We start from the raw sequence: 144,179 nt of genomic DNA, 5'->3' as shown, positions 1-144,179 counted from the left end.
CAGAGTTTATAGAATTCTAACATAACTTCCACCCTTTTGAATTCCAGTTCCCTTGAGATAAAGGCCGACATTCCATTAGCCATTTTAATTATTTTTTGCACCTGTCTGCCAACTCTTCCTGATTTCCCGAAGTATCTCTGCTCACCCACAGTTCCTGGCTTCTCACCATTTTGAAAATACTCTGATTTATCTTGCTTCGGGCCAAAGTGGATGGCCTCACACTTCCCCAGATTGAAACTTTGAACAGTCTGGGGCTCTTCTGTATAGAAAAGAGAAGGCTGAGGGTGACCTGATACAGGACTTTAAGATTATGCAAGGGTTTGATCAGTCAGATGTAGATAAGGTGTTTGTACTTTTGGGAGTGGGGACGTCAGAACTTCGGGCCATGAATATAATAATCATCAATAAATCCAATCTGGCATTCAAGAGAAACATATTTATCCAGAGAGTCGTTAGAATGTGCAGCTCGCTCCCACACGGAGTAGTTAAGGCGAATCGCATGGATGCATTTACGGTGAAGTGAGATAAACACATGGAGGAGAAAGGAATATTCGGGTTTGCTCATAGGGTTAGATGAAGAGGGGTTGGAGGAGGCTCGTCTGCAGCATAAACACCGGTATCGTCTAGTTGGGCCGAATTGCCTGTTTCTGTGATGTACATTCGATGTAATTCTATGTAAGCTCCATCTGACACAGTTTTACCAACTCACTGAATCTATCAATTTCCTTTTACAACTTTATGCTCCCATCTACACTACTCACTGTGCCTCCTAACTTGGTGTCATCAACAAACCTGGATATACCGCTCTCTATTCCTTTATCTGCCTCATTTATACAGATCCCTGGGGGACACCACTAATCAAATCCTGTCAATTTGAGTACATACCCATTAACCCGACTCTCTGTCTCCTACCTCCAAACCAACTCCCTCCCAATGTCAATGGGTTGCTTTGAATTCCACATGTCAACAGAAATGAGAACAGTCTCTGATGTTAAACCTTAACGAATGCCTCTGGAAATCAATATACACATAACCCCCATAGACACTCCATCATTTACCACGTTAGTTACATCTTCAAAAAGTTCAACTATTTTCGTTAGACTTGACTTACCCTTTACAAATCCATGCTGACTCTCTCTGATCAATTCATGTTTATCCAAGTGCTCAGTCATTCTTTCCCCAATAACAGATTCTGGTAACTTCCCCACAACAGACGTCAGAATAATAGGTCTATAATTTCCTGTTTTATCTCTCCTACCCTTCCTATATAATGGAATGATATTTGAGTTTTTTCAATCCATGGAACAATTCCTGAATCAAGAGAGTTTTGAACGATCATGACTAAAGCATGTACAATTTCCTCACCTATTCCCCTTCGTCCCCTGGGATGGTAAACATCAGGTCCTGGAGATTTGTCTATCTTTAGTCTAATTATTTTCTCCATTACCATTATTTTACTTACACTGAATCCCCTTGATTTATTTTCAGTTTTCCTCGTGTCTCTGGTTTATTATCCTCATGCTTTTCTGTGAGTATTTCGCAAGTCTGCCATTTCCTGATTTTCAATTACAATATCACCTCCATCTGTCTTTAAGGGCCCACATTACTCTTAGTCACCCTTCTTTCTCTTAATATACGTGTAAAAACCTTGAAAGTTGTCCTTAATTTCATTCACAAGTTTTTCTCGTTTTCCCTCTTTGCACCTTTTACGATTTTTTTAGTTTCAGCACCACAATAAACAACTCTTCACTGTGAAATTTGCTCAATTAGTTCTTCAGTGTCAGAGCGAGAATTGTCCATCCCAAATTTATTTAAAGTAACAAACAAACACAAGCACAAATATTCATTCGTGTATCAAAGCACTGATGGACACAGAAAGATAAACACAGCCTGAAACGCAGTCAGTATCGGGATTCACAGGGAAACGGGCAAGTGAAATAGACAAAGATCAAACAGTCTGAACCCCCAACAGAATGTGACGTGTAGCTGATAGATATTAATGAGAGGAGGTGGGAGACAGTACCATGAATTGGCACCGTGGCTTAGTTGGTTAAAGCACCTGTCTCGTAAACAGGAGATCCTGTGTTCAACTCCCAGCGGTGCCTTTGTGCAATTCGTGTTTAGTGAATTTGAGAAGCACACAGTGCTGTGTTTTGTTCAGGATCCAACACGGAACTGATCAGGAGGTCTTTTCAAAAATGCCTTTTCATCACACAGACAGCCCTCTCATAGAATGTGTCCGTGACACGTTCTTGTTTCTGGGCTCGTTGAGGTCGGGGTATAATTCTTGATTCGAAGTTTCATACCCTGGAGAAACCCTAATTTAGCCCTGGACTTTGGATCTTGATCTGCGGTTCAAAGTTTTGCGAAGAGGGAAAAGGAGTCCCCAAATCACTCCACCTGAATCTCAAGCGCTTTTGAAAGAAATTCAGTTCAAACAATCAGGACTTTAAAGGCATCTCAATGACCTGCACTTTCATTGAACGAGCTTTGCTTCCAATTACATTCAACCTTGAAACCGCTCTGGGTTTTCCCCTCACTGAAGCAGAGTGTGGCCGCTCTGTATCTGTGATCATGTCGGTGACGAGGTTCCCTCTGATATTGGTCGCTTTCAATTTTTAAGATCTCGCCAAGCTCAGGGAAAAGAAACCGGGAATCGAATTGTCCCTGTAAGTGATGAATTGAAGGGATTGGTGCTCCAAGCAGATCTGGAAAATTCACAGTGCGGTCGCTCAGGAATTCCAAATCCACCCTCTCGCCACTCCCCCCGTCTCAGTCTTTCCATCTTTACCCTTCACTGCCGGTGTTCCAGGTTCAATCAACGAAGCCTGAGAAGTCCATGAGGGAAAAACACAGAGAGTCAAGAGACAGAGACAAGGTGGGATCAAAGTATAGGAAGAAATAGGATCAATGTCAAGTTCTGCGAACGGGCAGAATTTAAGATGGAGCTTGGGAGAGATTCCTTCACGTGTCTTGCAATTTTGCAAGAGACCATTGGGCTCCGAATTAAAAGCATGAGCCGCGCTGGACAGTCTCTCTGACAGAGGGAATGCGGTTCGTCAACTCCAGTTCATCGTTATTTGAGCAGTAAACATAACTTTAAGAAGTAGCGCTGCGAACAGGATTCGAACGTACGCAGGAAATCCCCAGGGGATTTCGAGTCCAACGCCTTAACCACTCGGCCATCGCAGCTACAAACATCTGTTATGCACGGCTGTAAATCAGAATGTGATCTGTGATACAATGTTCTCTCTGACAGGTGAAAGGCCCTGATCCCTGGTCTGTGCTGACTCTCTGATAGTTTACTGGGTAAAGGCCCTGTTCCCTGGTCTGTGCTGATTCCCTGATAGTTCACTGGGTCAAGGCCCTGATCCCTGGTCTGTGCTGATTCCCTGATAGTTTACTGGGTAAAGGCCCTGATCCCTGGTCTGTGCTGATTCCCTGATAGTTTCCTGGGTAAAGGCCCTGATCCCTGGTCTGTGCTGATTCCCTGATAGTTTACTGGGTAAAGGCCCTGATTCCTGGTCTGTGCTGACTCTCTGATAGTTTACTGGGTCAAGGCCCTGATCCCTGGTCTGTGCTTATTCCATGATAGTTTAGTGGGATTCATTCTGTATCTCTCAGTCTCTGGTACTGTGTGTGAGTGTGGGATTCATTCTGTGTCTGTCAGTCTCTGGTACTGTATGTTAGTGTGGGATTCATTCTGTGTCTGTCAGTCTCTGGTACTGTATGTTAGTGTGGGATTCATTCTGTATCTGTCACTCACTGATACTGTGTGTGAGTTTGGGATTCATTCTCTGTCTTGTCAGCTGTGTGTGTGAGAGTTTGTGATTCATTCTTTATAGGCAGTCTCTCATACTGTGTGTTAGTGTGGGATTCTTTCAGTATCTGTCAGTCTCTGTTTCTCCATGTGAGTGTGGGACTCATTCTTTATATACAGTCCCCAGTACTGTATGTGGGAGTTGAATTCATCCTAAATATGCAGTTACTCATACTGCATGTTAGTGTGGGATTCATACTGTACCTATCAGTCCCTGGTACTTGATGAGAGTGTGGGATTAACTCTGTGTCTGTCAGTCTCTAGTACTGTATGTGAGTTTGGGATTCCTTCTGTATCTGTGAGTGTTGGATTCATTCTGTGTCTGTGTGTCTCTGGTACTGTATCTGAATGTGAGTTTCATTCTGTATCTGTACATAATTATTCTCTCAGATTACATTATTGCGTTCAATACTTCAGCTTTAATATCTTAATGTTTGAAGAGTTTTACTCCTTATTTAATTTGTAAATATGGACGAACTTTAGGATTTAATGTTGGAGGTTTTGATCAGATAATTTGTGTGCTTTTTGGACTGCTATTAAATCTGCATCTCTGTGAGTAATATTGTGGATGATAATGAATCTTTCAAACTGATAAGGTGACATTTTTGAATTGGTTTGTAATGTGTAGATCAGTCTGTAGAAATGGAATTGATACTGTATCTTTCAGTCTAATATTGTATGAGATTTTTGGACTGGTATATAATGTGTATCTCAGTCTGCACTAATAGAATTGATACTCGATCTTTAAATTTCATTCTACGAGTGCATTCTGAACAGGTATCTAATTTGTTTCTCAGGTTTACTATCTTTCAGTATTTCTCAATCGATACTGTACGTGAGGTTTGGATTTGTTTGCAATTTGTAGCAAATGGTTCACTTTTCGAATGGATATTTCATGTATTAAAGTCATGTGTGAGAGAGTTCTGGGCTGGTTTTCAATTGGAATCTCAGGTACATTATTGGGATTCATTCTGTCCCTTTCAATCGGATACCATGTGTGATTTCTCTCTGGTATTTAATTCGTAGCTATGTTGCCCTATTGTGAGATTGACACAGTGCCTTTCAATCTGAGAGTGTGATTTTGGACTGGGATTTTTGTATCTACCTGTCAGCGGGACTGAGTTCGGGGCAAATGGAAGAGTGTCTGCCTCACCCGCTCTGTTTGAATGTTGGATTGAAAGTGTGTCTCTGGAACTTGGGATCAGTGTGGGACTGACTACTTCCACTGTCTGAGACTGTGGAACTGATGACCTGTCTGTGTCTCTGTGCTCTGTGGGTGATAATGTACCTCCTGTGTGTGAGAAGGAGCTGGCTGCACTCCTCCTTGTGCCTCGGGTGGAGGAAACATCACATTCATTCTGGATCATTCAAGGATTCGCCTGTAGGAAGAAAAATGATCTCTTGTAACCCAAGAAACGGTGAGGTTGAAAATAGAATAGAGATCAGTTTAATATCTCTGCTAATGATCATTTTGAATATCCACAAATGAAAACCAGTGATACAAACAGTGTCAGTGTCTGACTCCACTGCAGCACTCAGCTTCTGCACACCAGGTGTGTTGGGCTATTTTACAACAATTTAGTGACATCCAGACACAACCCAACCCCTGCACTGATCCATGAATGGGACTACCCGATGGGGCAGGGACCTTTGTCCAGGTCAGGTTTCTAATCCCCTCTCCCATGGGACTAACCGTTCAACCGAAAATAAACAGCCGCTGTTTAAATTGTGTCCTTCACACTTCTCACCTGATGCCTGCAATAGATGCTCTTTGTATAACTCCCCACATCCTTACTGTCCGGCTCTGTTTCCACTCTTCACTGTCCAATAACAATAAACAGGGTGAGACTGGAACTAAACCAGGACCATTCACTCCTGGTTTGGGGAGAGAAAGCAGCAATGGTTTTAATAGCAGGTTCTTCCCATTCTCTCTCCCTTCCCCTGGACACACCCTGTCCACACCCAGCCCGAGAATGACCTCTCCCTTCCCCCCTCTCACTCCATGTTCCGGGACCAGTTCCTGATCCACTCCGCCTCTTACAAACAGCCCCCGGACTCCCCCTGCCCTTCCCCCGGACTCAATGCCGATCTCTGAGCCCATCTGCGGACACGGTCCCGGAGCGATGAGCTGCTGTAACGAGGCTGCTCTTTGCTCCCTTCCCCCGGGGGCCGTGATCTCTCCATTCCCGCCTGTCTGAGCAAAGGAAGTGGGTCTGGGGGAAAGGTCAGAGGGAATGGGCTCCACAGGCAGTGCAGGAACAGGCACCAGAATGGGAAACAGATGGGATTCCACCAGTGCCTAACGCTGGAATCCAGACTGACTTTACAATCTCCAACTATTAAACTCGAGGTTTCCATCCCTGCTGTTTCTCTCGGGGTCTTTTGATGGTAAAGAGTCTTTCAGAGATAAAGTGAGCGGCTGTGGAATGAGCCAATGGGTTCTGTTCATTCTTGGCTCCCTTACTGATAAAGTAACGTTTGACTCCGAAACTGGAGGGAGGATTCCTCAAACCAATCCTGGAGTCGGTGTATTTGCTGGGACCGTGTAGGATTAATATCAGGCAGCAACAGTCCCAGTTTATTTCAATCGGAGTGAAACTCTCGGTCCCTGAGAGTAATACAGAACGGCCCTGAGCTGCAAGATTGCAGAGGGGACAACATGCAAGAGAGGGTTAAATGTGTGACACTGCCCCTGAGAGTGGGATTAATAATGTGTCTGTCTCTGAAATAATATCAGTGAGAGATGAGACTGCATCTTCTGTCACTCCACCTTGGAATAGCAATTGGAATGGAATATTTTCCAATTTGTTACTGGGTGAAAATGGGACATTACAGGTCAGTTTCTCTCTCTCTCTCTTTTGTGCAGCTTGTGAAGGTGGGATATTGTTACTGAGAGTGATACAGAGACACTGATAGGAAGTGTAATTCTGATACTGTGCCTGTCTGTTTTTATCTCTAGCGCTGTACATGAAGGTGGAATATTGTTACTGAGAGTGAAACGGACACACTGATGGGAAGTGTGAGACTGATACTGTGTCTGTTTGTCTGTGTGTCTCTCTCTGTCTGTCTGTCTTTCTCTCTCCCTAGTGCTGTACAAGGAGGCGGGATACTGTTACTGAGCGTAATATAGACACACTGATAGAAAGGGAAAGACTGATTCTGTGTCTGTGAACAGACCTCCGGTGCTATTGGTGAGACGGTTACTGTCCCTTTTACTGTATATCAACCGGTCTGACGGGGCATTCATCATTCGCCAGTCCTGTCAGGAAAGGTGGAGAGAAACCGTCTGTAACTGTCTGACACTGGACTGTCTGTGAGTGTTGAATTTATTCAGTAAGTAGTCGTGTCTGGGTGTTGAGAACGGGATGGAGAGGACACCAGTTACTATTATCTGACAGTCAGTCAGTTTAGCAGGAGAGAGAAACACAGAGAGACTGGAGGAGCCCAGAGCGGATAATTTGTATTTTCATCTTAACCAAACATATCACTGTGTGCGGACAATATAATAATATAAAAGGAGGAGGACAAGGTGAGGCCCAGACAGCATTGAATCTCATTTCACTACAGACGGACGCAGGACTTGTCCCGGGTGAGGGTTTTATGTTTAAAGATCACTTCACTAAAAACACCTTGACGATCTGGGGTGACAGACGGACGTGACGGGCAGGAAATGACCAGCTCGTTCATTAATCCTGCCCCACATGCCTGGAGCATCGTGACTGGACACTTCCTACACACACCACCAGCCCCACCCACCGGGAACATGGAATCTCCTGGGAGCGGTCACAAAGCAGAAAAAAATCCAGAAAAAAACCACTCACCTTCTATATGATGCGATCTCTGCCCCAGTCAAGAACCAGCCCAGATCCCTCGAGAAGGCCGAGAGAGAGTCAGCACCCACCGCACCAGAGAGAGTCAGAGTCAGCACCCACCGCACCAGAGAGAGTCAGAGTCAGCACCCACCGCACCAGAGAGAGTCAGAGTCAGCACCCACCGCACCAGAGAGAGTCAGAGTCAGCACCCACCGCACCAGAGAGAGTCAGCACCCACCGCACCAGAGAGAGTCAGCACCCACCGCACCAGAGAGAGTCAGAGTCAGCACCAACCGCACCAGAGAGAGTCAGCACCCACCGCACCAGAGAGAGTCAGAGTCAGCACCCACCGCACCAGAGAGAGTCAGAGTCAGCGCCCACCGCACCAGAGAGAGTCAGCACCCACCGCACCGGAGAGAGTCGGCACCCACCGCACCGGAGAGAGTCGGCACTCACCGCACCGGAGAGAGTCGGCGCCACCGCACCAGAGAGAGTCAGCACCCACCGCACCAGAGAGAGTCAGCGCCCACCGCACCAGAGAGGGTCGGCGCCCACCGCACCGGAGAGAGTCGGCGCCCACCGCACCGGAGAGGGTCGGCGCCCACCGCACCGGAGAGGGTCAGCACCCACCGCACCGGAGAGGGTCAGCACCCACCGCACCAGAGAGGGTCAGCACCCACCGCACCAGAGAGAGTCAGCACCCACCGCACCAGAGAGTCAGCACCCACCACACCAGCCGGGAATGCATTCCAGATGCTCAGTCCTCTCTGGGAAAAGAAGAAGCTCCCAACATCCAGACTATTCTTCCCTCTTTGTGGTCGGAACGCCGATCCGCTGCTTCCCCCCAATCTGTGAAACTGGAAATAATCTATCACTGGGCAAGCTGTTCAACCATGAGATGGGAGCCATTGAAACACCGTGGGCGCTCTCCCATTGAATTATATTCTGTGCGGAGCGTTCGGTTTTTCGCGAGGTGAAGAAACTCTTGTCTCTCCTTGTGTGTAAATGTGAGGCGAGTCTCAGATGATATTCTCACAGTTGAATCCAAAATGTAACTTGTTTGGAGATGTCGGGGATTGAACCCGGGACCTCATACATGCAAAACATGCGCTCTTCCACTGAGCTACATCCCCACGGGTCAAAAGGTACCTGAGAAATAAACAAGCAGACACTTTAGAAGTGAAGCCGTGAGCTTTCTGCTCCGTCTCTCCAGGACATCGAGATGCCCAGCGGTCCCGCGTGTTCACAATGTTCAACCTCTGCTTCAGTTCACGGGGTTTCTGCTCCTCTTTACTTTGAACTTTCCAAAAAAAAGTCTGTGGAAATAAAAAAACCCAATTGCTAATGGTCAGTGACAAGGCTGAAATCCAACCTCTGAATCATAAAGTGAGATGGAAGAATGACAGAGCGTCAAACAGGAACAAGAGCTGGGACTGCTCGCTCGATATTGCACCGTCACACATTCCCCTCAGTCGGCGGCTGCTTTGAGTTGAGCTGTTGAGGGGACCGTGAGATGAAGTCCCGCTCCGGGACAATTTAATGCTTGTGGAGCCTCAGAAGTTGGAACTCGCCGAGCTCAAAAAGCGTCATTCAACTTTCCGTGAGTAATTCTGGTGGAAAATTATTTAGGAAGATGCTGGGAGTTGAACCCAGGACCTCAACACATGCGAAATATGCGCTTCATCACTGAACGAAATCAGAACTAAATCACCACATGACAGAAACCTCTCACCAAGGAAAGAAAAACTGATTGTCCTCATTTTATGAGGCCACCCGTGGTGGGTGTGCACTCCGCTCACTGCATTTTACTGGAGAAATAATCAATTTATATTATGTAACTATCCCCCACTCACTGCATTTTACTGGAGAAATAATCAATTTATATTATGTAACTATCCCCCACTCACTGCATTTTACTGGAGATATAATCAATTTATATTCTGTAACTATCCCCCACTCACTGCATTTTACTGGAGAAATAATCAATTTATATTATGTAACTATCCTCCACTCACTGCATTTTACTGGAGATATAATCAATTTATATTCTGTAACTATCCCCCACTCACTGCATTTTACTGGAGAAATAATCAATTTATATTCTGTAACTATCCCCCACTCACTGCATTTCACTGGAGAAATAATCAATTTATATTATGTAACTATCCCCCACCAGGTTTTAGCTGTTGTCAGAAATAGTCCCTTCGTGGTCGCCAATTGTAGGATTTAAACCACTATTTTCAGGATTATAATCTGATCCAATCTAAGGACTGGTTCCTGACAACAACAAGATCACCACTGGTACTGGTATTACGGTTAAAGGCAAAACCGATTTATTAATCACATCACAATTAGTGCAAAAAGGTGATACTGAACAAAGAGAAATAGTGAGTGTTCCTTGAAACCTCGGAAGTGTCCCTCCAAGTGACTACAGTGCGGTCTCTCTCTCTCTCTCTGTCCCTCCAAGTGACTATGGTGCGGTCTCTCTCTCTCTCTATCCCTCCAAGTGACTACGGTGCGGTCTCTCTCTCTCTCTCTATCCCTCCAAGTGACTACGGTGCGGTCTCTCTCTCTCTCTCTATCCCTCCAAGTGACTACGGTGCGGTCTCTCTCTCTCTCTCTATCCCTCCAAGTGACGACGGTGCGGTCTCTCTCTCTCTCTTGCTGTGATCTGTTGACTGAAAAGTTCTCTTCTTCCTTGCCAGAATCTTGTTCGCCTTCCTCAGCTTTTGAGGTCTCTTCTTATTCCCTTTTTCAGTTTATGAGCAGTTCACTCTCACATCCACATCTCTCAGCCTGACCATTATTCATGTCTCTCAACCTTCAGAAGTTACATTCCAAGCATAACTCCTGGTACCATCCGTGCCTTGTTGTTACAGACTTAACAGAACCTTATTTAGAGTTTACATTGCCAGCCTTCACAGAACCGTTTGTATAAACAGACTTCTGCTCACGAGCTTGTGGAGGCTCGAGATAGAGAGGCCCAAGCCTGAGTGACTCCTTGATTTAATGAACCTTCAGTCCCTTTATCTACATGTCTTTTAGACATTATGCTATTACAGCACATTCCTCCCTTAGGTCTGTTCATTCCCACTTTACTGTTGTCAGCATCCTTTTAGTTTTAACTGCAAACTTGACTATAATAACCATCATGCATCCTTCTCGGCCCACCAGCACTTTCTCATTGAACACACGTTACATGGTTCATCCTATATTAATACACAGTACAGTTTACATTTACAGATACATAGATTCACAGTACATTTTGTTCTACTTCTACTATTGATTAAAATTATACTAAATTCTATCTGTTAATGGGTTAATCCTTACACGTTGTTCTTCCTGTCTCTAAACACCAGAGTTCAGTCCTGGATGTGATGAACTGCAGAATCCAACCCCTGCAGTCACTTGTGAACTCGCTGGTGTTTCAGCACATGTGATGACTGAGTGAATCCCTTCCCACACACGGAGCAGGTGAACAGTCTCTCCACAATGTGCGTGAGTTGATGTGTCAGCAGTTCATTTCTGCTTTTAAAGCTCTTCTCAAAGTTACTGCATTAAAAGGTCACTCAATAGTGTGAACAAGTTGATGTCTCAGAAGGTGGGATGAATTAGTGAATCCCTTCCCACACACGGAGCAGGTGAACAGTCTCTCCCCAGTGTCAGTGTGTTGGTGTTTCAGATCATTTGTTTTAAAGCCCTTCTCACAGTCAGAACATTTCAGAGGTCTCTTATCAGAGTGAACTCGCTGGTGTCTCAGCAGGTGTGATGACCGAGTAAATCTCTTCTTGCACAGGGAGCAGGTGAACGGCCTCTCCCTGACGTGAGTGTGTCGATGTCTTCACAATTTGTATCTGCATTTAGAGCTCTTCGTGCAGTGAGGACATTAAAAAGGTCTCTCCCCAGTGTGAACAAGTTGGTGTGTCAGCAGTTTGGATGAAATAGTGAATCCCTTCCCTCACACGGAGCAGGTGAGCGGCCTCTCCCCAGTGTGAGTGCGTTGGTGTGTCAGCAGATTAAATTTGCTTTTAAACCTCTTCTCACAGTCAGAACATTTAAAAGGTCTCTCATCGGAGTGAACTCGCTGGTGTGTTAGCAGGTGGGATGACTGAGTGAATCTCTTCTTACACACAGAGCAGGAGAATGGTCTCTCCCCAGTGTGAGTGCGTTGGTGTGTCAGCAGATTAATTTTGCTTTTAAAGCTCCTCTCACAGTCAGAACATTTAAAAGGTCTCTCATTGGAGTAAACTCGCTGGTGTGTCAGCAGGTGTGATGACCAAGTGAATCTCTTCCCACACACGGAGCAGGTGAACGGCCTCTCCCCAGTGTGACGGCGTCGATGAGTTTCCAGCTCTGAAGGGTAATTGAATCCCTTCCCACAGTCCCCACATTTCCACGGTTTCTCCATGGTCTGGGTGACCTTGTGTCTCTCCAGGTTGGACGATTAGTTGAAGCCTCGTCCACACACAGAACACGTGTACGGTGTCTCCCCGCTGTGAATGGTGCGATGTTTTTTCAGGCTGTGTAACTGGTTAAAGCTCTTTCCACAGTCAGTGCACTGGAACACTCTCACTCGGGTGTGTGTGTCTCGGTGCTTTCCCACTCACACTGATGTTTGAAATCTTCTCCCACAGTCAGAACAGACAAACATTTCTCCTTCCACATTCAAAGGCCGATGATATTCAGGTCCTGATGAATCGAGTGACTCTGTCAGATCTTGGCGTGCTGTTTGGTTTGAGTTTCCCTCTGCAAATCCTCGCCTTCTAATACCCTGTAAAGGAGTTTATAAATGTCATCACTGTAAGTACAGGATAGAAATTCAGAACAGACAATTCTAGTTTCTACAAAACATTCTTTCCTCTCTTGTGCCTCAAAGCTGTAAATCCCCATCCCACACAATCTCCTTCCTCCCTGTGCTGAAATCCAAACTCATCACATCATCTTTCAGTGGCCCTAAACCATGAGTGAAAGGTTGAGAGAGTGAATGTGAGAGAGTGAATGTGAGAGTGAGAGAATGAATGTGAGGGAGTGAGTGTGAGAGAGTGAATGTGAGTGTGAGTGTGAATGTGAGAGAGTGAGTGTGAGAGAGTGAGTGTGAGTACAGCAGTGGGCTCGGTGTGGAGAATGAAGTGGGGCAGGTGGAGCATGTTTCAGTGGGGCAGCAGTGATCATAATCTCATTAGGTTTAGAACAGTTATGGAAAAGGACAGGGGACAGTCAAATGTGAAAATTCTTAACTGGAGGAGGGCTAATTCCAGTGAGTTAAAAAGGGATCTTGTCCAGGTGGATTGGAATCAAAAATTGGCAGGCAGAACAGTAATTGAACAGTGGGAGGCCTTCAAGGAGGAGTTGGTTTGGGTACAGAGTCGACAGATTCCCACGAGGAGGAAAGGAACAGCATCCAAAGCTGGAGCTCCCTGGATGACTGAAGATGTAGAGATCACCAATTCTCCTCCATTTGCAGACGCTCCCTGTCCGATCACCCTTTCTCCTTCATTTACAGACGCTCCCTGACCGATTACCATTTCCCCTTCATTTACAGACGCTCCCTGTCCGATCTCCATTTCTCCTTCATTTACAGACGCTCCCTGACCGATCCCCATTTCTCCTTCATTTACAGACGCTCCCTGACCGATCCCCATTTCCCCTTCATTTCCCGGCGGGTAGTGAGGGGGGGATAATGTTCACTGTTTTATATTCGGGTCTGGGGGCGCACTCGGGGTTTGTAAAGCCTGAGCCTGGGCCTGAGCCCGGACCCGGGCCCCGGGGTTTATTGAGCCTCTTGCTCCGATCCTCTGACCTGCACCGAACGCGCTCCTCCCGCAGCCTCGACTGGCCGCGCATGCTCAGGAAACACTGACCGATAATGAGTCACTACTGCGCCTGCGCACTGGGCTCCACTGATTCAGATAGGGCACAATCTGTACCGCGCTGCATGCTGGGTGTTACAGCCGCCATTGATGATCTTACTGTCCGGCCGAAAAACAAAGACATTGGAAGCAGGGAGAGCGCGTTTGGACCAAGGATAATAAAATAAACTGAAACCCCAGCGCTTCGAGCCATTAAAACCGGCACAAACACACAGAGCAGAAGCCCCCCCCCCCCACTCCACCCCGAATTTGGTGAACTCCAGAAAAAATAATTTCAATGACTTTTATTAATTTCGTTTTATTAACTGTTGCAACTGAAGAGTTCAATTAATGTTTATTTTCCAAATGCACCTCGGGACCGCTAGTCTCACCATTAATCCCGCCTGGCGATTAAGGAGAGTTCCGGACCAATAGGAGGAGCGGAAATTTATAGGCATTTCATCTAACTCGTGGGGTGTTGCAGGGATCAGACCTGTGGCCTCAATTATTTACAATGTATATCAATGACTTGGATGAAGGAACAGAGTGTCTTTTGGCCAGATTTGCTGATGATGCAAAGATAGGTGGAAAAGCAAGTTGCAATGAGGACACAACGTGTCTGCGAAGGGATGTTGCCTGGTTCAGCGAATGGGCAAAAATTGGCAGATGGAATATAATGTGGGAAAATGTGAAGTCATCCACTTTGGGAGGAAAGAAATATTTTTCTTTTTTATTTGAATGGAGAAATACTACAAAATTGTAAATAATTGAGGCCACAGTACTGATCCCTGCAGGACAGAGGGATCTGGGTTTCCTCGTGCAAGAAAGACAAAATTCAACATGCAGGTGCAGCAGGTTATCCGGAAGGCAAACGGATTATTGGCTTTTATGTCTAGGGGGATGGAGCATAAAATCAGTGAAGTCATGCTACAAATGTACAGGGTGCTGGTGAGACCACATCTGGAGTACTGCGTACAGTTCTGGTGACCTTATTTAAGGAAGGGCATACTTGCATTTGAGGCAGTTCAGAGAAGGTTCAGTAGGTTGATTCCAGGTATGGAAGGGTTGTCTTATGATGAAAGATTGAACAGGTTGGGTCTATACTCAATGGAGTTTAGATGAATGAGAGGAGATCTTATTGAAACAGACAAGATTCTGAGGGGACTCGACAGGGTTGATGCTGAGAGGATGTTACCCCTCATGGGGGAATCTAAAACTAGGGGGCATAGTCTCAGAATAAGGGGTCACCCGTTTAAGACGGAATTAAGGAGGAATTTCTTCTCCCAGAGCATCGTGAGTCTTTGGAATTCTTTACCCCAAAAAGCTGTGGAGGCTGAGTCATTGAATACATTCAAGGCTGAGTTAGACAAATTTTTGATCAGCAAGGGAGTCAAAGGATATGGGGAAAGGGCGGGAAAGTGGAGCTGAGGTAAAAATCAAATCAGCCATGATCTCATTAAATGGCGGAGCAGGCTCGAGGGGCCGAATAGCCTACTCCTGCTCCTATCTCTTATGGTCTTATGGTAAATTGACTGGACGGATGTGCGGACAGTTGGCCCTCCAACCAATCGGAGTGTGTGAGGGGCGGGAGTTGCGCCACTGAATGGGCGGTTCCAAGTCCAGATATCCGTCATTGTCTGAAGCATCATTTAAAAAAATTAATTTATCTTAAGCTCCAGGAGAAAACTCGACCTTTCTGTTGGGGCTTGAAACAGATGAAACCAGATGAGGTGGAGCAAACATTTCAACATTATTTAGAAAAACACATTAATGAAGAACAGCCAACATGGATTAATTGAGATATCACAAGTCTACTGATAAAGGGAATGTAGTGGATGTTGTGTAGATGGATTGTGAAAAGGCATTTGATAAAATGACGGACAGGAGGCTTGTTGATAAAATTAATACCCACGGTATTAAAATGAATGGGTCAGTGTGGATAGGAAGTTGTGTAAAGGGCAGGAAACAGAGAGTAGTGGTTAATGGATGTTCTTCAGACTGGAGGGATGTAAACAGTGGTGTCCCCCAGGGTCAGTATTGGGACCATTGCTCTTCTCAATATAGAGAATGATCTGAGCTTGGGTATGTGGGACACATGGTGAAAATCTATAGGTGACGCCAACATTGGCAGCGTGGGGAACTGGGAAGAGGAGTCAGTGACTTCATTGTGACGTCCACGGGTTAGTAAACAGGCAGGTGAAATTTAATGCAGAGAAATGTGACGTGATACAATTTGAGAGGAAGAAAAATGAGATGAAATGTACACTGAATGGTCAAAGTTTAAAATTAGAGGAGCAGAGAGACTTAGGGATGGAAGGTTCTAAATAATGCATTGTCTTATTAATTAACAAGTCTGAGAGTCAGCAACTTTAATACCTCATTAAGAAATATATGAGCAAATTCTCTTTCCTGTACTGTACCAGAGTAAACATGCCAGTCCCCCGTGTACACGAGATGATCCCGCTGGATGGAACCTCAGGCACCCTGAGCTTGATCTCAGGTGTCTCCAGTCCTGACTGCCCCTTACATCAGTATCCCGTCACTTTTATACCCTGTTGTGACCCATCTCTGTCACTGGAGCTGGAACTTCCCCAGTCTGTGGTTTACAAGGACACATTGCTTGGTTCCCAGCAGTTATTTAGCTTCAGTAGCGTTCTCATGATCACTGAACTACCCTGCTTACTGTTAATTAGACTCATAGAATCAAAGACATTTACGGCACGGAGAGAGGCCATTCGGCCCATCGCGTCTGTGCCGGCCGAAAAAGAGCTATCCAGCTTAATCCCACTTTCCAGCTCTTGGCCCATAGCCTTGTAGCTTCCGGCAGTTCAAGTATTCTTAAAATGCGATGAGGGTGTCCGCCTCAACCACCCTTTCAGGCAGTCAGTTCCAGACCCCCACAACCCTTGGGTGAAAGAATTTCTCCTCAGTTCCCCATTAAACCTTCTACCAATCACTTTAAATCTATGCCCCTGGTTATTAACCTCTCTGCTAAGAGAAGTGGGTCCTTCTAATCCATGCTATCTGGGACCCTCATAATTTTGTTCACCTCAATTAAATCTGCCTTCAGTCTCCTCTGTTCCAAAGAAAACAACCCCAGCCGATCCAATCTTTCCTCATTGTTAAAATTCTACAGTCCAGGCAACATCCTTGTAAATCTTTCTTGCCTTGTGGATAAAATGTTTGCTGAGAGGAGCCGAGCCGAGCGGAGGGAGCGTCCGATAAAAGGCGGGATTTCAGAGCGCTGAGAGGAGCCGAGCCGAGCGGAGGGAGCGTCCGATAAAAGGCGGGATTTCAGAGCGCTCAGAGGAGCCGAGCCGAGCGGAGGGAGCGTCCGATAAAAGGCGGGATTTCAGAGCGCTCAGAGGAGCCGAGCCGAGCGGAGGGAGCGTCCGATAAAAGGCAGGATTTCAGAGCGCTGAGAGGAGCCGAGCCGAGCGGAGCTGCGACGGAGTTCGAAGTGACGTCAGGAATCAGATCGGGACGCGACACAGGGGAGGCACCTGATTGGTGAGTAGGTTCAGGTGAGTATTTCTACTTATCGACAGTAACGAAAGTGAAAAGAAAGGGAAGGTCTGCAGGTCTTATAGGAAGTAGCGTTTATTTTTTAGTGAATCAAGTGTAGTTAACATTCTCTAAATTAAGAACAATTTAAAGGAGTAAACTCCTTAAAGGGAGTGGTAAGTAGTTTTTCTTTCCTTTTTTTTCTCTTGACATTGTAGTTGTTGTTAAGCTAACTTAAGGGTTAAGTCATGGCAGGAGATCCCAGCGCCGTGTCATGTTCCTCTTGTGGGATGTGGGAATTCTGGGATCCTTCCTGTATCCCTGATTCCTTCACCTGCGGGAAGTGTGTCCAGCTGCAGCTATTGTTTGACCGCTTGACGGCTCTGGAGCTGCGGATGGACTCACTTTGGAGCATCCACGATGCTGAGAAAGTCGTGGATAGCACGTTCAGTGAGTTGGTCACACCGCAGATAAAAATTACTGAGGGAGATAGTGAATGGGTGACCAACAGACAGAGGAAGAGTAGGAAGGCAGTGCAGGGGTCCCCTGCGGTCATCTCCCTCCAAAACAGGTATACCGTTTTGGATACTGTTGGGGGAGATGGCTCACCAGGGGAAGGTGGCAGTGGCCAGGTTCATGGCACCGTGGCTGGCTCTGCTGCACAGGAGGGCAGGAAAAAGAGTGGCAGAGCTATAGTGATGGGGGACTCGATTGTAAGGGGAATAGACAGGCGTTTCTGCGGACGCAACCGAGACTCCAGGATGGTATGTTGCCTCCCTAGTGCAAGGGTCAAGGATGTCTCGGAGCGGCTGCAGGACATTCTGGAGGGGGAGGGTGAACAGCCAGTTGTCGTGGTGCATATAGGCACCAACGATATAGGTAAAAAACAGGATGAGGTCCTACAAGCTGAATTTAGGGAGTTAGGAGTTAAACTAAAGAGTAGGACCTCAAGGGTAGTAATCTCAGGATTGCTACCAGTGCCAAGGGCTAGTCAGAGTAGGAATGACTGGATAGCTAGGGTGAATACGTGGCTTGAGAGATGGTGCAAGAGGGAGGGATTCAAATTCCTGGGACATTGGAACCGGTTCTGGGGGAGGTGGGACCAGTACAAATTGGACGGTCTGCATCTGGGCAGGACTGGAACCAATGTCCTTGGGGGGAATGTTTGCTAGTGCTGTTGGGGAGGGTTTAAACTAATACGGCAGGGGGATGGGAACCGATGCAGGAAGTCAGTGGGAAATAAAGTGGTGACAGAAACAAAAGGCAGGAAGGGAGAGTGTACAGAACATGACCGGACAGATGGTCTGAGAAAGCAGGGCAAAGACCAAGGGAAGTCTAGATTAAACTGCATTTATTTCAATGCGAGAAGTCTGATGGGCAAGGCAGATGAACTCAGGGCATGGATGGGTACATGGGACTGGGATGTTATAGCTATTACTGAAACATGGCTAAGGGAGGGGCAGGACTGGCAGCTCAATGTTCCAGGGTACAGATGCTATAGGAAAGATAGAGCAGGAGGTAAGAGAGGAGGGGGAGTTGCGTTCTTGATTAGGGAGAACATCACGGCAGTAGTGAGAGGGGATATATCCGAGGGTTCGCCCACTGAGTCTATATGGGTAGAACTGAAAAATAAGAAGGGAGAGATCACTTTGATAGGATTGTACTACAGACCCCCAAATAGTCAACGGGAAATTGAGGAGCAAATATGTAAGGAGATTACAGACAGCTGCAAGAAAAATAGGGTGGTAATAGTAGGGGACTTTAACTTTCCCAACATTGACTGGGACAGCCATAGCATTAGGGGCTTGGATGGAGAGAAATTTGTTGAGTGTATTCAGGAGGAATTTCTCATTCAGTATGTGGATGGCCCGACTAGAGAGGGGGCAAAACTTGACCTCCTCTTGGGAAATAAGGAAGGGCAGGTGACAGAAGTGTTAGTGAGGGATCACTTTGGGACCAGTGATCATAATTCCATTAGTTTTAAGATAGCTATGGAGAAGGATAGGTCTGGCCCAAAAGTTAAAATTCTAAATTGGGGAAAGGCCAATTTTGATGGTATTAGACAGGAACTTTCAGAAGTTGATTGGGAGAGTCTGTTGGCAGGCAAAGGGACGTCTGGTAAGTGGGAGGCTTTCAAAAGTGTGTTAACCAGGGTTCAGGGTAAGCACATTCCTTATAAAGTGAAGGGCAAGGCTGGTAGAAGTAGGGAACCTTGGATGACTCGGGAGATTGAGGCCCTAGTCAAAAAGAAGAAGGAGGCATATGACATGCATAGGCAGCTGGGATCAAGTGGATTCCTTAAAGAGTATAGAGATTGCCGGAGTAGAGTTAAGAGAGAAATCAGGAGGGCAAAAAGGGGACATGAGATTGCTTTGGCAGATAAGGCAAAGGAGAATCCAAAGAGCTTCTACAAATACGTAAAGGGCAAAAGAGTAACTAGGGAGAGAGTAGGGCCTCTTAAGGATCAACAAGGTCATCTATGTGCGGAACCACAAGAGATGGGTGAGATCCTGAATGAATATTTCACATCGGTATTTACGGTTGAGAAAGGCATGGATGTTAGGGAACTTGGGGAAATAAATAGTGATGTCTTGAGGAGTGTACATATTACAGAGAGGGAGGTGCTGGAAGTCTTAACGCGCATCAAGGTAGATAAATCTCCGGGACCTGATGAAATGTATCCCAGGACGTTATGGGAGGTTAGGGAGGAAATTGCGGGCCCCCTAGCAGAGATATTTGAATCATCCACCGCTGCAGGTGAGGTGCCTGAAGATTGGAGGATAGCAAATGTTGTGCCTTTGTTTAAGAAGGGCGGCAGGGAAAAGCCTGGGAACTACAGACCGGTGAGCCTGACATCTGTAGTGGGTAAGTTGTTGGAGGGTATTCTGAGGGACAGGATCTACAGGCATTTGGAGAGGCAGGGACTAATTAGGAACAGTCAGCATGGTTTTGTGAGAGGAAAATCATGTCTCACGAATTTGATTGAGTTTTTTGAAGGGGTAACCAAGAAGATAGATGAGGGCTGTGCAGTCGACGTGGTCTACATGGACTTCAGCAAAGCCTTTGACAAGGTACCGCATGGTAGGTTGTTACATAAGGTTAAATCTCATGGGATCCAAGGTGAGGTAGCCAATTGGATACAAAATTGGCTTGACGACAGAAGACAGAGGGTGGTTGTAGAGGGTTGTTTTTCAAACTGGATGCCTGTGTCCAGCGGTGTGCCTCAGGGATCGGTGCTGGGTCCGCTGTTATTTGTTATTTATATTAATGATTTGGATGAGAATTTAGGAGGCATGGTTAGTAAGTTTGCAGATGACACCAAGATTGGTGGCATTGTGGACAGTGAAGAAGGTTATCTAGGATTGCAACGGGATCTTGATAAACTGGGCCAGTGGGCCGATGAATGGCAGATGGAGTTTAATTTAGATAAATGTGAGGTGATGCATTTTGGTAGATCGAATCGGGCCAGGACCTACTCCGTTAATGGTAGGGCGTTGGGGAGAGTTATAGAACAAAGAGATCTAGGAGTACAGGTTCATAGCTCCTTGAAAGTGGAGTCACAGGTGGATAGGGTGGTGAAGAAGGCATTCGGCATGCTTGGTTTCATTGGTCAGAACATTGAATGCAGGAGTTGGGATGTCTTGTTGAAGTTGTACAGGGCATTGGTGAGGCCACACTTGGAGTACTGTGTACAGTTCTGGTCACCCTACTATAGAAAGGATATTATTAAACTAGAAAGAGTGCAGAAAAGATTTACTAGGATGCTACCGGGACTTGATGGTTTGACTTATAGGGAGAGGTTAGACAGACTGGGACTTTTTTCCCTGGAGAGTAGGAGGTTAAGGGGTGATCTTATAGAAGTCTATAAAATAATGAGGGGCATATATAAGGTAGATAGTCAAAATCTTTTCCCAAAGGTAGGGGAGTCTATAACGAGGGGGCATAGATTTAAGGTGAGAGGGGAGAGATACAAAAGGGTCCAGAGGGGCAATTTTTTCACTCAAAGGGTGGTGAGTGTCTGGAACGAGCTGCCAGAGGCAGTAGTAGAGGCGGGTACAATTTTGTCTTTTAAAAAGCATTTGGACAGTTACATGGGTAAGATGGGTATAGAGGGATATGGGCCAAGTGCAGGAAATTGGGACTAACTTAGTGGTATAAACTGGGCGACATGGACATGTTGGGCCGAAGGGCCTGTTTCCATGTTGTAACTTCTATGATTCTATGATTCTATGATTCTATCTATTTGGAAGTCGTGACATTGACCAAATTCCGGGTTACATTTTCTTGCCATTTGTATCAAGATTTGGAAAAGATCTGCTGCCTGACACTTTAAATGTTGCCGACCTTTAACTGTAGCTCACAGTGTCTGAACAGTCACTGTTATCATCAGCCTTTTGTGTATTTCCTGGTGCTCCATCTCCTTAACAACACTAGCTGATCACAGCATCGTTTCCTTTAAATTGAATTCCACTGTGAAAAAATGCACAATTTCAAAGTTAAGCAACGTGTGCAAGATGGGAAGGAGAGTGCGAGAGGAGATAATTGGCTTGGATCAGTGATCTCTTGAGCATGAAGACATTCATTATCTGAAAGAAGCACGGAGATGAAATTTCTATCTATATTTATCAGTACAGAAAATAAGCAGGGAGTTGAGATCCTTTTGTCTATTCATCCTGCTATCGACAAAATCCTTCGCCTCTCAATGCCCAGTATCTTTCTTTCCAACTCCTTGCTCTGCAGGGAAGTCACGGTTTCATTAATTCTCCATGTTTGCAGCAAACATCTAATTCACCTGGCAGATCTGGCCATGGCTTCTCGTCATAAGTCATCCCATCGTGTTGACACCATGTTTGCAACTCAAGATAAGCTGTTTTATGTTCATGGAATTCATTCGAGTCAGTTTTCTAGATCAATATGTCGAGGAATCAACAAGGGAACAGGCTATTTCAGATCTAGTATTGTGTAATGAAACAGGGTTAATTAGTAATCTTATAGTAGATGATCCTCTGGGGAAGAATGATGATAATATGATAGAAATTTGATATTGAGTTTGAGAGTGATGTCGTTAAGTCCGAAACTAGGGTCTCAAATTTAAACAAAACCATTTACGTAGTTATGAGGGGTGAGTTGGCTAAGGTAGTTTGGGAAAAGAGATTAAAAATATGATAATAGATAAGCAATGGTGAACATTTAAAGAAATAATTTAGAATTCCTCAACAAAATTACATTCCCTTGTGGATTAAAAGCTCCACCGTAAAAGTGGTCCGACCTTGGTTAATTGGAGAAATTAATGATAGTATTAGGTTAAAAGAGGCTTACAATGTTGCCAAAAAGAATAGTAAGCCTGAGGATTAGGAGAGTTTGAGAAATCAGCAAAGGATGACCACGAAATTGCTAAAATGGGAGAAAATAGAACCAGCAAGAAATATAAGAATGGATTGTAAGAGCTTCTACAAGTGTATATAAAGGAAGAGATTAGCGAAAATAAACATGGGTCCCTTGGAGACAGAGACAGGAGAATTTATAATGGAGAATAAGGAAATGGCAGAGACGTTTAACAAGTATTCTGTATCTGTCTTCACAGTAGAAGACACTAAAATCATACCAGAAGTATTGGGGAACCAAGGTTCTAATGAGAGTGAGGAACCTAAAACAATTAAGATTAGTAAAGAAAAAGTACTGGAGGAATTAATGGGACTAAAAGCTGACAAATTCTTTGGCCCTGATGGCCTACATCCTAGGGTTCAAAAAGAGGTGGCTGCAGAGACAGTGGATGCACTGGTTTTATCTTCCAGAGTTCCCATGATTCTAGAAAGGTCCCCATGGATTGGAAGGTACCAAATGTAACCCCGTTATTCAAGAAAGAGGGAGAGAGAAAACAGGGAACTACAGGCCCTTTAGCCTGACAATAGTAGGAGGGAAATTGCGAGAATCTATTACTAGGGAGGTGGTAACAGGGCACTTAGAAAATCATAATATGATTAGACACATGCAACTCGCTTTTATGAAAGGGAAATCGTGTTTGACAAATCTATAAGAGGTTTTGAGGGTGTAGATAGCAGGGTAGATAAGGGCGAACCAGTGGATATAGAATATTTGGATTTTCAAAAGGCATTCGATAAGGTGCCACACAAAAGTTTGTCAAACAACATTAGGGCTCATGGGATTGTGGGTAATATATTAACATGGATTGGGGATTTGTTGACGTACAGAAAACAGGAAGTCGGAATAAACAGGTCATTTTGGGGTTGGCAGGTTGTAACTAGTGGGGTGCCATGAAGATCAGTGCTTGGGCCTCAGATATTTACAATCTATATTAATGACTTAGATGAGGGGACCGAGTGTAATGTATCCAGGTTTGCTGATGAGAGAAAATTGGTGGGAAAGTAAGCTGTGAGGAGGACGCAAAGAGGATGCAAAGTGATACAGACAGGTTAAGTGAGTGGGCGAGAAGTTGGTAAATGAAGTATAAAGTGGGGAAATGTGAGATTATTCACTTTGGTAGGAAGAATAGAAAAGCAGAATATTTGTAAAAGATGAGAGACCACGAAATGTTGGTATTCAGAGGGATTTGTGTGTCCTTGTACATGGATCAGAGAAAGTTAACATGCAGGTGCAGCAAGCAATTAGGAAAGCAAATGGTGTGTTGGCCTTTATTGCGAGGTGGTTGGAGAACAAGGATAAAGAAGTCTTGCTGTAATTATATAGGGCTTTGGTGAGACCACATCTGGAGTACTGTGTACAGTTTTGATCTCCTTACCTGCGGAACGATACACTTGCCTTAGAGTGGGTGCAACAAAGGTTCACTAGATTGATTCCTGGGATAAGAGGGTTGTCCTGTGAGGAGAGATTGAGCAGAATGGGCCTATATTCTCTGCAGTTTACAATAATGAGGTGATCTCATTGAAACATGTAAAATTCTTGGAGGGCTTGACAGTGTAAATGCTGGGATGCTGTTTCCCCTAGCTGGAGAGTCCAGAATTAATGGTTATAATCCCAAGATAAGGGGCCGGCCATTTGGTACAGAGATGAGGAATAATTTCTTCACTGAGAGGGTTGTGAACCATTGGAATTCTCTCCCCCAGAGGGCTGTGGATGCTGAGCCATTGAATAGATTAAAAACTGAGATAGATCGATTTTTGGACACGAAGGAACTCAAGGGATATGGGGATAGGTCGGGAAAGTGGAGTTGAGGTCGAAGATCAGCGTTATCAAATGGTGGAGCAGGCTCGAGGGACTGAATGGCCAACTCTTGCTCCTTTCGCTGATGTTGGTCCACTGGAAAAGCAGAACTTGCCAGCTGTTTTAAAACTTTTAGCCTGAACAGGGACTTGAACCCTGGACCCTCAGATCACTACCTGTTTTAAAAGTCTGATGCTCTACCGACTGAGCTATCCAGGCTCGTTGTTTGATTGGTTTCCATCATACAGATTCATGGTGGGACTCAGAATTATCCCTGTCAATGTCGAATTCGGGGGAGTATCTCTTTTTTTCCAATTTTCAGCAACGTGTTGAGGAGAATCCTTGTTTCTGTTGAACATGATGTAAGAAACATGGACAGTGAACTCGTGAGTTTACAATTCTTCTTGTTTGTACAAAATGTCTTGTCATTCGTTCGCAGCAAATAAAAAAATACACTTTACCCAATGGCTCAAAAGCTGAACTTGTTCCACACGGGAGCTGGGAAAGGCCTCTCGACATTTCAGCCGATCAACAATTGAAAGCTGAATAATTTCACCCGTTACACCGTGACACCAGGCAGCAGATTTGCCTCCCGAATTTTCCCTACACGACACTTCAAACCGATGAATCTCTGCTTCACGGAAAGAAGAATTGTGTGTTTGGTTCTTCAGATTTAAAGATGTCGTGCCGGCCGCTTTACCATTTCAGCTCTCGCCAATCGCCCCCTCTCCCTCCTATAAACAAATAAACTCTCACCTGCTATTGCAAGACGGGAGGGCAGAGGAGTCTCAGTGCCCACATGGGGACATGAAGAAGTCGATGTGTTATGGAACCGGTTGTACCTTGAACTCCAGTCAAAATGTTTCGAAGTTTCAACTACTTTAGATGGCGCTGAAACTCACAACCCCAGCATTTCTCGAGTGTATAATTATTGTAGAAATAACGCGCGCTGACCGATTGCTCCACTGGAGCCGCGCACGGTCTGTGTCCCCAGTGCTCCCATCAAACAGCTTCATCCTCGGTCTCTCAATTATCGCTTCCTGATCTTTCCCACACAGAAGCCTCCAACCAAGAGGCGATTCGTTAAACATCCGCAGTGACCTTTAAAAGCCGTGAAATCTTAAACAATGCCCCTGAAGATAATAACATTTAATTATATTATTATTGACGAAAGGCCAATTTTTTCATGGTACTTTAAGGAGGATTTGGGCAAAGTGGGAGCTGAAATTATGAAACTCTCTCTGGGCTGTCGGTGATTGGAGAGATGGGCGTTATTTCATTTGAAAACCGAGGTTCGGAACTTCCTGATGGAGAAGTGTGAGAGAAGATTGTGGTTAGTGGCAGTTGCCGGGGAGATCGAGAGGAGAGGGAGAAAAGTCAAAGTCACAGCTGTGACAGCTCAAGTGCTCTGCTTCTCTGTAATATTTAGACAGTAATGTACAGCACAGGGCAAACCAGTTTAGAATGTGACCGTGACATGTAAATGTGACGACACGTTCTTGTTTCTGGGCTCATTGAGGTCGGGGTATAATTCTCGATTCGAGGTTCATATCCCGGCGAATCCCTAATTTAGCCCGGGACTTTTGATCTTGAGCTGCGGTTCAAACTTTTGCGAAGAGGGAAAGGAAGTCCCCAAATCACTCCACCTGAATCTCAAGCGCTTTCGGAAGAAATTCAGTTCAAACAATCAGGACTTTAAAGGCACCTCAATGACCTGCACTTTCATTGAACGAGCTTTGCTTACAATTGCATTCGACCTTGAAACCACTCTGGGCTTTCATCTCACTGAAGCAGAGTGAGGCCGCTCTGTATCTGTGAGCATGTCGGTGACGAGGTTCGCTCTGATATTGGTCGCTTTCAATTTTAAAAAATTTCACGAAACTCAGGGAAAAGAAACCGAGAGTCGAATTGTCCCTGTAAGTGATGAATTGAAGGGATTGGTGCTCCAAGCAGATCTGGAAAATGCGCAGTGCGGTCGCTCAGGAATTCCAAATCCACCCTCTCACCACTCGGCGATCATATTAACTGAGCTTTACTCTGGCCCAGTGTCACCGCGCTGAAATCGAGTATTTCTCCCGCACGTTTCTCTTAACTTCACAGTTCCTGGTTTAAGAGTGAAGACCGGCTCGTTGGATTTTCACTCCTGCAAGTTTCAACCATTCATTTTGGACTGACTGTAAACAGCTGTTACATTGGTCGCTGCAAACTCAAAGTTGAGCTCAGTGAATTACTGGTTCAGTGGGTGAATTCTTCACCTGTCTCGGTGGTGCTATCGGTTGGTGCAAAAGTTTGATGTTTCGAGCCCTAATTTTATTTTCCCTCAGGATTCATCACCTCAAAGTTCCAGGGTTTCAATGTGTGTTTTGTCTGCAAGAAAATGTACCGTGATCATTGCCGGCTGAGCAGGGCTGATATTCCACCATTTACCCTGTTGTCGGAGAGCAGGCACATGAATCATATAAAGGAATGGAACATTGGCTTCACGGAAATCACAATTCATAACCCATTTATTTTAAGCGGGTTTATTTTAAATGAGTTAACGCCTGCCTTAAATGGTAGACTCAGGACTGTCACACAAACAGGTTAAATCTTCATAGAATAATTACCACGGTCATTTTTAGACTGGACGCCGCACGGCGACATTGCTGTCAGTGAAGAGAGACGAGAAAGACCAAAGTGCCGTTTGCCCCTCTCAGTGTGGCCCTGAAGGACTGTGTCCAGGCTGAAGTTCTGTTCCCATCAGACGGTCCTCCCCAGAGATTGTCCTTTCTGAGCTCCAGTCAGGTGATGTTGAACACTCAGGAGGAAAAGACCAAAATCTACAACAAGGTGTTTAAAACAAAGCTGATTTATTTAACAGATATCCAGAATATTAAACTCCAGCCCAGTTATAGGGCTTATTAACATCAGGAGAAACAAACCCCAACTGTCAGAATGAACATGGTTCAGTCCTGGATGGGATTAACAGCAGAATCCAACCCCTGCAATCACTTTTGAACTTCCTGGTGTCTCAGCACGTGTGATGACTGAGTGAATCCCTTCCCACACACGGAATCATAGAATCAGAGAAAGCTACAGCACAGAAGGAAGCCATTCGGCCCATCGTGTCTGTGACGGCCGAAAAAGAGCTATCCAGCTTAATCCCACTTTCCAGGGCTTGGTCCGTAGCCCTGTAGGTTACGGCACTTCAAATGCACATCCATGCACTTTTGAAATGAGTTGAGGTTTTCTGCCTCGACCACCCTTTCAGACAGTGAGTTCCAGACCCCGACCACCCTGTCCGCTTCTGTGTATCCTCGAACTTTATCACTGCTATCCGGAGGTCGAGGAGACAACCATTCGCTCCTCTATGACATAAATCGTGAATTATACCCTGACCCCGACGAGCCCAGAAACAAGAACGTGTCCTTAAATTAAAGTGTAACAGACACATTCTATGAGAGGTCTGTCTGTGCGATGAAATGGTGTTTTTGAACAGTCATTCTGATATCGGTTTCCTCCTCAAACCTCAACAAATACCAATTCCAAAGTGTGACTTTGTCGCTGAATTCCACAAATTAGGTAAAAATAATAAGCGACACAAAGCACTGCTGGGAATTGAACCCAGGATTGCCTGTTTACAAGACAGATGCTTTAACCAATTAAACCACAGCACCAATTCACAGCACCTGTTCCCCACCTCGTCTCACTAATATCGATCAGTGACACGTTACTGTCTGTTCGAGGCACAGACCGTTTTATCTTTGTCCATTTCCCTTGTCCGTTTACCTGTGCATCCTGACACTGCCTGCATTTCTCACTGTGTTTATCTTTGTGTATCCATCAGTGCGTTGATACACGGATGATTAAGTGTGCTTGTGTTTGTTACATTAAATAAATTCGGGGTTCAGACAATTCGGGGTTCAGACAATTCTCGCTCTGACATTGGAGAACTATTGAGCTGAACTTTACAGCGAAGTGTTGTTTATTGTGGTGCTGAAACGAAAAAACCGAAGAGGTCCAAAAAGGGAAAAGGAGCAAAAACTTGTGAGGGAAAATAACGACAACAATCAAGGTATTTACAGGTATATTAAGAGAAAGAAGGGTGACTAAGAGTAATGTGGGACCCTTAAAGACAGATGGAGGTGATATTGCAATTGAAAATCAGGAAATGGCAGAGTTGCTAAATATTTAATTTAGATCGGTCTTCATAGAAAAGGATGAGGCGAACATAGCAGAGACACGAGGAAAACTGTAAATAAATCAAGGGGATTCAGTGTAAATAAAATAATGGCAATGGAGAAAATAATGAGATTGAAGATTGTCAAATCTCCAGGACCTGATTTTACCATCCCAGGGGAATAAGAGGAATAGGTAAGGAACTTGTACATGCTTACTCATGATCGATCAAAACTCTCTTGATTCAGGAATTGTTGCTTTAATTGAAACATTGTCAATGTCACTCCATTATTTCGGATGGGTCGGAGAGATAAAGTTGGAAATTCTAGGCCTATCAGTCTGACGCCTGTTGTGGGGAAGTTACCAGTATCCGTTATTGGGGAAAGAATGACTGAGCACTTGGATAAATATGGAGTAATCAGAGAGAGCCAGCATGGATTTGTAAAGGGGAAGTCAAGTCTAACAAAGCTCGTTGAACTTTTTGAAGATGTAACTAACGTGCTCGATAATGGAGTGTCTCTGGGTGTGAGATGGACATTGACTTCCAAAGGCATCCAATAAGGGACCACATAAGAGACTGTCAACAAAAATGAGAGTGCGTGGAATTTAAGGCAACCTATTGAAATGGGTCAGGAGTTGGTTAGAAGGTGGGAGGCAGAGGCCCGGGATAATAAGGGATGTACTCAAATTGGCCGGATGTGATTAGTTCTGGGGCATCAGCTTTTTCCGATATGTATAAATGAGGGAGATGAAGGAATAGAGAGCCGAACACTCACGTTTGTCGCTGACATCGAGTTAGGAGGCGCAGTGAGTAGTGCAGATGGGAGCATAAAGTTATAAAGGGAAATTGATAGATTCAGTGAGTTGGTAAAACTGTGTCAGATGGAGCTTACATAGAATTACATAGAATGTACATCACAGAAACAGGCAATTCGGCCCAACGAGACTATACCGGTGTTTATGCTGCAGACAAGCCTCCTCCAACCCCTCTTCATCTAACCCTATGAGCAAACTCTAATATTCCCTTCTCCTCTATGTGCTTATCCAGCTTCCCCGTAAATGCATCCATTCTATTCGCCTTAACTACTCCTTGTGGTGGTGAGTTGAACATTCTAACGCCTCTCTGGGGAAGTCTGTTTCTCTTGAATGCCAGATTGGATACATTAGTGACTGTATTAATGTTTCAGAAGATGGGATGATCGAGTGAATCTCTTCCCACACACGGAGCAGGTGAACAGTCTCTCCCCAGTGTGAGTGCATCGATGTCTCAGCAGTTCGTTTCTGATTTTAAATCTCTTCCCACAGTCAGAACATTTAAAGGTCTCTCAGTGTGAACTCGCTGGTGTGACAGAAGGAGGGATGACCGAGTGAATCTCTCCTTACACACGGAGCAGGAGAACGGCCTCTCCCCAGTGTGAACTCACTGGTGTCTCAGCAGGTTGGATGACTGAATGAATCTCTTCCCACACACAGAGCAGGAGAATGGCCTCTCCCCAGTGTGGGAGCATTGGTGCATCAGCAGGGTGGATGACCGAGTGAATCCCTTCCCACACGCAGAGCAGGTGAACGGTCTCTCCCCAGTGTGAGTGCGTTGGTGTGTCAGCAGATGAATTTTGCTTTTAAATCTCTTCTCACAGTCAGAACATTTAAAAGGTCTCTCATCGGAGTGCACTCGCTGGTGTGACAGAAGGTGTGATGACCGAGTGAATCTCTTCCCACACACGGAGCAGGTGAACGGCCTCTCCCCAGTGTGAACTCGCTGGTGTCTCAGCAGGTTGGATGCCCAAGTGAATCCCTTCCCACAAGCAGAGCAGGTGAACGGCCTCTCCCCAGTGTGAGTGCGTTGGTGTGTCAGCAGAATACTTTTGCTTTTAAACCTCTTCTCACAGTCAGAACATTTAAAAGGTCTCTCATCGGAGTGAACTCGCTGGTGTGACAGAAGGTGTGATGACCGATTGAATCCCTTCCCACACACGGAGCAGGTGAATGGCCTCTCCCCAGTGTGAGTGCGTTGGTGTTTCAGCAGAATACTTTTGCATTCAAACATCTTCTCACAGTCAGAACATTTAAAAGGTCTCTCCCCAGTGTGAACTCGCTGGTGTGTCAGGAGGCCGGATGACTGACTGAATCCCTTCCCACACACGGAGCAGGTGAACGGCCTCTCCCCAGTGTGACGGCGTCGATGAGTTTCCAGCTCTGAAGGGTAATTGAATCCCTCCCACAGTCCCCACATTTCCACGGTTTCTCCATGGTCCGGGTGTCCTTGTGTCTCTCCAGGTTGGACGATCAGTTGAAACCTCGTCCACACACAGAACACGTGTACGGTTTCTCCCCACTGTGAATGGTGTGATGTTTTTTCTGGCTGTGTAACTGGTTAAAGCTCTTTCCACAGTCAGTGCACTGGAACACTCTCACTCGGGTGTGTGTGTCTCGGTGCTTTTCCACTCACACTGATGTTTGAAATCTTCTCCCATGGATAGAACAGACAAACATTTCTCCTTCCACATTCAAAGGCCGATGATATTCAGGTCCTGATGAATCGAGTGACTCTGTCAGATCTTGATGTGATCTTTGGTTTGAGTTTCCCTCTGCAAATCCTCCCCTGTAAAAGGAGTTTATAAAAGTTATCACTGTAAGTACAGGATAGAAATTCAGATCAGATAACTTTACTTTCTATGGAACATTATTTCCTCTCTCATTCCTCAAAGCTGTAAATCCCCGTCCCACACACTCTCCCTCCTCCTTGTGCTGAAATCCAAACCCATCGCATCATCTTTCAGTGGCCCTAAACCATGAGTGAATGGGTGAGAGAGGAATGTGAGAGAGTGAGTGTGAGAGAGTGTGAGTACAGCAGTGGGCTCGGTGTGGAGAATGAAGTGGGGCAGGTGAAGCATCTTTCATTGGGGCAGCAGTGATCATAATCTCATTCGGTTTAGAATAGTTATGGAAAAGGACAGGGGACAGTCAAATGTGAAAATTCTTAACTGGAGGAGGGCTAATTCCAGTGAGTTAAAAAGGGATCTTGTCCAGTTGGATTGGAATCAATAATTGTCAGGCAGAACAGTAATTGAACAGTGGGAGGCCTTCAAGGAGGAGTGGGTTTGGGTACAGAGTAGACAGATTCCCACGAGGTGGAAAGGAACAGCATCCAAAGCTCGAGCTCCCTGGATGACTGAAGATATAGAGATCACCATTTCTCCTTCATTTACAGACTCTCCCTGACCGATCACCATTTCTCCTTCATTTACAGACTCTCCCTGACCGATCACCATTTCTCCTTCATTTACAGACTCTCCCTGACCGATCACCATTTCTCCTTCATTTACAGACACTCCCTGACCGATCACCATTTCTCCTTCATTTACAGACTCTCCCTGACCGATCACCATTTCTCCTTCATTTACAGACGCTCCCTGACCGATCACCATTTCTCCTTCATTTACAGACGCTCCCTGACCGATCACCATTTCTCCTTCATTTACAGACGCTCCCTGACCGATCACCATTTCTCCTTCATTTACAGACGCTCCCTGACCGATCACCATTTCTCCTTCATTTACAGACGCTCCCTGACCGATCCCCATTTCCCCTTCATTTCCCGGCGGGTAGTGAGGGGGAGATAATGTTCACTGTTTTATATTCGGGTCTGGGGCCGCACTCGGGGTTTGTAAAGCCTGAGCCTGGGCCTGAGCCCGGACCCGGGCCCCGGGGTTTATTGAGCCTCTTGCTCCGATCCTCTGACCTGCACCGAACGCGCTCCTCCCGCAGCCTCGACTGGCCGCGCATGCTCAGGACACACTGCCCAATAATGAGTCACTACTGCGCCTGCGCACTGGGCTCCACTGATTCAGATAGGGCACAATCTGAACCGCGCTGCAGGCTGGGTGATGCCGTCGCCATTGATGATCCATAACATCAGGCCGGAAAACAAAGACATTGGAAGCAGGAAGAGCGCGTTTGGAACAAAGACAATAAAATAAACTGAAATACCAGCTCTTCGTGTCATTTAAATCGGCACAAACACACAGCGCAGACGCTCCACCACTTTGGTGAACTCCAGAAAATATTTTTTCGGTAACTTTTATTAATTTCGTTTTATTAAATGTTGCAACTGGCGGGTTCAATTCATGTTTATTTTCGAACTGCACCTCAGGATGTCAGTCTCAACACTAATCCCGCCCTGGTGATTAAGGAGAGTTCCGGACCAAGAGGAGGAGCGGAAATTGACTTGAGGGGTGGGCGGCTCTGGGGTGAGTTGGTCCTCCAACCAATCGGAGTGTGTGAGGGGTGGGAGTTGTGGCACAGAATGGGCGGGTCGAAGCCCAGATGTCCCTCATTGTCTGAAACATAATTTTTAAAACCTAATTTATCTTAAACTCCTGGAGACAACTCGACCTTTCTGTTGCGTCTTGAAACAGATCAAACCAGATGAGGTGGAGCAAACATTTCAACATTTGTCAGAAAAACACGTTAACGAAGAACAGCCAACATGGATCATTTGAGATAACTCAAGTCTACTGATGAAGTGAATGTAGTGGTTGTTGTGTACATTGATTGTGAAAGGGTGTTTGGTAAGATGCCGGACAGGAGGCTTGTTGATAAAATTAGTACTTGCCGTATTAAAAGGAATGAGGCAGTGTGGATAGGAAGTTGTGTGAAGGGCAGAAAACAGAAAGTAGTGGTTAATGGATGTTCTCCAGACTGGAGGGATGTGAACAGTGGTGTCCCACAGGGTCAGTGTTGGGACCATTGCTAACCACAATACAGAGAATGATCTGAGCTTGGGTATGTGGGACACAAGGTGAAAATTTCGAGATGACGCCAAAATTGGCACCGGGGCAACTGTGAAGAGGAGTCAGAGACTTCACTGTGACGTCCACGGGTTAGTAAATGGGCCAGGTGAAATTTAATGCAGAGAAATGTGACGTGATGCATTTTGAGAGGAAGAAAAATGAGATGAAATGTAAACTAAATGGTCAAAGTTTAAAAGTAGAGAAGCAGAGAGACTTAGGGATGGAAGGTTCTAAATAATGCATTGTCTTATTAATTAACAAGTCTGAGAGTCAGCAACTTTAATACCTCATTAAGAAATATATGAGTAAATTCTCTTTCCTCTCCCATACCAGACTAAACATGCAAATCCCCCGTGTGGACGAGATCAGCCCTCTGGATGGAACCACGGACTCCCTGAGCTTGATCTCCGGTGTCTCCAGTCCCAACTGCCCCTTACATCAGTATCCCCTCACTTTTATACCCTGTTGTGATCCATCTCTGTCACTGGAGCTGGAACTTCCCTAATCTGTGGTTTACAAGGACACATTGCTTGGTTCCCAGCAGTTACTTTTCTTCAGTAGTGTTCTCATGATCCCTGAACTACCCTGCTTACTGTTAATCAGAATCATAGAATCAGAGAAAATTTACAACACAGAAGGAGGCCATTCATCCCATCGTGTCCGCGCCAGCCGAAAATGAGCCACCCAGCCTAATCCCACTTTCCAGCACTTGGTCCATAGCCTTGTTGGTCACGGCACTTCAGGTGCATATCCGGCCACCTTTTAAATGAGTTGAGGGTTTCTGCCTCTACCACCCTTTCAGGCAGTGAATTCCAGACAACGACCACCCTCTGGGTGAAAAATGTCTTCCTCAGCTCCTCAATAATCCTTCTACCAATCACTTTAAATCTATGCCCTGCCCCTTGTTTATTGACCTCTCTGCTAAGGGAAATCGGTCCTTGCTATCCAGCCTATCTCGGCCACACATAAATTTGTACACCTCAATTAAATCAATCCTCAGCCTTGTTAGACTCGAATTTTTGGATCAAAACCAGACGGAGACGGAACTGCTGACCAAGTTAAAGTTTATTAGAAAACCTTGTGCACAAAGGGAGAGTGGCAGCTTCCTCAAGCTCGTGACTAACTCTCAAAGGAACGTCAGCACTACAAGCATGTTTATACCTTTCAATAAGCAACACCCACCTGCCGTAGAATGTGGTACAGGTCTCCGTAACTACAGTGGGTTTCATTGGGTGGTCTCTGCCACTCATTTGTCAGGGGCTACCTTGGGTCGTCCCATGACTTTAAACATCTCACATTCCTGAGGAGGACCCTTATCAATAAACACAAGTCCCAGACATTGAAACTACACAAAGGGTCTTCACAAAGTCCTGAGCAGCTGCTTCCTATCTGACTCCCTCTTGAGCTGGGGTAACCTTGGAGATATCCACCGCTCCTCCCTTAATCATCCGACGTGAGCTAGTTAGGATAAACAATGTCGGCTTCGGCCTTGGATAAACATTCCCGAGTGTGTTCTGGAGATAAGCGAGGTGGTGGACACAAATCCAACAAACCTGCCTTTGTCAGCTTTTACAGTGTGGGTTACGAGCTGCTCCCATAATGGTCAAGTATCCCATCATGCTTTGCTGCTACCTAAATGCTACATGTGCGATTTAACTACTTGTGTGTGTGAGGATAGGAGTGGCTAATCATTCTTTAATATATATATATATATATATCAGGTTAGGTGAGGGGGGGGCTGGAGGTTTTGGATTTCTGTTCACAAGCCTATTTTCCAGTCCAACAGTCCCCCCTCCAAACCTGGACATTGGATTATTCAGGGAAAAGCAAGAGCGCAAGTGACTGAGGTTTTGTATAATAATCAACCGAATTTACTCGCCCTCTCCCCTCTCCAGCCCACTGGCTATTCCAGGGGGTCCTCTATTGGTCACATATGATCCGACATGAGTCCTGTCGAGGCGGCCGCCCGTCGAGGCACCGGGTCTGCATCAAAAGAGGGTAATTAGTTATTTACATTAAAACCATTCCCGATTCAATCTCCTGCTGCTCTCCTCACCCACACACTTGATTTTTCCCACAAGCGGCTGAAATCGTCTGAAGCACGGGTGGGGGAGGGGTGCATGCACCAGCTGTTTTCACCTCCTGTCCAGCCAGATGTTTTGCCACAGCCCGTTTACATTTCTTACATGCCATACATAGCAGAATAAAGACCAGTATTAACTGCACCATGACCAAAACATGGGAAATTAGTCGGATCCATGGGTGAATCTGTCCATTTAGTCTCCAGTCCCATAAGACATCCCACCACATGGTCACCTTGATCGCGTCTATGTCTTTCCTCAACTCCTTGCTCCCCTGTTGCATGGTATAATACACCTGCTGGGAATGTTCAACCTTCTCTCGTAACTGTCTCAGGTGTTCGGGCAATGGAGGTATTGGATATCCAAACGTGTTGATGTAGTTCCATACGTCGTTCCTAATGTCTTCAGACACTTGAAGAAAGGTCGTGTTGTCCTGGTGTATGTCCACCAGCTCCTCATGTCCAATTCGTACAGGACTTTCCGGGGTGAAGCTAAACTCCGGACTGGGGATGGCACACATTAAGTTGCGTAACTAACACATACCCACCTCGGCTATCATCCAGATAGCACGTGTGTGTACCAAACTCGTCCCGGCACCATTCTAACTCCGAGTCAGTAGCTGCCCGCCCATAAACCAGCAGTCCCAACAATCCTATCATCCCTGATACAGACCAATTCATAGTGTCAAATTCGCCACTGTCCCAGATTCAGGGACCAGTGCTGGGCCGGGGTAGGCGAAGAGGGGTCCGATGGACCTGGGAAAAGAGGAAAGAAACAGAGAGGAGGATGAAGAGGAGGGAAATATTCCAGCCTGGGTAACCAATAGTTGGAGAGTCAATATGTCCGGTAGCGGTGATAGTACTGGGGCCGGCCCGTGTACCTGTAAGGCAGAGAGAGAGATACAGAACATCCTAAACAATTGACTCGATCTTCTGACCTTGGTCCTGGAAAAAAAAACAAGAGAGCTGATTCGCATTATTCTTAACGATTTCTTACGCATCTGTTAACCCCTCCACACGTCCTGTTCCAATCCAGTCCGATCCGTTCATGCTGCAGCAATCAGCTTGAGGAGGGAGACGCTGACATCTAGAGAGATAGTGTGCCTCCTGTAAATGCTGGACCCGGAAATGGTTAGCCTGGTTGGTCTCACTGAGCAGACGCAGGTATGTCAGGAGGGTGTTTTGGAACTGGGAGGTGTCCCCTGTGCCCAGTGGGGGTGCGTCTTGGTGTAACACCATGGCCCGTCCAGTCATTAGTTCGAATGGTGTAAAGCCGGTGCTTTTGGCTGGCGTGGCCCGTAATCGCCAAAGATTAGCGGGGAGGACGGTGTTCCACCCTTTACCGGTCTGCAGGATGATTTTACTGATGGATTGTTTTAGCGTGCGGTTCATTCCCTCTCCCATTCCAGACGATTGAGGATGGCAGGGGATGTGGAACCGCTGTCGGACCCCCAAAAGAGCCAAAGCCTGTTTCATTGTCTTGCCGGTGAAATTAGTTCCCTGATCCGAACCTATCTGGTAGGACACTCCCCAGCGAGGAATGACCTCCATGGCTAGGATTTTTGCTGCTGCTTCGGCCGTATTCCCCCTGGTCGGGAAATCCTCCACCCAGCGAGTGAAAAGGTCAATGATGACAAAAACATGGCTGTACCGCCACTGGGAGGGAGGGGCCAATGAAATCCATCTGTAAATGTGTCCATGGTCCGCTGGGCCGTCGGACGTGTCCCATACGTACTCGAACGTGACCACCAATTCCCGTTTGGAGACAGGGCAAACAGAAGCGTCCGGACTCGTGGATTTCCCTGGCCAGGCCGGGCCACCACCAGGTGTCAGCTATGAGGTAGTATAATTTGCACCCTCCCAGGTGTGTGGGTTCATGGTCGGATTGTATCAGGGCTCGTCGAAAGGCTCCAGGGACCGCATACCGGGTCTCATGACGCCAAAACCCCTGGGCGTCTTGATGTGCTCCCTCTTGCACCCAGAGGTGGATATTCTCGGGGGACTCAGAGAGGTAAGCGGTTAGGAGGGACTCACTTGTTACCTCGCTAGCTTGGGAACCCTTCCCTTGTGCTTCCCCTCTGCAGAATTAAGAGCCGTCACAGGGAGGGTGAAGGCCGCCTGCTTAGCGGCCAAGTCCGCAGCCCGGATCCCTCTGATTTCCGGGGTCTCCTCCGTCTGATGGGCCCGAATCTTAATGACAGCCCCCAAGGTGGGACCATTCGCTGCCCGAATAAGCTCGGCGATCGCAGGGACCGTGCTTAATTAAGTGGCCTAAGGTAGTCAAACAGCCTCGTCGCTGCCAGAGACGCGAGTAGTCATGGACGACAGAGTAAGCATCCTGGCTGTCAGTGTATATGTTCGCCGTTGTCCCTTCCGCCAATTGGAGGGCTTTGGTGAGCGCGGTGATCTCTGCCAGTTGCCCCCCTCCTCCGTTCCCAAGGCCCCTTGAGCAAGAGTCTGTCCTGACGGACCCACCACGGCCCATCCGTTGACCCGTCAGCCCTCGTGGTAAAAGCTGGACCCGTCTACAGACATTTCTAAACAGGCCCGGACTATGGGTTCCGTAAGGAGAGGTCCCTGACTCGAGTAGCGTAAAATAGTCGTGAATCATGAGGAGTCCCTTCATCAATCAGGAAAGACGCCGGGTTCGTTCGAGGGTCAGTTATCACCTCAATCCGGATCCCCTTACCGAACAAACACGCCTCCCATCTCGCACGCCTCTGATTGGAAGTTGTTTTTACGCTGCCTGTGAGGAGTTTAACGAGGCTGTGACGGGTGTGTCGGATAACTTTACCGGGACCTACCATGGGCTCTCTTGCTTCTACAGCCGGTGCCGCACAGTCGGTGGCGGCCAGATATGGAGGCTGTCCTGTCATAGAGGGTGGTATTGGGCAGGAATAGTACCCCAACGGCTGGATGCGATCGTCCCGGAATTGTCCCACCACCGCACGATACGCCCGATTGCCCACCCAATTCCACAAATGGGAGGGTTTTGCAGGGTCCAGGAGACCCAGGGCAGGTGCATTAGCCAAAGTGATTTTGACCATTTCAAAAGCTTCGACTGCCTCAGGTGTCCAATCCAGTCTCGCCTCTCCCGGGGGCCCTCCCTTTAGGAGGTTGTTTAAGGGACTTGCCAATTCGGTGAAGTCAGTTCCGTACGTGAGGCAGTAATTGAACAAACCCATTACACTCCGCAGGACGGAGACAGGCATTTGTAAAAGTGCTCGGACCCTCTTGTGGGTTAACGTCCTCCCTTCTGGGGAGATGATCTGACCCAGATAGATAACCCGTGGGAGCCCCACCTGGGCCTTAGTCGGATTCAGTTTAAAACCTCCAACGATTAGCGTCTCCAAGACACATGTTAGGGCCTCTAAATGATCTGAGGGTGAAGGGCTTCTGATGAGAAAGTCGTCCACATACTGGAGACAGGCGGGGGTTTGCATGCGGGCATCCACCATTGCCGGTTGGAGAGCCTTTTGCAGACTCTCGTGAAAAACAGTGGGGGAATTGTGGAATCCGTGGGGCAGCCGGGTCCAGGTATATTGAGTGGACCGCACAGTGAAGTTAAAACGTTCCTGTGACCCAGCGTCCAGAGGACAGGTCCAGAACCCGTTTTGGATGTCCAGTGCCGTAAATATGGACAGGCCTGGGTGGAGGCCGTTTAAAATGGTAGCGGGGTTTGCTACTGGAGCGTGGAGTTTATCTGTGACTTTGTTCAGGGCCGTATAGTCTATGGTCAGCCTCTAAGATGCATCTGGCTTTTGCACAGCCCATACGGGGGAGTTGGTCCGGGAACGGGTCTCAATCACTATCCCGGTTTCTAACAAATCTCCCACTATTGATAGGCTGGATAGGAAGGACCGATTTCCCTCCGGCCGAAGGGGATACTGCCGGTGAGCCTCGTGGTAGGGTCCGTGAACCCTGACAGGGTCCATCTGTACCCTACCGCAATCGAGCTTGTGGGTAGCCCATGCGAGAGGGCAAGCTGAGTGGTTCCCCGGGGCCCCTGTCCTTCCCTTCCCCCCCCCACCTCCCCTTTCCGTAACACGTGGCTTGGCTATGCCCCGGGCGCCCACGATTGGTTCATGGTTTCCTTTTCACGGGGCAATCTCGATATAAATGGCCTGTTTCCTGGCAATTAGAGCAGGCACGATCCTCTCGGGCTACTACTACCGGTTCTGTTTTAATTTTTGGGCTAGTGTGGTGCAGGATCCACGGCAGGACGGGTAGGGTGTGGGCCTGGCGGTGAGTGTGGGTGTCTGTCAGATAGAACCCGAAAAGCTGACTAGTCCATTCCCGAAGCCCTGCCTCAGTGGCCTGTGGACTGGCCCCCATCCTAAGCGCTGTTTGTATGGTTTATCCAGTCCCCGAATTAAGCTATCTATAAATCTTGGATCGTTGTGTTTGGCGGGGATGCCGTTGGTCTGTCCCCAATGTTCATACCGTTCAATTACCCGGTCAATATACGCACTGGGGTCTTCCCCAGGGTTTTGTCGTGGGGCCGTGAGTTCTGTCCAGGTGGCAGTGCCGTTACCCAATCCATCTTGAACCCAGGTCTTTAGAGCTTCAAATTGGGTGTCATACTCGACCATAGTAGCTGGGACTTGCAAATCCCAAGGGGGCAACGCCCCAAAGACAGCAGAGAGGCACTTAACCTCAATGATATCTTTTATGTCCTTTATGGACAGATTAAAATGTCGGGCGGCGCTTTGTATCTTTGCCCATACGTCGACAATGGGATTATATCACTTCAGGTCGGGAATGAGAAGGATCAGGCTGGATCTCTCCTGTGGTGTTAAAGGCTGAGATTCCCCCCAATGTGCCCCATGCCTCCCATTTCCCCATTTGCTGCCCCTCCGGCTGGGTTTGGATTTACTCGGACAGGGGCCAGGGGTTTCGGCTCCCCATTTCCAGGTTGTACCGGTGCCGAAGGGCAGATACGGTTGTATTCGGGAGGCACTCAGGCTGCGGCGTTTTGTGCTGCAGAGCCTCCATTGCCTTAACAATTCCCCCCACATTCCTGTAAACCGTCTAACTCCTCCGTTGCTGGCACTTCCAGATCCAAAAAGGCTGAAAACTCGAACTTTAGCCTCTTGTACAGGTCTCAAAAAGTCCTGGAGAGAAGACGGACTCCCCCATTTGTCCACGATTAAATATCCTGTCTGATCTGCCCAACTAGCGAGCAGAACGGTACCATAATTAATTTGTTTAGCAGCCTTGTGTCCCGCCCACCACTCTATTTGATCGACTACTGGACTCGTTTCCTTCCATCCGTTCCTGATCATTGCACTTTGATATTTTAAATTAGCCTCTTGGACTCGTTTTACAACAGAGACACTGGTGGGCAGAGCCGGGACGTCCGGAGGAAGGGGTTTCCCCTCGTTACTCATGTCAATCATTACGTATATCCTTATGCTCTATTTTATACTTTAATTTATTTTACTCTAATCTTATACTTTAATCGGCACAAACGTATCACCTTATAGTCTAATTTATACACACTCACTGGTCCCCGGATCACGATCCTGTGGTGGTTGTCGTTCCCTTCGCCTACTTGATCCTGGCCGTCACGTGGGACTTGGTCCTCTTAATTCAGGCTCAGGCTCGGTGTTTGAGATAAACCATCACCCTTGTCCGTGTCGATCACCACGTGACTCTCAAAATCCAACCTTATACTGTATCGGAATAGCGGCATAAACTTATACTCTAAGCAAACAAACACTTACACTATATCTTATAAACCTACAGGTCTAGTCAATTCCGTCAATCCGTGGTCTCCGTGAGGAATTTTACTACGTGGATAATTTTAATACTGCGGCAAGTGCCACTGCCAATCCTGTCTCCAATGATGAGCCGAGCCCCTACCATAGGCTACCGGCCTCACCCTCGAGGGCTTTATGCAGGGGCACCCCCCATCTGGAGTACAGGGCTATCCTGTTTCACTACACCACGTACCCTCCAATACAGGATCCGTTAGCCGACCTGCAGCGCAGTATCCCACTTCTGACACCAACTGTTAGACTCGAATTTTTGGAGCAAAACCAGACGGAGACGGAACTGCTGACAAAGTTAAAGTTTATTCGAAAACTTTGTGCACAAAGGGAGAGGGGTCAGCTTCCTCAAGCTCGTGACTAACTCTCAAAGGAACATCAGCACTACAAGCATGTTTATACCTTTCAATAAGCAACACCCACCTGCTGTGAAAGGTGAGGGTACATGTTTACGTAACTACAGTGGGTTTCATTGGGTGGTATAGTCTGCCACTCACTTGTCAGGGGCTACCTTGGGTCGTCCCATGACATTAAACATCTCACATTCCTGAGGAGGGCCCTTATCAGTAAACACATAAGTCCCAAACATTGAGACTGGGCGGGGGTCTTCACAAGTCCTGAGCAGCTCATCCCTCACTCCCTTTTGTGCTGGGGTGACCTTGGAGATATCCACCGCTTCTCCCTTGATCATCCCAAGTGAGTTAGTTCGGATAAACAATGTCCTTGAGTAAACATTCCTTAGTGTGCTCTGGAGATAAGCGAGGGGGTGGCCATAAATCCAACAAACCTGCCTTTGTCAGCTCTTACAGTGTGGGTTACGAACTGCTCCCATAATGGTCAAGTATCCCATCATGCTTTGCTGCTACCTAAATGCTGCATGTGCGATTTAACTATCGAATTTTTGTGAGGATAGGAGTGGCTAATCATTCTTTATTATATATATATCAGGTTAGGTGAGGGGAGGCTGGAGGGTTTGGATCTGTGTTCACAAGCGTATTTTTCCAGTCCAACAACAGTGAGGAGGAGAGTGACAGGACAAAGACAGGTTGGTGGAATGGGCAGAAACATGGCAGATGAAATTTAACGCAAAGAAGTGCGAAGCGATACATTTTGGTGGAAGAACGAGGAGAGGAGAAATAAACTGAAGGGCACAATTCGAAAGGAGCTGCAGGAACCGAGAAATCTGGGGGTTCATGTGAACAAATCTTTAAAGATGGCCGGGCAGATTGAGAAAGCGGTTAAAGAAGCATACAGGATCGCGGGCTTTACAAATAGAGGCATAGAGTACATAAGGAAGGAAGTTATGATGAACCTTTATAAAACATTGGTTCGGCGACAACTGCAGCATTGTGTCCAGTTCTTGGCACCGCACTTTAGGAAGGATGTGAAGGCCTTTGAGAGGGTGCAGAACAGATTTATTAGAAAGGTTCCAGGAATGAAGGACTTCAGTTACGTGGATAGACTGGAGAAGCTGGGGTTGTTCTCCTTAGAGCAGAGAATGTTGAGAGGATATTTCATCGATGTTTTTAAAAAGATGAAGATTCCAGACAGAGTGGATCGAGAGAAACTGTTCCCATGGGCGGAAGGGTCAAGAACCAGAGGACAAAGATTTATGGAGATTGCAAAAGAATCAAAGTCAACATGAGGAAAAACGCTTTTACACAGCGAGTGGTTAAGATCTGGAATTCACTGCCCAAGTGAGTGCTGTAGGCAGATTCAATCGTGGCTTTCAAAAGAGAATTGGATAAGTACTTGAAAGGAAAAAAATGCAGGGCTACGGGTAAACTGGGGGAGTGGGGCGGGGGGTTGTGACAAGCTGGATTGCTCTTGCAGAGGGCCAGCACGGACTCGACGTGCCGAACGGTCTCCCTCCGTGCTTTCACCATTCAATGATTCTGGGATTCAAAGAGGCAGAAACAAAATAACTCAAACTTGTGAAACCCGAGATCTTTAGATCTTTATTCTAACGCCCTCCCAACTGAGCGATTACCGTCCCACTGCAAATTGAACTTTGTGTCATTATGTTGGAAGAAAATAAAACCCCAGGAGGAATTGCCCCTCCCGGTCAATCCGCACTTCATGAATAAACATCGCACTCATATATACACCCCACAGTTCATATATAAACATCGCACTCATATATACATACCCACAGTTCATATATAAACATCACACTCATATATACACACCCACAGTTCATATATAAACATCACACTCATATATACACACCCACAGTTCATATATAAACATCACACTCATATATACACACCCACAGTTCATATTTAAACATCACACTCATATATACACACCCACAGTTCATATATAAACATCACACTCATATATACACACCCACAGTTCATATTTAAACATCACACTCATATATACACACCCACAGTTCATATATAAACATCACACTCATATATACACACCCACAGTTCATATTTAAACATCACACTCATATATACACACCCACAGTTCATATTTAAACATCACACTCATATATACACACCCACAGTTCATATATAAACATCACACTCATATATACACACCCACAGTTCATATTTAAACATCACACTCATATATACACACCCACAGTTCATATATAAACATCACACTCATATATACACACCCACAGTTCATATTTAAACATCACACTGATATATACACACCCACAGTTCATATATAAACATCACACTCATATATACACACCCACAGTTCATATATAAACATCACACTCATATATACACACCCACAGTTCATATTTAAACATCACACTCATATATACACACCCACAGTTCATATTTAAACATCACACTCATATATACACCCCACAGTTCATATATAAACATCAGACTCATATATACACACCCACAGTTCATATTTAAACATCACACTCATATATACACACCCACAGTTCATATTTAAACATCACACTCATATATACACCCCACAGTTCATATATAAACATCAGACTCATATATACACACCCACAGTTCATATATAAACATCAGACTCATATATACACACCCACAGTTCAGAGAAATATCGCACTCATATATACACACCCACAGTTCATATATAAACATCAGACTCATATATACACACCCACAGTTCATATTTAAACATCACACTCATATATACACACCCACAGTTCAGAGAAATATCACACTCATTTATACACACCCACAGTTTATAACAGAACAGCGAACTCCTAATCCACACCCAATTTATATTTACTCAAAGTCCTGTTCACAGCTCTTACCAAAGTCTGAACACTGAAAGTTGAACTGTTTTCCAGATACTGTCCGTCCTACTTTGTAATTTCAGCATCGGATTTTATGCAGACCGGCAAAGGGAGCGGAATAGCGGTCCTGGCGGTGAATGCTGCTTCGAACGGAAGTCTCGGTGTCCAGGAGCTGGCGGGGATTGGAAAGCTCTTGTGTCACACGAAGTGTCTGAAAGGCCCGGATAAACCTGAAGGTTATCAGTGCGGTGCCCACACCTCGTGCTGCAATGTTAGCGAGCCGGACATCAACTTGAAAGGCGGCGTGTTCGAAACACGCTGTGGTCACAGTTTCATTCTATACATAACTGAACGGAAATCATTGAAAATGGAATGTTTTCGTCGCTGATTCACCATAAACAATATTTTATTATGATGTTTGATTCTCAGTTCCCCAGTGTCAGAGGGAAAATTGCATAAATCCGAGCCAGGTAGGAGTCGAACCTACAATCTTCTGATCCGTAGTCAGACGCGTTATCCATTGCGCCACTGGCCCAGCTGTTGACTGATGTGTTTTATTTCATTTTTCATTCAGAATCAACCCACAGATTGACACAGAGAGATAAACACAGCGAGAGATACAGACAGTGTCGGTAAACACAACGAAATAGACAAGAGATATAGAAATGTACCAAACGGCCTCAAACTCCACCAGACAGTGGCGGGTATCTGACAGGTATCAGTGAGAGGAGGTGGTGAAGTTGCAGTTTGATTTGGCTCCGTGGCTGAGCTGCTCAAAGTGCCCGTTTGGTCGGGGCCTTTTGTGATATTTACCCAATTTGTGAATTAAGCAACAAAATAACACAGAGCGGTATTTGTATTAGTTCCGGAGCCAACAAGGAAAGGATTCCAGATCTGCAGTATGTAAGTGTTCCTGCACTGTACAGGCGGACCTCTCATACAATGTGTCCGAAACACCTTTTGAGGATATTGCTCCAGAGGGCTGATTGTACAAACTTCTTTACTTACAACCAGCAACCGAATCTCCATGAAAAGTTGCTGAGCGAAGCTGGTTTCGGAGCAGTTTTCGCTGTTCAGCTTTTGTAAATTGGTTGAAACTCATTTTGAACACATCTTAGTATCAATGAGAAGGTCAGGCACAGGATTGTTGGGATGGAACCGTCTCTAACAATAAGTACAAAGTATAATAGATTATAAAGTGAAACAGCCAATCCAATCTCTCAGTCTCTCTCTCACTTTCTCGGTGAGTGAACGTAAACCAACAGAAGAAGCTAAAACAAAGAACTGAGCAGTTTTGTTTGTTTCCTTTTCCTTCGGGCGAGTACAGTTGAAGAGAATGATTTCTGTTTGCTGCCGAACAAATAACTGGAATGAGCAGTGTATCTGGTTCCCATGGTACCCAGTGAAACATCCACGTTTATATCTCCCATTTACACTGATACCTTCCTTCCTCACTAATTATAGGAAACTTTTGGTCAGGTTCAATCACACTTCAGAAGACCAGAAGCGCAAAGGAAGGTCGAAACCTCATGGTGACGTAACCTACAGGCGAGGGAGGTTTGCAGGTTTACCTGGAGCTGTAAATATATAAACTCCTTCCAATGTACAAACTCCCCTCACCAACAGCAATTCAATTCTAACTGATCTGAGACTTTGGGCATTTATGGTGATTATACTTTGTGGAGTTAAAGCAGCATTAAAATCCGTTGTGTGTTGTATACATAGCCGTTCAGTCAATATAAAACATTGTCATCCGACCGACCATGAGCAATGCCACAGGGGGTATGTTAGGTTACGGACAGTTCTGCCTCCAGCAGTTGTTCTCTCGGTCACTCATCCGGCATCACCTCTCGGTCTCACACTTCAGAGTCACGCCTGAATATAAACACATTTCTGTTTCAGACTTTAACCTGGAGATCAACAAATCACAAGTCAAGATGGAGAGAGCAAACAAATCAAATATTTAAGAACGTTAACAGATAGAAAATTCACCATAAATGACTGAGGAAAAAATGAAGCAAACGGAACAAGATGAACAATTAGCAAAAGGTAACAATTAAAGAAAGGAGAAGGGGAACCGATCAAATCGCCCCAAATAGTTTTTGAAAAATCCTTTCGGTTTACATCTTAGCTTCTCCGTTATGTTGGGGATGTACAACTAGAAATATTTTTCGTAACATCATAAAGACAATTAGAATACAACTTTCACAAAGTAGGCCTTAATCTTACTTATACGATAGCGTGTTATTTGTTTGTAAAATCTGCAATTGTTTCACCATTCTTTAAGTTTAGAGGGATGCTCTGAATATATGTTCCGTATTGAAACCTAAGTGGATTAATAAAATAAAATGTGGAAGTTTTTTTATGAACACGAAGAGCTGCTTTTCCATGTTGGATATCGCGATATATTTATTTACGCAACTGTCATTTGTGAAATGATGGAATGTATTTATTTCTATATCTGTACGGGTAAGGAAATCCCCACTGGATCATTTCCAGGAAACAGTCAAGTACTTAAATTAGTTTGTCAAACCCAAAACACCCGTTGGGAATTGCTGATTGAAAATTTGAATGGAAATCGAGACCGTCACAAAGTATTGGAACAAATATACCCGCTGAGGTTTCGGGGTTGTTACTGATTTATTTCTATCACTGAGTAATCTATTTTAAACAGGGTGAAGCTACAAATCTAATGATAAGAGTCTGGGTTGGAGAAGGAACAGATGAAAGTATCAAATTTAATTACACTGATTCCACAAACACTGCACACCACATCCCTTAAACATTGTTAACTGTTTCTACATAAAACTGGAGAGGGTGTAAATAGAAAGTAACAGAACAAAAATCTCATTAATGTATCAAATTTAATTTTGATATTGTTGCACAAACACTGAACATCCCATCGCTAAAACACTGTCCCGATCTAAAATCAGTCGGCAGGACCCTGAGACACAGTGAAAATGCTGTGATTTCAACCTGGTTCAAAACACGCAGCCTTCTGATGTGGAGTCAGACGCGACTGTTCTTGCACCAGGCCCACAACAAGCGGCTGGAGCCGGATCCATTGGAGGGCGATCGGTGCAGACTGCCGCCGCGGCTCTCGGAATGTGAGAGGCGGAAAGAGGAGCAGCCTGACCGCCTCAACCACAGCACAGGATCCCCACTCTCCTTCAAATGGCATAACTGACTCTGTGGCGCAATGGACAGCGTGTTGGACTTCTACTTCGTGGTTAGCAGAGACATTCAAAGGTTGTGGGTTCGAGTCCCGCCAGAGTTGGATTTTAGTTCGGGAGCTGGGAAGTGAAATTTTGCAGCAAAACCGCAACCGGATCATTAATGTCCGTCAAGGACGGGAAACTGCCCCCGACACTTCATCTTACACAAGTGGCTCCAGTCACACCCGAATTTATGATTCTTAATCCACTCTGAGCTGGATTGGCAAAACACTCTCAAGGAGGAGACTCAACATCTGCTCAGACCGAAAGTCAATCTGCTGGACTTCCGGCTCTGTCAGACTGAATGTTCCTTCAGACAGGTTTCTAACTGGACACATGCATCCTGCTGCCGTGTGAGCATTGGTGCTGGAGGGGTAGAATTCTTGCTTGTAGTAATTCTATTCCTGTAAAACTAGCTCCTGAAGTGTAGGTTGGAAAGTATCCTGGCTGAGCGGTCGATGGCGCTGGTTTAAAGCTCCAGTTAAATCCCACGATTTGTGGATGGATCAAAATCATAGTTTGTGTCTCCAAAACAACAGCCTCCCTCCTGTAAACAAGTAATACTGAACATCTCATCTGCTATTGCAACAGCGTAATCCGGAGGAACCACATGGCAATTCAAATAAGATGCATTTTGGAACAAACCAATTGTACCTTCAACTCCGGTCGAAATGTTAACAAGCAAAAGGATTGTTTGATCTCGGTGAGACTCGAATTAACAACCTCGGTATTTCCCGACCCTGTCCTGTCAGATAAGGACCGCGCACTGACCGATTGCGCCGCTGGAGCCCGGTCACTCTGATCACCTGTCCCACTCTGCTGGAAAGAATCTTAAGGTGAGAGGCCCGAACCTGTGGAAACGTGTCCAGTCACTGTGATGAAACTAATATCTGCACTTCCACTTTCAGCTTCTTTCACATCCTCTGCTCCATCGCACGACAATCGGGTTTTCTGCGAACAGGTCAAAATGAACATTGTCAGAAATTCTCTCAGTTGTGAGATTTGAACCCAGCGCCCACGCAGTGATTGGATTTATTGTCTTCAAGCAGTGAGCTCCGTTCACACAACGCCTTGCCAGTCTTTCACATTTTGTTTAATGCCCAAATAAATAAATTGGAGCTAATTGACCGCATTTACCCCGTGCTGGGGTTGTTCTCCTTCGAGCAGAGAAGGTTCAGAGGAGATTTGATGGAAGTGTTCAAAGTCATGAAGGGTTCAGATAAAGTTAATAAAGAGAAGCTGTTCCCATTGGCGGAAGTGTCGAGAACCAGAGGACACAGATTTGAGGTGATTGCAAAAGAACCAAAGGCGACATGAGGAAAATCTTTTTTACGCAGCGAATGGTTATGATCTGGAATGTGCTGCCTGAAAGGGTGGTGGAAGCAGATTCAATCGTGGCTTTTAAAAAGGAATTTGATAAATACTTGAAGGGGAAAATGCAGGGCCACGGGGAAAGGGACGGGGAATGGGACCAATGGGATTGGTCTTACAAAAGGCAGGTAAGGGATTGATGGGTTGAATGGCCTCCTTCTGTGGTGTGTTCATTCTGTGATAAATATTATTTTACACACAGTGAACAGACCATCCCTGAAAGACTGCCCCGCGATAAAACAGAGTGACACTGAAACGTTGTGAAAATGCAATGACCCCGACGTGATTCGAACACGCATCCTTCTGATCTGGAGTCAGACGCGCTACCGTTGCGCCACGAGGTCCACAGCGCCCACCTGGAGCCGGATCCATAGGAGGGAGATCGGTACCGACCGCCACAGGGTCTCGAAGAGGCGGAAGCAGCAGCAGCAACACCGCAGGAGCCCCGCTCTCCAATCCAGCCGTTCCCAGCGGAGAGCTGCCAGTCCCGGCCTGAGCCCTGTCTGGGAGCCGCCTGCCATTCAGTCTTTACAGAACGGGACCGATCCAGTTTCAGCTCACACACAAGCTCAGGAATCCCACTCCTGACAGATTCACTTATTTAAACCTTGTTTAGATTCAGTGAATTGGGATTTAATTCAATCCTCATCTGCCCGCCGCTCTGTCAGTTCAGGACTTTATTTAAACCGACACTTGGAGCTCTGTTTTCAGGGTGCCGGCTGTTAAAGCATTTCTCAGTCCCACCACGAACACTTTTTGCTGCTAACTTCTGCTTAATACAAAGTTCCCAGGAACGAGGGAATTTCTCCTGGGTACGGAGTTCGAGTTGAGGAACAACCGAGGTGCGATTACACTACTTGGTGTATTCTATAGGCCACCAGCTCGTGGGACCGATACAGAGGAGCAAATTTGCAGGGAAATTACAGAGAGGTGCATCAGCCATAGAGTAGTGATAACAGGGGATTTCAACTATCCTAATATAGACTGGGATAACAATAACATAATGCGCAAAGAAGGGGAAGAATTTTTGAAATGTGTTCAGGATAACTTTCTCGACCAGTACGTTTCTGGCCCACTGAGGAAGGAGGCATTGCTGGACTTGGTGCAAGGGAATGAGGCGGGCCAAGTGGAGCAAGTGTCAGTGGGGGAGCATTTAGGGAGCAGCGATCAGTATCATAAGGAATGGAATAGCTATGGAAATGGACACTGTCCACTCTAAAGTAAAAGTACTCAATTGGATGAGGGTCAATTTCAGTGGGATGAGAACAGATCTGGCCCCGGTAAATTGGAATTAAAGATTGTCAGGCAAAACTACAATTGGACAGTGGGCGGCTTTTGAAAAGATGATTCGGGTATAGAGAAGGTACATTCCAACAAGGTAGAAAGGTCGGGCAAATAAAGCCAGAGCTCCCTGGATAATAAGAGCGATAGAGAGTAAGATGAAGCGGGAAACATAAAAGGGAATCAAAAAGTCTTCTACAGACATGTTAACAATAAAAGGGTAGTAAGAGGAGGGGCAGAGACGATTAGGGACCATAAAGGAGATCGACTCACGAGGCAGTGGGCCTGGCAGAGGTACTCGATGAGTACTTTGCATTGTTCTTTACCAAGGAAGGAGATGCTGCCAGATTCTCGGTAAAGGAAGATATAGTTAAGATACTGGATGGGCTAAAAATGAGAAAGCAAATGACAAGAATCGAATCCGTGATCATGATATTACGGTAAACTCAATGGAAATGAACTAACCGGCTGTCCGAACGGCACATTCGGCTGTTTAATTAATTTTTGTTCCTGTGCGCTGGTTGGTAGCGGTTTCTGTATGTGGACCCCTAAATCTCTCTGCTCCTCCACAGTTCCGAGTTTCTCACCATTTAGAAAATACTCTGATTTATCTTTCTTAGATTTAAAGTGGATGACCTCGCTCTCCCCCACATTGAACTCTGTTTGCCGCAGTTTTACCCACTCACTTAATTTATCAATTCCCACTTTTCAACTTCCTGCTTCTATCTACATTATTTATTCCGCCACCAGAAGGCTGAGTGTTCAAATCACGGGGTAACCGTTGCTTTTCGAGCTGATCGGATTCTGGATCGTTCCGGGATGAATGTTTCATCTGCTTTTTCTCAATAAACAGAACCTTGCACTCAAATCTGCTTCTCTGGTTCTCAATTTTCAGGAAGGCGTCTCATTCTGCCCTCGACTTTTGATCTTGAACTGTGGTTGAAGATTTTGCAAAGAGGGAAAAGAAGTCCCCAAATCGCCCCACGTGACTCTCAAACGCTTTGGGAAGAAGTTCAGTTCAAACAATCAGGACTTTAAAGGCCCCTCAATGACCTGCACTTTCTTTGATTGAGTTTTGTTCCCCATTGTATTCGACCGTGAAATCGCTCTCCGCTTTCATCTCACTGGTGAAGAGTGTGAGGGCCTTGTATCTGTCAGCGTGTAAGTGACGAGTTTGGGGTCGGTATGGGCCGCTTTCAATTTTGAAATCTCACCAAGCACCAGAGAAAAGAAACTTAGAATCAAACTGTCCCTGTCAGTGATGAATTGAAGTGAATATCGCTCCAAGCAGATCTGGACAAAGCGCAGCGCAGCCGCACAGGAGTTCCAAATCCACCCTCTCGCCACTCGGCAATCACATTAACTGAACTTTACTCTGGCCCAGTGTCACCGCGCTGAAATCAAGTCTTTCTCGGCCACATACTTTCTTAACATCATAGTTACTGGTTTAAGAGTGAAAACTGCCGTCCGCTTCACTGTAAGTGCAAGAGACAACTTTGTAGACACCGTGTAGTGTCACAGACCTGCTCGTTGGACCTGCTCATTTCATCTCATCTCATTTTCTGCAATACTGGGATAGAGAATGGTGAATCACAGCTCGAAAAATCAATCCTCTCTCCGACTGGGGGACCGAGTCTTCCAACATACAGGCATTTAGGGGCAAGGGGAGTTTGATGTTCAGAAATAAGACGGCACCGATTTTCACTCGTGCAAACTGCACACCCTTTATTTTGGAAAAGTAAACTTATGGTCAGACAGTTGTGACATTGGTCGCTGCAAGCTGAAACGTTAGCTCGGTGAATTAGTAACTCAAGAAGGCCGCTGTTGTATCACTGTGGTGTAATTGGTTAGCGCGTTTGGTTATTAACTGTAACGGTTGGTGGTTCGAACCCACCCGGGGACAATAGGGAGCTTTTACCTTAAAATTCGTTGTTTCGCATTTCCAGGTTTCGAATGTGTGTTCTGTTCACAGAAAAATGTACCGTAAACATTGCCAGCTGAGCGCGGCTGATATTCCACCTGCCGCTGGATAACAGGTATCTGAACAATATCCAAAAAACCGAGAATGGCTTGAAGGTGATCGAAATACTTCTTGACAGACAAGGTTCAAAATGAGGGCTCACGATTAAAGTGAAATATTATTCACCTTCCGACAGGTTTCAGTTTATTTGTGAGAGATTGTTAAAGGATCCTGCAGCGCTGCCTCAGTTAACAAAAGCAGTTCGAAGCCGCTTTTTTGACGCAGCATCAAACCCATCAGTTTTTCGCTGTTCCCCAGCTCCCCGAGTGAGTGAGGCCGTGACAGCAGCGACATTGTCCGGTCCCGCTTTCTCCAATCACCCGCTGCCGGCGGAAAGCAGCGAATGCAGCCTCAGACAGCGCATTACTGTCCATCCCTGGGAAACAATTTCCAACTGAAACAGATTGGAGTTGTGCTGAGCTTTGAGTCTGTAGCGTGTCCGTGACGAGTTTCAGGTTGATATCATCCATTCATTTTTTTATATCTCAGAAGCGCACCAGGAGAAAACCGGAACTGAGAATCAAATTGTCCCTGTAGGTGATGAATTCAAAGGAATATCGCTCCAAGCAGATCTGGGAAAGTCACAGTGCAACCGCACAGAAGTTCCAAATTCTCCCTCTCGCCACTCGGCAAACATTAACTGACCTTTGCTCTGTCCTGGTGTCGCCTCGATCAAACCGTCTCTTTCGCGTATGAATTTTTTACGAGTGCAAAGCGTCCCCCGCTTCAGTGAAGCTGCAATCGACATTTTCTTCTAGATGCCATGTCATGGGCCAGATAAAGGATGTGAACAGTTACTGCTGAGAACAAATTAAAAAGTAGCAGAAGTTCATCAAAGTTGCACCATTGAAAGTCCTGGGTGGAGGTTTAGAGGCTGCGATTGTGGAAAGAGTTTTGTTGCGATTCTAACAGACCTTCGAGTGAATTTCCGGGATGTCCAGAACACCGAAATAACTCAGTCAGACTGAAGATCTGAAGGGTTCAGTCCCGGGTTTCAGGAGCGTTTTCTCTCCCTCTCTGTTATCTTGATACCTCCTCCTGCCCTTTCCATTTTCTGATACGCTCGGAGTGCCCCTTACCCACTGACACACCCTGACTCTCCCTGATAACATCTGGCAGTCCCTTGCCCTCTCTGATAACATCTGGCAGTCCCTTGCCCTCTCTGATAACATCTGGCAGTCCCTTGCCCTCTCTGATAACATCTGGCAGTCCCTTGCCCTCTCTGATAACTTCTGAGAGTGCCGTAAACTCTTTGATACCTCATAGCCTCACACCCCTTGATAACCCCTGAGAAGCCCTTTGATTCCCTTACAGCCTCTGGGATCCCGTTGCCCCACCGGATCCACACTAATAAACCCTTAGACTCCCTGATTTATTATCAGGAGCCATTAACCTCTCTGCTACCCAAGTGCGATTTAATTCCACATGTGGATCTACCAGTCTGTGTTAAGGATCAGATCCACGGTTTGTTCGCTCTCATTACTCCGAAGCACTCTGTTCACCGAGAGGGAAATCGCATCTACGTTTATGTGATTTTCAAAGAAAAATAAAACATTGCATGTACAGAATACAGAAATAGCTCAGATGGGGTAGCGTTAGAATTAAAATCCACAGATCCTTTGTTCAATCTCCGCTTAAGGCGGCCTTTTTTCCTCTTTCTCTGTTGGCGGAATGCATAATGAGGGGGCTTAATCTTGAAATTAGTGCTCGATTAATGAGGCGAGAAATCAGGAATCACTTTCGCAAACAAAATACGGCCGAAAGCTGGAACTCTCTCGGCCAAAAGGATGTGGATTGAGGCTCAATTCAAATTTACAAGACTGATATTGACAGATCTTTTTTCGGTTCGGGTCCCAAGGGATATGTTTCCAATGCGGGGAAATCGAGTTGAGTTACAGACCACCTCATGATCTAATTGAATGGGACAGCAGAAAGAGGGGCTGAGTGGCCCTCTCCTGTCTCGATGTTCCTCTCCTGCTCAGCGCGGTACTGGAGGACGGGGAAAAGGCATCAGACTGACTCCAGAATGAAAAGCGAGTGCACAGAAGGAACGACGCTGGGATTGTCAGACAAACTGAACCCCTGCAGCAAAATCAACAGCTGCCTCTCTACAATAATAGGATGGGAAAAGATATTGAAGCTGGCCTGGCTCGCTCAGTCGGTAGAGCATGAGACTCTTAATCTCAGGGTTGTGGGTTCGAGCCCCACGCTGGGCGTTTCGTGTTTTATTTCTCAAACTGGGTGATAAAAGGTCCAAAGTGCGACCTCTTATCTCCAGTTCAAGAAATCCAGTTACATTAACAGACACAACACTGAGCTGTGTGAAAGGAAACCGTGAGCGTTGCCAAATATCCAGTCCCTCCCGATTCTATCTTCTCATTCCCTCCACATGGGACACGGACAGATTATCGGTTCAACCGGCTTCATTTTTTGCTGTTATTAAATGTGTTGATGCCTTCAAAATGTCAGATTTGGAAAATGACAACTCTGGATCCATTCGCCTCTCTGATACCTCCGGAGACCCCCTTGCCTTATTTGATTCTCCCGAGCTCCTCATCTTCTCCGATATGGTCCGAGAGTCCATTATCCTTTTTGAACCTTGTCAGCGCCCTTTACACTCTCTGATACCCGCAAAATGCTCCTTACCCACTGTTACGCCCTGAGTCCTCTTACGCTCTCTGATACCCTCTGACACTCCCTTGCCCTCTCTGAGATCCCCTTACACTCTGTGATACCCTCAGACAATCCCTTCCCTTCTCTGAGATCCCCTTACACTCTCTGATACCCTCTGACAATCCCTTCCCCTCTCTGAGATCCCCTTACACTCTGTGATACTCTCTGACAATCCCTTCCCTTCTCTGAGATCCCCTTACACTCTGTGATACTCTCTGACAATCCCTTCCCTTCTCTGAGATCCACTTACGCTCTCTGATACCCTCTGACACTCCCTTCCCCTCTCTGAGCCCACTTACGCTCTCTGATACCCTCTGACACTCCCTTCCCCTCTCTAAGATCCTCTTACGCTCTCTGATACCCTCTGACACTCCCTTCCCCTCTCTAAGATCCCCTTACGCTCTCTGATACCCTCTGACAGTCCCTTCGCCTCTCTAAGATCCCCTTACACTCTCTGATACGCTCTAATATTCTCTTCCCCTCTCTGGGATCCCCTTGCTCCACCGGATCGCCACTAAGAAGCCATTAGACTCCCTGAACCCTTCTCAGAGCCCATTACCCTTCCTCATACCCAAGTACGATGTAATTTCACAGGATGATCTATCGGCTTGTATTCAGAATGAGATCCACAGTTTGTACGGCCCATGCTGCTTCCGCCTCTCCCACTCCGAGAGCCCAAGCGGCGGTCGGAACCAATCTCCCTCCTATAAACTCGGAGTGTAAGTATGAGTGCGCTGTTGTTTCATAAACTGTGGGTGTGTATATATGAGTGCGATGTTTATATATGAACTGTGGGTGTGTATATATGAGTGCGATGTTTATATATGAACTGTGGGTGTGTATATATGTGTGCGATGTTTATATATGAACTGTGGGTGTGTATATATGAGTGCGATGTTTATATATGAACTGTGGGTGTGTATATATGAGTGCGATGTTAAAATATGAACTGTGGGTGTGTATATATGTGTGCGATGTTTATATATGAACTGTGGGTGTGTATATATGAGTGCGATGTTTATATATGAACTGTGGGTGTGTATATATGAGTGTGATGTTTATATATGAACTGTGGGTGTGTATATATGTGTGCGATGTTTATATATGAACTGTGGGTGTGTATATATGAGTGCGACATTTATATATGAACTGTGGGTGTGTATATATGAGTGCGATGTTAAAATATGAACTGTGGGTGTGTATATATGTGTGCAATGTTTATATATGAACTGTGGGTGTGTATATATGTGTGCGATGTTTATATATGAACTGTGGGTGTATATATATGTGTGCGATGTTAAAATATGAACTGTGGGTGGGTATATATGTGTGCGATGTTTATATATGAACTGTGGGTGTGTATATATGAGTGCGATATTTATATATGAACTGTGGGTGTGTATATATGAGTGCGATGTTTATATATGAACTGTGGGTGTGTATATATGAGTGTGATGTTTATATATGAACTGTGGGATTGTATATATGAGTGCGATGTTTATATATGAACTGTGGGTGTGTATATATGAGTGCGATGTTTATATATGAACTGTGGGTGTGTATATATGAGTGCGATATTTATATATGAACTGTGGGTGTGTATATATGAGTGCGATGTTTATATATGAACTGTGTGTGTATATATGAGTGCGATGTTTATATATGAACTGTGGGTGTGTATATATGAGTGTGATGTTTATATATGAACTTTGGGTGTGTATATATGAGTGCGATGTTTATATATGAACTGTGTGTGTATATATGAGTGCGATGTTTATATATGAACTGTGGGTGTGTATATATGAGTGCAATGTTTATATATGAACTGTGGGTGTGTATATATGAGTGCGATGTTTATATATGAACTGTGGGATTGTATATATGAGTGCGATGTTTATATATGAACTGTGGGTGTGTATATATGAGTGCAATGTTTATATATGAACTGTGGGTGTGTATATATGAGTGCGATGTTTATATATGAACTGTGTGTGTATATATGAGTGCGATGTTTATATATGAACTGTGGGTGTGTATATATGAGTGTGATGTTTATATATGAACTGTGGGTGTGTATATATGAGTGTGATGTTTATATATGAACTGTGGGATTGTATATATGAGTGCGATGTTTATATATGAACTGTGGGTGTGTATATATGAGTGCGATGTTTATATATGAACTGTGGGTGTGCATATATGAGTGCGATGTTTATCTATGAAGTGCGGTAATGAACAGGAGGAGCAGGGCTTCGGAGGGGTTATATTTTCTTGGAAGACAATGGCGCAAAGTTTCATTTGCTCTGGGGTCCAAATACTCATTTGGAATTGCATTGGACTGAAGATCTAAAGGTCCTTGGTTTAATCCCGGGGTCGGCAGTTTTTGGTTATTTAGTTTATTTTTCTTTGGGTCCATTCTCGCATTTATTGACAGAGAAATTTGATCCCCGCCACTGAAGGATTGGGGATGGATTAGAGAGACATCAAGAATGGGAAATATTTCTATCGTCTGTATTTGGTTTTTATTTCTCTGTTACCTTCTGCCTTTTTCTCTTGGTTTTGTTTCTCTCGGTGCCGGGTGAACATTTGATTTGATGTATTTGTCCTGAACTGATGCCTTTTCCACATGTCGGGGCGGTCAGACCCGTTCTGTCTCTCTGTTGCTGCTGATGATCATTAATGGGAACAGGCCGCGAGTTAAACATTTCTCTGCAAACCGGAGAAAGACAAATCAAAAGAAAGACGTGTTTCTCCGGCCCAGGGGCAAAGTTACAATGGATGTTATTCAAAAAACTGTCCCCATGAATTTGTCTGTGAATCTGTTTGTGAAGTTTGGGTTTTAAAAGTTCCGAAAACCCAAAATAAAGCCCCTTAACAGCCCATACAGGAATCAAACCCACGATTATAACATTATGGTGTGTTTTAAGCAAGTCAGCTGACCAGCCGTTACGAACATCCCAATCATCGTTTTTTTTTACCGATACTAGTTTGAAGTGATTTCTTTACACGGACCCCTAAATCTCTCTGGCCCTCCACAGTTCCCAGCTTCTCACCATTTAGAAAGTACCCTGATCTATCCTTTTTTGATCCAAAGTGGATGACCTCCAGAAAAAGTGACTAAAGTAGTGGACAGGGGAATGTCAATGGATGTTATTTATATGGACTTCCAGAAGGCATTTGATAAGGTCCCACATAAGAGAATGTTAGCTAAGATAGAAGCCCATGGAATCGAGGGAAAAGTACGGACTTGGTTAGGTAGTTGGCTGAGCGAAAGGCGACAGAGAGTAGGGAGAATGGGTAGGTACTCACATTGGCAGGATGTGACTAGTGGTGACCCGCGGGGATTTGTCTTGGGGCCTCAATTATTCACAATATTTTTTAACGACTCAGATGAAGGCATAGAAAGTCTCATATCTAAGTTTGCCGATGACAAAAAGATTGCTGGCATTGTGAGCAGTGTAGATGAAAACATAAAATTACAAAGTGATATTGATAGATTAGGTGAATGGGCAAAACTGTGGCAACTCATGGACCAGCATATTCCTCACTCTACCATTACCAACAAGCCAGGGGATCAACCCTGGTTCAATGAGGAGTGTAGAAGAGCATGCCAGGAGCAGCACCAGGCGTACCTAAAAATGAGGTGCCAACCTGGTGAAGCTACAACTCAGGAATACATGCGTGCTAAACAGCGGAAGCAACATGCTATAGACAGAGTTAAGCGATTCCACAACCAACGGATCAGATCAAAGCTCTGCAGTCCTGCCACATCCAGTCGTGAATGGTGGTGGACAATTAAACAACTAACGGTAGGAGGAAGCTCTGCAAAAATCCCCATCCTCAATGATGGCGGAGTCCAGCACGTGAGTGCAAAAGACAAGGCTGAAGCGTTTGCAACCATCTTCAGCCAGAAGTGCCGAGTGGATGATCCATCTCGGCCTCCTCCCGATATCCCCACCATCACAGAAGCCAGTGTTCAGCCAATTCGATTCACTCCACGTGACATCAAGAAACGGCTGAGTGCACTGGATACAGCAAAGGCTATCCCAGCTGTAGTGCTGAAGACTTGTGCTCCAGAACAAGCTGCGCCTCCAGCCAAGCTGTTCCATAACAGCTGCAACACTGGCATCTACCCGACAATGTGGAAAATTGCCCAGGTATGTCCAGTCCACAAAAAGCAGGACAAATCCAATCCGGCCAATTAACGCCCCATCAGTCTGCTCTCAATCATCAGCAAAGTGATGGAAGGTGCCGTCGACAGTGCTTTCAAGCGGCACTTACTCACCAATAACCTGCTCACCGATGCTCACTTTGGGTTCCGCTAGGACCACTCGGCTCCAGACATCATTACAGCCTTGGTCCAAACATGGACAAAAGAGCTGAATTCCAGAGGTGAGGTGAGAGTGACTGCCCTTGACATCAAGGCAGCATTTGACCGAGTGTGGCACCAAGGAGCCCTAGTAAAATTGAAGTCAATGGGAATCAGGGGGAAAACTCTCCAGTGGCTGGAGTCATACCTAGCACAAAGGAAGATGGGAGTGGTTGTTGGAGGCCAATCATCTCAGCCCCAGGACATTGCTGCAGGAGTTCCTGAGGGCAGTGTCCTAGGCCCAACTATCTTCAGCTGCTTCATCAATGACCTTCCCTCCATCATAAGGTCAGAAATGGGGATGTTCGCTGATGATTGCATAGTGTTCAGTTCCATTCGCAACCCCTCAGATAATGAAGCAGTCTGAGCCCGCATGCAGCAAGACCTGGACAACATCCAGGCTTGGGCTCATAAGTGGCAAGTAACATTCGCGCCAGATAAGTGCCAGGCAATGACCATCTCCAACAAGAGAGAGTCTAACCACTTCCCCTTGACATTCAACGGCATTACCATCGCTGAATCCCGCACCATGAACATACTGGGGGTCACCATTGACCAGAAACTTAACTGGACCAGTCATATAAATACTGTGGCTACGAGAGCAGGTCAGAGGCTGGGTATTCTGCGGCGAGTGACTCACCTCCTGACTCCCCAAAGCCTTTCCACCATCTACAAGGCACAAGTCAGGAGTGTGATGGAATATTCTCCACTTGCCTTGATGAGTGCAGTTCCAACAACACTCAAGAAGCTCGACACCATCAGGGAAGAAGCAGCCCGCTTTATTGGCATCCCGTCCACCACCCGAAAGATGCACTCCCTTCACCTCCGGTGCACAGTGTGTGTACCATCCACAGGATGCACTGCAGCAACTCGCCAAGGCTTCTTCGACAGCACCTCCCAAACCCGCGACTTCTACCACCGAGAAGGACAAGAGCAGCAGACACATGGGAACAACACCACCTGCACGTTCCCCTCCAAGTCACACACCATCCCGACTTGGAAATATATCGCCGTTCCTTCATCGTCGCTGGGTCAAAATCCTGGAACTCCCTTCCGAACAGCACTGTGGGAGAACCTTCACCACATGGACTGCAGCAGTTCAAGAAGGCGGCTCACCACCACCTTCTCAAGTGCAATTAAGGATGGGCAATAAATGCCGGCCTCGCCAGCGACGACCACATTCCACGAACGAATATAAAAAAAGGTTTTGGAGTCCTCACCGCCAAAATTGCAAACACCTTATCGACATCTGACCGAGCAAACCCTGGCATAACCTTAAAGTCCCACATCAGGTCACCCCTCAGTCTTCTCTTTCCTATGGTAAAGAGCCCCAGTCTGTTCAAACTTTCAATATGGGGAAGTGTGAACTTTGGACCTAAACAAGATAGATCAGAATATGTTCTAACTGGTGAGAAGCTAGGAACTGTGGGGGAGGAAAGATGTTTACGGGTCCAAGTACAGAAATCACTGAATGTCAGTGGACAGTTACAAAAAATAATTCAAAAGGCCAATGGAATGTTGGCCTTTATCTCAAGGAGCTGGAATTCAAAGGGGTGGAAGTTATGTTCCAGTTATATAAACTCTGCTGAGACCACATTTCGAGTCCTGCATTCAGTTCTAGGCCCCACACCTCAGGGAGGATATATTGGCCTTGGAGGGGGTGCAGCGCAGATTCACCAGAATGATACCGGGGCTAAAATGGTTAAATTATGCGGACAAGTTGCACAGACAAGGTTTGTATTTCCTTGTGTATAGAAGATTAAGTGTTGATGTATTCGAGTTGTTGAAGGTGATTAAATGAGCCAATGGTGTGTGTGTGAGCTGTGAGACAGCTTGAAATCCCAATCCTCTCCACCACTGGGGACTGAGTCTTCCAACATACAGGGATTTTCACTCGTGCAAGTTTCATCCACATTTTCTGCTCTTCATTTCTCCGACCTGCTTGTTGCGCTTTTCCCTTCAATTCAGGACTGACAGGAAAAACTCGATTCTGCCGTCAATCTTCGGGTCACATGGTGAGATTTCAAATAATTGAAATCGACCCTGATCACCCCCAATATCGTCACCTACACGTTTGACGAATGCAAAGCGGCTTCTATCGCGGTTTTATTGCACAACTCGTTCAAAGATACTGTCAGTAATTGGAGGGTCTTTCAAGTCATGACACGAACAGAACAGTTCGCACTGCCGTTTTCCCCAAGACGCTTCAGATTCATGGGGAGTGATTTCGGTCTGGCGGTTAAAACCGTTCCCTCTTAACAAATCCACCTTTGAACCCGGGACTTTTAGTATTTTTGATAATCGATACCAAATCGGTTTGTCCTGTATTTTACATTACTTTCTAAATATTGCAGATAAGCGGAGCACTTGAGCTGTCACAGCTGTGACTTTGACTTTTCTCCCTCTCCTCTCGATCTCCCCGGTAACTGCCACTAACCACAATCTTCTCTCACACTTCTCCATCAGGAAGTTCCGAGTCTCGGTTTTGAAATGAAATAACGCCCATCTCTCCAATCACCGACAGCCCAGAGAGAGTTTCTTAGTTTCAGCTCCCAATTTCCCCAAATCCTCAAAGTAGCATGAAAATAATTGTCCTTACGTTAATAGCAATATAATTAAAAGTTCTTATCGTCTGGGGTTTTGTTTCAGATTCCACGGCTTTTAAAGGTCACTGCGGATGTTGAGCGAATCGCCTCTTGGTTGGAGGTTTCTGTGTGGGAAAGATCAGGAAGTGATAATTGAGAGACCGAGGATGAAGCTGTTTGATGGGAGCACTGGGGACACAGACCGTGCGCGGCTCCAGTGGAGCAATCGGTCAGCGCGCGTTATTTCTACAATAATTATACACTCGAGAAATGCTGGGGTTGTGAGCTCCAGCGCCATCTAAAGTAGTTGAACCTTCTAAACATTTTGACTGGAGTTCAAGGTACAACCGGTTCCATAAGACATCGACTTCTTCATGTCCCCATGTGGGCACTGAGGCTCCTCTGCCCTCCCGTCTTGCAATAGCAGGTGAGAGTTTATTTGTTTATAGGAGGGAGAGGGGGCGATTGGCGAGAGCTGAAATGGTAAAGCGGCCGGCACGACATCTTTAAATCTGAAGAACCAAACACACAATTCTTCTTTCCGTGAAGCAGAGATTCATCGGTTTGAAGTGTCGTGTTGGGAAAATTCGGGAGGCAAATCTGCTGCCTGGTGTCACGGTGTAACGGGTGAAATTATTCAGCTTTCAATTGTTGATCGGCTGAAATCTCGAGAGGCCTTTTCCATCTCCCGTGTGGAACAAGTTTAACTTTTGAGCCATTGGGTAAAGTGGGTTTTTTTAATTTCTGCGAACGAATGACAAGACATTTTGTACAAACAAGAAGAATTGTAAAATCACGAGTTCTCTGTCCATGTTTCTTACATCATGTTCAACAGAAACAAGGATTCGCCTCAACATGTTGCTGAAAATTGTAGAAAAGAGATACTCCCCCGAATTCGACATCGACGGGGATAATTCAGAGTCCCACCATGAATCTGTATGATGGAAACTAATCCAACAGTGAGCCTGGATAGCTCAGTCGGTAGAGCATCAGACTTTTAAAATAGGTAGTGATCTGAGAGTCCAGGGTTCAAGTCCCTGTTCAGGCTAAAAGTTTTAAAACAGCTGGCAAGTTCGGCTTTTCCAGCGGACCAACATCAGCGAAAGGAGCAAGAGTTGGCCATTCAGTCCCTCGAGCCTGCTCCGCCATTTGATAACGTCATCGCTGATCTTCGACCTCAACTCCACTTTCCCGACCTCTCCCCATATCCCTTGAGTTCCTTCGTGTCCAAAAATCAATCCATCTCAGTTTTGAATCTATTCAATGGCTCAGCATCCACAGCCCTCTGGGGTGGAGAATTCCAATGGTTCACAACCCTCTCAGTGAAGAAATTATTCCTCATCTCTGTACTAAATGGCCAGTCCCTTATCTTGAGATTATAACCATTAGTTCTGGACTCTCCAGCTCGGGGAAACAACTTCCCAGCATCTACACTGTCAAGCCCTCTAAAAATTTTATATATTTCAATGAGATCACCTCATTATTGTAAACTCCAGAGAATATAGGCCCATTCTGCTCAATCTCTCCTCACAGGACAACACTCTTGTCCCAGGAATCAATCTAGTGAACTTTTGTTGCACCCACTCTAAGGCAAGTGTATCGTTCCGCAGGTAAGGAAATCAAAACTGTACACAGTACTCCAGATGCGGTCTCACCAAAGCCCTATATAATTACAGCAAGACTTCCTTATCCTTGTACTCCAACCACCTCGCAATAAAGGCCAACACACCATTTGCTTTCCTAATTGCTTGTTGCACCTGCATGTTAACTTTCTGTGATCCGTGTACAAGGACACACAAATCCCTCTGAATACCAACATTTCGTACTCTCTCACCGTTTAAAAGATATTCTGTTTTCTATTCTTCCAACCAAAGTGAATAACCTCACATTTCCCCACTTAATACTTCATTTGCCAACTTGTAGCCCACTCACTTATCCTGTCTGTATCACTTTGCATCCTCTTTGCATCCTCCTCACAGCTTACTTTCCCACCTTGTTTTGTCTCATCAGCAAACTTGGATACATTACACTCGGTCCCCTCATCTAAGTCATTAATATAGATTGTAAATATCTGAGGCCCAAGCACTGATCTTCACGGCACCCCACTAGTTACAACCTGCCAATCCGAAAATGACCTGTTTATTCCGACTTCCTGTTTTCTGTCCGTCAACCAATCCCCAATCCATGTTAATATATTACCCACAATCCCATGAGCCCTAATCTTGTTCAACAAACTTTTGTGTGGCACCTTATCGAATGCCTTTTGAAAATCCAAATATTCTATATCCACTGGTTCTCCCTTATCTACCCTGCTATCTACACCCTCAAAACCTCTTAGAGTTGTCAAAACACGATTTCCCTTTCATAAAAGCGAGTTGCATGTGCCTAATCATATTATAATTTTCTAAGTGCCCTGTTACCACCTCCCTAGTAATAGATTCGAGCATTTTCCCTCCTACTATTGTCAGGCTGAAGGGCCTGTAGTTCCCTGTTTTCTCTCTCCCTCTTTCTTGAATAACGGGGTTACATTTGGTACCTTCCAATCCATGGGGACCTTTCTAGAATCATGGGAACTCTGGAAGATAAAACCAGTGCATCCACTGTCTCTGCAGCCACCTCTTCTAAAACCCTAGGATCTCGGCCATCAGGGCCAATGAATTTGTCGGCTTTTAGTCCCATTAATTTATCCAGTACTGTTTCTTTACCAATCTTAATTGCTTTAGGTTCCTCACTCTCATTCGAACCTTGGTTCCCCAATACTTCTGGTATTATTTTTGTGTCTTCTACTGTGACGACAGATACAAAATATTTGTTTAACGTCTCTGCCATTTCCTTATTCTCCATTATAAATTCTCCTGTTTCTGTCTCCAAGGGACCCATGCTTACTTTCGCTAATCTCTTCCTTTATACATACTTGTAGAAACTCTTACAATCCATTCTTATATTTCTTTCTGGTTTACGCTCATTCTATTTTCTCCCATGTTATCAATTTCTTGGTCATCCTTTGCTGATTTCTCAAACTCTCCTAATCCTCAGGCTTACTATTCTTTTTGGCAACATTGTAAGCCTCTTTTAACCGAATGCTATCATTAATTTCTCCAGTTAACCAATGTAGGACCACTTTTCCGGTGGAGCTTTTAATCCTCAAGGGAATGTAATTTTGTTGAGGAAATCTTAATTATTTCTTTAAATGTTCGCCATTGCTTATCTATTATCATATTTTTAATCTCATTTCCCAAACTACCTTAGCCAACTCACCCCTCATAACTACGTAATTGGTTTTGTTTAAATTTGAGACCCTAGTTTCGGACTTAACGACATCACTCTCAAACTCAATATCAAATTCTACCATATTATGATCATTCTTCCCCACAGGATCATTTACTCCAAGATTACCAATTAACCCTGTTTCATTACACAATACTCGATCTAAAGTAGCCTGTTCCTTTGTTGGTTCCTCGACATATTGATCTAGAAAACTGGCTGGAATGAATTCCATGAACATAAAACAGCTTATCTTGAGTTGCAAACATGGTGTCAACACGAAGGGATGATTTATGACTAGAAACCATGGCCAGATCTGCCAGGTGAATTAGATGTTTGCTGCTAACATGGAGAATTAATGAAACCAAGACTTCCCTGCAGAGCAAGGAGTTGGAAAGAAAGATGCTGGGCATTGAGAGGCGAAGGATTTTGTCGATAGCAGGATGAATAGACAAAAGGATCTCAACTCCCTGCTTATTTTCTATACTGATAAATATAGACAGAAATCTCATCTCCGTGCTTCTTTCAGATAATGAATGTCTTAATGCTCAAGAGATCACTGATCCAAGCCAATTATCTCCTCTCACACTCTCCTTCCAATCTAACACACGTTGCTTAACTTTGAAATTGTGCATTTTTTCACAGTGGATTCAATTTAAAGGAAACGATGCTGTGATCAGCTAGTGTTGTTAAGGAGATGGAGCACCAGGAAATTCATAAAAGGCTGATGATAACAGTGACAGTTAAGACACTGTGAGCTACAGTTAAAGGTCGGCAATATTTAAAGTATCAGGCAGCAGATCTTTTCCAAATCTTGACACAAATGGCAAGAAAATGTAACGTGGACTTTGATCAATGTCACGACTTTCAAATAGCAGACATTTTATACACAAGGCAAGAAAGATTTACAAGGATGTTGCCTGGACTGTAGAATTTTAGCTATGAGGAAAGACTGGATAGGCTGGGGTTGTTTTCTTTGGAACAGAGGTGGCTGAAGGCAGATTTAATTGAGGTGAACAAAATTATGAGGGCCCCAGACAGCATGGATTAGAAGGACCCACTTCTCTTAGCAGAGAGGTTAATAACCAGGGGTATAGATTTAAAGTGATTGGTAGAAGGTTTAATGGGAAACTGAGGAGAAATTATTTCACCCAAGGGTTGTGGGGGTCTGGAACTGACTGCCTGAAAGGGTGGTTGAGGCAGTCACCCTCATCGTATTTGAAGAATACTTGAACTGCCGGAAGCTACAAGGCTATGGGCCAAGAGCTGGAAAGTGGGATTAAGCTGGATAGCTCTTTTTCGGCTGGCACAGACGCGATGGGCCGAATGGTCTCTTTCTGTGCCATACATTACTTTGATTCGATGAGTCTAATTAACAGTAAGCAGGGTAGTTCAGTGATCATGAGAACGCTACTGAAGATAAATAACTGCTGGGAACCAAGCAATGTGTCCTTGTAAACCACAGACTGGGGAAGTTCCAGCTCCAGTGACAGAGATGGATCACTACAGGGTATAAAAGTGAGGGGATACTGATGTAAGGGGCAGTCAGGACTGGAGACACCTGAGATCAAGCTCAGGGTGCCTGAGGTTCCATCCAGCGGGATCATCTCGTGTACACGGGGGACTGGCATGTTTACTCTGGTACAGTACAGGAAAGAGAATTTGCTCATATATTTCTGAATGAGGTATTAAAGTTGCTGACTCTCAGACTTGTTAATTAATAAGACAATGCATTATTTAGAACCTTCCATCCCTAAGTCTCTCTGCTCCTCTACTTTTAAACTTTGATTATTTAGTTTACATTTCATCTAATTTTTCTTCCTCTCAAAATGTATCACGTCACATTTCTCTGCATTAAATTTCACCTGCCTGTTTACGAACCTGTGGACGTCACAATGAAGTCACTGACTCCTCTTCACAGTTCCCCACGCTGCCAATTTTGGCGTCATCGAGAGATTTTCACCTTGTGTCCCACATACCCAAGCTCAGATCATTCTCTATATTGAGAAGAGCAATGGTCCCAACACTGACCCTGGGGGACACCACTGTTTACATCCCCCCAGTCTGGAGAACATCCATTAACCACTCCTCTCTGTTTTCTGCCCTTTACACAACTTCCTACCCACACTGCCCCATTCATTTTAATACCGTGGGTATTAATTTTATCAATAAGCCTCCTGTCCGTCATTTTATCAAATACCTTTTCACAATCCATCTACACAACATCCACTACATTCCCTTTATCAGTAGACTTGTGATATCTCAATTAATCCATGTTGGCTGTTCTTCATTAATGTGTTTTTCGAACAAATGTTGAAATGTTTGCTCCACCTCATCTGGTTTCATCTGTTCCAAGCCCCAACAGAAAGGTCGAGTTTTCTCCTGGAGCTTAAGATAAATTAATTTTAAAAAATGATGCTTCAGACAATGACGGATATCTGGACTTGGAACCGCCCATTCAGTGGCGCAACTCCCGCCCCTCACACACTCCGATTGGTTGGAGGGCCAACTGTCCGCACATCCGTCCAGTCAATTTACCATAAGACCATAAGAGATAGGAGCAGGAGTAGGCTATTCGGCCCCTCGAGCCTGCTCCGCCATTTAATGAGATCATGGCTGATTTGATTTTTACCTCAGCTCCACTTTCCCGCCCTTTCCCCATATCCTTTGACTCCCTTGCTGATCAAAAATTTGTCTAACTCAGACTTGAATGTATTCAATGACTCAGCCTCCACAGCTTTTTGGGGTAAAGAATTCCAAAGACTCACGATGCTCTGGGAGAAGAAATCGCTCCTTAATTCCGTCTTAAACGGGTGACCCCTTATTCTGAGACTATGCCCCCTAGTTTTAGATTCCCCCATGAGGGGTAACATCCTCTCAGCATCTACGCTATCGAGTCTCCTCAGAATCTTGCTGTTTCAATAAGATCTCCTCTCATTCATCTAAACTCCATTGAGCATAGACCCAGCCTGTTCAATCTTTCATCATAAGACAACCCTTTCATACCCGGAATCAACCTCGTGAACCTTCTCTGAACTGCCTCAAATGCAAGTATGTCCTTCCTTAGAACTGTATGCAGTACTCCAGTTGTGGTCTCACCAGCACCCTGTACATTTGTAGCATGACTTCACTGATTTTATGCTCCATCCCCCTAGACATAAAAGCCAATGTTCAGTTTGCCTTCCGGATTACCTGCTGCACCTGTATGTTGAATTTTGTCTTTCTTGCACGAGGAAACCCAGATCCCTCTGTCCTGCAGGGATCAGTACTGTGGCCTCAATTATTTACAATTTTGTAGTATTTCTCCATTCAAATAAAAAAGAAAAATATTTTTTTCCTCCCAAAGTGGATGACTTCACATTTTCCCACATTATATTCCATCTGCCAATTTTTGCCCATTCGCTGAACCAGGCAACATCCCTTCGCAGACACGTTGTGTCCTCATTGCAACTTGCTTTTCCACCTATCTTTGCATCATCAGCAAATCTGGCCACAAGACACTCTGTTCCTTCATCCAAGTCATTGATATACATTGAAAATAATTGAGGCCACAGGACTGATGATCCCTGCAACACCCCACGAGTTAGATGAAATGCCTATAAATTTCCGCTCCTCCTATTGGTCCGGAACACTCCTTAATCGCCAGGCGGGATTAATGGTGAGACTGGCGGTCCCGAGGTGCATTTGGAAAATAAACATAAATTGAACTCTTCAGTTGCAACAGTTAATAAAACGAAATTAATAAAAGTCATTGAAATTATTTTTTCTGGAGTTCACCAAATTCGGGGTGGAGGGGGGGGCGCTTCTGCGCTGTGTGTTTGTGCCGATTTTAATGGCTCGAAGCGCTGGGGTTTCAGTTTATTTTATTATCCTTGGTCCAAACGCGCTCTCCCTGCTTCCAATGTCTTTGCTTTTCGGCCGGACAGTAAGATCATCAATGGCGGCTGTACCACCCAGCATGCAGCGCGGTTCAGATTGTGCCCTATCTGAATCAGTGGAGCCCAGCGCGCAGGCGCAGCAGTGACTCATTATCGGGCAGTGTGTCCTGAGCATGCGCGGCCAGTCGAGGCTGCGGGAGGAGCGCGTTCGGTGCAGGTCAGAGGATCGGAGCAAGAGGCTCAATAAACCCCGGGGCCCGGGTCCGGGCTCAGGCCCAGGCTCAGGCTTTACAAACCCCGAGTGCGGCCCCAGACCCGAATATAAAACAGTGAACATTATCCCCCCCTCACTACCCGCCGGGAAATGAAGGGGAAATGGGGATCGGTCAGGGAGCGTCTGTAAATGAAGGAGAAATGGAGATTCGTCAGGGAGCGTCTGTAAATGAAGGAGAAATGGTGATCGGTCAGGGAGCGTCTGTAAATGAAGGAGAAATGGTGATCGGTCAGGGAGCGTCTGCAAATGAAGGAGAAATGGTGATCGGTCAGGGAGCGTCTGCAAATGGAGGAGAAATGGTGATCTCCATATCTTCAGTCATCCAGGGAGCTCTAGCTTTGGATGCTGTTCATTTCCTCCTCGTGGGAATCTGTCTACTCTGTACCCAAACCCACCCCTCCTTGAAGGCCTCCCACTGTTCAATTATTGTTCTGCCTGCCAATTTTTGATTCCAATCCACCTGGACAAGATCTCTTTTTAACTCACTGGAATTAGCCCTCCTCCAGTTAAGAATTTTCACATTTGACTGTTCCTTGTCCTTTTCCATAACTATTCTAAACCTAATGAGATTATGATCACTGCTGCCCCACTGAAGCATGCTCCACCTGCCCCACTTCATTCTCCACACCGAGCCCACTGCTGTACTCACATTCACTCTCTCACACTCACTCCCTGACATTCATTCTCTCACTCTCACATTCACTCTCTCACATTCACTCTCTCAACCTTTCACTCATGCTTTAGGGCCACTGAAAGATGACGTGATGAGTTTGGATTTCAGCACAGGGAGGAGGGAGATTGTGTGGGATGGGGATTTACAGCTTTGAGGCACAAGAGAGGAAAGAATGTTTTGTAGAAACTAGAATTGTCTGTTCTGAATTTCTACCCTGTACTTACAGTGATGACTTTTATAAACTCCTTTATAGGGTATTAGAAGGCGAGGATTTGCAGAGGGAAACTCAAACCAAACAGCACGCCAAGATCTGACAGAGTCACTCGATTCATCAGGACCTGAATATCATCGGCCTTTGAATGTGGAAGGAGAAATGTTTGTCTGTTCTGACTGTGGGAGAAGATTTCAAACAGCAGTGTGAGTGGGAAAGCACCGAGACACACACACCCGAGTGAGTGTTCCAGTGCACTGACTGTGGAAAGAGCTTTAACCAGTTACACAGCCTGAAAAAACATCGCACCATTCACAGCGGGGAGACACCGTACACGTGTTTTGTGTGTGGACGAGGTTTCAACTGATCGTCCAACCTGGAGAGACACAAGGACACCCAGACCATGGAGAAACCGTGGAAATGTGGGGACTGTGGGAAGGGATTCAATTACCCTTCAGAGCTGGAAACTCATCGACGCCGTCACACTGGGGAGAGGCCGTTCACCTGCTCCGTGTGTGGGAAGAGATTCACTTGGTCATCACACCTGCTGACACACCAGCGAGTTTACTCCGATGAGAGACCCTTTAAATGTTCTGACTGTGAGAGGAGCTTTAAAAGCAAAATTAATCTGCTGACACACCAACGCACTCACACTGGGGAGAGACCATTCTCCTGCTCTGTGTGTAAGAAGAGATTCACTCAGTCATCCCACCTGCTGATACACCAGCGAGTTCACAATGGGGAGAGGCCGTTCTCCTGCTCCATGTGTGGGAAGAAATTCACTCATTCTTCCACCCTGCTGAGACACCAGCGAGTTCACTCCGATGAGAGACCTTTTAAATGTTCTGACTGTGAGAAGAGGTTTAAAAGCAAATTTAATCTGCTGACACACCAACGCACTCACACTGGGGAGAGGCCGCTCACCTGCTCCGTGTGAGGGAAGAGATTCACTATTTCATCCAAACTGCTGACACACCAACTTGTTCACACTGGGGAGAGACCTTTTTAATGTTCTGACTGCACGAAGAGCTCTAAATACAGATACAAATTGTGAAGACATCGACACACTCACGCCAGGGAGAGGCCGTTCACCTGCTCCCTGTGTAAGAAGAGATTTACTCGGTCATCACACCTGCTGAGACACCAGCGAGTTCACTCTGATAAGAGACCTCTGAAATGTTCTGACTGTGAGAAGGGCTTTAAAACAAATGATCTGAAACACCAACACACTGACACTGGGGAGAGACTGTTCACCTGCTCCATGTGTGGGAAGGGATACACGAATTCATCTCACCTTCTGAGACATCAACTTGTTCACACTATTGAGTGACCTTTTAATGCAGTAACTTTGAGAAGAGCTTCAAAAGCAGAAATGAACTGCTGACACATCAACTCGCGCCCATTGTGGAGAGACTGTTCACCTGCTCCGTGTGTGGGAAGGGATTCACTCAGTCATCACACGTGCTGAGACACCAGCGAGTTCACAAGTGACTGCAGGGGTTGGATTCTGCAGTTAATCACATCCAGGACTGAACTATGGTGTTTAGTGTTAGGAAGAACAACGTGTAAGGATTAACCCATTAACAGATAGAATTTAGTATAATTATAATCAATAGTAGAAGTAGAACAAAATGTGCTGTGAATCTATGTATCTATAAATGTAAACTGCACTGTGTATTAATATAGAATGAACCATGTAACGTGTGTTCAATAAGAAAGTGCTGGTGGGCCGAGAAGGATGCATGATGGTTATTATAGTCAAGTTTGCAGTTAAAACTAAAAGGATGCTGACAACAGTAAAGTGGGAATTAACAGACCGAAGGGAGGAATGTGCTGTAATAGCATAATGTCTAAAAGACATGTAGATAAAGGGACTGAAGCTTAATTAAATCAAGGAGTCACTCAGGCTCAGGCCTCTCTATCTCAAGCCTCCACAAGCCAGTCAGTAGAAGTCTGTTGAAACAAACGGTTCTGTGAAGGCTGGCAATGTAAACTCTAAATAAGGTTCTGTTAAGTCTGTAACAACAAGGCACGGATGGGACCAGGAGTTATGCTTGGAATGTAACTTCTGAAGGTTGAGAGACATGAATAATGGTCAGGCTGAGAGATGTGGATGTGAGAGTGAACTGCTCATAAACTGAAAAAGGGAATAAGAAGAGACCTCAAAAGCTGAGGAAGGCGCACAAGATTCTGGCAAGGAAGAAGAAAACTTTTCAGTCAACAGAACACAGCAAGAGAGAGAGAGAGAGACCGCACCGTAGTCACTTGGAGGGATAGAGAGAGAGAGAGAGAGAGAGAGACCGCACCGTAGTCACTTGGAGGGATAGAGAGAGAGAGAGAGAGACCGCACCGTAGTCACTTGGAGGGACACTCCTGAGGTTTCAAGGAACACTCACTATTTCTCTTTGTTAAGAATCACCTTTTTGCACTAATTGTGATGTGATTAATAAATCGGTTTTGCCTTTAACCGTAATACCAGTACCAGTGGTGATCTTGTTGTTGTCAGGAACCAGTCCTTAGATTGGATTAGATTATAATCCTGAAAATAGTGGTTTAAATCCTACAATTGGCGACCACGAAGGGACTATTTCTGACAACAGCTAAAACCTGGTGGGGGATAGTTACATAATATAAATTGATTATTTCTCCATTAAAATGCAGTGAGTGGAGGATAGTTACATAATATAAATTGATTATTTCTCCATTAAAATGCAGTGAGTGGGGGATAGTTACATAATATAAATTGATTATTTCTCCAGTAAAATGCAGTGAGTGGAGGATAGTTACATAATATAAATTGATTATTTCTCCAGTAAAATGCAGTGAGTGGGGGATAGTTACATAATATAAATTGATTATTTCTCCAGTAAAATGCAGTGAGTGGAGGATAGTTACATAATATAAATTGATTATTTTTCCAGTAAAATGCAGTGAGCGGAGTGCACACCCACCACGGGTGGCCTCATAAAATGAGGACAATCAGTTCTTGTTTCCTTGGGAAGCCGTTTGTGTTATCTGGGGATTTCGTTCAGTGGAAGAGCGCATGTTTTGCATGTGTTGAGGTCCTGGGTTCAACTCCCAGCATCTTCCTTCGTAATTTTTCACCAGAATTACGCACGGAAAGTTGAATGACGCTTTTTGAGCTCAGCGAGTTTCAACTTCTGAGGCTCCACAAGCATTAAATTGTCCGGAGCGGGACTTCATCTCACGGTCCCCTCAACAGCTCAACTCAAAGCAGCCGCGTGGGGGATCGTTCCATCATACAAATTGATTATTTCTCCAGTAAAATGCAGAGTGGGGGATAGTTGCATAAAACAAATTAATTATTTCTTCATTAAAATGCAGAGTGGGGGATAGTTACATAAAACAAATTGATTATTTCTTCATTAAAATGCAGAGTGGGGGATAGTTACATGATATAAATTGATTATTTCTTCATTAAAATGCAGTGAGTGGAGGATAGTTACATAATATAAATTGATTATTTCTCCAGTAAAATGCAGTGAGTGGGGGATAGTTACATAATATAAATTGATTATTTCTCCAGTAAAATGCAGTGAGTGGAGGATAATTACATAATATAAATTGATTATTTCTCCAGTAAAATGCAGAGTGGGGGATAGTTACATAATATAAATTGATTATTTCTTCATTAAAATGCAGAGTGGGGGATAGTTACATAAAACAAATTAATTATTTCTTCATTAAAATGCAGAGTGGGGGATAGTTACATGATATAAATTGATTATTTTTCCAGTAAAATGCAGTGAGCGGAGTGCACACCCACCACGGGTGGCCTCATAAACTGAGGACAATCAGTTCTTCTTTCCTTGGTTGGCGGTCTGTGTTATCTGGGGATTTAGTTCAGTGATAGAGCGCATGTTTTGTGTGTGTTGAGGTCCTGGGTTCAACTCTCTGTATCTTTTCACCAGAATTACCCACCGAATGTTGAATGACGCTTTTTGAGCTCAGCGAGTTCCAACTTCTGAGGCTCCACAAGCATTAAATTGTCCCGGAGCGGGACTTCATCTCTCGGTCCCCTCAACAGCTCAACTCAAAGCAGCCGCCGACTGAGGGGAATGTGTGACGGTGCAATATCGAGCGAGCAGTCCCAGCTCTTGTTCCTGTTTGACGCTCTGTCATTCTTCCATCTCACTTTATGATTCAGAGGTTGGATTTCAGCCTTGTCACTGACCATTAGCGATTGGGTTTTTTTTATTTCCGCAGACTTTTTTTTGGAAAGTTCAAAGTAAAGAGGAGCAGAAACCCCGTGAACTGAAGCAGAGGTTGAACATTGTGAACACGCGGGACCGCTGGGCATCTCGATGTCCTGGAGAGACGGAGCAGAAAGCTCACGGCTTCACTTCTAAAGTGCCCGCTTGTTTATTTCTCAGGAACATTTTGATCCGTGGGGATGTAGCTCAGTGGAAGAGCGCATGCTTTGCATGTATGAGGTCCCGGGTTCAATCCCCGGCATCTCCAAACAAGTTAAATTTTGGATTCAACTGTGAATATCCTCTGAGACTCGCCTCACATTGACACACAAGGGGAGACAAGAGTTTCTTCACCTCGCGATGAACCGAACGCTCCGTACAGAATATAATTCAATGGGAGAGCGCCCACGATGTTTGAATGGCTCTCATCTCATGGTTGAACAGCTTGCCCAGTGATCGATTATTTCCAGTTTCACAGATTGGGGGGAAGCAGCGGACCGGCGTTCCGACCACAAAGAGGGAAGAATCGTCTGGATGTTGGGAGCTTCTTCTTTTCCCGGAGAGTACTGAGCATCTGGAATGTATTGCCGGCTGGTGTTTTTTTTTATTCGTTCACGGGATGTGGGCGTCGCTGGCGAGGCCGGCATTTATTGCCCATCCCTAATTGCCCTTGAGAAGGTGGTGGTGAGCCGCCTTCTTGAACCGCTGCAGTTCATGTGGTGACGGTTCTCCCACAGTGCTATTAGGAAGGGAGTTCCAGGATTTTGACCCGGCGACGATGAAGGAACGGCGATATATTTCCAAGTCGGGATGGTGTGTGACTTGGAGGGGATCGTGCAGGTGGTGTTGTTCCCATGTAGCTGCTGCTCTTGTCCTTCTAGGTGGTAGGGGTCGCGGGTTTGGGAGGTGCTGTCGAAGAAGCCTTGGCGAGTTGCTGCAGTGCATCCTGTGGATGTTCCACACTGCAGCCACAGTGCGCCAGTGGTGAAGGGAGTGAATGTTTAGGGTGGTGGATGGGGTGCCAATCAAGCGGGCTGCTTTGTCCTGGATGGTGTCGAGCTTCTTGAGTGTTGTTGGAGCTGCACTCATCCAAGCAAGTGGAGAGTATTCCATCACACTCCTGACTTGTGCCTTGTAGATGGTGGAAAGTCTTTGGGGAGTCAGGAGGTGAGTCACTTGCCGCAGAATACCCAGCCTCTGACCTGCTCTCGTAGCCACAGTATTTATATGGCTGGTCCAGTTAAGTTTCTGGTCGATGGTGACCCCCAGGATGTTGATGGTGGGGGATTCGGCGATGGTAATGCCGTTGAATGTCAAGGGGAGGTGGTTAGACTCTCTCTTGTTGGAGATGGTCAATGCCTGGCACTTATCTGGCGCGAATGTTACTTGCCACTTATGAGCCCAAGCCTGGATGTTGTCCAGGTCTTGCTGCATGCGGGCTCGGACTGCTTCATTATTTGAGGGGTTGCGAATGCAACTGAACACTGTGCAGTCATCAGCAAACATCCCCATTTCTGACCTTATGATGGAGGGAAGGTCATTGATGAAGCAGCTGAAGATGGTTGGGCCTAGGACACTGCCCTGAGGAACTCCTGCAGCAATGTCCTGGGGCTGAGATGATTGGCTTCCAACAACCACTACCATCTTCCATTGTGCTAGGTATGACTCCAGCCACTGGAGAGTTTTCCCCCTGATTCCCATTGACTTCAATTTTACTAGGGCTCCTTGGTGCCACACTCGGTCAAATGCTGCCTTGATGTCGAGGGCAGTCACTCTCACCTCACCTCTGGAATTCAGCTCTTTTGTCCATGTTTGGACCAAGGCTGTAATGAGGTCTGGAGCCGAGTGGTCCTGGCGGAACCCAAACTGAGCATCTGTGAGCAGGTTATTGGTGAGTAAGTGCCGCTTGATAGCACTGTCGACGACACCTTCCATCACTTTGCTGATGATTGAGAGTAGACTGATGGGGCGGTAATTGGCCGGATTGGATTTGTCCTGCTTTTTGTGGACAGGACATACCTGGGCAATTTTCCACATTGTCGGGTAGATGCCAGTGTTGTAGCTGTACTGGAACAGCTTGGCAAGAGGCGCAGCTAGTTCTGGAGCACAAGTCTTCAGCACTACAGCTGCGATGTTGTCAGGGCCCATAGCCTTTGCTGTATCCAGTGCACTCAGCCGTTTCTTGATATCACGTGGATGGTTGCAAACGCTTCAGCCTTGTCTTTTGCACTCATGTGCTGGACTCCGCCATCATTGAGGATGGGGATTTTTGCAGAGCTTCCTCCTCCCGTTAGTTGTTTAATTGTCCACCACCATTCACGACTGGATGTGGCAGGACTGCAGAGCTTTGATCTGATCCGTTGGTTGTGGAATCGCTTAAATCTGTCGATAGCATGTTGCTTCCGCTGTTTAGCACGCATGTAGTTCTGAGTTGTAGCTTCACCAGGTTGGCACCTCATTTTTAGGTACGCCTGGTGCTGCTCCTGGCATGCTCTTCTACACTCCTCATTTAACCAGGGTTGCTCCCCTGGCTTGTTGGTAATGGTAGAGTGAGGAATATGCTGGTCCATGAGTTGCCACAGTTTTGCCCATTCACCTTATCTATCAATATCACTTTGTAATTTTATGTTTTCATCCACACTGCTTACAATGCCACCAATCGTCGTGTGATTGGCAAACTTGGATGTGAGACTTTCTATGCCTTCATCTGAGTCGTTAATAAATATTGTGAATAATTGAGGCCCCAAGACAAATCCCCGCGGGACTCCACTAGTCACATCCTGTCAATGTGAGTACCTACCCATTCTCCCTACTCTCTGTCGCCTTTCGCTCAGCCAACTACCTAACCAAGTCCGTACTTATCCCTCGATTCCATGGGCTTCTATCTTAGCTAACAGTCTCTTATGTGGGACCTTATCAAATGCCTTCTGGAAGTCCATATAAATAACATCCATTGACATTCCCCTGTCCACTACTTTAGTCACTTTTTCTGGAGGTCATCCACTTTGGATCAAAAAAGGATAGAACAGGGTACTTTCTAAATGGTGAGAAGCTGGGAACTGTGGAGGGCCAGAGAGATTTAGGGGTCCGTGTACAGAAATCACTTCAAACTAGTATAGGTTAAAATAAAACGATGATTGGGATGTTCGTAACGGCTGGTCAGCTGACTTGCTTGAAACACACCATAATGTTATAATCGTGGGTTTGATTCCTGTATGGGCTGTTAAGGGGCTGTATTTTGGGTTTTCGGAACTTTTAAAACCCAAGCTTTACAAACAGATTCACAGACAAATTCATGGGGACAGTTTTTTGAATAACATACATTGTAACTTTACCCCTGGGCCAGAGAAACACGTCTTTCTTTTGATTTGTCTTTCTCCGGTTTGCAGAGAAATGTTTAACTCGCGGCCTGTTCCCATTAATGATCATCAGCAGCAACAGACAGACAGAGCGGGTCTGACCTCCCCGAGATGGGGAAAAGGCATCAGTTTAGGACAAATGCATCAAATCAAATGTTCACCCGGCACCGAGAGAAACAAAACCAAGAGAAAAAGGCAGAAGGTAACAGAGAAATAAAAACCAAATACAGACGATAGAAATATTTCCCATCCTTGATGTCTCTCTAATCCATCCCCAAACCTTCAGTGGTGGGAATAAAATTTCTCTGTTAATAAATGCGAGAATGGACCCAAAGAAAAATAAACTAAATAACCAAAAACTGCCGAACCCGGGATTAAACCAAGGACCTTTAAATCTTCAGTCCAATGCAATTCCAACTGAGTATTTGGACCCCAGAGCAAATGCAACTTTGCGCCATTGTCTTCCAAGAAAATATAACCCCTCCGAAGCCCTGCTCCTCCTGTTCATTACCGCACTTCATAGATAAACATCGCACTCATATATACACACCCAGAGTTCATATATAAACATCGCACTCATATATACACCCACAGTTCATATATAAACATCGCACTCATATATACACACCCACAGTTCATATATAAACATCGCACTCATATATACACCCACAGTTCATATATAAACATCGCACTCATATATACACCCACAGTTCATATATAAACATCACACTCATATATAAACACCAACAGTTCATATATAAACATCGCACACATATATACACACCCACAGTTCATATATAAACATCGCACTCATATATACACACCAACAGTTCATTTATAAACATCACACTCATATATACACACCCACAGTTCATATATAAACATCGCACACATATATACACACCCACAGTTCATATATAAACATCGCACTCATATATACACACCCACAGTTCATATATAAACATCGCACACATATATACACACCCACAGTTCATATATAAACATCGCACACATATATACACACCCACAGTTCATATATAAACATCACACTCATATATACACACCCACAGTTCATATATAAACATCGCACTCATATATACACACCCACAGTTCATATATAAACATCGCACACATATATACACACCCACAGTTCATATATAAACATCGCACTCATATATACACACCCACAGTTCATATATAAACATCGCACACATATATACACACCCACAGTTCAGATATAAACATCGCACTCATATATACACACCCACAGTTCATATATAAACATCGCACACATATATACACACCCACAGTTCATATATAAACATCACACTCATATATACACACCCACAGTTCATATATAAACATTGCACACATATATACACACCCACAGTTCATATATAAACATCGCACTCATATATACACACCCACAGTTCATATATAAACATCGCACACATATATACACACCCACAGTTCAGATATAAACATCGCACTCATATATACACACCCACAGTTCATATATAAACATCGCACACATATGTACACACCCACAGTTCATATATAAACATCGCACTCATATATACACTCCCACAGTACATGAAACAACAGCGCACTCATACTTACACTCCGAGTGTTTTGGAGGGAGATTGGTTCCGACCGCCTCTTGAGCTCTCGGAGTGGGAGAGGCGGAAGCAGCATGGGCCGTACAAACTGTGGATCTCATTCTGAACACAAGCCGATCGATCATCCTGTGAAATTACATCGTACTTGGGTATGAGGAAGGGTATTGTGCTCTGAGAAGGGTTCAGGGAGTCTAATGGCTTTTTAGTGGCGATCCGGTGGGGCAAGGGGATCCCAGAGAGGGGAAGAGACTATTAGAGCGTATCAGAGAGTGTAAGGGGATCTTAGAGAGGCGAAGGGACTGTCAGAGGGTATCAGAGAGCGTAAGAGGATCTCAGAGAGGGGAAGGGAGTGTCAGATGGTATCAGAGAGCGTAAGAGCGCTCAGAGAGGGGAAGGGAGTGTCAGAGGGTATCAGAGAGCATAAGAGGGCTCAGAGAAGGGAAGGGATTGTCAGAGAGTATCACAGAGTGTAAGGGGTTCTCAGAGAAGGGAAGGGATTGTCAGAGAGTATCAGAGAGTGTAAGGGGATCTCAGAGAAGGGAAGTGAGTGTCAGAGGGTATCAGAGAGCGTAAGAGGATCTCAGAGAAGGGAAGGGATTGTCAGAGGGTATCAGAGAGCGTAAGAGGATCTCAGAGAGGGGATGGAACTGTCAGAGAGTATCACAGAGTATAAGGGGATCTCAGAGAGGGGAAAGGACTGTCGGAGGATATCAGAGAGTGTAAGGGGATCTCAGAGAGGGGAAGGGAGTGTCAGAGGGTATCAGAGAGCGTAAGAGGACTCAGGGAGTAACAGTGGGTAAGGAGCATTTTGCGGGTATCAGAGAGTGTAAAGAGCGCTGACAAGGTTCAAAAAGGATAATGGACTCTCGGACCATATCGGAGAAGATAAGGAGCTCAGGGAGAATCAAAGAGGGTAAGGGGGTCTCCGGAGGTATCAGAGAGGCGAATGGATCCAGAGTTGTCATCTTCTAAATCTTACATTTTGAAGGCATCAACACATTTAATAACAGCAAAAAATGAAACCGGTTGATCCGATAACCTGTCCGTGTCCCATGTGGAGGGAATGAGAAGATAGAATCGGGAGGGGCTGGATATTTGGCAACGCTCACGGTTTCCTTTCACACAGCTCAGTGTTGTGTCTGTTCATATAACTGGATTTCATGAACTGGAGATGAGAGGTCGCACTTTGGACCTTTTATCACCCAGTTTGAGAAATAAAACACGAAACGCCCAGCGTGGGGCTCGAACCCACGACCCTGAGATTAAGAGTCTCATGTTTTACCGACTGAGCTAGCCAGGCCGCCTTCAATGCCCTTTCCCATCCTATTATTGTAGAGAGGCAGCTGTTGATTTTGCTGCAGGGGTTCAGTTTGTCTGACAATCCCAGCGGAGCTCCTTCTGTGCACTCGCTTTTCATTCTGGAGTCAGTCTGATGCCTTATCCCCGTCCTCCAGCACCGCGCTGAGCAGGAGAGGAACATCGAGACAGGAGAGGGCCACTCAGCCCCTCTTCCTGCTGTCCCATTCAATTTGATCATGAGGTGGTCTGTAACTCAACTCTGTTTCCCCGCATTGGAAACATATCCCTTGGGACCCGAACCGAAAAAAGATCTGTCAATATCAGTCTTGTAAATTTGAATTGAGCCTCAATCCACATCCTTTTGGCCGAGAGAGTTCCAGCTTTCGGCCGGATTTTGTTTGCGAAAGTGATTCCTGATTTCTTGCCTCATTAATCGAGCACTAATTTCAAGATTAACCCCCTCATTATGCATTCCGCCAACAGAGAGAGAGGAAAAAAGGCCGCCTTAAGCGGAGATTGAACAAAGGATCTGTGGATTTTAATTCTAACGCTACCCCATCTGAGCTATTTCTGTATTCTGTACATGCAATGTTTAATTTTTCTTTGAAAATCACATAAACGTAGGTGCGATTTCCCTCTCGGTGAACAGAGTGCTTCAGAGTAATGAGAGCGAACAAACCGTGGATCTGATCCTCAACACAGACTGGCAGATCCACATGTGGAATTAAATCGCACTTGGGTAGCAGAGAGGTTAATGGCTCCTGAGAATGAACCAGGGAGTCTAAGGGTTTATTAGTGTGGATCCGGTGGGGCAACGGGATCCCAGAGGCTGTCAGGGAATCAAAGGGCTTCTCAGGGGTTATCAAGGGGTGTGAGGCTATGAGGTATCAAAGAGTTTACGGCACTCTCAGAAGTTATCAGAGAGGGCAAGGGACTGCCAGATGTTATCAGAGAGGGCAAGGGACTGCCAGATGTTATCAGAGAGGGCAAGGGACTGCCAGATGTTATCAGAGAGGGCAAGGGACTGCCAGATGTTATCAGGGAGAGTCAGGGTGTGTCAGTGGGTAAGGGGCACTCCGAGCGTATCAGAGAATGGAAAGGGCACGGAGGAGGTATCAAGATAACAGAGAGGGAGAGAAAACGCTCCTGAAACCCGGGACTGAACCCTTTAGATCTTCAGTCTGACTGAGTTATTTCGCTGCTCTGGACATCCCGGAAATTCACTCGAGGGTCTGTTAGAATCGCAACAAAACTCTTCCCACAATCGCAGCCTCTAAACCTCCACCCAGGACTTTCAATGGTGCAACTTTGATGAACTTCTGCTACTTTGTAATTTGTTCTCAGCAGTAACTGTTCACATCCTTTATCTGGCCCATGACATGGCATCTAGAAGAAAATGTCGATTGCAGCTTCACTGAAGCGGGGGACGCTTTGCACTCGTGAAAAAAATCTTACGCGAAAGAGACGGTTTGATCGAGGCGACACCAGGCCAGAGCAAAGGTCAGTTAATGTTTGCCGAGTGGCGAGAGGGAGAATTTGGAACTTCTGTGCGGTTGCACTGTGACTTTCACAGATCTGCTTGGAGCGATATTCCCTTGAATTCATCACCTACAGGGACAATTTGATTCTCAGTTCCTGTTTTCTCCTGGTGCGTTTCTGAGATATAAAAAAATGAATGGATGATATCAACCTGAAACTCGTCACGTCCACGCTACAGACTCAAAGCTCAGCACAACTCCAATCTGTTTCAGTTGGAAATTGTTTCCCAGGGATGGACAGTAATGCGCTGTCTGAGGCTGCATTCGCTGCTTTCCGCCGGCAGCGGGTGATTGGAGAAAGCGGGGCCGGACAATGTTGCTGCTGTCACGGCCTCACTCACTCGGGGAGCTGGGGAACAGCGAAAAACTGATGGGTTTGATGCTGCGTCAAAAATGCGGCTGAGAACTGCTTTTGTTAACTGAGGCAGCGCTGCAGGATCCTTTAACGATCTCTCACAAATAAACTGAAACCTGTCGGAAGGTGAATAATATTTCACTTTAATCGTGAGCCCTCCTTTTGAACCTTGTCTGTCAAGAAGTATTTCGATCACCTTCAAGCCATTCTCGGTTTTTTGGATATTGTTCAGATACCTGTTATCCAGCGGCAGGAGCAATATCAGCCGCGCTCAGCTGGCAATGTTTACGGTACATTTTTCTGGAAACAGAACACACATTCGAAACCTGGAAATGCGAAACAACGAATTTTAAGGTAAAACCTCCCTATTGTCCCCGGGTGGGCTCGAACCACCAAACTTTACAGTTAATAACCAAACGCGCTAACCAATTGCACCACAGTGGCCTTCTTGAGCCACTAATTCACCGAGCTAACGTTTCAGCTTGCAGCGATCAATGTAACAGCTGTCTTACCATCAGTTTACTTTTCCAAAATAAAGGGTGTGCAGTTTGCACGAGTGAAAATCGGTGCCGTCTTCTTTCTGAACATCAAACTCCCCTTGCCCCTAAATGCCTGTATGTTGGAAGACTCGGTCCCCCAGTCGGAGAGAGGATTGATTTCTCGAGCTGTGATTCACCATTCTCTATTCCAGTATTGCAGAAAATGAGATGAGATGAAATGAGCAGGTCCAACGAGCAGGTCTGTGACACTACACGGTGTCTACAAAGTTGTCTCTTGCACTTACAGTGAAGCGGACGGCAGTTTTCACTCTTAAACCAGGAACTATGATGTTAAGAAAGTATGTGGCCGAGAAAGACTTGATTTCAGCGCGGTGACACTGGGCCAGAGTAAAGTTCAGTTAATGCGATTGCCGAGTGGGGAGAGGGTGGATTTGGAACTCCTGTGCGGCTGCGCTGCGCATTGTCCAGATCTGCTTGGAGCGATATTCACTCCAATTCATCACTGACAGGGACAGTTTGATTCTAATTTTCTTTTCTCTGGTGCTTGGTGAGATTTCAAAATTGAAAGCGGCCCATACCGACCCCAAACTCGTCACTTACACGCTGACAGATACAAGGCCGTCACACTGTTCACTTCAGTGAGATGAAAGCGGAGAGCGATTTCACGGTCGAATACAATGGCGAACAAAACTCAATCAATGAAAGTGCAGGTCATTGAGGGGCCTTTAAAGTCCTGATTGTTTGAACTGAACTTCTTCCCAAAGCGTTTGAGAGTCACGTGGGGCGATTTGGGGACTTCTTTTCCCTCTTTGCAAAATCTTCAACCACAGTTCAAGATCAAAAGTCGAGGGCAGAATGAGACGCCTTCCTGAAAATTGGGAACCAGAGAAGCAGATTTGAGAAAAAGCAGATGAAACATTCATTCCGGAACGATCCAGAATCCGATCAGCTCGAACAGCAACGGTTACCCCGTGATTTGAACACTCAGCCTTCTGGTGGCGGAATAAATAATGTGGACAGAAGCAGGAAGTTGAAAAGTCGGAATTGATAAATTAAGTGAGTGGGCAAATATAGCTCAATGTGGGGGAGAGCGAGGTCATCCACTTTAAATCTACGATAAATCAGTGTATTTTCTAAATGGTGATAAACTAGGAACTGTGGAGGAACGGAGAGATTTAGGGGTCCATGTGCAGAAACCGCTACCAACCAGCGCACAGGAACAAAAATTAATTAAACAGCCGAATGTGCCATTCGGACAGCCGGTTAGTTCATTTGCATCGAGTTTACCGTAATATCATGATCACGGATTCGATTCTTGTAATTTACTTTATTTATTTCGGGTTTTTTAACTTTTAAATCGAAGCTTTACAAACAGGTCCACAGACAAATTCCCGGGGACAATTTATTGAATAACATCCATTATAACTTTGCCCCTGGGCCGGAGAAACACGTCTTTCTTTTTATTTGTCTTTCTCCGGTTTGCAGATAAACGTTTAACTCGCGGCCTGTTCCCATGAATGATCATCAGCAGCAACAGACAGACAGAGCGGGTCTGACCGCCCCGAGATGTGCAAAAGGCATCACTTTCGAATAAAGTGCATCAAATCAAATAGTCACCCGGCACCGAGAGAAACAAAACCAAGAGAAAAAGGCAGAAGGTAACAGAGAAATAAAAACCAAATACAGACGATATAAATATTTCCCATCCTTGATGTCTCTCCATTCAACCCCCAATCCTTCAGTGGCGGGGATCAAATTTCACTGTAACGAAATGCGAGAATCGAAGCGAGGAAGAAGAAACGAAACAATCAAAAACTGCCGAAACTCGGGATTGAACCAAGGACCTTTCGATCTTCAGTCTAACGCTCTCCCAACTGAGCTATTTCGGTCCCATATCAAAAAGTTCCTTTATTTCATTGTCTTGGAACAAAATATAACCCCAGGTGGAATTGCCCCTCCTGTTCATTCCTCAATTCATATAAAAACATCGCACTCATATATACACACCCACGGTTCATATATAAATATCACACTCATCGATACACTCCCACAGGTCATCTATAAATATCGCACACATATATACAAACCCACAGTTGGTTTCTAAAAATCGCTGTCATACATAAACTCACAAAGTTTATAAAACAACAACGCACTCATAGATCCACACCCAGTTTGTAGGAGGAAAATCGGTACCGACCGCCAATGGAGCTCTCAGAGTTGGAGAGGCGGAAGCAACAGCGACCGAACAAACTCTGGATCTCATCCTTAACACAGACCGGTAGATCCACCTGTGAAGTTACACCGCACTTTGTTCGCAGGGACGGTAACGGGTTCTGAGAAGGCAACAGGGCGTCTAATGGCTTCTTAGTGGCGATGCTTTGGGACAAGGGCATCTCAGAGAGGGGAAGGGGCAGTCAGAGGGCATCAGAGAGTGTAACGGGGCTCAGAGAGGGGAAGGGGCAGTCAGAGGGTATCAGAGAGTGTAACGGGGCTCAGAGAGGGGAAGGGGCAGTCAGAGGGTAGCAGAGAGTGTAACGGGGCTCAGAGAGGGGAAGGGACAGTCAGAGGGTATCAGAGAGTGTAACGGGGCTCAGAGAGGGGAAGGGACAGTCAGAGGGCATCAGAGAGTGTAACGGGGTTCAGAGAGGGGAAGGGACAGTCAGAGGGTATCAGAGAGTGTAACGGGGCTCAGAGAGGGGAAGGGGCAGTCAGAGGGTATCAGAGAGTATATTGAGATCTCGCACAGGCGAAGGACTGCCAGAGGGTATCAGAGAGTGTAAGGACGATCAGGGCGTATCAGTGGGTGAGGGGCACTCAGCGGGTATCAGAGAGTGTAAAGGGCGCTGACAAGGTTCAAAGAGGATAATGGACTCTCTGAGGGTATCAGAGAAGATAAGGAGCTCAGGGAGAATCAAAGAGGGTCAGGTGGGCTCAGGAGGTATCAGAGAGGCGAATGGATCCAGAGTTGGCATCTTCTAAATATTACACTTCCTAACCAACAACATTTTTAGTAACAGCAAAAATGAAGCCTATTGAAACGGTATCTGCCGTGTCCCATGTGGAGGGAATGAGAAGATAGAATCGGGAGGGACTGGATATTTGGCAACGCTCACGGTTTCCTTTCACACAGCTCAGTGTTGTGTCTGTTTATATAACTGGATTTCTTGAACTGGAGATAAGAGGTTGCACTTTGAACCTTTCATCACCCACTGTGAAAAATAGAACACAAAACGCCCAATGTGTGGTTTAAACCCACGCCCCTGAGATTAGGAATTTCGTGCTTTACCGACTGAGCTAGCCGGGCCAGCGGCAGGGCTCCTTCCCATCCGATTATTGCAGAGAGGCGGGTGGTGACGTTGCTGTCGGGGTTCAGTTTGTCCGACAATCCCAAGGTGGCTGAATCTGAACACCCGCTTTTCATTCTGGAGTCGGTCTGATGCCTCTTACCAGTCGTCCAGCCCCGCACTGAGCAGGAGAGGAACATCGGGACAGGAGAAGACCATTCAGCCCCTCGAACCTCCTGTCCCATTCAATTAGATCATGAAGTGATCAGTAATTCAACTCTGTTTCCCTGCCTTGGACTCATATCCCCTGGGACACGAACAGAAAAAAGATCGATGAATATCAGATTGAAAATTTGAATTGAGCCTCAATCCACATCCTTTTGGCCGAGAGAGTTCCAGCTTTCGGCCGGATTTTGTTTGCGAAATTGATTCCTGATTTCTCGCCTCATTAATCGAGCACAAATTTCAAGATTAAACCCCCTCATTTTGCATTCCGCCAACAGAGAGAGAGGAAAAAAGGCCGCCTTAAGCGGAGATTGAACAAAGGATCTGTGGATTTTAATTCCATCTGAGCTATTTCTGTTTTCTGTACATGCAATGTTTTATTTTTCTTTGAAAATCACATAAACGTAGATGCGATTTCCCTCTCGGTGAACAGAGTGCTTCGGAGTAATGAGAGCGAACAAACCGTGGATCTGATCCTTAACACAGACTGGTAGATCCACATGTGGAATTAAATCGCACTTGGGTAGCAGAGAGGTTAATGGCTCCTGAGAATGAACCAGGGAGTCTAAGGGTTTATTAGTGTGGATCCGGTGGGGCAACGGGATCCCAGAGGCTGTCAGGGAATCAAAGGGCTTCTCAGGGGTTATCAAGGGGTGTGAGGCTATGAGGTATCAAAGAGTTTCCGGCACTCTCAGAAGTTATCAGAGAGGGCAAGGGACTGCCAGATGTTATCAGGGAGGGCAAGGGACTGCCAGATGTTATCAGAGAGGGCAAGGGACTGCCAGATGTTATCAGGGAGAGTCAGGGTGTGTCAGTGGGTAAGGGGCCCTCCGAGCGTATCAGAGAATGGAAAGGGCACGGAGGAGGTATCAAGATAACAGAGAGGGAGAGAAAACGCTCCTGAAACCCGGGACTGAACCCTTTAGATCTTCAGTCTGACTGAGTTATTTCGGTGCTCTGGACATCCCGGAAATTCACTCGAGGGTCTGTTAGAATCGCAACAAAACTCTTCCCACAATCGCAGCCTCTAAACCTCCACCCAGGACTTTCAATGGTGCAACTTTGATGAACTTCTGCTACTTTTTAATTTGTTCTCAGCAGTAACTGTTCACATCCTTTATCTGGCCCATGACATGGCATCGAGAAGAAAATGTCGATTGCAGCTTCACTGAAGCGGGGGACGCTTTGCACTCGTAAAAAAATCATACGCGAAAGAGACGGTTTGATCGAGGCGACACCAGGCCAGAGCAAAGGTCAGTTAATGTTTGCCGAGTGGCGAGAGGGAGAATTTGGAACTTCTGTGCGGTTGCACTGTGACTTTCACAGATCTGCTTGGAGCGATATTCCCTTGAATTCATCACCTACAGGGACAATTTGATTCTCAGTTCCGGTTTTCTCCTGGTGCGTTTCTGAGATATAAAAAAATGAATGGATGATATCAACCTGAAACTCGTCACGTCCACGCTACAGACTCAAAGCTCAGCACAACTCCAATCTGTTTCAGTTGGAAATTGTTTCCCAGGGATGGACAGTAATGCGCTGTCTGAGGCTGCATTCGCTGCTTTCCGCCGGCAGCGGGTGATTGGAGAAAGCGGGGCCGTACAATGTTACTGCTGTCACGGCCTCACTCACTCGGGGAGCTGGGGAAGCAGCGAAAAACTGATGGGTTTGATGCTGCGTCAAAAATGCGGCTCTGAATTGCTTTTGTTAACTGAGGCAGCGCTGCAGGATCCTTTAACGATCTCTCACAAATAAACTGAAACCTGTCGGAAGGTGAATAATATTTCACTTTAATCGTGAGCCCTCCTTTTGAACCTTGTCTGTCAAGAAGTATTTCGATCACCTTCAAGCCATTCTCGGTTTTTTGGATATTGTTCAGATACCTGTTATCCAGCGGGAGGTGGAATATCAGCCGCGCTCAGCTGGCAATGTTTACGGTACATTTTTCTGTGAACAGAACACACATTCGAAACCTGGAAATGCGAAACAACGAATTTTAAGGTAAAACCTCCCTATTGTCCCCGGGTGGGTTCGAACCACCAACCGTTACAGTTAATAACCAACGCGCTAACCAATTACACCACAGTGATACAACAGCGGCCTTCTTGAGTTACTAATTCACCGAGCTAACGTTTCAGCTTGCAGCGACCAATGTCACAACTGTCTTACCATAAGTTTACTTTTCCAAAATAAAGGGTGTGCAGTTTGCACGAGTGAAAATCGGTGCCGTCTTCTTTCTGAACATCAAACTCCCCTTGCCCCTAAATGCCTGTATGTTGGAAGACTCGGTCCCCCAGTCGGAGAGAGGATTGATTTTTCGAGCTGTGATTCACCATTCTCTATCCCAGTATTGCAGAAAATGAGATGAGATGAAATGAGCAGGTCCAACGAGCAGGTCTGTGACACTACACGGTGTCTACAAAGTTGTCTCTTGCACTTACAGTGAAGCGGACGGCAGTTTTCACTCTTAAACCAGTAACTATGATGTTAAGAAAGTATGTGGCCGAGAAAGACTTGATTTCAGCGCGGTGACACTGGGCCAGAGTAAAGTTCAGTTAATGTGATTGCCGAGTGGGGAGAGGGTGGATTTGGAACTCCTGTGCGGCTGCGCTGCGCATTGTCCAGATCTGCTTGGAGCGATATTCACTTCAATTCATCACTGACAGGGACAGTTTGATTCTAATTTTCTTTTCTCTGGTGCTTGGTGAGATTTCAAAATTGAAAGCGGCCCATACCGACCCCAAACTCGTCACTTACACGCTGACAGATACAAGGCCCTCACACTCTTCACCAGTGAGATGAAAGCGGAGAGCGATTTCACGGTCGAATACAATGGCGAACAAAACTCATTCAATGAAAGTGCAGGTCATTGAGGTGCCTTTAAATTCCTGATTGTTTGAACTGAACTTCTTCCCAAAGCGTTTGAGAGTCACGTGGGGCGATTTGGGGACTTCTTTTCCCTCTTTGCAAAATCTTCAACCACAGTTCAAGATCAAAAGTCGAGGGCAGAATGAGACGCCTTCCTGAAAATTGGGAACCAGAGAAGCAGATTTGAGTGCAAGGTTCTGTTTATTGAGAAAAAGCAGATAAAACATTCATCCCGGAACGATCCAGAATCCGATCAGCTCGAAAAGCAACTGTTACCCCGTGATTTGAACACTCAGCCTTCTGGTGGCGGAATAAATAATGTTGATAGAAGCAGGAAGTTGAAAAGTCGGAATTGATAAATTAAGTTAGTGGGTAAAACTGCGGCAAATAGAGTTCAATGTGGGGGAGAGCGAGGTCATCCACTTTAAATCTAAGATCAATCAGTGTATTTTCTCAATGGTGAGAAACTAGGAACTGTGGAGGAGCAGAGAGATTTAGGGGTCCATGTACAGAAACCGCTACCAACCAGCGTACAGGAACAAAAATTAATTAAACAGCCGAATGTGCCGTTCGGACAGCCGGTTAGTTCATTTGCATCGAGTTTACCGTAATATCATGATCACGGATTCGATTCTTGTCATTTGCTTTCTCATTTTTAGCCCATCCAGTATCTTAACTATATCTTCCTTTACCGAGAATCTGGCAGCATCTCCTTCCTTGGTAAAGAACAATGCGAAGGATTCATTTAGTACCTCTGCCAGGCCCACTGCCTCGTGAGTCGATCTCCTTTATGGTCCCTAATCGTCCCCGCCCCTCCTCTTACTACCCGTTTATTGTTAACATGTCTGTAGAAGACTTTTTGATTCCCTTTTATGTTTCCCGCTTCATCTTACTCTCTATCTCTCTTATTATCCAGGGAGTTCTGGCTTTAGTTGCCCGACCTTTCTACCTCGTTGGAATGTACCTTCTCGATACCCGAATCATCTTTTCAAAAGCCGCCCACTGTCCAATTATAGTTTTGCCTGACAATCTTTAATTCCAATTTACCGGGGCCAGATCTGTTCTCATCCCACTGAAATTGACCCTCATCCAATTGAGTACTTTTACTTTAGAGTGGACAGAGTCCATTTCCATAGCTATTCTAATCCTTATGATACTGATCGCTGCTCCCGAAATGCTCCCCCACTGACACTTGCTCCACTTGGCCCGCCTCATTCCCTTGCACCAAGTCCAGCAATGCCTCCTTCCTCAGTGGGCCAGAAACGTACAGGTCGAGAAAGTTATCCTGAACACATTTCAAAAATTCTTCCCCTTCTTTGCGCATTATGTTATTGTTATCCCAGTCTATATTAGGATAGTTGAAATCCCCTGTTATCACTACTCTATGGCTGATGCACCTCTCTGTAATTTCCCTGCAAATTTGCTCCTCTGTATCGGTCCCACGAGCTGGTGGCCTATAGAATACACCAAGTAGTGTAATCGCACCTCGGTTGTTCCTTAACTCGAACTCAGTACCCAGGAGAAATTCCCTCGTTCCTGGGAACTTTGTATTAAGCAGAAGTTAGCAGCAAAAAGTGTTCGTGGTGGGACTGAGAAATGCTTTAACAGCCGGCACCCTGTGAAACAGAGCTCCAAGTGTCGGTTTAAATAAAGTCCTGAACTGACAGAGCGGCGGGCAGATGAGGATTGAATTAAATCCCAATTCACTGAATCTAAACAAGGTTTAAATAAGTGAATCTGTCAGGAGTGGGATTCCTGATCCTGTGTGTGAGCTGAAACTGGATCGGTCCCGTTCTGGAAAGAAAGACCGGCAGGCGGCTCCCAGACAGGGCTCAGGCCGGGACTGGCAGCTCTCTGCTGGTAACGGCTGGATTGGAGAGCGGGGCTCCTGCGGTGTTGCTGCTGCTGCTTCCGCCTCTTCGAGACCCTGTGGCGGTCGGTACCGATCTCCCTCCTATGGATCCGGCTCCAGGTGGGCGCTGTGGACCTCGTGGCGCAACGGTAGCGCGTCTGACTCCAGATCAGAAGGATGCGTGTTCGAATCACGTCGGGGTCATTGCATTTTCGCAATGTTTCAGTGTCACTCTGTTTTATCGCGGGGCAGTCTTTCAGGGATGGTCTGTTCACTGTGTGTAAAATAATATTTATCACAGAATGAACACACCACAGAAGGAGGCCATTCAACCCATCAATCCCTTACCTGCCTTTTGTAAGACCAATCCCATTGGTCCCATTCCCCGTCCCTTTCCCCGGGGCCCTGCATTTTCCCCTTCAAGTATTTATCAAATTCCTTTTTGAAAGCCACGATTGAATCTGCTTCCACCGCCCTTTCAGGCAGCGCATTCCAGACCATAAACATTCGCTGCGTAAAAAAGATTTTCCTCATGTCGCCTTTGGTTCTTTTGCAATCACCTCAAATCTGTGTCCTCTGGTTCTCGACACTTCCGCCAATGGGAACAGCTTCTCTTTATTAACTTTATCTGAACCCTCCATGACTTTGAACACTTCTATCAAATCTCCTCTGAACCTTCTCTGCTCTGAGGAGAACAACCCCAGCACGGCGTAAATGCGCTCAATTAGCTCCAATTTATTTATTTGGGCATTAAACAAAATGTGAAAGACTGGCGAGGCGTTGTGTGAACGGAGCTCACTGCTTGAAGACAATAAATCCAATCACTGCGTGGGCGCTGGGTTCAAATCTCACCACTGATAGAATTTCCGGCAATGTGCATTTTGACCTGTTCGCTGAAAACCCGATTGTCGTGCGATGGAGCAGAGGATGTGAAAGAAGCTGAAAGTGGAAGTGCAGATATTAGTTTAATCACGGTGACTGGACACGTTTCCACAGGTTCGGGCCTCTCACCTTAAGATTCTTTCCAGCAGAGTGGGACAGGTGATCAGAGTGACCGGGCTCCAGCGGCGCAATCGGTCAGTGCGCGGTCCTTATCTGACAGGACAGGGTCGGGAAATACCGAGGTTGTTAATTCGAGTCTCACCGAGATCAAACAATCCTTTTGCTTGTGAACATTTCGACCGGAGTTGAAGGTACAATTAGTTTGTTCCAAAATGCATCTACTTATTTGTATTGCCATGTGGTTCCTCCGGATTACGCTGTTGCAATAGCAGATGAGATGTTCAGTATTACTTGTTCACAGGAGAGAGGCTGCAGTTTTGGAGACACAAACTATGATTTTGATCCATCTACAAATCGTGGGATTTAACTGGAGTTTTAAACCAGCGCCTTCGACCGCTCAGCCAGGATACTTTCCATCCTGCACTTCAGGAGCTAGTTTTACAGGAATAGAATTACTACAAGCAAGAATTCTACCCCTGCAGCACCAATGCTCACACGGCAGCAGGATGCATGTGTCCAGTGAGAAACCTGTCTGAAGGAACATTCAGTCTGACAGAGCCGGAAGTCCAGCAGATTGACTTTCGGTCTGAGCAGCTGATGAGTCTCCTCCTTGAGAGTGTTTCGCCAATCCAGCTCAGAGTGGATTTAGAATCATAAATCCGGGTGTGACTGGAGCCACTTGTGTAAGATGAAGTGTCGGGGGCAGTTTCACATCCTTGACGGACATTAATGACCCTGCTGCAAAATTTCACTTCCCAGCTCCCGATCCGTGAACGAAAATCCAACTCTGGTGGGACTCGAACCCACAACCTTTGAATGTCCCCTCCGATTATTAAGTAGAAGTCCAACACGCTGTCCATTGCGCCACAGAGTCAGTGATGGAATTTGAAGGAGAGCGGGGATCCTGTGCTGTGGTTGAGGCGGTCAGGCTGCTCCTGTTTCCGCCTCTCACATTTCGAGAGCCGCGGCGGCAGTCTGCACCGATCGCCCTCCAATGGATCCGGCTCCAGCCGCTTGTTGTGGGCCTGGTGCAAGAACAGTCGCGTCTGACTCCACATCAGAAGGCTGCGTGTTTTGAACCAGGTTGAAATCACAGCATTTTCACTGTGGCTCATGGTCCTGCCGCCGTGTTTACCGATACTCTGTATCTCTCCCTGTGTTTACCTATACTCTGTATCTCTCGCTGTGTTTACCGATACTCTGTATCTCTCCCTGTGTTTACCGATACTCTGTATCTCTCGCTGTGTTTACCGATACTCTGTATCTCTCGCTGTGTTTACCGATACTCTGTATCTCTCCCTGTGTTTATCTCTGTGTCAATCCGTGGGCAGATTCTGAATGAACAATGAAATAAATGAAGGGTTCAGACAATTCTCCCATCTGACACTTAGGAACCAATGAGCGAAATTTATAATAAGATATTGCTTATTGCGATGCAGCAAAGAAAACATTGCATTTTGAATGTTTTAGGTTCAGTTATGTACAGAAAGAAACTGTGACCACAACAAGCCGCCTTTTAAGTTGATGTCCGGCTCGCTAACATTACAGCACGAGGTGTGGGCACCGCACTGATAACCTTCAGGTGTATCCGGGCCTTTCAGACACTTCGTGTGACACAAGAGCTTTCCAATCCCCGCCAGCTCCTGGACACCGAGACTTCCGTTCGAAGCAGCATTCACCGGCAGGGCCGATATCGCACCCCCTTTGCTGGACTTCAGCAAATTTAACGCTGAAAATACAAAACAGGATGGACAGTATCTGGAAAACAGTTAAACTTTCAGTGTTCAGACTTTAGTCAGAACAATAAACAGGACTTTGGGTAGATATTAAGTGGATGTGCAGTAAGAGTGCGCTCTTGTTTTGTAAACTGTGGGAGTGTAGATATGAGTGTGATGTTTTTCTATGAACTATGAATGTGTATATATGAGTGTGATGTTTATATATGAACTGTGGGAGTGTATATATGAGTGCGATGTTTATATATGAACTGTGGGTGTGTATATATGAGTGCGGTGTTTATATATGAACTGTGGGAGTGTATATATGAGTGTGATGTTTATATATGAACTGTGGGTGTGTATATATGAATGCGATGTTTTTATTTGAATTGCGGAATGAACAGGAGGGGCAATTCCGCCTGGGGTTATATATTTGTTGAAGACAATGACATACAGTGAATGTTTCACATGGGGCCAAAATAGCTCAGTTGGGAGAGCGTTAGACTGAAGATTTAAAGGTCCTTGGTTCGATCCCGAGTTTCGGCAGTTTTTGGTTGTTTAGTTTCTTCTTCCTCGCTTCGATTCTCACATTTATTTACAGTGAAATTTGATCCCCGCCACTGAAGGATTGGGGATTGAATAGAGCGACATCAAGGATGGGAAATATTTCTGTCGTCTGTATTTGGTTTTTATTTCTCTGTTACCTTCTGCCTTTTTCTCTTGGTTTTGTCTCTCTCGGTGCCGGGTGACTATTTGATTTGATGCATTTGTTCCAAATTGATGCATTTTCCACATCTCGGGGCGGTCAGACCCGCTCTGTCTGTCTGTTGCTGCTGATGATCATTAATGGGAACAGGCCGCGAGTTAAACGTTTATCTGCAAACCGGAGAAAGACAAATAAAAAGAAAGACGTGTTTCTCCGGCCCAGGGGCAAAGTTACAATGGATGTTATTCAATAAACTGTCCCCGTGAATTTGTCTGTGGATTTTTTTTGTAAGGCTTCGATTTTAAAAGTTACAAAAAACCGAAATAAATAAAGTAAATTACAAGAATCGAGTCCGTGATCATGATATTACGGTATACTCTGTGCAAATAAGTTAACCGGCCGGACAAACGGCACATTCGGCTGTTTAATTAATTTTTGTTCCTGTGCGCTGGTTGGTAGCGGTTTCTGTACATGGACCCCTAAATCTCTCTGCTTCGCCACACTTCTGAGATTCTCAGAATTTAGAAAATATTCTGATTGATCTTAGATTTAAAGTGGATGACCTCGCTCTCCCCCACATTGAACTCTATTTGCCGCAGTTTTACCCACTCACTTAATTTATCAATTCCCACTTTTCAACTTCCTGCTTCTATCCACATTAATTATTGCGCCACCAGAAGGCTGAGTGTCCAAATCACGGGGTAACTGTTGCTTTTCGAGCTGATCGGATTCTGGATCGTTCCGGAATGAATGTTTTATTTGCTTTTTCACAATAAACAGAACGTTGCTCTAAAGTCTGATTCCCGAGTTCTCAAATTTCAGGAAGGCGTCTCATTCTGCCCTCGACTTTTGATCTTGACCTGCGGTTGAAACTTTTGCAAAGAGGGAAAAGAAGTCCCCAAATCACTCCACCTGAATCTCAAACGCTTTGGGAAGAAGTTCAGTTCAAACAATCAGGACTTTGAAGGCCCCTCAATGACCTGCACTTTCATTGAATGAGTTTTGTTCGCCATTGTATTCGACCGTGAAATCGCTCTCCGCTTTCATCTCACTGGTGAAGAGTGTGACGGCCTTGTATCTGTCAGCGTGTAAGTGACGAGTTTGGGGTGAGCACGGGTCGCCTTTATTTTTGAAATCTCACCAAGCACCAGAGAAAAGAAACTTAGAATCAAACTGTCCCTGTCAGTGATGAATTGAAGTGAATATCGCTCCAAGCAGATCTGGACAATGTGCAGCGCAGCCGCACAGGAGTTCCAAATCCACCCTCTCCCCACTCGGCAATCGCATTAACTGAACTTTACTCTGGCCCAGTGTCACCGCGCTGAAATCGAGTATTTCTCGAACACATTTTTCCTTAACATCATAGTTGCTGGTTTAATAGTGAAAACTGCCGTCCGCTTCACTGTAAGTGCGAGAGACAACTTTGTAGACACCGTATCGTGTCACAGACCTGCTCGTTGGACCTGCTCATTTCATCTCATCTCATTTTCAGAAAACCTGAATCTCACTGGAACAGAGAATGGAGAATCACAGCTCAAAAAATCAATCCTCTCGACCACGAGGGGACCGAGTCTTTCAACATACAGGTGTTTAATGGCAAAGTGAGCTTCATGTTCAGAAATAATACAGCACTGATTTTCACTCGGACAGGCTGCACACCCTTTCGTTTGGAAAATTAAACGGCTGGTAACACAGCTGTTATACTGATCGCAGCAAGCTGAAGTTTTAGCTCGATGAATTAGTCCTTGAGCAGCTGCAAGCTCTGTCTCTGTGGCGCAATTGGTCAACTGAAAGGTTTGTGGTTCGAACCCACCCGGGGACGGTTGAGCAACTTTTTACCTGAACATTCATTGTCTCGCATTTCTTGGTTTGAATGTGTGTCTCATCTGCCAGAAAATGTACCGTAAACATTGCCAGCTGAGTGCGTCTGATTTTCCACCATTTATTCTACGGTTGGATAACAGGCATCTGAAAAATTTCCAAAAAAGCCGAGATTGGCTTGAACGAAGTCGGAATACTTCTGACAGACAAAGTCCGAAGTTTGCAGGCGAGCTCGTTCACTCTGACATGGATATTTCTGCAGTGAGCGACATCAGGCTGTTTTCACAATGAATGTCACTCCCTTTATTTTGGAAAAGTAAAATGGTATTCACATTCCGACTGGTATCAGTTGATTTGTGAGAGATCGTTAATTTTCGAGGGGCTGAATGGTCTTCTCTTGTCCCGATGTTCCTCTCCTGCTCAGTGCGGGGCTGGACGACTGGTGAGAGGCATCAAACCGACTCCAGAATGAAAAGCGGGTGTTCAGATTCAGCCACCTTGGGATTGTCGGACAAACTGAACCCCGACAGCAACCTCACCACCCGCCTCTCTGCAATAATCGGATGGGAAGGAGCCCTGCCGCTGGCCCGGCTAGCTCAGTCGGTAAAGCACGAAATTCCTAATCTCAGGGGCGTGGGTTTCAACCACACATTGGGCGTTTTGTGTTCTATTTTTCACAGTGCGTGATGAAAGGTTCAAAGTGCAACCTCTTATCTCCAGTTCAAGAAATCCAGTTATATAAACAGACACAACCTTGAGCTGTGTGAAAGGAAACCGTGAGCGTTGCCAAATATCCAGTCCCTCCCGATTCTATCTTCTCATTCCCTCCACATGGGACACGGCAGATACCATTTCAATAGGATTCATTTTTGCTGTTATTAAAAATGTTGATGGTTAGGAAGTGTAATATTTAGAAGATGCCAACTCTGGATCCATTCGCCTCTCTGATACCTCCTGAGCCCACCTTACCCTCTTTGATTCTCCCTGAGCTCCTTATCTTCTCTGATACCCTCAGAGAGTCCATTGTCCTCTTTGAACCTTGTCAGCGCCCTTTACACCCTCTGATACCCGCTGAGTGCCCCTCACCCACTGATACGCCCTGAGCGTCCTTCACTCTCTGATACCCTCTGGCAGTCCTTCCCCTCTCTGAGACCTCAATATACTCTCTGATACCCTCTGACTGCCCCTTCCCCTCTCTGAGCCCCGTTGCACTCTCTGATACCCTCTGACTGCCCCTTCCCCTCTCTGAGCCCCCTTACACTCTCTGATACCCTCTGACTGCCCCTTCCCCTCTCTGAGCCCCGTTACACTCTCTGATACCCTCTGACTGCCCCTTCCCCTCTCTGAGCCCCCTTACACTCTCTGATACCCTCTGACTGTCCCTTCCCCTCTCTGAGATGCCCTTGCCTCAATGCATCGCCACTAAGAAGCCATTAGACGCCCTGTTGCCTTCTCAGAACCCGTTACCGTCTCTGATATCAAAGTGCGGTGTAACTTCACAGGTGAATCTACCGGTCTGTGTTAAGGATGAGATCCAGAGTTTGTTCGGTCGCTGTTGTTTCCGCCTCTCCCACTCTGAGAGCTCCATTGGCAGTCGGTACCGATCTCCCTCCTACAAACTGGGTGTGTATATATGAGTGTGATATTTATATATGAACCGTGGGTGTGTATATATGAGTGTGATATTTATATATGAACCGTGGGTGTGTATATATGAGTGCGATGTTTTTAGATGAATTGAGGAATGAACAGGAGAGGCAATTCCACCTGGGGTTATATTTTGTTCCAAGACAATGAAATAAAGGAACACTTTGATATGGGGCCGAAATAGCTCAGTTGGGCGCGCGTTCGACTGAAGATCTAACGGTCCTTCGTTCAATCCCAAGTTTCGGCAGTTTTTGATTGTTTCGTGTTTTCTTCCTCGCTTCGATTCTCGCATTTATTTGCAGTGAAATTTGATCCCCGCCACTGAAGGATTGGGGATTGAATAGAGAGACATCAAGGATGGGAAATATTTATATCGTCTGTATTTGGTTTTTATTTCTCTGTTACCTTCTGCCTTTTTCTCTTGGTTTTGTCTCTCTCGGTGCCGGGTGACGATTTGATTTGATGCATTTGTCCGAAATTGATGCTTTTTCCACATCTCGGGGCGGTCAGACCCGCTCTGTCTGTCTGTTGCTGCTGATGATCATTAATGGGAACAGGCCGCGAGTTAAACGTTTATCTGCAAACCGGAGAAAGACAAATAAAAAGAAAGACGTGTTTCTCCGGCCCAGGGGTAACGTTACAATGGATGTTATTCAATAAACTGCCCCCGGGAATTTGTCTGGGGACCTTTTTGTAAAGCTTCGATTTTAAAAGTTAAAAAACCCGATATAAATAAAGTAAATTACAAGAATCGAATCCGTGATCATGATATTACGGTAAACTCTATGCAAATAAACTAACCGGCGGTCCGAATTATTTTTTGTACCTGTGCGCTGGTTGGGAGCGGTTTCTGTACATGGACCGCAAAATCTCTCTGCTCCTCCACAGTTCCTAGTTTCTCACCATTTAGAAAATACACTGATTGATCTTAGATTTAAAGTGGATGACCTCGCTCTCCCCCACATTGAACTCTATTTGCCGCAGTTTTACCTGCTCACTTAATTTATCAATTCCCACTTTTCAACTTCCTGCTTCTATCCACATTATTTATTCCGCCACCAGAAGGCTGATTGTTCAAATCACGGGGTAACCGTTGCTTTTCGAGCTGATCGGATTCTTGATCGTTCCGGGATGAATGTTTCATCTGCTTTTTCTCAATAAACAGAACCTTGCACTCAAATCTGCTTCTCTGGTTCCCAATTTTCAGGAAAGCGTCTCATTCTGCCCTCGACTTTTGATCTTGAACTGTGGTTGAAGATTTTGCAAAGAGGGAAAAGAAGACCCAAATCGCCCCACGTGACTCTCAAACGCTTTGGGAAGAAGTTCAGTTCAAACAATCAGGAATTTAAAGGCCCCTCAATGACCTGCACTTTCATTGATTGAGTTTTGTTCGCCATTGTATTCGACCGTGAAATCGCTCTCCGCTTTCATCTCACTGGTGAAGAGTGTGAGGGCCTTGTATCTGTCAGCGTGTAAGTGACGAGTTTGGGGTCGGTATGGGCCGCTTTCAATTTTGAAATCTCACCAAGCACCAGAGAAAAGAAACTTAGAATCAAATTGTCCCTGTCAGTGATGAATTGAAGTGAATATCGCTCCAAGCAGATCTGGACAATGTGCAGTGCAGCCGCGCAGGAGTTCCAAATCCACCCTCTCCCCACTCGGCAATCACATTAACTGAACTTTACTCTGGCCCAGTGTCACCGCGCTGAAATCAAGTCTTTCTCGGCCACATACTTTCTTAACATCATAGTTACTGGTTTAAGAGTGAAAACTGCCGTCCGCTTCACTGTAAGTGCAAGAGACAACTTTGTAGACACCGTGTAGTGTCACAGACCTGCTCGTTGGACCTGCTCATTTCATCTCATCTCATTTTCTGCAATACTGGAATAGAGAATGGTGAATCACAGCTCGAGAAATCAATCCTCTCTACTACTGGGGGACCGAGTCTTCCAACATACAGGCATTTAGGGGCAAGGGGAGTTTGATGTTCAGAAAGAAGACGGCACCGATTTTCACTCGTGCAAACTGCACACCCTTTATTTTGGAAAAGGAAACTGATGGTCAGACAGCTGTTACATTGATCGCTGCAAGCTGAAACGGTCGCTCGGTGAATTAATGGTTCAAGACGGCAACTGTGGTGCAATTGGTTAGCGCCTTTGGTTATTAACTGTAACGGTTGGTGGTTCGAGCCCACCTGGGGACAATAGGGAGGTTTTACCTTAAAATTCGTTGTTTCGCATTTCCAGGTTTCGAATGTGCGTTCTGTTTGCAGAAAAATGTACCGTAAACATTGCCAGCTGAGCGCGGCTGATATTCCACCTCCCGCTGGATAACAGGTATCTGAACAATATCCAAAAAACCGAGAATGGCTTGATGGTGATCGAAATACTTCTTGATGGACAAGGTTCAAAAGGAGGGCTCACGATTGAAGTGAAATATTATTCACCTTCCGACAGGTTTCAGTTTATTTGTGAGAGATCGTTAAAGGATCCTGCAGCGCTTCCTCAGTTAACAAAGATGTGGAGATGCCGGTGATGGACTGGGGTTGACAATTGTAAACAATTTTACAACACCAAGTTATAGTCCAGCAATTTTATTTTAAATTCACAAGCTTTCGGAGACTTCCTCCTTCCTCAGGTAAATGTTCAGGAGCTCCTTGAAGCCTACGCATTTATACATATAGAACAATACATGGTGTTTACAGACTGCCCCTGCAACTGCCCGTTGCCCGTCCCCACACCTCCACTACTCGCCTTTAAACAGCCACCCAACCTCAAACAGACCATCGTTCGCAGCAAATTACCCAGCTTTCAAGAGAACAGCGTCCACGACACCACACAACCCTGCCACGGTAACCTCTGCAAGACATGCCAGATCATCGACACAGATACCACCATCACACGAGAGGACACCACCCACCAGGTACATGGTTCATACTCCTGTGACTCGGCCAACGTTGTCTACCTCATACGTTGCAGGAAAGGATGCCCCAGAGCATGGTACATTGGCGAGACCATGCAGACGCTGCGACAACGGATGAACGGACACCGCGCAACAATCGCCAAACAGGAGGGTTCCCTCCCAGTCGGGGAACACTTCAGCAGTCATGGACATTCATCCACCGACCTTCGGGTAAGCGTACTCCAAGGCGGCCTTCGAGACACACAACAACGCAAAATCGTCGAGCAGAAATTGATAGCCAAGTTCCGCACCCATGAGGACGGCCTCAACCGGGATCTTGGGTTCATGTCACGCTACACGTTACCCCACCAGCGAACAAATGTTATCTGTTTTTAATATAATGGGTCATTTGCTGGCTTTCTCTGCCTTCTGGATGTTTCTGCCTCTCTCTGTTTTTTTTCTCTGTTTTTTTTCCCTGTTTGTTTTTTTGTTGAATGTGTATTCGGGGGTTCTGCAGGTGACACCTCTCTGTCTGAACACGGTGATTGCCTTGGCAACGGGCAGTTGCAGGGGCAGTCTGTAAACACCATGTATTGTTCTATATGTATAAATGCGTAGGCTTCAAGGAGCTCCTGAACATTTACCTGAGGAAGGAGGAAGTCTCCGAAAGCTTGTGAATTTAAAATAAAATTGCTGGACTATAACTTGGTGTTGTAAAATTGTTTACAATCAGTTAACAAAAGCAGTTCTCAGCCGCATTTTTGACGCAGCATCAAACCCATCAGTTTTTCGCTGCTTCCCCAGCTCCCCGAGTGAGTGAGGCCGTGACAGCAGCAACATTGTCCGGCCCCGCTTTCTCCAATCACCCGCTGCCGGCGGAAAGCAGCGAATGCAGCCTCAGACAGCGCATTACTGTCCATCCCTGGGAAACAATTTCCAACTGAAACAGATTGGAGTTGTGCTGAGCTTTGAGTCTGTAGCGTGGACGTGACGAGGTTCAGGTTGATATCATCCATTCATTTTTTTATATCTCAGAAGCGCACCAGGAGAAAACAGGAACTGAGAATCAAATTGTCCCTGTAGGTGATGAATTCAAGGGAATATCGCTCCAAGCAGATCTGTGAAAGTCACAGTGCAACCGCACAGAAGTTCAAAAATTGTCCCTCTCGCCACTCGGCAAACATTAACTGACCTTTGCTCTGGCCTGGTGTCGCCTCGATCAAACCGTCTCTTTCGCGTATGATTTTTTTCACGAGTGCAAAGCGTCCCCCGCTTCAGTGAAGCTGCAATCGACATTTTCTTCTAGATGCCATGTCATGGGCCAGATAAAGTATGTGAACAGTTACTGCTGAGAACAAATTAAAAAGTAGCAGAAGTTCATCAAAGTTGCACCATTGAAAGTCCTGGGTGGAGGATCAGAGGCTGCGATTGTAGGAAGAGTTTTGTTGCGATTCTAACAGACCTTCGAGTGAATTTCCGGGATGTCCAGAGCAGCGAAATAACTCAGTCAGACTGAAGATCGAAAGGGTTCAGTCCCGGGTTTCAGGAGCGTTTTCTCTCCCTCTCTGTTATCTTGATACCTCCTCCGTGCCCTTTCCATTTTCTGATACGCTCGGAGGGCCCCTTACCCACTGACACACCCTGACTCTCCCTGATAACATCTGGCAGTCCCTTGCCCTCCCTGATAACATCTGGCAGTCCCTTGCCCTCCCTGATAACATCTGGCAGTCCCTTGCCCTCTCTGATAACTTATGAGAGTGCCGTAAACTCTTTGATACCTCATAGCCTCACACCCCTTGATAACCCCTGAGAAGCCCTTTGATTCCCTGACAGCCTCTGGGATCCCGTTGCCCCACCGGATCCACACTAATAAACCCTTAGACTCCCTGGTTCATTCTCAGGAGCCAATAACCTCTCTGCTACCCAAGTGCGATTTAATTCCACATGTGGATCTACCAGTCTGTGTTAAGGATCAGATCCACGGTTTGTTCGCTCTCATTACTCCGAAGCACTCTGTTCACCGAGAGGGAAATCGCATCTACATTTATGTGATTTTCAAAGAAAAATAAAACATTGCATGTACAGAATACAGAAATAGCTCAGATGGGGTAGCGTTAGAATTAAAATCCACAGATCCTTTGTTCAATCTCCGCTTAAGGCGGCCTTTTTTCCTCTTTCTCTGTTGGCGGAATGCATAATGAGGGGGTTAATCTTGAAATTAGTGCTCGATTAATGAGGCGAGAAATCAGGAATCACTTTCCCAAACAAAATCCGGCCGAAAGCTGGAACTCTCTCGGCCAAAAGGATGTGGATTGAGGCTCAATTCAAATTTACAAGACTGATATTGACAGATCTTTTTTCGGTTCGGGTCCCAAGGGATATGTTTCCAATGCGGGGAAACAGAGTTGAGTTACAGACCACCTCATGATCTAATTGAATGGCACAGCAGGAAGAGGGGCTGAGTGGCCTTCTCCTGTCTCGATGTTCCTCTCCTGCTCAGCGCGGTGCTGGAGGACGGGTAAAAGGCATCAGTCTGACTCCAGAATGAAAAGCGAGTGTGCAGAAGGAGCGACGCTGGGATTGTCAGACAAACTGAACCCCTGCAACAAAATCAACAGCTGCCTCTCTACAATAATAGGATGGGAAAAGACATTGAAGGCCGCCTGACTAGCTCAGTCGGTAGAGCATGAGACTCTTAATCTCAGGGTCGTGGGTTCGAGTCCCACGCTGGGCGTTTCGTGTTTTATTTCTCAAACTGGGTGATAAAAGGTCCAAAGTGCGACCTCTTATCTCCAGTTCATGAAATCCAGTTATATGAACAGACACAACACTGAGCTGTGTGAAAGGAAACCGTGAGCGTTGCCAAATATCCAGCCCCTCCCGATTCTATCTTCTCATTCCCTCCACATGGGACACGGACAGATTATCGGTTCAACCGGCTTCATTTTTTGCTGTTATTAAGTGTGTTGATGCCTTCAAAATGTAAGATTTAGAAGATGACAACTCTGGATCCATTCGCCTCTCTGATACCTCCGGAGACCCCCTTACCTGATTTGATTCTCCCGAGCTCCTCATCTTCTCCGATATGGTCCGAGAGTCCATTATCCTTTTTGAACCTTGTCAGCGCCCTTTACACTCTCTGATACCCGCAAAATGCTCCTTACCCACTGTTACGCCCTGAGTCCTCTTACGCTCTCTGATACCCTCTGACACTCCCTTCCCCTCTCTGAGATCCACTTACGCTCTCTGATACTCTCTGACACTCCCTTCCCCTCTCTGAGATCCACTTACGCTCTATGATACCCTCTGACAGTCCTTTCCTCTCTCTGAGATCCCCTTACACTCTCTGATACCCTCCGACAGTCCTTTCCCCTCTCTGTGATCCCGTTACACTGTCTGATACCCTCTGACACTCCCTTCCCCTCTCTGTGATCCCCTTACACTCTGTGCTACTCTCTGACACTCCCTTCCCCTCTCTGTGATCCCGTTACACTGTCTGATACCCTCTGACACTCCCTCCCCTCTCTGAGCCCTCCTACGCTCTCTGATACCCTCTGACACTCCCTTCGCCTCTCTAAGATCCCCTTACACTCTCTGATACGCTCTAATAGTCTCTTCCCCTCTCTAAGATCCCCTTACGCTCTCTGATACCCTCTGACACTCCCTTCCCCTCTCTAAGATCCCCTTACACTCTCTGATACACTCTGACAGTCCCTTCGCCTCTCTAAGATCCCCTTACACTCTCTGATACGCTCTAATAGTCTCTTCCCCTCTCTGGGATCCCCTTGCCCCACCGGATCGCCACGAAGAAGCCATTAGACTCCCTGAACCCTTCTCAGAGCCCATTACCCTTCCTCATACCCAAGTACAATGTAATTTCACAGGATGATCTATCGGCTTGTGTTCAGAATGAGATCCACAGTTTGTACGGCCCATGCTGCTTCCGCCTCTCCCACTCCGAGAGCCCAAGCGGCGGTCGGAACCAATCTCCCTCCTATAAACTCGGAGTGTAAGTATGAGTGCGCTGTTGTTTCATAAACTGTGGGTGTGTATATATGAGTGCGATGTTTATATATGAACTGTGGGTGTGTATATATGAGTGTGATGTTTATATATGAACTGTGGGTGTGTATATATGAGTGTGATGTTTATATATGAACTGTGGGTGTGTATGTATGAGTGCGATGTTTATATATGAACTGTGGGAGTGTATATATGAGTGCGATGTTTATATATGAACTGTGGGTGTGCATATATGAGTGTGATGTTTATATATGAACTGTGGGAGTGTATATATGAGTGTGATGTTTATATATGAACTGTGGGTGTGTATATATGAGTGTGATGTTTATATATGAACTGTGGGTGTGTATGTATGAGTGCGATGTTTATATATGAACTGTGGGAGTGTATATATGAGTGCGATGTTTATATATGAACTGTGGGTGTGTATATATGAGTGTGATGTTTATATATGAACTGTGGGTGTGTATATATGAGTGCGATGTTTATATATGAACTGTGGGTGTGTATATATGAGTGCGATGTTTATATATGAACTGTGGGTGTGTATATATGAGTGCGATGTTTATATATGAACTCTGGGTGTGTATATATGAGTGCGATGTTTATCTATGAAGTGCGGTAATGAACAGGGGGAGCAGGGCTTCGGACAGGTTATATTTTCTTGGAAGACAATGGCGCAAAGTTGCATTTGCTCTGGGGTCCAAATACTCAGTTGGAATTCCATTGGACTGAAGATTTAAAGGTCCTTGGTTTAATCCCGGGTTCGGCAGTTTTTGGTTATTTAGTTTCTTTTTCTTTGGGTCCATTCTCGCATTTATTGACAGAGAAATTTGATCCCCGCCACTGAAGGATTGGGGATGGATTAGAGAGACATCAAGGATGGGAAATATTTCTATCGTCTGTATTTGGTTTTTATTTCTCTGTTACCTTCTGCCTTTTTCTCTTGGTTTTGTTTCTCTCGGTGCCGGGTGAACATTTGATTTGATGCATTTGTCCTGAATTGATGCCTTTTCCCCATCTCGGGGCGGTCAGACCCGCTCTGTCTGTCTGTTGCTGCTGATGATCATTAATGGGAACAGGCCGCGAGTTAAACATTTCTCTGCAAACCGGAGAAAGACAAATCAAAAGAAAGACGTGTTTCTCCGGCCCAGGGGTAAAGTTACAATGGATGTTATTCAAAAAACTGTCCCCATGAATTTGTCTGTGAATCTGTTTGTAAAGCTTGGGTTTTAAAAGTTCCGAAAACCCAAAATAAAGCCCCTTAACAGCCCATACAGGAATCAAACCCACGATTATAACATTATGGTGTGTTTTAAGCAAGTCAGCTGACCAGCCGTTACGAACATCCCAATCATCGTTTTTTTTTACCTATACTAGTTCGAAGTGATTTCTTTACACGGACCCCTAAATCTCTCTGGCCCTCCACAGTTCCCAGCTTCTCACCATTTAGAAAGTACCCTGATCTATCCTTTTTTGATCCAAAGTGGATGACCTCCAGAAAAAGTGACTAAAGTAGTGGACAGGGGAATGTCAATGGATGTTATTTATATGGACTTCCAGAAGGCATTTGATAAGGTCCCACATAAGAGACTGTTAGCTAAGATAGAAGCCCATGGAATCGAGGGAAAAGTACGGACTTGGTTAGGTAGTTGGCTGAGCGAAAGGCGACAGAGAGTAGGGAGAATGGGTAGGTACTGACATTGGCAGGATGTGACTAGTGGTGACCCGCGGGGATTTGTCTTGGGGCCTCAATTATTCACAATATTTTTTAACGACTCAGATGAAGGCATAGAAAGTCTCATATCTAAGTTTGCCGATGACACAAAGATTGCTGGCATTGTAAGCAGTGTAGATGAAAACATAAAATTACAAAGTGATATTGATAGATTAGGTGAATGGGCAAAACTGTGGCAACTCATGGACCAGCATATTCCTCACTCTACCATTACCAACAAGCCAGGGGATCAACCCTGGTTAAATGAGGAGTGTAGAAGAGCATGCCAGGAGCAGCATCAGGCGTACCTAAAAATGAGGTGCCAACCTGGTGAAGCTACAACTCAGGAATACATGCGTGCTAAACAGCGGAAACAACATGCTATAGACAGAGTTAAGCGATTCCACAACCAACGGATCAGATCAAAGCTCTGCAGTCCTGCCACATCCAGTCGTGAATGGTTGTGGACAATTAAACAACTAACGGGAGGAGGAAGCTCTGCAAAAATCCCCATCCTCAATGATGGCAGAGTCCAGCACGCGAGTGCAAAAGACAAGGCTGAAGCGTTTGCAACCATCTTCAGTCAGAAGTGCCGAGTGGATGATCCATCTCGGCCTCCTCCCGATGTCCCCACCATCACAGAAGCCAGTCTTCAGCCAATTCGATTCAGTCCACGTGACATCAAGAAACGGCTGAGTGCACTGGATACAGCAAAGGCTATCCCAGCTGTAGTGCTGAAGACTTGTGCTCCAGAACTAACTGCGCCTCTCGCCAAGCTGTTCAAGTACAGCTACAACACTGGCATCTACCCGACAATGTGGAAAATTGCCCAGGTGTGTCCAGTCCACAAAAAGCAGGACAAATCCAATCCGGCCAATTACCGCCCCATCAGTCTGCTCTCAATCATCAGCAAAGTGATGGAAGGTGTCGTCGACAGTGCTATCAAGCGGCACTTACTCACCAATAACCTGCTCACCGATGCTCAGTTTGGGTTCACTTTGGAGCCAGGACCACTCGGCTCCAGACATCATTACAGCCTTGGTCCAAACATGGACAAAAGAGCTGAATTCCAGAGGTGAGGTGAGAGTGACTGCCCTTGACATCAAGGCAGCATTTGACCGAGTGTGGCACCAAGGATCCCTAGTAAAATTGAAGTCAATGGGAATCAGGGGGAAAACTCTTCAGTGGCTGGAGTCATACCCAGCACAAAGGAAGATGGTAGTGGTTGTTGGAGGCCAATCATCTCAGCCCCAGGGCATTGCTGCAGGAGTTCCTCAGGGCAGTGTCCTAGGCCCAACCATCTTCAGCTGCTTCATCAATGACCTTCCCTCCATCATAAGGTCAGAAATGGGGATGTTCGCTGATGACTGCACAGTGTTCAGTTCCATTCGCAACCCCTCAGATAATGAAGCAGTCCGAGCCCGCATGCAGCAAGACCTGGACAACATCCAGGTTTGGGCTGATAAGTGGCAAGTAACATTCGCGCCAGATAAGTGCCAGGCAATGACCATCTCCAACAAGAGAGAGTCTAACCACCTCCCTTGACATTCAACGGCATTACCATCGCCGAATCCCCCACCATCAACATCCTGGGGGTCACCATTGACCAGAAACTTAACTGGACCAGCCATATAAATACTGTGGCTACGAGAGCAGGTCAGAGGCTGGGTATTCTGCGGTGAGTGACTCACCTCCTGACTCCCCAAAGCCTTTCCGACATCTACAAGGCACAAGTCAGGAGTGTGATGGAATATTCCCCACCTGCCTGGATGAGTGCAGTTCCAACAACACTCAAGAAGCTCGACACCATCAGGGAAAAAGCAGCCCGCTTTATTGGCATCCCGTCCACCACCCTAAAGATGCACTCCCTTCACCTCCGGTGCACAGTGTGTGTACCATCCACAGGATGCACTGCAGCAACTCGCCAAGGCTTCTTCGACAGCACCTCCCAAACCCGCGATTTCTACCACCTAGAAGGACAAGAGCAGCAGACACATGGGAACAACACCACCTGCACGTTCCCCTCCAAGTCACACACCATCCCGACTTCGAAATATATCGCCGTTCCTTCATCGTCGCTGGGTCAAAATCCTGGAACTCCCTTCCTAACAGCACTGTGGGAGAACCTTCACCACATGGACTGCAGTGGTTCAATAAGGCGGCTCACCACCACCTTCTCAAGTGCAATTAAGGATGGGCAATAAATGCCGGCCTCGCCAACGACGCCCACATCCCACGAACGAATATAAAAAAAGGTTTTGGAGTCCTCACCGCCAAAATTGCAAACACCTTATCTACATCTGACCTATCAAACCCTTGCATAACCTTAAAGTCCCACATCAGGTCACCCCTCAGTCTTCTCTTTCCTCTGGTAAAGAGCCCCAGTCTGTTCAAACTTTCAATATGGGGAAGTGTGAACTTTGGACCTAAGCAAGATAGATCAGAATATGTTCTAACTGGTGAGAAGCTGGGAACTGTGGAGGAGGAAAGATGTTTACGGGTCCAAGTACAAAATCACTAAATGTCAGTGGACAGTTACAAAAAATAATTCAAAAGGCCAATGGAACTTTAGCCTTTATCTTAAGGGAGCTGGAATTCAAAGGGGTGGAAGTTCTGTTCCAGTTATATAAACTCTGCTGAGACCACATTTCGAGTTCTGCATTCAGTTCTAGGCCCCACACCTCAGGGAGGATATATTGGCCTTGGAGGGGGAGCAGCGCAGATTCACCAGAATGATACCGGGGCTAAAATGGTTAAATTATGCGGACAAGTTGCAGAGAAAAGGTTTGTATTTCCTTGTGTATAGAAGATTAAGTGATGATGTATTCGAGTTGTTGAAGGTGATTAAATGAGCCAATGGTGTGTGTGTGAGCTGTGAGACAGCTTGAAATCCCAATCCTCTCCACCACTGGGGACTGAGTCTTCCAACATACAGGGATTTTCACTCGTGCAAGTTTCATCCACATTTTCTGCCCTTCATTTCTCCGACTTGCTTGTTGCGCCTTTCCCTTCAATTCAGGACTTACAGGAAAAACTCGATTCTGCCGTCAATCTTCGGGTCACATGGTGAGAATTCAAATAATTGAAATCGACCCTTATCAACCCCAATATCGTCACCGACACGTTTGACGAATGCAAAGCGGCTTCAATCGCGGTTTTACTGCACAACTCGTTCAAAGATACTGTCGGGAATTGGAGGGTCTTTCAAGTCATGACACGAACAGAACAGTTCGCACTGCCGTTTTCCCCAAGACGCTTCAGATTCATGGGGAATGATTTCGGTCTGGCGGTTAAATCAGTTCCCTCTTCACAAATCCACCTTTGAACCCGGGACTTTTAGTATTTTTGATAACCGATACCAAACTGGTTTGTCCTGTATTTTACATTACTGTCTAAATATTACAGATAAGCAGAGCACTTGAGCTGTCACAGCTGTGACTTTGACTTTTCTCCCTCTCCTCTCGATCTCCCCGGCAACTGCCACTAACCACAATCTTCTCTCACACTTCTCCATCAGGAAGTTCCGAGCCTCGGTTTTCAAATGAAATAACGCCCATCTCTCCAATCACCGACAGCCCAGAGAGAGTTTCTTAGTTTCAGCTCCCAATTTACCCAAATCCTCAAAGTAGCATGAAAATAATTGTCCTTAAGCTAATAATAATAATATAATTAAAAGTTCTTATCGTCTGGGGTTTTGTTTCAGAAGCCACGGCTTTTAAAGGTCACTGCGGATGTTTAACGAATCGCCTCTTGTTTGGAGGCTTCTGTGTGGGAAAGATCAGGAAGTGATAATTGAGAGACCGAGGATGAAGCTGTTTGATGGGAGCACTGGGGACACAGACCGTGCGCGGCTCCAGTGGAGCAATCGGTCAGCGCGCGTTATTTCTACAATAATTATACGCTCGAGAACATAAGAACATAAGAAATAGGAGCAGGAGTAGGCCAATCGGCCCCTCGAGCCTGCTCCGCCATTCAATAAGATCATGGCTGATCTGATCCTAACCTCAAATTTAAATTCATGTCCAATTTCCTGCCCGCTCCCCGTTACCCCTAATTCCCTTTACTTCTAAGAAACTGTCTATTTCTGTTTTTAATTTATTTAATGATGTAGCTTCCACAGCTTCCTGGGGCAGCAAATTTCACAGACCTACCGCCCTCTGAATGAAGAAGTTTCTCCTCATCTCAGTTTTGAAAGAGCAGCCCCTTATTCTAAGATTATGCCCCCGAGTTCTAGTTTCACCCATCCTTGGGAACATCCTTACTGCATCCACCCGATCAAGCCCCTTCACAATCTTATATGTTTCAATAAGATCGCCTCTCATTCTTCTGAACTCCAATGAGCAGAGTCCCAATCTCCTCAACCTCTCCTCATATGTCCACCCCCTCATCCCCGGGATTAACCGAGTGAACCTTCTTTGTACTGCCTCGAGAGCAAGTATGTCTTTTCTTAAGTATGGAGACCAAAACTGTATGAAATGCTGGGGTTGTGAGTTTCAGCGCCATCTAAAGTAGTTGAACCTTCTAAACATTTTGACTGGAGTTCAAGGTACAACCAGTTCCATAACACATCGACTTCTTCATGTCCCCATGTGGGCACTGAGGCTCCTCTGGCCTCCCGTCTTGCAATAGCAGGTGAGAGTTTATTTGTTTATAGGAGGGAGAGGGGGCGATTGGCGAGAGCTGAAATGGTAAAGCGGCCGGCACGACATCTTTAAATCTAAAGAACCAAACACACAATTCTTCTTTCCGTGAAGCAGGGATTCATCGGTTTGAAGTGTCGTGTAGGGAAAATTCGGGAGGCAAATCTGCTGCCTGGTGTCACGGTGTAACGGGTGAAATTATTCAGCTTTCAATTGTTGATCGGCGGAAAGATCGAGAGGCCTTTCCCAGCTCCCGTATGGAACAAGTTTACCTTTTGAGCCATTGGGTAAAGTGTATTTTTTATTGCTGCGAACGAATGACAAAACATTTTGTACAAACAAGAAGAATTGCACAATCATAAGTTCGCTGTCCATTTTTCTTACATCATGTTCAACAGAAACAAGGATTCTCCTCAACACGTTGCTAAAAATTGTATAAAAGAGATACTCCCCTTCATTCGACATCGACAGGGATAATTCAGAGTCCCACCATGAATCTGTATGATGGAAGCTAATTTCACTGAGTCACCTATTTTAAACAGGGTGAATGTACAAATCTAATGATAAGGGTCTGGGTTGGAGAAGGAACAGATGAAAGTATCAAATTTAATTACACTGATTCCACAAACACTGCACACCACATCCCTGAAACATTGTTAACTGTTTCTACATAAAACTGGAGAGGGTGTAAATAGAAAGTAACAGAACAGAAGCTCATTAATGTATCAAATTTAATTTTGATATTGTTGCACAAACACTGAACATCCCATCGCTAAAACACTGTCCCGATCTAAAATCAGTCGGCAGGACCCTGAGCCACAGTGAAAATGCTGTGATTTCAACCTGGTTCAAAACACGCAGCCTTCTGATGTGGAGTCAGACGCGACTGTTCTTGCACCAGGCCCACAACAAGCGGCTGGAGCCGGATCCATTGGAGGGCGATCGGTGCAGACTGCCGCCGCGGCTCTCGAAATGTGAGAGGCGGAAGCAGGAGCAGCCTGACCGCCTCAACCACAGCACAGGATCCCGCTCTCCTTCAAATTCCATCACTGACTCTGTGGCGCAATGGCTAGCGTGTTCGACTTCTACTTCGTGGTTGCCAGAGACATTCAAAGGTTGTGGGTTCGAGTCCCACCACAGTTGGATTTTAGTTCACGGATCGGGAGCTGGGAAGTGAAATTTTGCAGCAAAACCGCAACCGGATCATTAATGTCCGTCAAGGACGGGAAAATGCCCCCGACACTTCATCTTACACAAGTGGCTCCAGTCACACCCGGATTTATGATTCTAAATCCACTCTGAGCTGGATTGGCGAAACTCTCTCAAGGAGGAGACTCATCATCTGCTCAGACCGAAAGTCAATCTGCTGGACTTCCGGCTCTGTCAGACTGAATGTTCCTTCAGACAGGTTTCTAACTGGACACATGCATCCTGCTGCCGTGTGAGCATTGGTGCTGCAGGGGTAGAATTATTGCTTGTAGTAATTCTATTCCTGTAAAACTAGCTCCTGAAGTGCAGGATGGAAAGTATCCTGGCTGAGCGTCTAAGGCGCTGGTTTAAAACTCCAGTTAAATCCCACAATTTGTAGATGGATCAAAATCATAGTTTGTGTCTCCAAAACCGCAGCCTCCCTCCTGTAAACAAGTAATACTGAACATCTCATCTGCGATTGCAACAGCGTAATCCGGAGGAACCACATGGCAATTCAAATAAGATGCATTTTGGAACAAACTAATTATACCTTCAACTCCGGTCGAAATGTTTACAAGCAAAAGGATTGTTTGATCTCGGTGAGACTCGAATTAACAACCTCGGTATTTCCCGACCCTGTCCTGTCAGATAAGGACCGCGCACTGACCGATTGCGCCGCTGGAGCCCGGTCACTCTGATCACCTGTCCCGCTCTGCTGGAAAGAATATTAAGGTGAGAGGCCCGAACCTGTGGAAACGTGTCCAGTCACTGTGATGAAACTAATATCCGCACTTCCACTTTCAGCTTCTTTCACATCCTCTGCTCCATCGCACGACAATCGGGTTTTCTGCGAACAGGTCAAAATGAACATTGTCAGAAATTCTCTCAGTTGTGAGATTTGAACCCAGCGCCCACACAGTGATTGGATTTATTGTCTCAAAGCAGTGATCTCCGTTCACACACCGCCTTGCCAGTCTTTCACGTTTTGTTTAATGCCCAAATAAATAAATTGGAGCTAATTGACCGCATTTACGCCGTGCTGGGGTTGTTCTCCTCAGAGCAGAGAAGGTTCAGAGGAGATTTGATAGAAGTGTTCAAAGTCATGAAGGGTTCAGATAAAGTTAATAAAGAGAAGCTGTTCCCATTGGCGGAAGTGTCGAGAACCAGAGGACACAGATTTGAGGTGCTTGCAAAAGAACCAAAGGCGACATGAGGAAAATCTTTTTTACGCAGCGAATAGTTATGATCTGGAATGTGCTGCCTGAAAGGGCGGTGGAAGCAGATTCAATCGTGGCTTTCAAAAAGGAATTTGATAAATACTTGAAGGGGAAAATGCAGGGCCACGGGGAAAGGGACGGGGAATGGGACTAATGGGATTGGTCTTACAAAAGGCAGGTAAGGGATTGATGGGTTGAATGGCCTCCTTCTGTGGTGTGTTCATTCTGTGATAAATATTATTTTACACACAGTGAACAGACCATCCCTGAAAGACTGCCCCGCGATAAAACAGAGCGACACTGAAACGTTGCGAAAATGCAATGACCCCGACGTGATTCGAACACGCATCCTTCTGATCTGGAGTCAGACGCGCTACCGTTGCGCCACGAGGTCCACAGCGCCCACCTGGAGCCGGATCCATAGGAGGGAGATCGGTACCGACCGCCACAGGGACTCGAAGAGGCGGAAGCAGCAGCAGCAACACCGCAGGAGCCCCGCTCTCCAATCCAGCCGTTCCCAGCGGAGAGCTGCCAGTCCCGGCCTGAGCCCTGTCTGGGAGCCGCCTGCCATTCAGTCTTTACAGAACGGGACCGATCCAGTTTCAGCTCACACACAAGCTCAGGAATCCCACTCCTGACAGATTCACTTATTTAAACCTTGTTTAGATTCAGTGAATTGGGATTTAATTCAATCCTCATCTGCCCGCCGCTCTGTCAGTTCAGGACTTTATTTAAACCGATACTTGGAGCTCTGTTTTACAGGGTGCCGGCTGTTTCAGCATTTCTCAGTCCCACCACGAACACTTTTTGCTGCTAACTTCTGCTTAATACAAAGTTCCCAGGAACGAGGGGATTTCTACTGGGTACTGAGTTCGAGTTAAGGAACAATCGAGGTCCGATTACACTACTTGGTGTATTCTATCGGCCACCAGCTGGTGGGACCGATATAGAGGAGCAAATTTGCAGGGAAATTACAGAGAGTTGCAAAAGCCACAGAGCAGTGATAACAGGTGATTTCAACTATCCTAATATAGACTGGGATAACAATAATATAAGGCGCAAAGAAGGGGAAGAATTTTTGAAATGTGTTCAGGATAACTTTCTCGACCAGTACGTTTCTGGCCCACTGAGGAAGGAGGCATTGCTGGACTTGGTGCAAGGGAATGAGGCGGGCCAAGTGGAGCAAGTGTCAGTGGGGGAGCATTTAGGGAGCAGCGATCAGTATCATAAGGATTAGACTATCTATGGAAATGGACTCTGTCCACTCTAAAGTAAAAGTACTCAATTGGAGGAGGGTCAATTTCAGTGGGATGAGATCAGATCTGGCCCCGGTAAATTGGAATTAAAGATTGTCAGGCAAAACTATAATTGGACAGTGGGCGCCTTTTAAGAAGATGATTCGGGGATAGAGAAGGTACATTCCAACGAGGTAGAAAGGTAGGGCAACTAAAGCCAGAGCTCCCTGGATAATAAGAGAAATAGAGAGTAAGATGAAGCGGGAAAAAGTATCGTATGACAGGTGTCAGGTTGATAACACAAGTGCCAACCAGAGATAATATAGAAAGTTCAGAGGGGAAGTGAAAAAGGAAATAAGAGGGGCAAAGAGAGAGCATAAGAATAGCGGAAAACATAAAAGGGAATCAAAAAGTCTTCTACAGACATGTTAACAGTAAACGGGTAGTAAGAGGAGGGGTGGGGACGATTAGGGACCATAAAGGAGATCTACGCATGGAGGCAGTGGGCATGGCCTGAGGTACTAAATGAGTACTTTGCATTGTTCTTTACCAAGGAAGAAGATGCTGCCAGATTCTCGATAAAGGAATATATAGTTAAGATACTGGATGGGCTAAAAAATGAGAAAGAAGAGGTACTAGAAAGGCTTGCTGTACTTAAAATAGATAAGTCACCTGGTCCGGATGGGATATACCCGAGGATGCTGAGGGAAGTAAAGGGGGAAATTGCAGAGATACTGTCCATAATCTTCCAGACATCCTTCGACATGGGAATGGTGCCAGAGGACTGGAGAATTGCAAAGGTTACAACCTTGTTCAAAAAAAGGGTGTAAAGATAAACCCAGCAACTATAGGCCAGTCAGTTTAAGCTCGGTGATGGGGAAAGATTTGGAAATGATAATCGGGGATAGAATTAACAGTCACTTGGACGAGTGTGGATTGATTAGGGAATTCCAGCACGGATTTGTTAAAGGCCAATCGTGTTTAACCAACTTGATAGAGTTGTTTGATGAGGTAACAGAGAGGGTAGATGAGGTCAATGCAGTTGACGTGGTGTATATGGACTTTCAAAAAGCGTTTGATAAAGTGCTACGTGGCAGACGTGCTATCAAGATTACGGCCCATTGAATACAGGGGGCAATAGCAACATGGATGCAGCACTGGCTAAATGACAAGAAACAGAGAGTTGTGATGAACGGTTGATTTTCGGGCTGGAGGGAGGTGGGCAATGGTGTTCCATAGGGGTCGGTGCTGGGACCACTACTTTTCTTGATAGATATTAATGACTTGGACTTGGGAGTAAAGGGTACAATATCAAAATTTGCAGATGACACAAAACTTGGAAGGGTAGAGAACAGTGAGGAGGATAGACTTGAAGAGGATATGGACACGCTGGTGGCATGGACAGACACGTGGCAGATGAAGTTTAACACGGAACAATGCGAGGTGATGCATTTCGGTAGGAAAAACGAGGAGAGGCAATATAAACTAGAGGGCACAATTCTAAAAGGGTTGGAGGAACAGAGGGACCTGGGGTTATACGTGCACAAATCGTTATATCAACTCTGCTGAGACCACATTTGGAGCACTGCATTCAGTACTAAGCACCACACCTCAGGGAGGATATATTGGTCTTGGAGGGGGTGCAGCGCAGATTCACCAGAATGATACCAGGGCTAAAATGGTTAAATTATACGGAAAAATTGCATAGGAAAGGTGTGTATTTCCTTGTGTATAGAAGATTAAGTGTTGATGTATTCCAGTTGTTGATGGTGATTAAATGAGCCAATGGTGTGTGTGTGAGCTGTGAGACAGCTTGAAATCCCAATCCTCTCCACCACTGGGGACTGAGTCTTCCAACATACAGGGATTTTCAGTCGTGCAAGTTTCATCCACAGTTTCTGCTTTTCATTTTTCCAACATGCTTGTTGCGCCTTTCCCTTCAATTCAGGACTTACAGGAAAAACTCGATTTTGCCATCAATTTTCGGGTCACGTGGAGAGATTTCAAATAATTGAAATCGACCCTAATCAACCCCAATTGATTTTTTTGAAGAGGTGACTAAAGTAGTGGTAAGGGGCATGTCAACGGGTGTTATTTATATGGACTTCCAAAAGGCATTTGATAAAGTCCCACGTAAGAGACTGTTAGATAAGATAGAAGCCCATGGAATCGAGAGAAAAGTACGGACTTGGTTCGGAAGTTGGCTGAGCGAAAGGCGACAGAGAGTAGGGATAATGGGTAGGTGCTCACATTGGCAGGATGTGACTAGTGGAGTCCCGCAGGGATCTGTCTTGGGGCCTCAATTATTCACAATATTTATTAACGACTTGGATGAAGGCATAGAAAGTCTCATATCTAAGTTTGCCGATGACATAAAGATTGCTGGCATTGTAAGCAGTGTAGATGAAAATATAAAATTACAAAGGGATTTTGATAGATTAGGTGAATGGGCAAAACTGTGACAAATGGAATTCAATGTAGGCAAATGTGAGGTCATCCACTTTGGATCAAAAAAGGATAGAACAGGGTACTTTCTAAATGGTAAAAAGGTAAAAACAGTGGATGTCCAAAGGGACTTTGGGGTACAGGTACATAGACCGTTGAAGTGTCATGAACAGGTGCAGAAAATAATCAAGAAGGCTAATGAAATGCTGGCCTTTATATCGAGAGGACTAGAGTACAAGGGGGCAGAAGTTATGCTGCAGCTATACAAAACCCTGGTTAGACCGCACCTGGAGTACTGTGAGCAGTTCTGGGCACCGCACCTTCGGAAGGACATAATGGCCTTGGAGGGAGTGCAGCATAGGTTTACTAGAATGATACCCGGACTTCAAGGGTTAAGTTACGAGGAGAGATTACACAAATTGGGGTTGTATTCTCTGGAGTTTAGAAGGTTAAGGGGTGATCTAATCGAAGTTTATAAGATATTAAGGGGAACAGATAGGGTGGATAGAGAGAAACTATTTCCGCTGGTTGGGGATTCTAGGAGTAGGGGGCACAGTCTAAATATTAGAGCCAGACCTTTCAGGAGTGAGATTAGAAAACATTTCTACACACGAAGGGTTGTAGAAGTTTGGAACTCTCTTCCGCAAACGGCAATTGATACTAGCTCAATTGCTAAATTTAAATGTGAGACAGATAGCTTTTTGGCAACCAAAGGTATTAAGGGATATGGGCCAAAGGCAGGTATATGGAGTTAGATCACAGATCAGCCATGATCTTATTTAATGGCGGAGCAGACACGAGGGGCTGAATGGCCTACTCCTGTTCCTATGTTTCAATATCGTCACCAACACGTTTGACGAATGCAAAGCGGCTTCTATCGCGGTTTTGCTGCACAACTCGTTCAAAGATACTGTCGGTAATTGGAGGGTCTTTCAAGTCATGACATGAACATTACAGTTCGCACTGCCATTTTCCCCAAGATGCTTCAGATTCATGTGGAATGATTTTGGTCTGGCGGTTAAATCAGTTCCCTCTTCACAAATTCGCCTTTAAACCCGTGTCTTTTAATATTTTTGCTAACTGATACCAAATCGGTTTGCCCTGTACTGTACATTACTTTCTAAATACTACAGATAAGCAGAGCACTTGAGCTGTCACAGCTGTGACTTTGACTTTTCTCCCTCTCCTCTCGATCTCCCCGGCAACTGCCACTAACCACAATCTTCTCTCACACTTCTCCATCAGGAAGTTCCGAGCCTCGGTTTTCAAATGAAATAACGCCCATCTCTCCAATCAACGACAGCCCAGAGAGAGTTTCATAATTTCAGCTCCCAATTTACCCAAATCTTCCTTAAAGTACCATGAAAATAATTGTCCTTAAGTTAATAATAATATAATTAAAAGTTCTTATCGTCTGGAGTTTTGTTTCAGATTCCACGGCTTTTAAAGGTCACTGCGGATGTTTAACGAATCGCCTCTTGGTTGGAGGCTTCTGTGTGGGAAAGATCAGGAAGCGATAATTGAGAGACCGAGGATGAAGCTGTTTGATGGGAGCACTGGGGACACAGACCGTGCGCGGCTCCAGTGGAGCAATCGGTCAGCGCGCGTTATTTCTACAATAATTATACACTCGAGAAATGCTGGGGTTGTGAGCTCCAGCGCCATCTAAAGTAGTTGAACCTTCTAAACATTTTGACTGGAGTTCAAGGTACAACCGGTTCCATAACACATCGACTTCTTCATGTCCCCATGTGGGCACTGAGACTCCTCTGACCTCCCCTCTTGCAATAGCAGGTGAGAGTTTATTTGTTTATAGGAGGGAGAGGGGGCGATTGGCGAGAGCTGAAATGGTAAAGCGGCCGGCACGACATCTTTAAATCTAAAGAACCAAACACACAATTCTTCTTTCCGTGAAGCAGGGATTCATCGGTTTGAAGTGTCGTGTAGGGAAAATTCGGGAGGCAAATCTGCTGCCTGGTGTCACGGTGTAACGGGTGAAATTATTCAGCTTTCAATTGTTGATCGGCTGAAATGTCGAGAGGCCTTTCCCAGCTCCCGTGTGGAACAAGTTTAGCTTTTGAGCCATTGGGTAAAGTGTTTTTTTTAATTGCTGCGAACGAATGACAAGACATTTTGTACAAACAAGAAGAATTGTAAAATCACAAGTTCGCTGTCCATGTTTCTTACATCATGTTCAACAGAAACAAGGATTCTCCTCAACACATTGCTGAGAATTGTATAAAAGAGATACTCCCCCGAATTCGACAGCGACAGGGATAATTCAGAGTCCCACCATGAATCTGTATGATGGAAACCAATCATATAGCGAGCCTGGATAGCTCAGTCGGTAGAGCATCAGACTTTTAAAACAGGTAGTGATCTGAGGGTCCAGGGTTCAAGTCCCTGTTCAGGCTAAAAGTTTTAAAACAGCTGGCAAGTTCTGCTTTTCCAGCGGACCAACATCAGCGAAAGGAGCAAGAGTTGGCCATTCAGTCCCTCGAGCCTGCTCCGCCAATCCATAAATTAATGGCACCCAAAAATCCATCGATCTCAGTTTTGAAAATACTCAATGGTTCAGCATCCACAGCCCTCTGGGGTACAGAATTCCAATGATTCACAACCCTCTCAATGAAGAAATTATTCCTCATATCTGTCCTAAATGTCCGACTCCTTATCTTGACATTATAACCCTTAGTTCTAGACTCTCCAGCTAGGGGAAACAGCCTCCCAGCATCTACACTGTCAAGTCCTTTTAGAATTTTATATGTTTCAATGAGATCACCTCATTATTCTAAACTCCAGAGAATATCGGCCCATTCTACTCAATCTCTCCTCACAGGACAACCCTCTCACCCCAGGAGTTAACCTAGCCAAACTTTTTAGCACCCACTCTAAGGCAAGTGTATCGTTCCACAAGTAAGGAGATCAAAACTGTACACAGCACTCCAGATGTGGTCTCACCAAAGCCCGATATTGCAGCAAGACTTCCTTATCCTTGTTCTCCAACCATCTCGCAATAAAGGCCAAGATACTATTTACTTTCCTAATTGCTTGCTGCACCTGCATGTTAAATTTCTGTGATCCGTGTACAAGGACACACAAATCCCTCTGAATACCAACACTTCGTAGTCTCTTACATTTTAAAAGATATTCTGCTTTTCGATTCTGCCAACCAAAGTGAATAATCTCACATTTCCCCACTTTATGCTTCATTTGGCAACTTCTAGCCCACTCACTTAACCTGTCTGTATCACTTTGCATCCTCTTTGCGTCCTCCTCACAGCTTACTTTCCCACCTAGTTTTGTATCGTCAGCAAACTTGGATACATTACACTCGGTCCCCTCATCTAAGTCATTAATATAGATTGTAAATATCTGAGGCCCAAGCACTGATCTTCACGGCACCCCACTAGTTACAACCTGCCAACCCCAAAATGACCTCTTTATTCCCACTTCCTGTTTTCTGTCCGTCATCAAATCCCCAAACCATGCTAATATATTACCCACAATCCCATGAACCCTAATCTTGTGTCACAACCTTGTGTGGCACCTTATCGAATGCCTTTTGAAAATCCAAGTATTCTGCATCCACTGGTTCTCCCTTATCTACCCTGCTATCTAAACCCTCAAAACCTCTAATAGAGTTGTCAAACACAATTTTCCCTTTCATAAAACCGTGTTTCATGTGCCTAATCGTATTATCATTTTCTGAGTGCCCTTTTACCACGTCCCTAGTAATAGATTCTAGCATTTTCCCTGCTACAGGCGAAATGGCCTGTAGTTCCCTGTTTTCTCTCACCCTCCTTTCTCGAATTATTAAGTTCCCGTTCAAAGGACACTATTATGGGTACAGTAGTGTAGTGATTGTGTGATTGGACTAGCAGCCGGGAATAATGAGCTCAAATTACACCATGACAAGTTGTGAAATTGACTTCAATAAATCTGGTGCTTCATTAGACAGCACCAGAAAACAAACCGTGGGTTGTCATACGAACCCAACTAGTTCAGGGAAGGGCAACTTGCCACATCTACTCTCTGGCCGACTTATGACTCCTGTTCTGTGCTATGTGGTTGACCCTTATGTCTGCAGGGGAGACCAGAACTAGGGACCATAAATATAAGACAGTCACTAATAAATCCAATAAGGGAATTCAGGAGAAACTTCTTTACCCAGAGAGCGGTGAGAATGTGGAACTCGCAACCACAAGGAGTAGTTGAGGCGAATAGCAGATGCATTTAAGGGGAAGCTGGATAAACACATGAGGGAGAAAGGAATAGAAGGATATGCTGATAGGGTGAGATGAAGTAGGGAGGGAGGAGGCTCATGTGGAGCATAAACACTGGCATAGGCCTGTTGGGCCGAATGGCCTGTTTCTGTGCTGTAATTCTATCTATGTAATTCTATGAATAGAGGGGTTACATTTCTTACCTTCCAATCCACGGGGACCTTTCTAGAATCATGGGAACTCTGGAAGATAAAACCAATGCATCCACTTTCTCTGCAGCCACCTCTTTTAAAACCCTAGGATGTAGGCCATCAGGGCCAATGAATTTGTCAGCTTTTAGTCCCATTAATTTCTCCAGTACTTTTTCATTACTAATCTTAATTGCTTCAGGTTCCTCACTCTCATTAGAACCTTGGTTCCCTAATACTTCTGGTATGATTTTTGTGTCCTCTACTGTGAAGACAGATACAAAATACTTGTTTAACATCTCTTTCATTTCCTTATTCTCCATTATAAATTCTCCTGTCTCTGTCTCCAAGGGACCCATGTTTACTTTCGCTAATCTCTTCCTTTATACATATTTATCTATTTCTTGGTCATCCTTCGCTGATTTCTAAAACTCTCCTAATCCTCAGGCTTACTATTCTTTTTGGCAACATTATAAGCCTCTTTTAACCTAAAATATCATTAATTTCTCCAATTAACCAAGGTTGGACCACTTTTCCGGTGGAGTTTTTAACCCTCAAGGGAATGTAATTTTGTTGAGGAATTATAAATTATTTCTTTAAATGTTCACTATTGCTTGTCTATCATCATATTTTTAATCTAATTTCCCAAACTACCTTAGCCAACTCAATCCTCATAACTACGTTATTGGTTTTGTTTAAATTTAAGACCCTAGTTTCCGACTTAATGACATCACTCTCAAACTTTCGAACTCAATGTGAAATTCTATCATATTATGATGGTTGTTCCCCAGAGGATCATTTAATATAAGATTACTAATTAACCCTGTCTCATTACAAAATACTAGATCTAAAATAGCCTGTTCCCTTGTTGATTCCTCGACATATTGATCTAGAAAACTGACTCAAATGCATTCCATCAACATAAAACAGCTTATCTTGAGTTGCTAACATGATGGGATGACTTATAAGTAGAAGACACGGCCAGATCTGCGAGGTGAATGAGATGTTTGCTGAAAACACAGAGAATTAATGAAACCAATCCTTCCCTGCAGAGAGCAGGGAGTTGGAAAGAAAGATGCTGGGCATTGAGAGGATTTTGTCGATAGCAGGATGAATAGACAAAAGGATTTCAACTCCCTTCTTTTCTATACTGATAAATATAGACAAAAATCTCATCTCCGGGCTTCTTTCAGATAATGAATGTCTTAATGCTCAAGGGATCACTGATCCAAGCCCATTATCTCCACTCGCACTCTCCTTCCAATCTTGCACATGATGCTTCGCTTTGAAATTGTGCATTTTTTCACATTGGGATTCCATTTGAAGAAAACATTGCTGTGATCAGCTTGTGCTGTTAAGGAGGTGGAGTACAAGGAGATACATAAAAGGATAATGATAACAGTGACTGTTCAGACACTGTGAGCTACAGTTAAAGGTCGGCAATATTTAAAGTATCAGGCAGCAGATCTTTTCCAAATCTTGACACAAATGGCAAGAAAACTTAACATGGACTTTGATCAATGTCACGACTTTCAAATAGCAGACATTTTATACAAGGCAAGAAAGATTTACAAGGATGTTGCCTGGACTGTAGAATTTTAGCTATGAGGAAAGATTGGATAGGCTGGGGTTGTTTTCTTTGGAACAGAGGAGACTGAAGGCAGATTTAATTGAGGTGAACAAAATTATGAGGGTCCCAGATAGCGTGGATTGGAAGGACCCACTTCTCTTAGCAGAGAGGTTAATAACCAGGGGCATAGATTTAAAGTGATTGGTAGAAGGTTTAGTGGGGAACTGAGGAGAAATTCTTTCACCCAAGGGTTGTGGGGGTCTGGAACTGACTGCCTGAAAGGGTGGTTGAGGCGGACACTCTCATCGCATTTTAAGAATACTTGAACTGCCGGAAGCTACAAGGCTATGGGCCAAGAGCTGGAAAGTGGGATTAAGCTGGATAGCGCTTTTTCGGCCGGCACAGATATGATGGGCCGAATGGCCTCTTTCTGTACCATGAATTTCTTTGATTCTATGAGTCTAATTAACAGTAAGCAGGGTAGTTCAGTGATCATGAGAACGCTACTGAAGATAAATAACTGCTGGGAACCAAGCAATGTGTCCTTGTAAACCACAGACTGGGAAAGTTCCAGCTCCAGTGACAGAGATGGATCACAACACAGTATAAAAGTGAGGGGATACTGATGTAAGGGACAGTCAGGACTGGAGACACCGGAGATCAAGCTCAGGGTGCCTGAGGTTCCATCCAGCGGGATCATCTCGTGTACACGGGGATTTGCATGTTTACTCTGGTACAGTACAGGAAAGAGAATTTGCTCATATATTTCTCAATAATGTATTAAAGTTGCTGACTCTCAGACTTGTTAATTAATAAGACAATGCATTATTTAGAACCTTCCATCCCTAAGTCTCTCTGCTCCTCTAATTTTAAACTTTGACCATTTAGTGTACATTTCATCTCATTTTTCTTCCTCTCAAAATGTATCACGTCACTTTTCTCTGCATTAAATTTCACCTGCCTGTTTACGAACCTGTGCACATTACAATGAAGTCACAGTTCCCCACGCTGCCAACGTTGAAGTCATCTCGAGATTTTCACCTTGTGTCCCACATACCCAAGCTGAGATCATTCTCTATATTGAGAAGAGCAATGGTCCCAACACTGACCCTGGGAGACACCACTGTTTACATCCCTCCAGTCTGAAGAACATCCATTAACCACTACTCTCTGTTTTCTGCCCTTTACACAACTTCCTATCCACACTGCCGCATTCATTTTAATATCGTGGGTATTAATTTTATCAACAAGCCTCCTGTCCGTCATCTTATCAAACACCTTTTCACAATCCATCAACACAACATCCACTACATTCCCTTTATCAGTAGAATTGAGATATCTCAAATTATGCATGTTGGCTGTTCTTAATTAATGTGTTTTTCTAATAAATGTTGAAATATTTGCTCCACTTCATCTGGTTTCATCTGTTTCAAGCCACAACAGAAAGGTCGAGTTTTCTCCTGGAGCTTAAGATAAATTACTTTTAAAAAATGATGCTTCAGACAATGACGGATATCTGGACTTAGAAACGCCCATTCAGTGGCGCAACTCCCGCCCCTCACACACTCCGATTGGTTGGAGGACCAACTGTCCGCACAGCCGTCCAGTCAATTTACCATAACAACATAAGAGATAGGAGCAGGAGTAGGCTATTCGGCCCCTCGAGCCTGCTGCGCCATTTAATGAGATCATGGCTGATTTGATTTTTACCTCAGCTCCACTTTCCCGCCCTTTCCCCATATCCTTTGACTCCCTTGCTGATCAAAAATTTGTCTAACTCAGACTTCAATGTATTCAATGACTCAGCCTCCACAGCTTTTTGGGGTAAAGAATTCCAAAGACTCACGACGCTCTGGGAGAAGAAATTCCTCCTCATTTCCGTCTTAAACGGGTGACCCCTTATTCTGAGACTGTACCCCCTAGTTTTAGATTCCCCCATGAGGGGTAACATCCTCTCAGCATCTACGCTATCGAGTCCCCTCAGAATCTTGTCTGTTTCAATTGGATCTCCTCTCATTCTTCTAAACTCCATTGAGTATAGACCCAGCCTCTTCAAACTTTCATCATAAGACAACCCTTTCATACCCGGAATCAACCTAGTGAACCTTCTCTGAACTGCCTCAAATGCAAGTATGTCCTTCCTTAGAACTGTACGCAGTACTCCAGTTGTGGTCTCACCAGCACCCTGTACATTTGTAGCATGACTTCACTGCTTTTATACTCCATCCCCCGAGACATAAAAGCCAATATTCCGTTTGCCTTCCGGATTACCTGCTGCACCTGTATGTTGAATTGTGTCTTTCTTGCACGAGGAAACCCAGATCCCTCTGTACTGCAGCATTTTGTAGTATTTCTCCATTCAAATAAAAAAGCAAAATATTTTTTTCCTCCCAAAGTGGATGACTTCACATTTTCCCACATTATATTCCATCTGCCAATTTTTGCCCATTCGCTTAACCAGGCAACATCCCTTCGCAGACACGTTGTGTCCTCATTGCAACTTGCTATTCCACCTATCTTTGCATCATCAGCAAATCTGGCCACAAGACACTCTGTTCCTCCATCCAAGTCATTGATATACATTGTAAATAATTGAGCCACAGTACTGATCCCTGCAACACCCCACGAGTTATATGAAATGCCTATAAATTTCCGCTCCTCCTATTGGTCCGGATCTCTCCTTAATCGCCAGGCGGGATGAATGGTGAGACTGGCGGTCCCGAGGTGCATTTGGAAAATAAACATAAATTGAACCCTTCAGTTAATAAAACGAAATTAATAAAAGTCACTGAAATTTTTTTTTCTGGAGTTCACCAAATTCGGGGTGGAGGGGGGAGGGCTTCTATGCTGTGTGTTTGTGCCGGTTTTAATGGCTCGAAGCGCTGGGGTTTCAGTTTATTTTATTTTCCTTGGTCCAAACGCGCTCTCCCTGCTTCCAATGTCTTTGTTTTTCGGCCTGATATTATGATCATTAATGGCGGCTGCATCACCCAGCATGCAGCGCGGTTCAGATTGTGCCCTATCTGAATCAGTGGAGTCCACAGCGCAGGCGCAATAGTGACTCATTATCGGTCAGTGTGTCCTGAGCATGCGCGGCCAGTCGAGGCTGCGGGAGGAGCGCGTTCGGTGCAGGTCAGAGGATCGGAGCAAGAGGCTCAATAAACCCCGGGGCCCGGGTCCGGGCTCAGGCCCAGGCTCAGGCTTTACAAACCCCGAGTGCGGCCCCAGACCCGAATATAAAACAGTGAACATTATCCCCCCCTCACTACCCGCCGGGAAATGAAGGGGAAATGGGGATCAGTCAGGGAGCGTCTGTAAATGAAGGAGAAATGGGGATCGGTCAGGGAGCGTCTGTAAATGAAGGAAAATGGTGATCGATCAGGGAGCGTCTGCAATTGAAGAAGAAATGGTGATCGGTCAGGGAGCTTCTGCCAATGAAGGAGAAGTGGTGATTGGTCAGGGAGCATCTGTAATTGAAGAACTGGTGATCAGTCAGGGAGCGTCTGTAAATGAAGGAGATATGTGATTGGTCAGGGAGCATCTGTAAATGAAGGAGATATGTGATTTGTCAGGGAGCGTCTACAAATGAAGCAGAAATGGTGATCGGTCAGTGATCGTCTGTAAATGAAGGAGCAATGGTGATCTCTATATCTTTATTCATCCGAGCTCGAGCTTTGGATGCGGTTCCTTTCCTCCTCGTGGGAATCTGTCTACTCTGTACCCAAACCAACTCCTCCTTGAAGGCCTCCCATTGTTCAATTACTGTTCTACCTGCCAATTTTTGATTCCAATCCACACGGACAAGATCCCTTTTTAACTCACTGGAATTTGCCCTCCTCCAGTTAAGAATTTTCACATTTGACTGTCCCCTGTCCTTTTCCATAACTGTTCCAAACCGAATGAGATTATGATCACTGCTGCCCCACTGAAACATGCTCCACCTGCCCCACTTCATTCTCCACACCGAGCCCACTGCTGTGCTCACACTCACTCTCTCACATTCACTCTTTCACACTCTCTCTCACACTCACTCTCACATTCACTTTCTCACATACACTCTCACGCTCACTCTCTCACACTCACTCCCTCACACTCACTCTCACACTCACTCTCTCTCACATTCACACTCTCACATTCACTCTCACGCTCACTCACATTCACTCTCTCACACTCACTCTCACACTCACATTCACTCTCTCACATTCAATGTCTCGCATTCACTCTCTCACACTCACTCTCTCACACTCACTCACATTCACTCTCTCACACTCACACACTCACTCTCTCTCACACTCACTCACATTCACTCTCTCACACTCACTCTCTCTCACACTCACTCACATTCACTCTCTCACACTCACTCTCTCTCACACTCACTCTCTCACACACTCTCACACTCACTCTCTCACATTCACTCTCTCACATTCACTCTCTCACCCTTTCACTCTCTCACCCTTTCACTCTCACACATTCACTCTCTCAACCTTTCACTCATGGTTGAGGGCCACTGAAAGATGATGCGATGGGTTTGGATTGCAGCAGAGGGAGGAGGGAGAGTGTGTGGGACGGGGATTTACAGCTTTGAGGCACAATAGAGGAAAGAATGTTTTGTAGACACTAGAAGTGTCTGTTCTGAATTTCTATCCTGTACTTACAGTGATGACTTTTATAAACTCCTTTTGCAGGGTATTAGAAGGGGAGGATTTGCAGAGGGAAACTCAAACCAAACAGCACGCCAAGATCTGACAGAGTCACTCGATTCATCAGAACCTGAATATCATCGGCCTTTGAATGTGGAAGGAGAAATGTTTGTCTGTTCTATCTGTGGGAGAAGATTTCAAACATCAGTGTGAGTGGAAAAGCACCGAGACACACACACCCGAGTGAGAGTGTTCCAGTGCACTGACTGTGGAAAGAGCTTTAACCAGTTACACAGCCTGAAAAAACATCACACCGTTCACAGCGGGGAGAAACCGTACACGTGTTCTGTGTGTGGACGAGGCTTCAACTGATCGTCCAACCTGGAGAGACACAAGGACACCCGGACCATGGAGAAACCGTGGAAATGTGGGGACTGTGGGAAGGGATTCAATTACCCTTCAGAGCTGGAAACTCATCGACGCACTCACACTGGGGAGAGGCCGTTCACCTGCTCCGTGTGCGGGAAGAGATTCACACTGTCATCACAACTTTTGTCACACCAGCGAGTTCACACTGGGGAGAGGCCGTTCACCTGCTCCGTGTGTAAGAAGAGATTCACTCATTCATCCTCCCTGCTGAAACATCAACTTGTTCAGACTGGGGAGAGACCTTTTGAATGTTCTGACTGCACGAAGAGCTCTAAATGCAGATACAAATTGTGAAGACATCGACACACTCACGTTAGGGAGAGGCCGTTCACCTGCTCCCTGTGTAAGAAGAGATTTACTCGGTCATCACACCTGCTGAGACACCAGCGAGTTCACTCTGATAAGAGACCTCTGAAATGTTCTGACTGTGAGAAGGGCTTTAAAACAAATGATCTGAAACACCAACACACTGACACTGGGGAGAGACTGTTCACCTGCTCCATGTGTGGGAAGGGATTCACAAATTCATCTGACCTTCTGAGACATCAACTTGTTCACACTATTGAGTGATCTTTTAATGCAGTAACTTTGAGAAGAGCTTTAAAAGCAGAAATGAACTGCTGACACATCAACTCACGCACATTGTGGAGAGACTGTTCACCTGCTCCGTGTGTGGGAAGGGATTCACTCAGTCATCACATGTGCTGAGACACCAGCGAGTTCACAAGTGACTGCAGGGGTTGGATTCTGCAGTTAATCACATCCAGGATTGAACTATGGTGTTTCGAGTCAGGAAGAACAACGTGTAAGGATTAACCCATTAACAGATAGAATTTAGTATAATTATAATCAATAGTAGAAGTAGAACAAAATGTACTGTGAATCTATGTATCTATAAATGTAAACTGTACTGTGTATTAATATAGAATGAACCATGTAACGTGTATTCAATAAGAAAGTGCTGGTGGGCCGAGAAGGATGCATGATGGTTATTATAGTCAAGTTTGCAGTTAAAACTAAAAGGATGCTGACAACAGTAAAGTGGGAATGAACAGACCTAAGGGAGGAATGTGCTGTGATAGCATAATGTCTAAAAGACATGGAGATAAAGGGACTGAAGGTTCATTAAATCAAGGTGTCTCTCAGGCATAAAATGCAGTGAGTGGGGGATAGTTACATAATATAAATTGATTATTTCTCCAGTAAAATGCAGTGAGTGGGGGATAGTTACATAATATAAATTGATTATTTCTCCAGTAAAATGCAGTGAGTGGGGGATAGTTACATAATATAAATTGATTATTTCTCCAGTAAAATGCAGTGAGCGGAGTGCACACCCACCACGGGTGGCCTCATAAAATGAGGACAATCAGTTCTTCTTTCCTTGGTGAGAGGTTTCTATAATCTGGGGATTTAGTTCAGTGATAGAGCGCATGTTTTGCATGTGTTGAGGTCCTGGGTTCAACTCTCAGCATCTTCCTAAATAATTTTTCACCAGAATTACCCACGGAAAGTTGAATGACGCTTTTTGAGCTCAGCGAGTTCCAACTTCTGAGGCTCCACAAGCATTAAATTGTCCCGGAGCGGGACTTCATCTCACGGTCCCCTCAACAGCTCAACTCAAAGCAGCCGCCGACTGAGGGGAATGTGAGACGGTGCAATATCGAGCGAGCAGTCCCAGCTCTTGTTCCTGTTTGACGCTCTGTCATTCTTCCATCTCACTTTATGATTCAGAGGTTGGATTTCAGCCTTGTCACTGACCATTAGCGATTGGGTTTTTTTATTTCCGCAGATTTTTTTTGGAAAGTTCAAAGTAAAGAGGAGCAGAAACCCCGTGAACTGAAGCAGAGGTTGAACATTGTGAACACGCGGGACCGCTGGGCATCTGGATGTCCTGGAGAGACGGAGCAGAAAGCTCACGGCTTCACTTCTAAAGTGTCTGCTTGTTTATTTCTCAGGTACCTTTTGACCCGTGGGGATGTAGCTCAGTGGAAGAGCGCATGCTTTGCATGTATGAGGTCCCGGGTTCAATCCCCGGCATCTCCAAACAAGTTACATTTCACATTTTGGATTCAACTGTGAGAATATCATCTGAGACTCGCCTCACATTTCCACACAAGGAGAGACAAGAGTTTCTTCACCTCGCGAAAAACCGAACGCTCCGCACAGAATATAATTCAATGGGAGAGCGCCCACGATGTTTGAATGGCTCCCATCTCATGGTTGAACAGCTTGCCCAGTGATCGATTATTTCCAGTTTCACAGATTGGGGGGAAGCAGCGGACCGGCGTTCCGACCACAAAGAGGGAAGAATTGTCTGGATGTTGGGAGCTTCTTCTTTTCCCAGAGAGGAGTGAGCATCTGGAATGTATTCCTGGCTGGTGCGGTGGGTGCTGACCCTCTCTGGTGCGGTGGGTGCTGACTCTCTCTGGTGTGGTGGGTGCTGACCCTCTCCGGTGCGGTGGGTGCTGACTCTGGTGCGGTGGGTGCTGACTCTCTCTGGTGCGGTGGGTGCTGACTCTCTCTCCGCCTTTTTTCTGTTTTTTTTCTGGTTTGTAACCGCTCCCAGGAGATTCCATGTTCCCGGTGGGTGGGGCTGGTGGTGTGTGTAGGAAGTGTCCAGTCACAATGCTCCAGGCATGTGGGGCAGGATTGATGAACCAACTGGTCTTTTCCTGCCCGTCATGTCCGTCTGTAACCCCAGATCGTCAAGGTGTTTTTAGTGAAGTGATCTTTAAACACAAAACCCTCAACTGGGACAAGTCCTGCGTCCGTCTATAGTGAAATGAGATTCAATGCTGTCTGGGCCTCACCTTGTCCTCCTCCTTTTACATTATTATATTGTCCGCACACAGTGATATGTTTGGTTAAGATGAAAATACAAATTATCCGCTCTGGGCTCCTCCAGTCTCTCTGTGTTTCTCTCTCCTCCTAAACTGACTGACTGTCAGATAATAGTAACTGGTGTCCTCTCCATCCCATTCTCAACACCCAGACACGACGACTTACTGAATAAATTCAACAGTGACAGACGGTTTCTCTCCACCTTTCCTAACAGGACTGGCGAATGATGAATGCCCCGTCAGACCGGTTGATAGACAGTAAAAGGGACAGTGACCGTCTCACCAATAGCACCGGAGGTCTGTTCACAGACACAGAATCAGTCTTTCCCTTTCTATCAGTGTGTCTATATTACGCTCAGTAACAGTATCCCGCCTCCTTGTACAGCACTAGGGAGAGAGAAAGACAGACAGACAGAGAGAGACACACAGACAAACAGACACAGTATCAGTCTCACACTTCCCATCAGTGTGTCCGTTTCACACTCAGTAACAATATTCCACCTTCATTTACAGCGCTAGAGAGAGATAAAAACAGACAGGCACAGTATCAGAATTACACTTCCTATCAGTGTCTCTGTATCACTCTCAGTAACAGTATCTCAACTTCATATGCTGCACAAAAGAGAGAGAGAGAGAAACTGACCTGTAATGTCCTGTTTACACAGAGTAACAAATTGGAAAATATTCCATTCCAATTTCTATTCCAAGATGGAGTGACAGAAGATGCAGTCTCATCTCTCACTGATATTATTTCAGAGACAGACACATTATTAATCCCACTCTCAGGGACAGTGTCACACATTTAACCCTCTCTTGCATGTTGTCCCCTCTGCAATCTTGCAGCTCAGGGCCGCTCTGTATTACTCTCAGTGACCGAGAGTTTCACTCCGATTGAAATAAACTGGGACTGTTGCTGCCTGATATTAATCCTACACGGTCCCAGCAAATACACCGACTCCCACTTTCCTCCCCCGTTTCTCCAGGATTGGTTTGAGGAATCCTCCCTCCAGTTTCGGAGTCAAACGTTACTTTATCAGTAAGGGAGCCAAGAATGAACAGAACCCATTGGTTCATTCCACAGCCGCTCACTTTATCTCTGAAAGACTCTTTCCCATCAAAAGAGCCCGAGAGAAACAGCAGGGATGGAAACCTCGAGTTTAATAGTTGGAGATTGTAAAGTCAGTCTGGATTCCAGCGTTAGGCACTGGTGGAATCCCATCTGTTTCCCATTCTGGTGCCTGTTCCTGCACTGCCTGTGGAGCCCATTCCCTCTGACCTTTCCCCCAGACCCACTTCCTTTGCTCAGACAGGCGGGAATGGAGAGATCACGGACCCCGGGGGAAGGGAGCAAAGAGCAGCCTCGTTACAGCAGCTCATCGCTCTGGGACCGTGTCCGCAGATGGGCTCAGAGATCGGCATTGAGTCCGGGGGAAGGGCAGGGGGAGTCCGGGGGCTGTTTGTAAGAGGCGGAGTGGATCAGGAACTGGTCCCGGAACATGGAGTGAGAGGGGGGAAGGGAGAGGTCATTCTCGGGCTGGGTGTGGACAGGGTGTGTCCAGGGGAAGGGAGAGAGAATGGGAAGAACCTGCTATTAAAACCATTGCTGCTTTCACTCCCCAAACCAGGAGTGAATGGTCCTGGTTTAGTTCCAGTCTCACCCTGTTTATTGTTCTTGGACAGTGAAGAGTGGAAACAGAGCCGGACAGTAAGGATGTGGGGAGTTATACAAAGAGCATCTATTGCAGGCACCAGGTGAGAAGTGTGAAGGACACAATTTAAACAGCGGCTGTTATATTTGGGTTGAACGGTTAGTCCCATGGGAGAGGGGATTAGAAACCTGACCTGGACAAAGGTCCCTGCCCCATCGGGTGGTCCCATTCATGGATCAGTGCAGGGGTTGGGTTGTGTCTGGATGTCACTAAATTGTTGTAAAATAGCCCAACACACCTGGTGTGCAGAAGCTGAGTGCTGCAGTGGAGTCAGACACTGACACTGTTTGTATCACTGGTTTTCATTTGTGGATATTCAAAATGATCATTAGAGATATTAAACTGATCACTTTTCCATTTTCAACCTCACCGTTTCTTGGGTTACAAGAGATAATTTTCTTTCCACAGGCGAATCCTTGAATGATCCAGAATGAATATGATGTTTCCTCCACCCGAGGCACAAGGAGGAGTGCAGCCAGCTCCTTCTCACACACAGGAGGTACATTATCACCCACAGAGCACAGAGACACAGACAGGTCATCAGTTCCACAGTCTCAGACAGCAGAAGTAGTCAGTCTCACACTGATCCCAAGTTCCAGAGACACAATTTCAATCCAACAGTCAAACAGAGCGGGTGAGGCAGACACTGTTCCATTTGCCCCGAACTCTGTCCCGCTGACAGGTAGATACAAAAATCCCAGTCCAAAATCACACTCTCAGATTGAAAGGCACTGTGTCAATCTCACAATAGGGCAACATAGCTACGAATTAAATACCAGAGAGAAATCACACATGGTATCCGATTGAAAGGGACAGAATGAATCCCAATAATGTACCCGAGATTCCAATTGAATACTATCCCAGAACTCTCACACACATGACTTTAATACATGCAATATCCATTCGAAAAGTGTACCATTTGCTACAAATCCAAACCTCACGTACAGTATCGATTGAGAAATACTGAAAGATAGTAAACCTGAGAAGCAAATTAGATACCAGTTCAGACTGCACTCGCAGAATGAAATTTAAAGATAGAGTATCAATTCTATTAGTGCAGACTGAGGTACACATTATATACCAGTCCAAAAATCTCATACAATATTAGACTGAAAGATACAGTATCAATTCCATTTCTACAGACTGATCTACACATTACAAACCAATTCAAAAATGTCACCTTATCAGTTTGAAAGATTCATTATCATCCACAATTGTACTCAGATTTAATAGTAGTCCAAAAAGCACACAAATTATCTGATTAAAACCTCCAACATTAAATCCTAAAGTTCGTCCATATTTACAAATTAAATAAGGAGTAAAACTCTTCAAACATTAAGATATTAAAGCTAAAGTATTGAACGCAATAATGTAATCTGAGAGAATAATTACGTACAGATACAGAATGAATCTCACATTCAGATACAGTACCAGAGACACACAAACACAGAATGAATCCAACACTCACAGATACAGAATGAATCCCAAACTCACATACAGTACTAGAGACTGACAGACACAGAGTTAATCCCACACTCTCATCAAGTACCAGGGAATGATAGGTACAGTATGAATCCCACACTAACATGCAGTATGAGTAACTGCATATTTAGGATGAATTCAACTCCCACAGTCATGGGGACTGTATATAAAGAATGAGTCCCACACTCACATGGAGTACCAGAGACTGACAGATACCGAAAGAATCCCACACTAACACACAGTATGAGAGACTGCATATAAAGAATGAATCACAAACTCTCACACACAATGCTGACAAGATACAGAATCAATCCCAAGTTCACACACTGTACCAGAGACTGACAGATACAGAATGAATCCCACACTCACACACAGTACCAGAGACTGACAGATACAGAATGAATCCCAGTAAACTATCAGGGAATCAGCACAGACCGGGGATCAGGGCCTTTACCCAGTAAACTATCAGAGAATCAGCACAGACCAGGGATCAGAGCCTTTCACCTGTCAGAGAGAACATTGTATCACAGATCACATTCTGATTTACAGCCGTGCATAACAGATGTTTGTAGCTGCGATGGCCGAGTGGTTAAGGCGTTGGACTCGAAATCCCCTGGGGATTTCCTGCGTACGTTCGAATCCTCCTCGCAGTGATACTTCTTAAAGTTATTTTTACTGCTCAAATAACGATGAACTGGAGTTGACGAACCGCATTCCCTCTCTCAGAGAGACTCTCCAGCGCGGCTCATGCTTTTAATTTGGAGCCCAATGGTCTCTTGCAAAATTGCGAGACACGTGAAGGAATCTCTCCCAAGCTCCATCTTAAATTCTGCCCGTTCGCAGAACTTGACATTGATCCTATTTCTTCCTGTACTTTGATCCCACCTTGTCTCTGTCTCTGACTCTCTGTGTTTTTCCCTCATGGACTTCTCAGGCTTCGTTGAACGGCCACGGATGATCGAACCTGGAACACCGGCAGTGAAGGGTAAAGATGGAAAGACTGAGACGGGGGGGAGAAGCAAAGGTGCAACCCAGCTGATGAATTCGTAACTAATGTCCACACATTTATGTCTCTTCACCCTCACAGTGAAACATCAGCAATTTGAGTCCAGTCCACTTATGGTAGAGTGGATAATATGCAGATGTTGAGACAGACACCAATCGAACCGTTGCCGTGGTGATGAAAGCTCCGAATCCTAAACACTGAACCACAAGGTAACGCTGAAAATTCTTTGCTGTGAACAAGCAGACCAACGCGGCCTTTCCCACTCGCCCCTTTGTAATTCAGGTCATTTTCGTGTCAGACAAGCTGCTCGCACAAAATGGCATTTTCTGTTCGAACGACTATCGGGACAGAAGGTGATGTTCAGGCAATGACATCACCAAGTGCAAGTAGGCATGGACATGGAATGGAAAGTGAGGGAAAATACTCCCACAAGCTGCTGATGGACATGTTTCCATTTCCAAAATTCACACACCGAATCAATGCAGCTCCTGGGAAAACTCCAAGGCAACACAGGTCTATTGGGCATCGTTTGAAGCAACTGGCAGTTTAAAGTGTCATCTCCTGCTGCTCCTGTGGGGAGTGAGGGAGAGACACTGTCGGTATCTGCGTACAGTTTGATTTTGTACAGAACTGTACAGAGAAAGAGCAAATATAGCGGGGCTGTGAGATATTCTATATTATTCATATTTGACCAGAGGAATATCCGCAGTCAGAAGCTGAAAAGAAGGGAGAGATAAGAGGCCTGAGAATAAACACAGAGCTGAATGAATCACGGAAGAGTGAAAGAAAAATAAATGTCATCAGTTCCATAGTGTCTGGTGCTCAATCCTGGGAGCTCCCCGATGGACTGGTGGTTAAAATTCAGTGCTCCCATCACCGCGTGGTTCCATTCCCAGTCAGAGAATTAACTTTAACAAGAGTTATGAACTTAATAAATAATTACATGAAGCTAATTAAACCCTGTTCATAGTTGAATGACTGTTTTAATCACCATTAATCAACCGATAACTTTCTATTTCAGACTGAAGGAGATGCTGACGTGGTTACCGAGAGACAGTCAAAACTTTAATAAGATTTTTGTGCTTTGCATGTGATGAAATTTAATCATTTTATAGACTGCATCTTAAATTTAACATTAACAGGCAATTGTCGCCGTTTATCACAGGAACGCCCGAACCGGTTCTCCGATGAAGATGAAAGTAACGCAACGGGGAACATCTGATCCAACACGAAAGGCATCGGGCTATGATAAAAATCCCCACCGTTTTGCTTTTCCAAAATAAAGGGTGTGACATTTATTCTCTGCTCAGTTAATATGATCGCCGAGTGGTGAGAGGGTGGATTTGGAATTCCTGAGCGACCGCACTGCGCATTTTCCAGATCTGCTTGGAGCACCAATCCCTTCAATTCATCACTTACAGGGACAATTCGATTCTCAGTTTCTTTTCCCTGAGTTTGGCGAGATCTTAAAAATTGAAAGCGACCAATATCAGAGCGAACCTCGTCACCGACATGCTCACAGATACAAAGCGGCCACACTCTGCTTCAGTGAGATGAAAGCCCAGAGCGGTTTCAAGGTCGAATGCAATTGTAAGCAAAGCTCGTTCAATGAAAGTGCAGGTCATTGAGGTGCCTTTAAAGCCCTGATTGTTTGAACTGAACTTCTTCCGAGACTGCTTGAGATTCAGGTGGAGCGATTTGGGGATTTATTTTTCCTCTTTGCAAAAGTTTGAACCGCACGTCAAGATCAAAAGTCTAGGGTTAAATTAGGGCTTCTCCAGGGTATGACCCTCGAATCGAGAATTATCCCCCGACCTCAACGAGCCCAGAAACAAGAACGTGTCACTGACACATTCTATGAGAGGGCTGTCTGTATAATGAAAAGGCATTTTTGAAGAGACTTCCTGATCAGTTCCGTGTTGGATCCTGAACAAAACACAAACACCGCATTGTGCGTTTTTCCTTCTAAAATTCACCAAACACCATGAATTACACAAAAGCACCGCTGGGAGTTGAATCCAGGATCTCTAGTTTACTGGACAAGCACTTTAAGCAACTAAGCCACGGAGCCAAATTATGGTAATAATTCCCACCTCTCATTAATATCTATCAGCTACACGTCACATTCTGTTGTGGGTTCAGACTGTTTCAGTGAAAGTAAAATAATGGTATTGGAGAAAACAATTAGATTAAAGATAGACAAATCCCCAGGACCTGATGGTGACCATCCCAGGGGACGAAGGGGAATAGGTGAGGAAATTGTACATGCTTTAGTCATGATCTTTCAAAACTCTCTTGATTCAGGAATTGTTCCATGGATTGAAACATTTCAAATGTCATTCCATTAATTAGGAAGGGTAGGAGAGATAAAACAGGAAATTATAGACCTATTAGTCTGACGTCTGTTGTGGGGAAGTTACCAGAATCTGTTATTAGGGAAAGAATGACTGAGCACTTGGATAAACATGAATTGATCAGAGAGAGCCAGCATGGATTTGTAAAGGGTAAGTCAAGTCTAACGAAACTAGTTGAATGTTTTGAAGATGTAACTAATGTAAATAATGGAGTGTCTATGGGGGTTATGTGTATATTGACTTCCAGAGGCATTCGTTAAGGTTTAACATCAGAGACTGTGAACAGAAATGAGAGCACGTGGAATTCAAAGCAACCCATTGACATTGGGAGGGAGTTGGTTTGGAGGTAGGAGACAGAGAGTAGGGTTAATGGGTATGTACTCAAATTGACAGGATTTGATTAGTGGTGTCCCCCAGGGATCTGTACCGGCAAATCATCTTTTTATTATATGTATAATTGAGGTAGATAAAGGAATAGAGAGCCGAATATCCAGGTTTGTCGAAGACACCAAGTTAAGAGGCACAGTGAGTAGTGGAGATGGGAGCATAAAGTTACAAAGGGAAATTGATAGATTCAGTGAGTTGGTAAAACTGTGTCAGATGGAGCTTACATAGAATTACATCGAATGTACATCACAGAAACAGGCAATTCGGCCCAACGAGACTATACCGGTGTTTATGCTGCAGACGAGCCTCCTCCAACCCCTCTTCATCTAACCCGATGAGCAAACTCTAATATTCCCTTCTCCTCCATGTGTTTATCCAGCTTCCCCGTAAATGCATCCATGCGATTCGCATTAACTACTCCTTGTGGGAGAGAGCTGCACATTCTAACGACTCTCTGGGGAAGTCTGTTTCTCTTGAATGCGATATTGGATTTATTGATGACTATTATATTCATGGCCCTAAGTTCTCACATCCCCACTCCCAAAAGTACAAACACCTTATCTACATCTGACCGATCAAACCCTTGCATAATCTTAAAGTCCTGTATCAGGTCACCCTCAGCCTTCTCTTTTCTATACAAAAGAGCCCCAGACTGTTCAAAGTTTCAATCTGGGGAAGTGTGAGGCCATCCACTTTGGCCCTAAGCAAGATAAATCAGAGTATTTTCAAAATGGTGAGAAGCCAGGAACTGTGGGTGAGCAGAGATACTTCGGGAAATCACGAAGAGTTGGCAGACAGGTGCAAAAAATAATTAAAATGGCTAATGGAATATCGGCCTTTATCTCAAGGGAACTGGAATTCAAAAGGGTGGAAGTTATGTTCGTATTCTATAAACTCTGCTAAGGCCACATTTAGAGTACGGCATTCAGTCCTGGGCACCAAACCTCAGGAAGGATATATTGGCCTTGCAGGAGGTGCAGCGCAGAAAGACCAGAATGATACCGGGGCTAAAATGGTTACATTATGAGGGCAAGCTGCGTGGACAAGGTTTGTATTTCCTCGTGTATAGAGGATTAAGTGGTGATGTAATTCAGGTGTTGAAGGTGATTCAATGATCCAATGGTGGGTGTGTGAGTTGGTGCTGAATCGGTCCCCTTCAGTGAAGAGAGGGTCAGCGGGCGCCTGACAGACACGGCTCGGAACGGGACTCGCTTCTCTCCGGCGGCAGCGGCTGGTTTAGAGAGATCTCTCTGTCTGCTGCTGTTACTCCGCCTCCCGCACTCTGGGAGAACCGCGGAGCTCGGTCCTCATTTTTCTCTTATGGATCCGGCTCCATCCGTTTACTGTTGACGGGAGTGCGTCTGATACCAAGTCAGTCAGAAGCGGGTGCAAATCACAACATAGGCACAGGCCCAAGGACTGGGGACTGGTTTGATATTGGGTCCTTTTTAAGGGACCGGCTGTAGAATGTTTGTATAATAATAATGATCAGAATTAACTTTGATGCAATGAAGTTTTTTTCAGTTATTTCCCATTTCCACCCTCACCAGTTTTATACAGTAACAGGTAACAATGTTTGAGGGATGTGATGTCCAGTGTTGGTGGAATCAGTGTAATTTAACTTGATACATTGAAGAATCTCTTGTCTTTCCCAGGCTCTTACCTTAGGTTCAGACCCTCACCTGGTTTAAAATTGGTCACTCACTGATATCAATAAACCAGTAACAATCCCGAAACCTCAGCGGGGATATTTGTTCCGATACTTAATGACGGTCCCAATTTCCACTGAAATTCTCAATCAGCAAATCCCAGAGGCTGTTTCGGGTTTGACAAACTGTGAAACAGATTGTTTTAAAAGCCGGAAAGAGGGAAAAACTGGTGGTTGATATGAAGTGTTATACATTATCTCTTTCTGTTTCAGATTTACAATTTCTCTTTGTGTGATACTGACAGGAGAGGCTATAACGGAGCCCAGTGACTGGGTAACGAGCTGCACTGAGTCATTGGCCTGTGTTACAGACCGGCTCGTTGGACTTGCTCATTTCGTGAACTCGCTGGTGTCTCAGCACGTGTGATGACTGAGTGAATCCCTTCCCACACACGGAGCAGGTGAACAGTCTCTCAACCAATGGGCATGCGTTGATGTGTCAGCAGTTCATTTCTGCTTTTAAAGCTCTTCTCACAGTCACTGCATTAAAAGGTCACTCAATAGTGTCAACAAGTTAATGTTTCAGAAGGTGGGATGATCGAGTGAATCTCTTCCCACACACGGAGCAGGTGAAAAGTCTCTCCCCAGTGTGAGTGCGTCGATGTCACAGCAGTTCGTTTCTGATTTTAAATCTCTTCCCACAGTCAGAACATTTAAAGGTCTCTCAGTGTGAACTCGCTGGTGTTTCAGCAGGGAGGATGACCAAGTGAATCCCTTCCTGCACACTGAGCAGGTGAACGGCCCCTCCCCAGTGTGAGTGCGTTGGTGTGTCAGCAGATTAAATTTGCTTTTATACCTCTTCTCACAGTCAGAACATTTAAAAGGTCTCTCATCGGAGTGAACTCGCTGGTGTCTCAGCAGGTTGGATGGCCGAGTGAATCTCTTCCCACACACAGAGCAGGTGAACGCCCCCTCTCCAGTGCGAACTCGCTGGTGTTTCAGCAGGGTGGATGACCCAGTGAATCCCTTCCCATACACAGAGCAGGAGAACGGCCTCTCCCCAGTGTGGGTGCGTTGGTGTGTCAGCAGATTAAATTTGCTTTTAAACCTCTTCTCACAGTCAGAACATTTAAAAGGTCTCTCATCGGAGTGAACTTGCTGGTGTCTCAGCAGGATGAATGACCGAGTGAATCTCATCCCACACAAGGTGCAGGTGAACGGCCTCTCCCCAGTGTGGGTGCATTGGTGTGTCAGCAGATTACATTTGCTTTTAAACCTCTTCCCACAGTCAGAACATTTAAAAGGTCTCTCATCGGAGTGAACTTGCTGGTGTGTCAGGAGGCTGGATGACAGTGTGAATCTCTTCCCACACACGGAGCAGGTGAACGGCCTCTCCCCAGTGTGAACTCGCTGGTGTGTCAGGAGGTGAGATGACCGAGTGAATCCCTTCCCACACACAGAGCAGATGAACGGTCTCTCCCCAGTGTGAGTGCGTTGGTGTTTCAGCAGTTCAATTTTGCTTTTAAACCTCTTCTCACAGTCAGAACATTTAAAAGGCCTCTCCCCAGTGTGAACTCGCTGGTGTGTCAGAAGCTCAGATGACCGAGTGAATCCCTTCCCACACACAGAGCAGATGAACGGCCTCTCCCCAGTGTGAGTGCGTTGGTGTGTCAGCAGATTACTTTTGCTTTTAAACCTCTTCTCACAGTCAGAACATTTAAAAGATCTCTCATCAGAGTGAACTCGCTGGTGTGTCAGGAGGCTGGATGACCGAGTGTATCCCTTCCCACACACGGAGCAGGTGAACGGCCTCTCCCCAGTGTGAACTCGCTGGTGTGTCAGGAGGAGGGATGACTGAGTGAATCCCTTCCCACACACGGAGCAGGTGAACGGCCTCTCCCCAGAGTGAACTCGCTGGTGTGTCAGCAGGGTGGATGACTGAGTGAATCCCTTCCCACACACGAAGCAGGTGAACGGCCTCTCCCCAGTGTGGGTACATTGGTGTGTCAGCAGATTCCTTTTGCATTTAAACCTTTTCTCACAGTCAGAACATTTAAAAGGTCTCTCCCCTGTGTGAACTCGCTGGTGTGTCTGGAGGCTGGATGACATAGTGAATCCCTTCCCACACACGGAGCAGGTGAACGGCCTCTCCCCCGTGTGAGTGCGTTGGTGTATCAGCAGATTAATTTTGCTTTTAAACCTCATCTCACAGTCAGAACATTTAAAAGGTCTCTCATCAGAGTGAACTCGCTGGTGTGTCTGGAGGCTGGATGACCGAATGAATCCCTTCCCACACACGGAGCAGGTGAACGGCCTCTCCCCAGTGTGACTGCGTCGATGAGTTTCCAGCTCTGAAGGGTAATTGAATCCCTTCCCACAGTCCCCACATTTCCACGGTTTCTCCATGGTCCGGGTGTCCTTGTGTCTCTCCAGGTTGGACGATCAGTTGAAACCTCGTCCACACACAGAACACGTGTATGGTTTCTCCCCGCTGTGAACGGTGCGATGTTTTTTCTGGCTGTGTAACTGGTTAACGCTCTTTCCACAGTCAGTGCACTGGAACACTCTCACTCAGTGTGTGTCTCGGTGCTTTTCCACTCACACTGATGTTTGAAATCTTCTCCCACAGACAGAACAGACAAATGTTTCTCCTTCCACATTTAAAGGCCGATGATATTCAGGTCCTGATGAATCGAGTGACTCTGTCAGATCTTGACGTGATCTTTGGTTTGAGTTTCCCTCTGCAAATCCTCCCCTGTGAAAGGAGTTTATAAAAGTTATCACTGTCATTACAGGATAGAAATTCAGATCAGATAACTTTACTTTCTATGGAACATTATTTCCTCTCTCATTCCTCAAAGCTGTAAATCCCCGTCCCACACACTCTCCCTCCTCCCTGTGCTGAAATCCAAACCCATCGCATCATCTTTCAGTGGCCCGAAACCATAAGTGAAAGGGTGAGAGAGGAATGTGAGAGTGAGTGTGAGAGAGTGTGAGAGAGTGTGAGAGTGAGTGTGAGTGCAGCAGTGGGCTCGGTGTGGAGAATGAAGTGGGGCAGGTGGAGCATGTTTCAGTGGGGCAGCAGTGATCATAATCTCATTAGGTTTAGAATAGTTATGGAAAAGGACAAGGGACAGTCAAATGTGAAAATTCTTAACTGGAGGAGGGCTAATTCCAGTGAGTTAAAAAGGGATCTTGTCCAGGTGGATTGGAATCAAAAATTGTCAGGCAGAAGAGTAATTGAACAATGGGAGGCCTTCAAGGAGGAGTTGGTTTGGGTACAGAGTAGACAGATTCCCACGAGGAGGAAAGGAACAACATCCAAAGATAGAGCTCCCTGGATGACTGAAGATATGGAGATCACCACTTCTCCTTCATTTACAGACACTCCCCGACCGATCGCCATTTCTCCTTCATTTGCAGACGCTCCCTGACCGATCACCATTTCTCCTTCATTTACAGACGCTCCCTGACCGATCACCATTTCTCCTCCATTTACAGACGCTCCCTGACCGATCACCATTTCTCCTTCATTTACAGACGCTCCCTGACCGATCCCCATTTCCCCTTCATTTCCCGGCGGGTAGTGAGGGGGGGATAATGTTCACTGTTTTATATTCGGGTCTGGGGCCGCACTCGGGGTTTGTAAAGCCTGAGCCTGGGCCTGAGCCCGGACCCGGGCCCCGGGGTTTATTGAGCCTCTTGCTCCGATCCTCTGACCTGCACCGAACGCGCTCCTCCCGCAGCCTCGACTGGCCGCGCATGCTCAGGACACACTGACCGATAATGAGGCACTACTGCGCCTGCGCGCTGGTCTCCACTGATTCAGATAGGGCACAATCTGAACCGCGCTGCATGCTGGGTGCTGCAGCCGCCATTGATGATCTTAATATCAGGCCGAAAAACAAAGACTTTGGAAGCAGATAATTCAAGTGTTTAGTTTATAATATAAATAATTCAATCGTTCAATTCATTTCATAAATTATTGAACAGTTCAATTCATTAAATAATCAATTGTTTAATTTGTTACATGAACAATTAGTGTTTATTTATTGTATCATAAAAATAATTCAATAGTTTAATTCATTATATAAATATTCCTTTGTTTAATTTATTATATAAAGAATTCAATATTTAGTTGAATTATTTATATAATGAATGAAACACTTGAATTATTTACATAATAAATTGGATACAAAATTGTTGTCGAGGGTTGTTTTTCAAACTGGAGGCCTGTGACCGGTGGTGTGCCTCAGGGATCGGTGCTGGGTCCGCTGTTATTTGTTATTTATAT

The 144,179-nt window shown here is 45.5% G+C and overlaps 2 protein-coding genes and 19 non-coding genes across 21 annotated transcripts in view; 11 read left to right on the top strand and 10 right to left on the bottom strand.

The window, feature by feature from the left end:
* LOC137314443 (zinc finger protein 271-like) overlaps positions 1–4,740 on the top strand; it is a 21,003-nt gene extending 16,263 nt beyond the window's left edge. The window contains exon 2 of the mRNA XM_067979794.1: positions 1–4,740. This exon is cut by the window's left edge and continues 3,422 nt beyond it. The gene's annotated coding sequence lies outside the window, so the exon portion shown is untranslated.
* trnat-cgu (transfer RNA threonine (anticodon CGU)) lies at positions 2,032–2,105 on the top strand. Its single transcript has one exon. It is a non-coding gene; the product is annotated as a tRNA-Thr (tRNA).
* Positions 3,111–3,192, bottom strand: trnas-cga (transfer RNA serine (anticodon CGA)). The gene has a single exon. It is a non-coding gene; the product is annotated as a tRNA-Ser (tRNA).
* Positions 4,741–8,693: 3,953 nt separating the features above from the next.
* On the bottom strand, positions 8,694–8,765 carry trnaa-ugc (transfer RNA alanine (anticodon UGC)). The gene has a single exon. It is a non-coding gene; the product is annotated as a tRNA-Ala (tRNA).
* A 15,536-nt stretch (positions 8,766–24,301) lies between these two features.
* trnak-uuu (transfer RNA lysine (anticodon UUU)) lies at positions 24,302–24,386 on the bottom strand. The gene is given in 2 exon segments: positions 24,302–24,337; positions 24,350–24,386. It is a non-coding gene; the product is annotated as a tRNA-Lys (tRNA).
* A 20,289-nt stretch (positions 24,387–44,675) lies between these two features.
* Positions 44,676–44,748, bottom strand: trnar-acg (transfer RNA arginine (anticodon ACG)). Its single transcript has one exon. It is a non-coding gene; the product is annotated as a tRNA-Arg (tRNA).
* A 2,650-nt stretch (positions 44,749–47,398) lies between these two features.
* Positions 47,399–47,490, top strand: trnar-ucu (transfer RNA arginine (anticodon UCU)). Its single transcript is given in 2 exon segments — positions 47,399–47,435; positions 47,455–47,490. It is a non-coding gene; the product is annotated as a tRNA-Arg (tRNA).
* A 1,581-nt stretch (positions 47,491–49,071) lies between these two features.
* On the bottom strand, positions 49,072–49,143 carry trnaw-cca (transfer RNA tryptophan (anticodon CCA)). The gene has a single exon. It is a non-coding gene; the product is annotated as a tRNA-Trp (tRNA).
* A 5,100-nt stretch (positions 49,144–54,243) lies between these two features.
* On the top strand, positions 54,244–54,316 carry trnak-cuu (transfer RNA lysine (anticodon CUU)). The gene has a single exon. It is a non-coding gene; the product is annotated as a tRNA-Lys (tRNA).
* Positions 54,317–62,690: 8,374 nt separating this feature from the next.
* Positions 62,691–62,775, top strand: trnak-uuu (transfer RNA lysine (anticodon UUU)). The gene is given in 2 exon segments: positions 62,691–62,727; positions 62,740–62,775. It is a non-coding gene; the product is annotated as a tRNA-Lys (tRNA).
* Positions 62,776–74,437: 11,662 nt separating this feature from the next.
* Positions 74,438–74,509, top strand: trnaa-ugc (transfer RNA alanine (anticodon UGC)). The gene has a single exon. It is a non-coding gene; the product is annotated as a tRNA-Ala (tRNA).
* Positions 74,510–80,446: 5,937 nt separating this feature from the next.
* Positions 80,447–80,519, bottom strand: trnak-cuu (transfer RNA lysine (anticodon CUU)). Its single transcript has one exon. It is a non-coding gene; the product is annotated as a tRNA-Lys (tRNA).
* Positions 80,520–84,727: 4,208 nt separating this feature from the next.
* On the bottom strand, positions 84,728–84,800 carry trnaf-gaa (transfer RNA phenylalanine (anticodon GAA)). The gene has a single exon. It is a non-coding gene; the product is annotated as a tRNA-Phe (tRNA).
* A 6,472-nt stretch (positions 84,801–91,272) lies between these two features.
* On the top strand, positions 91,273–91,344 carry trnaw-cca (transfer RNA tryptophan (anticodon CCA)). The gene has a single exon. It is a non-coding gene; the product is annotated as a tRNA-Trp (tRNA).
* A 1,580-nt stretch (positions 91,345–92,924) lies between these two features.
* Positions 92,925–93,016, bottom strand: trnar-ucu (transfer RNA arginine (anticodon UCU)). Its single transcript is given in 2 exon segments — positions 92,925–92,960; positions 92,980–93,016. It is a non-coding gene; the product is annotated as a tRNA-Arg (tRNA).
* A 1,317-nt stretch (positions 93,017–94,333) lies between these two features.
* On the top strand, positions 94,334–94,406 carry trnaf-gaa (transfer RNA phenylalanine (anticodon GAA)). Its single transcript has one exon. It is a non-coding gene; the product is annotated as a tRNA-Phe (tRNA).
* A 9,190-nt stretch (positions 94,407–103,596) lies between these two features.
* On the top strand, positions 103,597–103,669 carry trnak-cuu (transfer RNA lysine (anticodon CUU)). The gene has a single exon. It is a non-coding gene; the product is annotated as a tRNA-Lys (tRNA).
* Positions 103,670–114,045: 10,376 nt separating this feature from the next.
* trnaw-cca (transfer RNA tryptophan (anticodon CCA)) lies at positions 114,046–114,117 on the bottom strand. The gene has a single exon. It is a non-coding gene; the product is annotated as a tRNA-Trp (tRNA).
* A 5,615-nt stretch (positions 114,118–119,732) lies between these two features.
* Positions 119,733–119,817, top strand: trnak-uuu (transfer RNA lysine (anticodon UUU)). Its single transcript is given in 2 exon segments — positions 119,733–119,769; positions 119,782–119,817. It is a non-coding gene; the product is annotated as a tRNA-Lys (tRNA).
* Positions 119,818–130,430: 10,613 nt separating this feature from the next.
* Positions 130,431–130,502, top strand: trnaa-ugc (transfer RNA alanine (anticodon UGC)). The gene has a single exon. It is a non-coding gene; the product is annotated as a tRNA-Ala (tRNA).
* Positions 130,503–136,536: 6,034 nt separating this feature from the next.
* Positions 136,537–144,179, bottom strand: part of LOC137314442 (zinc finger protein 585A-like) — a 10,779-nt gene continuing 3,136 nt past the window's right edge. Inside the window, exon 2 of the mRNA XM_067979793.1 lies at positions 136,537–142,640. Coding sequence (XP_067835894.1) covers positions 140,468–142,291 — 1,824 coding nt within the window. The 5' untranslated portion in view covers positions 142,292–142,640 and the 3' untranslated portion in view covers positions 136,537–140,467. The remainder of the gene's footprint in view (positions 142,641–144,179) is intronic.

This window comes from Heptranchias perlo, unplaced genomic scaffold (genome assembly GCF_035084215.1).
Source record: "Heptranchias perlo isolate sHepPer1 unplaced genomic scaffold, sHepPer1.hap1 HAP1_SCAFFOLD_509, whole genome shotgun sequence".
NCBI classification, from domain to species: Eukaryota; Metazoa; Chordata; class Chondrichthyes; order Hexanchiformes; family Hexanchidae; genus Heptranchias; species Heptranchias perlo.
Note: the sequence above shows the minus strand (reverse complement) of the source record. Positions and strands in the feature narration are given on the sequence as shown.